General features: G+C 38.9%; 4 protein-coding genes across 5 annotated transcripts; 1 reads left to right on the forward strand and 3 right to left on the reverse strand.

Annotated features, from left to right (window-relative positions):
* The first annotated feature begins 32,572 nt into the window (after window positions 1-32,572).
* On the forward strand, window positions 32,573-43,550 carry PTGER4 (prostaglandin E receptor 4). Its single transcript, XM_051768229.1, has 2 exons — window positions 32,573-33,936; window positions 41,387-43,550. The coding sequence occupies exons 1-2, from the start codon at window positions 33,106-33,108 to the stop codon at window positions 41,978-41,980; spliced, it is 1,425 nt and encodes a 474-aa protein (XP_051624189.1). The 5' UTR covers window positions 32,573-33,105; the 3' UTR covers window positions 41,981-43,550.
* Window positions 43,551-47,066: 3,516 nt separating this feature from the next.
* On the reverse strand, window positions 47,067-85,851 carry TTC33 (tetratricopeptide repeat domain 33). 2 transcript variants are annotated; one of them, XM_051768245.1, is made up of 5 exons: window positions 85,644-85,851; window positions 84,674-84,902; window positions 62,992-63,073; window positions 57,779-57,910; window positions 47,067-50,972 (listed from the first exon to the last, which is right to left on the reverse strand). In XM_051768245.1, the coding sequence occupies exons 2-5, from the start codon at window positions 84,892-84,894 to the stop codon at window positions 50,622-50,624; spliced, it is 786 nt and encodes a 261-aa protein (XP_051624205.1). In that variant the 5' UTR covers window positions 84,895-84,902; window positions 85,644-85,851; the 3' UTR covers window positions 47,067-50,621. The 2 variants fall into 2 exon arrangements, with proteins under 2 accessions (XP_051624205.1, XP_051624204.1); XM_051768244.1 differs by lacking the exon at window positions 85,644-85,851 and adding an exon at window positions 85,097-85,433.
* A 132-nt stretch (window positions 85,852-85,983) lies between these two features.
* PRKAA1 (protein kinase AMP-activated catalytic subunit alpha 1) lies at window positions 85,984-106,181 on the reverse strand. The gene is made up of 10 exons (XM_051768168.1): window positions 106,146-106,181; window positions 105,170-105,530; window positions 99,652-99,793; window positions 98,345-98,438; window positions 96,949-97,093; window positions 95,134-95,221; window positions 94,016-94,240; window positions 92,198-92,684; window positions 91,675-91,801; window positions 85,984-89,114 (listed from the first exon to the last, which is right to left on the reverse strand). Exons 1-10 carry the CDS (start codon window positions 106,179-106,181, stop codon window positions 88,870-88,872), a joined length of 1,950 nt encoding a protein of 649 aa, XP_051624128.1. The 3' UTR covers window positions 85,984-88,869.
* A 6,016-nt stretch (window positions 106,182-112,197) lies between these two features.
* RPL37 (ribosomal protein L37) lies at window positions 112,198-114,663 on the reverse strand. Its single transcript, XM_051768247.1, has 4 exons — window positions 114,544-114,663; window positions 113,855-113,990; window positions 113,475-113,559; window positions 112,198-112,309 (listed from the first exon to the last, which is right to left on the reverse strand). Exons 1-4 carry the CDS (start codon window positions 114,544-114,546, stop codon window positions 112,240-112,242), a joined length of 294 nt encoding a protein of 97 aa, XP_051624207.1. The 5' UTR covers window positions 114,547-114,663; the 3' UTR covers window positions 112,198-112,239.
* Between the last annotated feature and the right edge of the window lie 13,378 nt (window positions 114,664-128,041).

A 128,041-nucleotide genomic window follows, 5' to 3' on the forward strand; every position in this document is an offset into this window, starting at 1 on the left:
ATAAAGGAATACTGTATGTGAGAAACATATTTTGATTACAGAAGAAACAGTATTCGGAATGTCAGGAAAAGAAAAAAAAAAAGAAAAAAAGAAGGAAAAACCACATAAATCAAAAATCCACAAAAAACCACCACCACCAACAGAAAACACAGAACTAGCTGTTACTTCCACAAAAAGAAAAAAAAAAAAGGCAACAATAACAACATCAAAACCCAAATGCAAACCCAACAGGTCCTGATTAGGTAACTAGGCCAGGTTAGATGGAGCTCTGAACAACCTGGTCTAGTGGAACTAGATAATCTTTAAGGCCCCTTCCAATCCAAACCATTCTGTGATTCTATGATTCTAGCAGTTCTTACTATTATTTTCCTGGTACTTTTAAGAACTGCAGTAAAAACAGTTTGTCTGTTAACCTACCTTCCATAGGTTAACACTTAGTAGACATAAGTGTGTCTACTAAGGCTGAACTCTAATCACAGTTAAGTGTGATTAGAGCTGCTAGTACAGAATACTCTTGTGTGTTTGTTGGTGGACCAGCAAATACACAGTAAGTTGATTACACATGCAGATGGACAAAGTGTTCCCTTAGCCAGTCTGGTCTCTGCAGTAACACTACCCAGGAACTGGATATTCTAAAACATTAATGTAAGAGAAGCCACAATTACATTATTACACAATTACCACCAAAAAATCTGGCCAAAATTACTAACAGAAAATGCTTTTAAAAGTCACAAAAAAAATATTTTTAAGACTCCACAGCTTTCCTTACACACTTAAATACAATTTGGCACTCTTAATGGAAACACTTCCTTTTGACCTCCTTCCCACCCAAGAAGCAGTGTTCACACACCACTGTAGGATTTTTACTGTCAGGTTGTTACCTCTGAAAACTCTGGTGGCAGAACCCAGGATAGGCATGAATTTATGCTGCAGGAAATATCTCAATTGCTGGAGCTGTTAACAGTTATATTTTAACTCTGGTCTCTCAAAACTTCAAAGAAAAACTCATATGGCTCTTTTTGACTTTTCAAGGATTTTATATAAAACACGTTTCATAAAGACATTTCCTCTGTTAAAGTCAGAGGGAGGTCTTCTGCTGACTTCACTGGAACAGCACCAAATCACATTCTTAAAAATGAGACTAGGTATTAGCCAAAATTATTTAAAAAAGGAAAATTAACTGGTTTGCCTAATTCATCATCAGTCCTTTATTTAGGAGATCTGATTTTATGATCCTGTTTGTCCAGGATTCATCTCAAAATAGAAACAGTGGTATTATAAACCTCTGAGAAAACATATGCCTAAGCAAAGAGCTCCTGTATTGATCAGCTGTGGGAATCAACGTATGTAGGTTGCAAAATTTCACAGCAGGCAGCCTGGCCTATGTGCTTCCTAATGAAACACTGGAAATCTCTCCTGCTTAATTCAGGTATCCATGTCCTATTATATTGGCCTTAGTAATGAAGACTTAGTACTCTAGCAACGCTTATTTGCAGAATCAGAACAAAGTTTACATATGTATTCAGCTTTCCACTTGTTTAACAAGTGGGTTTAGCCTGAATGATGAGTCCTTCCCATACACTGTAAAATAAATGTCACGGTAAGACAGAGGAGTATTCCTACTTGCCAGGAAAAAAAAACAGTTCTTCTGTATAAGGAGTCTGTTGTGAAAAAAAAATAAAATTAATTTCTACTCACAGGAAATGAGAGTATATAAATGGATTGATTCATTGTATTAAAGAAAAAGAAATTAGAATACTCTTTTATGTTTATCTCTATGGTCAACTAATACTATGATATTTATCTTAGAGCCCCTATAACCCTAATTAGCACGCTATAAGCGCAGAAATTGCATTTCCTTCTAAAAATAAGTACAGCAGAATTTTAAATGTAATAGAAGCAATGAATATTTTAAAAATTCAGAGAAATTATGGTGAGTGAAAAAACAGTAAATACACACTACTGTACCACACAATACTAGGAGGTTAAAAAAGTGAAAGATTGATGATTCCAAATCAATATTTCTTTTTTGCTTTGTCCAGAAATCTGTTATTACTGAGGGCTGTTCAAACCAGTTATTCTCATTGCTGGGCTCAAGGGGAACTTCACACTACTGCAAAAATTTTAAAATTTTAAAACTTTAATTTTTTTTAAATTTTAAAACTTTAATTTTTTTTTAAATTTTAAAATTTTACTCTTTCCTGGGATAGACTCCTCTACTTCTTCAGATTTCACTCAATTCAGACCTCAGTTTCCTTTTAATGTGGAAGACAACTATCTGATTCTGATAAAAAGAATAAACATCTGCGAGTATGAGGCCTCCTACACAGTCCAGTGTAGGCACATACTGGTACTATATAGGTGTATGTACTTATGAGTTTTATGCCTCATTATTTGTCTTTTAATATTTTATTAGTTAGACGTTTATCTCACATTTTTGGCACATGATCAAAATACTTATATTTCCTTGAATTAATTGTAGAGGAAATCAGGTGTGCTTACACAGCTAAACTGTATGCTCGGCTTGACTCATTTAGCGACATCAGCTCGCTGGTTTTCCTTGTTTCAGTATAGCCAGAACCAGACAGGAATGACACTGGCAAGATAAAACCTAACTACAGAATACAAACAGATGCTCATTATGTATGTATTTAAATATGAGTGATGTCTGCTTACAGAATGAGAAGTCAAATTCCTCAATAGGCTTATTCTCATTTACCATGCAGAAGAAAAATCACTGTAGAGCTTAGGAAGAGCTAATGGATCTATCAGTAGCCTATCAACATTTCAGGTGAAAGACCATGAAGCATGTGACAGCAAGCTACAGTCATTTTTCTTCCATTCTTTTAAAATCAATTTTATAGAAGCATTATTACTGAATATTCAGCTTAAACTAGTCATATGTCTAGCTTACATCTCATGGACAAGGAAGAAATATGAACCTGACAGTTTCAGTTACCTGGATTTATTGGTCACCATGTAGTTTAACATCACAACAGATGCCAGCACAGATATCAATGAGCAGACTGGGAAATTTTTTTCCCTAAGGAAGGATTAATCTTTCTGTCTGAGAACAAACTTTTTTCTTTCGCACATCCTCAGTCCCAGACCTTTTCATTCCACTACTGAGCAGATGGCCTCATTTGTTCAAGAGAAAAATTCTGCCTCACGTTTTGAAATTAGTCTTACAAACATGGACATCTGGCATAATAAGGATAAAATAAAAGAAAAAGCATCCTATCTGACTGATGGCACATGAGCATAATAGTGCAATAGAAAAGGAATAGACCCAAGGGTTGAATTGATGTTGTGTGAGTTATACTCATCATAAACCTAAAAAAGCAAATATATTTACATTTGGCATCGTCACAGAACACATCGTGACAAAAGGCATGGAGCTGAAACAGTAATTGCTCAAATAAACATTTTTTGAATTGACTTTTTTTATTATTGAGTACTTTTGTAACAATGTGGATTTTGTACTTGAGTTTGCTCTTGTGCCTTACATCTCAAATTCATAGCATCCTTGTTCTAAGCATTGGGATAGATCCTAAGTAAGATCTATCTTGGAATACATTGGTTAAAAAACACTAAGAGCTGAATGAATTTTGCCAAAACAGAAAGAAGTAGCTGTTACACATGACATCATAAACCCTCTTCCATATATTCACAGACTTGAAAGGATGATCCTTCCCAGGAAAGGCCGTGAAACAGATAGCAATTAAGGTTTGAAAGCACAAGCTGAGCCAGGGCTTAAAAGCAAAGTTAGCCGAGAGGTAAAAAAAGTGTGTTAATACAGAAAAAGCAGTGCTGTGCAGGAAGAGCTGAAATATCTCCACATGAGCCAGTTCCAGTGCTGGAAGCAGTGCTGGCACAGTGCTCTTCAGGGTAATGGTCTAATTTGTACTGAGCTGGTAACCTTGGGCATTGCTACACTAATGACATCCTAGCTAACATCCTTAGATTTAGCTTAAGCTACCTCTGCCCCACACTGTCTTGTTCCATAATTCCAGACAGCTCTCAGTACACAGGGTTGAGTTCTGAGACCACAGTCTGACAAGGCCAGGTGATGAGAGAGAGTTGTAGGAAAGAAAAAAAGAGGGAGACCAGTAAACTCCACAAGTGAGAGCCACCTCCTGAAAACTAAGCGTTGAGTATCTTGGGACACTTCTTCAGCCACTGTAAGCCAGCACAGAACCACCAAAATCTCAAAGCTATGAAAAATGCCTGTCACTAGGACATGGTCACAAAATTAAATCCAGTGCTAAGCAGTTACATGTGAATGTGTTTACCTGTCCATTGTGCACTGGGCTTTCCTTTCCTAATTACAATAATCATCTGTGTACCTGCCAAGCTGTATTGTATAAGTATGTTCCTTAGGCAAAGTCCTCTCTCACAAAACATTGTCCTAAGGGTAAGAAATAAATATAGACAGCCAAAATTCACAGATGTGAATTTCACTGGTGAAAAGTGGGAGAATTTTATCTTTGAAAAGACATCTATGCATATTTAGTAGGAGCTGATAGGTGATAAAAATCAATTATACAGTTAACGAGACTAGCAGGATATGCTTAGAAATAGGAGGGGAGACTTACGCAATGAAAACCATAGATGATAAAGCTGCTGTGTAAAATAATTTACTGATTCTTGGACAGCTGCATCACCTGACTATGCAAGAAGCAAAACAGATGGTAAATGTTAATACAGATAGGTGTATAAACAGCACATCATAATGAACAAATATGTACTGTGCAGCATGTGCAAAGGACATCTAGCCTGTGTTGTCTATGCTATTATAGGAATGCTCTGGATGTAATAAAGTTCTTAGCCTTTTCATATTCAAGTAGTGTGAGCAGGGATATTTGCATGTCAGTCTCAGCTGAAATGAAGGAAATCAGAAGCTACCAAGTCAAGTTTATGCTTATTCCACAAGCCCATGAAACAGAGAGCGGAACCATAGTACAGACTTCCCAAAAATATCTATGTAGAAAAAAAGAAAAGAAAAAAAGAAAAGAAAAGAAGCTAAATTTGCTCATACTGTTCTAATGGAAATCCTCTAAGGGTACTATCAAAAAAACTTCAAGTATTTAAACTGCATTTAAAAAACTGATTACCGCATGGAAATAGATAGAATACTAACTGGAGTAAGAAACTGCAATGGGCTGGCTGATCATTTGAGGTTTATATAGTTTTCTAGTCATAAATTGTGTTGCATCCTCAGCTCCCCACTACCACAGTTACGTGGTTATCACCATCAGAACTACTCAATTCAGGTTGGGCATGTTGGTGTGAATTGCTGTCATACCTAAGACTTCAATATAGATACTTCCTCCTCCGCCTCCCCACAAGAAAGCCTGAAAAACAATTGGTGAAACTTTAGAGCCCAGGCTAATTAACCTCTGGCAATCCTAAAATCCTTGTCAATATCTGAATGGCAGTGAGATATTAATTCTGTAAGAAAAATTTTGTACAAGTCATCAGAAGAAGCTTTCTCACAGGTTGAGCATCTAATAAAACACTGGCATGGTACAGACAGAATCTGAAAGAAAAGAACAAAACAATACATTAGTAAATTGAAGGTGGGACATCCAATCTTATGAGTCATTTGAGAAAAGTAACGAGCAACGCAATAGCAAAATCTGCAGATGACACAACAGTGTTGTAGATAAGATTAAATGCTGCGAGACTATCAGAGGATCTTTGGAAAGCTAGGCAAATGGACAGCAACAAACAAAAGTGCCATTCAAAGCAAAGATGGCCTAACCTGAATATTTTTCACTTCCAATTAACTGGCAGTCACTGATGATCATTTAATTACAAATGCTGTTCAGTGTGTAATAGAGTCCCCAAAAGCAAATAATCAGCAGGAATGTTCAAAAAAATATCATAAAATCCTTGCAGAAAGCAGCACTTCACTTGCACCTGCAAGACGATGTTCAGTTCTACTTACCTTATTTCAAAAAACAAAAAGATAGTTGTAGGAGAAACAGAGAAAGTTCAGCAAATCTTCATTTAGTTTCATCTGTGTTCTGTGGGCCAACTAACAGCTTTGGCTGGGTGATGTCCAGTCTTCATCTGCAGAACTCAGAAAACATTTAGCTAAATAATGCACACCATGGCCCATCATTCAGGATCACAGCAGTGTTCTTTCTTTGCTTCATTCATCTACTTTTTTCCTTTGGGCTCCACTCCTCTTGACACCACCCTACAAACTCTGCCTCTTTGCTGTGCCTCTTTACTTTTTTGTCAAAACACAGTGCACTGCACAGACAGCAGAGTACTCATACTTGCAGACTGTCCACTCGAACTATAGAACTACTGTAACTTCTTTGACTCACATACAGTGAATTTACAAGGGCTCCTCAAATTCTCACTTTTATTTAAAACTAAAAGCCTAAATCACATTACAGACTAATCCTCTTCTTTCCAATCTGTACAAGATAAAAACAGCTTTCTCCAGCACAATTTTCCAACTTCTCTTCAAAGGCAAACTTAATTACATGGGATCTGTAAAGTAATCATTGTATTTTTCACATATTTCCTGTTGTACTATATAGAAATATAGCAGGTGTGTCAAAATTGTAGTCTAGTAATTTCTGGAAAAGTTGAAAAAAGTTTTAGCAAATAATTTACACCTGTGAAGGCATAGGCCCAAGATTTTGCTTCTCTACCCTCATTGCATCCTAAAGAAGACAAAGAATCGTCCCACCAAGAAAATAAAAACAGCCTCTTATTTTTCATAATCTCTTCCTTAAAAGCTGTTAAAAAAACCAACATAGTTAGCAAAGGTGTCTCACAGACTTTTGTGTAGAATGATACTGAAGTAATATTCCTACAATGGAAATATCAGCCAAGATGTTCAACAAAATCATAATATTAAAGGCCAAAAAAAAATAAACAAAGCCAAACTTGTTGAGGTTATTCAACCTCTCCTAGCAAACATACTGATAGCAAAGTCTTAGGAGACAAACTGAGTTTCAAAGATGTCAGTTGATGACAGGTATCTGGGAACATCAAAATGGGAAGTCTCAGTGGAACAAACAGCAGATTTGGGGCTCTCCTTCTCTTGGACACTCTCAGTGGTTTTGCTTTCTGATGCTTGAAACTGCCTTCCTGTGACAAGCTTATATGACTATACTTTTAGTTCTGTCCAGTCTGTGGAACTGCATTTCACAGAGGTTGTGTATGATCTGGAAATGACACAGCATGAAACAATAACAACTAAAAACCTAGAGCTCATGATCTCTGAAAAAAGTATTGAGAAATATTATCGTAAGGAAGAAAAGACTGACAGTAAAATTTAAAAATAAACTACAGACAGTCTAATAATGAAAAAAAGGAGGGAGTAATCTGTTCTCTGTGTCTTGGATGGACATGCAAAGAAGTATGTTTCTGGAAAAGTGATTAGGTAAGTAACAGGGAAGTCTGCAAATGTTCAGGATACCTTTATAAGTGTAAGGACAGGTTAAGATTTGAGACAAATGGCTTAAGAGACATCATCAGAGACCTTAAGAAATACGTTAAACAATGTGAATGACGTATTATGAGCCATGCTTTGCCCTGTCTCCTATGACTACCACTTACTCTGCTACTTAACTAAGAGAACTCAAGACCTTTTTTCTTTTCACCATTGAAAAATATGACAGAGGGGTGACAATTAGAGAAATAGATTTATGCATAAACAGCCTGAGAAGCCTGGAGTTTATGTGTCACAAATCAACATGCACAAAATGCATAAGCTGCTTGGTATCTTAATAAAGCATTAAAAAAAAAAATCAGATTTCAACAAAGTCTCTTTCAAAACATCAGGGGAGGTACAGTATATTAAATATGTGAGCTGTGAAATACTGTTATAATCAGAACTGGCTAAGACATAAAAATAAAGGAGTAGTAATAAATGGTCAGGTTTCTTTACTGAAAAAGTTGATCAGTATAAGATCCAGCTGCTTGTTTCTTTCCAAGTATAACTGAAACAAAATTGGAACAAAGGCTGAGTAGTAAGCAAGGAAAACTGCAGGTGCTTCAAAGTTATTTAGGGTCAAGTCCAGACAGGACTGTGAGAAGTTTACAAGAGAAACCAAAGTAATCATCAAAATGGCAAATGAAACTCGATGTTAGTACATACAAAATAACCACATTGGACAGAAATAAAAAGGAAGAGCATACTTTCATCATCCTAAATTAACTGTGTGAACTTTTGAAAATAGTCTGGTATCACTGTAGAAAACTCATTAAAGGCCTCAGCTCAATGCTGAGTTGTGGCAGAAAAAGCAGACGATGTTTTGAAGGATAAGACTTAGGAAGGTGAATAATGCAGAAAGTATTGTAATGCCATGATATAAATCAGTGGTGGAGTCTCATCTGGAATGCTGTATGGGCTCCTGATTACCCAGTCTCAGAAAGGATACTGCAGAACTAGGCAAGGTTCAGAGAAAAGCAACTCAAATGATCAAAGCACTGGAAACCTCATATACAATAATCAGAAAGGACAAAAAATAATTACTCAGCTTCTGAAAGGAGCAGGCCATCAGTAACAAACACACAAAATGATAAAAGTATGGAGAAAGCAAATGCAGATTTTCCTTATCCTTGACTCATGACACAAGAACAAGGCTATTAATTGACATGAAAACTTTACAAATTTAAGTGCAAATAGGAGATACTTCACATCTAGCACATAATTAATCTGTATAAAGTATAAATGTGAGTAATATCAAGTGCTTACATTCAATTTTTTTTTCTATATATTAGGAAGCAATTAAAAGAAAAGAAAAGAACTACAAAGTGCTAACAAAATTTGGATGGAACAGTAAACCAATTAGGGATAAGGAGTAAGCCAAACCTAGGAGGCAGATTACCCTGTTTTACAAGCAATTACTTGTACTTCCTCAGCTAACTGGGAATGGACAGAGTTGACTGCAGCTTGCTGAACTAAACCAACAACATTAGTCTTACTCTTGTCCCTTCCCTACATCTGTGAGAGACAAAGGAGTGATGGGCATTGTACAACAGTGATGGAGACAGCTAAGACAGAAGCTGAGCACCCAACCACCGGAAAGAAACAGTGAAAATCGGTTTATGAGAAGCTGTCAAAAATCATCATCAAAGTTGAACTTGAGAATGACAGGAATGAATGCTAAGCTAAATGAAGGTACAAGGATGCTCTGAACACAACTATAAAATCTAAACAGAAGTGGCTTTACTAAGGCAAAAATGTGAATACACAACTGGCAGAGGTCAAGTTTAGGTAAGGAAGATCATGCTAGGCCTCTCATAGCATTAATTAACCTACTTAAAGATGAAAATATAATAAATTACTCTTTCTTTAATATATGCATGAAAGCAAAGCTGTGCTGGCACAGGCCTCAGAAAAGGCACACTTATAAATTTTAAAGCTGAGTTAACATGCTGTAAGCAGATGGGAAAACAGGAACTCAGTCCAGAAAGTGACTCAAGGAGTGACTGTAGTTTGAGGCTCCACAAAGGCACTTAGGAAAGTGACTTACATTTCAAAGTGTGTGCTTGAGTGGTTAATAATTTTAGGCACAACTTTCAGGGACATTAACAGGAGTTACACTTTCAGGACACACTGATATTCAAAATAAATTGCAAATTGCTTATGCAGCTTTGCAAATCTCCTCTTTACAGAACTAAGATTTTTTGGCTAGATATATGTATATTTGTTTATTTGTTTATATATGCATATCTACATATATTTTTAGATAGGTAAAGTAAATGTGGCCCCAGGACCATTTTTGAACACAAAGGCCACTTGTCAATGAACTGATCAGGTCTCTACTATTGAAGTGTCTGCAAAGCAGAGATGGCACAACCTAGAACTGGATGTTAGACAGTGCCCACTCCCGAATGCTGCCCAGGAACTGCTTTAGAGAGGGGCAGCTGGCCTGGGCCGGAGCACAGCAGTGGCTGTTCTGGTGATGCAGCAGCAGGGAAGGCCCAGTTCTATAGCCAGGCTGATGCCCTAGTACTGCTTTCTGGCACAAAGAAGCTCCTGGACCCCTGTTCCAGGAATACCAGCATCTGAGGTCTGTTATTTTTAAATTTTCGTGATATTTTTTTCTTTATGACCAGGGAAAAATCAAATAAAATACAATTACTTATTGTTATTTTCATTACTGTCATTATATAAGTCCCAAGTAGACAGATAGTTTTATCTCTTGCAGAAAACTTCTTTATTCCCTCTAATACAATTAGTTTGCACAAAATAAAACACGTGATATTCAGGTAATGTCAGAGCTGGCATATGGCAACAACATAAAAGCCATATATGGCCAAGGAGTCAGACTGCTGCCTTCTACTGCGCAAGGACTTATGACAACATCATACTGCAGGGTTTGCATGACTAAAATTAGGCAAAACATATTCTCTATGAAAGAAGGGCAAGGCCGTCTATAAGCAGTAGCCAGAGGCAGCTTCAGACGTGTCAATTCAGCTGTGTAAAGAATGTGCCAGTCTCACTGTTGGAATACTTTCCACGCTTAATATACAGAACGAGTCATTAAAAATGAGGGGGAGTAACATGAAAGGGTGAGGCAGATGGCACACAGTGTGCTACCACAGCACACCATATATTCAAGATAATAGCGTGCAGCAGAAAATCCGTTTACACTTTCACTGCTGACAAGTACAGTTGCTGCCAATTAACTCTCCACCTCAATTTCTGTTTCAAGATAAATTCCTGACCCTAATGAATCAACAGCAAACTTGCCAGAAAAGTTAGTAGGAACAATTTTAGTTGTTCAGGATTCTGCAAGTGTTTATATCCCTCTCATTCAAACACATATACTTCTTACATATTTTAATACATACGACTTATTTTACCCCTCTATGCTGCTTTCCTCAGTTTTTTGTACTATTTGTTGTAGCAAAGGCTGAAAAATATTGAACTGCCCAGACTACTATCATATTCAAAGAACTGGGTAGTTATTTAAGAGGCAGAGTTCCTGTCAAGGAGAACATCTCATTTCTAGTTCCAATTCTCTTTTGAGCTTTGTATGTCCTGTGAAGTGGACATGGTGAGGCACAAGCAATGCCAGCCATCTCAGATCCTGGAGTTCTGTGTGGCATGAGTACAATGTTTACAGGTGAAAGATTTGCTCAATGCAATGGCAACCAACCACATTCTGATGGTTCAGGGCCTGATCCTGCTTCACAAACCTCAATGCAAACATCAGTGTAAACCATGGACTTCAGTTTTAATGAGATTCCATCCTGGATTACAAGTGACATTTCAGTGTCTTCTTGAAAAGAAAATAGCAAGTACTGTTAATTCATATGACATTGCTAATCTAAAGGACTTAAAGAGATCAGTTCCATAACTATATGAAAATTATAATATCACATACCAGAGGGACTGTTCAGCTTGCTCTTCTGTACAGAGATTGCATGGATTCATGTTGGTGAATGATTAATATTGATAGTCAGGAGCTACACACACCATTTAAAGTATTCCAATGCCACAATAGGTCACTTTGATCCATTACACGAGAAAGCAGATCTGAGCTCACCAAGGAAAAAGGAAGAAAGATCATGCAGAAACATGTTTCAGTTTTGAGACTGTTGGAGTGAATGTTATGTTGTGCACGTAAAGGCTCTGCGTAAACATATGGCTCCGGACTGGACTCTGACGAAAGTGCCAGTGCATACACACAGAACTCCTGACGTGGACAGGTGAGCAGAACACCAAGCTGACTGAATAAATTTTATCTTCACTTCAACATAACCCTCAGTGTGGGGCAGTTTAATTTGGCCAGAAATTAATGTTGACATATTTCCTCTGAACAAACCCCAACCTATCTGCAAAGCCCATCTGTACAACCCTTCCAGAGACTCAACAGTCCCACTGACGACAACAGTACTGTCCACCAACTGCAGGGTTCTCTATAGGGAATGCTATGACTCAGTTTGGTCTACACATTTTATTACATTTAACCATAAATCTTACTCATGGAAATACAATTGCACGAGATTTAATTTCATAAACAGAAAATCTAAGTGCTTATTTTATTGCAGTTAGTATCTAAAAGGCCACAGGAAATCTACCCACTCCAAGATGACTACACATCTTCATATTGTAAGAGGGATTTTTAATTCATTTCCTGTGTGAGATTCTGCTATCTAATTGCTGATATTCAAAAGCAGTTTCCCTTCTATATGAAAAACCCATGGCTTTTTAACAGTTTATATGTCTTAGGTAAATTCTTTAAGTAGCAGGGAATTTTCTTCTTACAGCACAATATAGATTTGTACAAACATAAAAAATGTCTAATCCACCTTTCTGCCACTCATTCATTAAAAAACAAAACCAAAGAACCTCCTGATGTCTGTTCTTTCCAAATTCTAAGGATAAAAAAAAAAATCTTATTTTACAAATTAATCAGTCCAGTGCTTCTATATATTATTTTCTATTTCCACAATCATAATTCCCTCAGTGCTTTACCAAATTCAACTACATATGCCAGAAGATTGATGCAAAGACTTTGTGCTGGGGGTGAGGGGACCAGAGGGAAGATCCAAGGCTCTAGTGCACTTGCTAAAATGTAGAATTATAGAAACTGTATGATTTAATGTTCCAGGGCATAAATGAAGATGGGAAAGGGATGGAGGGCAAATTTAGATGTATTTCTAGAGTTTTGACCTAGTAGAACCATGTCTTAACTTCAAGTGTCCTCAAGGATTCAAACACCAGCTGTGTTTGTTGAATCAAATGTAGACATCATTTGTTTTGTTCACAAGAAACATTTGCTATAAAAGGAAAATGGAACAAACAGCAAACTTGAGTCAAGTGCCAGGTTTGTATACCTGATGCTTCTACAGGCTTTATTTATCCATGTTTTTCAATTGTAGTTCTCCAAAATGAAACACCAATTAAATAATGCTAATAAAAACAGTTTTCCAAATAAGAGGGACCATCAAAATACATTCATATTACCTAAGTTAAACTAACTCCTTCTTTATTGCATTCATCCAACTCCCTTAGTATGGGAACATTCCTCTGCAGTGTAAGACATTAAAAGAGAAAAAATAAAAGCAACGCAGCTGTCAAGTGAAAAAAATTATCAAATAATACCACTCTGTTCCAAAATATCATATTATTAATGAAAAAAAAATTAAAATCAATGATTTGTACACTTCTGTACCTCTGAGATTGCTAGTAATGTAAGCAGCAACAAATAGCCATCAAAGGCAGTCAAGGAAATGATTCATAGAATTTAAGCTAGAGGTGAATGTCAATGGTTTATATCTAAAGCAAAAACAAAAATAGTTTCTTCTATGCAGTATTTTCCGTATTTATCATGTGTTAGAATGGTGTATAAACAAGAGAAGCACAAATCAAGATTGTGGCCATACAACTTATAGAGAATGAAATATGTCTCTGGAATGTTCAGGTCCAGAGCCAGACTAAACTGTTATCTTCATATTCCACTTATGCCTTTGTGCTGGTCCTCAGTAAAATTCATCCTGAAGAAGAATTTTAAGACAATTTTGTTAAAAGCAGGAATTCTCTTTCAAAAGGCTGCTGATGTCCCACTGAGGGGAGGACATCTTAGTCCTACTGCAGTTAACAGCTGTAGCTGCTGCTGACTTCAGTAAAACCCGGCTTTCAAGCAATTTTTGTAAAGGTACTTCTGCCTGTCATCAGAAACAGGAAGATAACACAGACAATGGCTGCTAACACATCACAGATAAACAAGAAGATAGAAATTTCAAAAGCTAAGATTTCGAAAATGTAGTTGTAGCTTCATAGACATACAGCCAGAAAACATCCCCTTAAATGTATGAATTTTTGCATCTTGAGATGAAAATGTTAGTTGCTGGAACAACTATCTTACTTTATAATGACCACACGTGCAAATGAAAGGCACAAACAGTAATATGCTTTGGGATCTAATGAACTTACCTTCTTAAAAGGCATAGAATAAAGCAGAGACAGATTTTCTGGTATCAAAGAAAGAGCCAAGAAAATTCCAGAATTCAGCTCTTGTAGGTAGGTTGCCAAATAATTGATTTTTTGCAGGGCAAGTGTAAGTTTACAAACAGTTTGGACAAAAAAAGTTTGAATCAGCATTATCACATGTAGGACAGACATTAAGAATGTTCTCTTTTGATATTGAGATAATGTTTTGTTGAATTGCATTTAACAACAGAAGACACTGGAAATAAATATTAAAAACAAATCATCCCCTTGTGCTTTGGCATAGTTCTCACAGTATTGTATCACTACAATTATTTTAACCTCATAGACACATTTTCCATTATTTCATTTTATTACTCAATGAAGTCTCTTTGTTCTTTAATACCATGAAAATTTGAAGCTCCATAGTAGCTGTCTTCAGGTCAAAAGCATGCTTCTTTAAGCCTCTTGTTTCCTTTATTTTGTTTCTCTAGAATGAGCAGTTCAAAATAAGAGCCAAAGCACACACAGAAAGTTTACCTCCATGGTAAAAAAACATCCGGCCAGAAGACATGTCCATACAAAAAATTCCCCAGTCTTTTCCTATTCTGTTCCTTGGAACAGGCTTGTAAGCTAAAGCTGAAACTCAGTTCCAGGCATTGATTAATGAGTAATATCTTTATAATGTTTAAAAAACAGTGGGGTTTATTGTAAGAGAATAACATATAATGCTGTTTTATTCATAGTGACTGAAGTACTGTCATCTTCCTAGAAAAATTGAGAAAGTTTTTTTTCCATTGAAAAAAGGATTAAAGTTCATAAAGTACTCTTGGAAAAACACACTACAGTAAAAAAAACCCACAACTTTTCCTTCTATTTTCTTCACATCTATTGCAACTTCTGAAAGTTGCTAGGGAAAACTTAAAATAAAAAATGTTCACCTGGGAAATTAAACCAAATTCAGTGGGCAAACAACAATAAAAAATGCAGAGACTAAAGAAAAACAGGAGACAGATTCCTGAATTATTTCACCATTAAACCCAAAGACAGTAATACTGAAAGCACTGGATTCAATATTAATACTTTAAAGACATATACTATGGGTTCACTATGAATTTTGACAGACATTTTCTAGCTGTTTATTTCATGGTGTTATTCACATGGGCAGCATTTTCCAGAATCCAACCCATTCTTCACAGTTCCACTGGACGGAAATCTAAATTATAAAATTTTTTTTTTTTTGCACACAAGTTTTTTAAAAGATAAATCAAATTACATAATATAAACAACAAAATTAATTTAATAGATTTCCATAAATATAGTGCTTTCAGTTGATCCAATTTAGTGTATTGTTGCAACTAAGTGAAATCAGGAGGATTAATTTACAGAACAAAGTTGTGAGCAACAAGTGATACTTGTCAGTAGACAGGGGAGTAAAAGCAGATTATTACTTCACTCACACAATAACAGCAAGTTTAGAAAATGTCATGAATTAATGCTGTTTTCTTAAAGGTATCTGCCCATATCCTACCACCAGTCTGTACTTACACAATACCATGTACGGAAACAGAGACTTTGGGAGCAGGATTGATCTCATTTGATGTTACCATTTAAGATAAAGAATATTGTTTCAATAAGTTAAGAAGATTCTCTTTACAGTCAAAAGATATGGACAGGTACTTTCAGAGGACAACTCTACATGCTCTCAAGGACAATCTCTGTAGCACCTAAAATACAGGAGTATTTTAACTCAGGTCACTGCTGAAAGGAACAATCCTGTCCTCCCACAGCTGCACATTCCTAGCGTCCTTTGTATGCTCACATTCAATGAGATCAAGAAACAGATTAAGGCAAAAATGAACCTCCAAATTCGGGTGAAAGCACTCAAGGCAACAACTTTTCAGAAACCTAAAACCCAATATGACTCAACGAGCACCTACAGGGGAAAAAAAAAATCTGCAAGTAGAGAACAGCAGCCTGCACCCACTTTAATCTGAAATGGTGACAAAACTGCAGTTTGAAATAGGAGGAAGTTCCAGATTGTCCCTTCATTACAGAGGAAACTTAGATAACACTGTAAGAATTGAAATCATATGAAATCCTCTTAACTGCCTCCAATTTCCCTATACTCTGTAGGGCAGAGTTATGACATTTCTTTCCAACAGTGCTTGTAGAGCAAGTTTTTTCTTACAGACCATTCAACTGTTTGTGCAAAACATCTTTCCACTGAAGATGCAAACAAAAAAGCAAGCCTCTAAATGTAAGATGCTTTTGTCTTTGCCTTCAGTGCACTAATGCAGCAAGCTAGGTCCATCTTTAAAATTTCACAAAACTAAAGTCATAAAATTCTTCACGTGCCACTGAGTTCCACCTTAGAAAGTCTCTGGGCAACAATTTAAGAAGACTTTAGATTGCTTCTGCAGAATTGATCATTATGGAACCTGAGAGCTGCAGAAAAAAAGCACTTAATGACTACCACATAGAATATCTAAATCCCTGCTGAGTTGTTCCATGATTTTTTTTTGTTAGAACTTTAATTCTTGTATTAAATTGTTCATAAATTTGAGAATCCTGAATGCTATTGGGTTTCTAAGCAAAAAGAGACAATCTCCATGGATTATTTTTAGCAAATAACTCCATACTATTAGAAAAAACCAAAAATATTATACATCAAAAACTACTGAAAATAATCTGGTACATATAATTTTGCAGTTTCTGGGCTAGATTCTTTTGGCATATGATATTTCAAATCTTTTGAGATTTGATATTTCATATTTCAGGTTAAAGAGTAGACTTTGTTTTTTTAAGTCTGAGAATAGATAAATATACATAGAATAAAACAATGTTAGGATTTTTAATTTCCATTATTTCTGTATCTCTTATGGGTTTTGCAAGACTTTCCAGGCTGCTTACAAAGCTTGAGAAAATGGCATCAGACCTTTCAGATTTCCTATAAATGGTCAGTGAGACTTGCTGCAAGTCACATTTTGAAACCTTTTCCCACCAGCCAATCTAGCAACACAAAGACCAAATTACCCGTGTCCTGCAGCTTACAGGATGATGATCAGTAGACCACAGTGTCTCAAGTCCAACACTGGCACAAGGTTCTTGAAACCCTAAATGGGCAGGTTTCAGCCCCGGCCCTCCACTCTCACTGTCTGTTCTCCAGTTCAAGATGTCTCTATCTGCCAGCAAATAAGGTACTGGCAATATCTCTTAAAACAAGTATCTGAAACCTATTTTTATTCCTGGGTCTCATTGTTGCTTTTTTAGACAGCTGTGCTCATCACCACTTGAATTAGTCCCAATTCACATTCTCAAAACACTACAGTTCTGAAACTGCCAGTACACTTACATGGTAACACGCTCCCATGAGCCTCTGATCTCCCTCTTCTTCTTTTTGTCCCTCCTACTGACATAAATTCACTATTATGCAATTAAAATGACAATCTCAACCTCAGTCAATTTGTTCACTTTCACTTCTGTTCCAGGATGTTGTCCATTCCTGATTACAGACAGGTGGCAGACCTAATTTACTAACTATATTGGATTTTAAAATAAATACTTCAGCCAAGAAATATGTTTACTGAGTGTTTAGAATTATACATTCTCCAGTTCTGTTGGGAGTACTTGTCTCATTATTTTAATGTCAGACACTATTTCATGGCACAGTAAAAGGCTTATAAATTCTTTTTTTAATTTATTCAAATCTCATTCAGGAAGGATTGACTCTGTAAAAAACATTGCAGCTCTATTTTTTAAACAACAGCTACTATAAGAAATATATACATAGAAAATATTTACCTTACCCAGTACTATGGTAATAGGAACACATCTATATTTGCTAATCTGGAAATGGACAAAACAAGCAAAAACACTAGGTATTTTTCCTGGTTTACAGTGTATGGGGAATGGAGATACACACCACCAGGGATACAGGAGACATGAGCCAAAGCCAGGAGTCAGTGTTCACAGAAGCCACCAGGAAATGTACGTGTGGTGACACAGAAAGAAAAAGAAAAAAACAGAAAAAGAGCAAGAGAAACAGCATCACTCAGAAGGAAAAGGACAGAGAAACTTGTGGGAGGACCTCATAATTACCAAGGAAATGAGGACATGGGCAGTCCTCTGACTCAAGAGAGAAAGAGGGAAATGCTGGATTTATCAGGGAAACATTCTTTGAAAGCAGAACTAAAGCTAACTAACAGAGGAGATATTTCAAAATGGGTCTTTCTTTCATTGTATTATTGAAAGGCCATCCTAAAACAAGTAATGAACTTTCTCTCAGGTATTTTTTCAGTCTTTCATCCTGAGCTAAATTTCATACAAAGTATGACATTTATCGGCCTCTACAATACAGATCAACAAGTATAGATTTGTAAAGATCTGCATGGAGTCATTATTTGAGTAAAAATCTCCATATAGTTCATTTATTTGTGATCTAATTTCTATGAAGACAAAGATCTGCCTTTCAATCATATAAAGCTGAAAGGTTTATGAGTGGAGTGCAGATTTCAGCAGCATCAAGTAAATTCTTTGTAAATTCTTCTTAAACTGCAAGTTATTTTTAGCAAAAAGACAGTATCCACATACCATGGCAAAGGCTTGGGAACAAGTGAAGATTAAATAGCAAGAGCAGGATGAAAAGCAGAGAGAAAGGGTGAAAGTATACATCCCTTCCAAAACGACAAGTTCTACTAATGTCTGAGCTACTCTTTAAAAAATTAACAGCAGCATGTTTCAGTGTGCTTTTTAGACATAGACCATTTAGGCTTAAAACTGGTAAAAAAATTACATACCTTAATAGCCCTCCAATCCAGAGGTTATAATCTCCACAATAGAATCTGCTGAATCTATTACAGCTACTGGGAATAGAGCTGCTCAGTTGTTCATTTCCCTAAACTGTTCATCTGCTGTCAGGTCAAATCTCTTGTGCAATATTTGAGCCTTCCAGTTACTGTAACAGCAATTTTAACTTTCAGAAGGCTTCCCCTTCCTCTTAAAGACTGAAATTTGTTTTGCAATTCAGTTCATTTTATTTATAAATATTTAATTTTCATTTGCCTCCTTAAAATTTGTTCTGAGTGGATAGTAACATGAATTTATTATGAAGTGTATTTATCTTTCTGTATCTATTAGTGCTCAAGACTTCTGTTGCCTCTACTAAGCATTCTGCTAAACAAACTTCTGGAGGCCAAACTGAAGTACATGGAGGAAATTAAATGTAAATTTATAATGTAGTTCTTTTATGCCCCTCTGCAATCTTCCTCAAAACGATATGACCGACAGGAGTTCAGAAATGGCATTAAGGCTGGTGATCTGAAGACAGGAGACATGATCCAGATTACTTTTAACCCTCCTGTTCCATACACAAACTGCATCATTTCCACTAATAACCTAAAGTGGCAGTTTTGTAGTTTATAAACATGTACACAACATAAGAAAAAGAGTTAAAAAAACAAACAAACTCTGAGTCAGGGCTTGTAGCTGTCACCCAGTATTACCTTATGTTAGTTGTTACCCAATACTATTTTATATCAGGTTTGTACACTGTTCAGGTCTCTCTGAGAAACTGAAAAAATCAGTTGATTAAAAAAAGAAAAACAGAAGTGAAGAATGAAAAGAAAAACACACAAATAATTTTAAAAACAAAAAAGAATAAAAAATCATATTCCTAACATACAGTTTTGCAAGTGAAATATAGCTGACAAAAAAAGTAATGGAACTTTTAGTTCATTTGCACTTCTCATCATGACAGTGGTTGATGACATTTTCAACATACCTTCAGTTAAACCACATTTAGCAAATGTTCTGATAACATAAATATCCTGAAAACACGAGCCAGGAACAGCACAGCATGATTTCAGTATGTTCTGAATTAGGTGCATCGGTACATTTTCATAGAAACAGGTCATAATTAATGGAATTTAATTTGTCATTTTAAAACCTTTATGATGCAACTCTCTTGGCTGGCTATCAAAAACACTTTTGACTACTTCCCTGTTATGGGGAAATTAGAAAGAAATTAGTAACTGGGAAATTCCAAGCATATCTGCATACTTTTTTCCATAAGACCAACATCATAACTACTTTAGGTTGTATTGTTCACAAAGAGAATCACATTTTATCATTAATACTAAATAATTGCGGAGCTGGAGAGTAAAAAAGTATAGAAGCAGTTAATTCAGATTTGAAATATGATACTAGAAATTATAGTAATGCTAAACACCTTTAGTGCAGTAACTGAGTTCATCAGTCTGGATGAAAATCATACATCACACTCTGCTGTTGGCTTAAAGCAGTACGCAGGAAAAAAAGTGAAATTAACAGTGCAAACATTTAATAAAAGTATTATAAGAATAAGTGCTTCTTACTCTGTCTCTGCACAGATAAAAGGCATAGGTGTTGGGGCTGAATGAAAATGCATTGCACTTTTCAATCTGTGGGTAGGCATGCAGTCAAAACTACTTCTACTGGTGCTCTCAAAATGTCATGATGATCCATTTTCTTTAAAATGGACTGACACCAACATCTGTGTGTCCTTCAGATAAAACAAATAGTATTTTGAAAAGTTCACTCTGGCCTAGTAAAATAGGTACTGCAGTTCTCTGTATCACTAAAATACCCACTAATCTGCCATGCTGTGATATTTCTGACATCTAAAACAGGCTTCTGGTTACTATTAAAAAGCATTTGGTACCAGATTTTTTAGTTTTTAAAAGCTTTGGTGTTGCTCTGACACATTCTCTTCTTATTGCCAGACAAAACACAATGTTAAGAACTGCCAGTAAGGTCCTGCAATAACAGACACACTTTATCAAAATACTGTTCACTACAACTGACTCTGGCATTTAAGCTTCCTGAATAGGAACTGCTCCAAAAATTGAAGTCTACAACATCATCTTTTGTATTAACAATTTCTAGACACTAGGCATTTGCAGATGTCACAAATTTTATTACAGAAATTTCTGGCTTTATGTGAGGTTTTCTTAGCTACTGGAAAAGTGTTACAAGCACACTAAGAATTAGCAAAGCCTTCTGACACTGAAAGCAAACTACCACAACTATTTTAGCTTTTTTGACTGTTTCTGGATTCTGCTAAAAAAATTGAGTTTGCAGTAAAGTGCTAACTTTAACACCCACCACAGTTATTAAAACTAGTGCAGACAACTGATAAAAATGTAACTAGTACAGTTAGCAACTAGCCAGTTGCTACTATTTAAATCTGTATACATTTCTCCATTCCATTAATCTCTCAAAAAGTGATTACCAATGACTATCCAGTAAAATAACCAACACAAACTAGGATAATAATTCCAATAAAATAGACTGATTAGTTCCTGTAAGAAAAAAAAGTAAGCAGAAAGAACATTGATCCTCTCATTGCCATACATTAATCAAGTTGGTTAATATGGTATCAGAAAGCACTCCAATGAGGAAGTGATGAAAGCTAAAAACAACCTACAGAAACTATTGGTAAGACAATGAGCTTTGAACAGACATATGACGTAGTGTATTTGAAGAAGCAGTTTTAGACATGGAATCTAGCAAAAAGGAACTGAGACACTCTCGCCAGAATAAATGTAAATATACACAGAAACAGAAAGCTGTGGAAACGGGAGGAAGTTTGAGAGAAGCACAAACACAAAAAGGATCAAAGCAGTGATAGCAGCACAAGAGGTTGCATGGGACTGTAAAAATACCCTACATTTTCAGCATGCAATGACATGCATGGTTAGATCTTTATAACTATGCTAGAGGTAGAATTTAGATGCTTGATTTGCTGCTTAAGTTCCAAAATTAGATACTCAGCATCATCACTGTTACTTAACCAAGCATATCAGCACACTCAGTTGCTATTGCTCAAGATAGCTGACATCTTTAGTACCGTTTTAATTTTAAAGAGTTTCACTTCTGTTCATATCTATGGATAGTTCCACATTCCGCTGCTTCCCTTAGCTGACAATCTAATCAAGGACATCCTCAGAAAACAAGGCTGAAGACAGACTGCAAGACTAATGACAATCATTCCCTGGAGCTAGGGCTTAAAACTCATGTCTCTCTACTCCCAGATGTGTGAGATAATTCATAAACTGATCTTCTTTTGCACTCCCAATTAATATTTAATTATTCCACGCACAGCAAAACACCTTCAAAAGGAGACACTGCAACCATTCCACCTCAGTATTTTATAGCCAGGATACTTTCCTGGAAGATAGGAGATGCTGATTAGAGCTCCCTCAGGCAGAGGAAGGAACAGAATGCAAGCCTGATGCCTTTTAACTGCTGAGGTAGTGCATAGCATGCGTTGGGAGTGGCAGGCAAGGAACAGAACAGTAAGAGGTTTTGAACAAAAAAGGTCATAAGTCTAATTTCAGTAAAGGGATCCTGCAGTGAAGGAGACTGGCGTCCCAGACAATGGCACTGCTTATGGCAATGCCACACCTGAACTTCTTTTCAATATCCCTCCCAAGCAGTTCTCCATTCAGCTTATTGGGATTTGCCATGTAACTCACCTTTTCCTAGGGGCCTCCTAAGCAGATCATTTTAATGATGTGAATTCACAAACATCGAGCACCCTGGTACAGCTAAGCTTGAAGCTGCAACAACTTGTGCTTTTCTTTGAGTGCAGTACCTACCAATTTAGAGAAGAGATTAAGAAGAAAGGTGTCACTGCCAGAGTGGGGAAATACCTTGATCACTTGGGGTCAGCACAATTCTCAGTGCACATTAGTCAATAGAGTGAGCAGCTCAGACTGAGAGTATTTACTGTAATTCAATAGAAAGTCATGAGGAAATGGAATGAAGAAAACGTTCAGGATATACAAACAATGAAGTTCACAGATAACGAAGTGCACCTTCAAAACAAGTCTTCCCGAATTCTGCTTCTCCACATGTTCCTTTCTTCCAACATTTCCAGTCTTATCACCAAACCTCCCACAACTTCTATGCCACACCAGCTCTCCTGAAAGCTGCCATCTTTCCACAGCCTTTACAGATAATATCCCTTCTCTCATCACACTAATAAAATTAACATGATTAAGCATTAATCACTAAAATAAAACATTCTACATGTATCTTTCTCCCTGAATATATAAAAAATTAGTTTAGGTTGTTTGTAACACAGGTCGTAATTTCTCCTTATTTGGCCTGCTGGGTTAGATTTTGACTTGTGATATAAATAAGCACATTTCCAAGAAAGGATCTGATTTACATCACTTGAGTGTCTTGCTTGTCTAATCAATATGCATCAGAACATTATGCAGGAATGCCTTCCACATGGCATAGTTGTCCATGAACTGAGTGCTGCATCACACACATTCCTTCAAGATCTGTAATGTCAGACGGGGTGTCCCACAACACCACAAGTGCTATATTTGCACCTGTTCAGGTAGGTGTGGTTGAAGCATTACTGCAGTAAGCATATCACAGAGACACATGCAGGAAGAAATTACAAAAGAGATGGCATAAACCTTTGAGATCTCCATAGGTCATTATCATCCAACAAGGAACATCACTCCTTTGCATTGTTTTCCTTTTTCTTTCTTGTCAGCATGTCTGAAGGGGTTCTCCCACAGCACAGAAATACTTGTACAAAACTTAATAGATCCTGAGTTATCATTTTTCTGAGATCATTTCCAAGATTAGACTACACATGTCCTGCACGTGAAAGTCATTTTATCTAAGAAAGGATGGGAAGCACACAGACACTTCATTTACCATACTAAAACAAACAGTCTAAAAGTGCAATCTTCCATATTACAGGGTGGTAACTTCAATCTTCTTTCTTCCTCCTCAGATCAGATGAAGCCTTCAGCCACTCTGCTTTCTGAATCCATAAAAAAGTTCTTAAATAAGTGTTCCAGCTGAAACAAAAGAACAAAACTGCAATAAGAAAAAAAAAGCCTGTGAAGCACTGCAGAGACACTAAAAAGCACTGAAGTTTTTTGTGGCACATAACTAGGAAGGAACCATATAGAGTTGGTTGCTGAGTTCAGACCTCAGCAGGCTTTCTAAAATTAATTCTAGGCTCAGCAGCACTGCACAAGATATCACAGGCCTGTATGATCACAGGTAATTACTCATACACAGTGCGATTTCAGCTTTCATCACAATACCAAAACTGTTACAGCTGTACACAGTAGCTGTAGCAACTGAATGTTTACACAAGAATACTTACATTATCTAAATGCCTCATCTGAAACGTGCACACATGTAAAATTCAGCTAGGAGTTAGCAATATACATACTGAAACTATATAGAAAGAAGCAAGGTGCCAAGGTACATAAACCAAGGTTTATATTGTGAAGTTACAATTCCTGTTGACATGTGGAAGTTCAGGCTGTTGCAATCAAAAGGCGTGTTTGCAAGTCTAACATTTATAATTACACAAACATTCCCCCACCCTTAATGTCAAACATACTGAATGCCTTTCCGACAGTGAGAGGCTTTCCAGCTGGTGAAGAAAACAACATCAGGAATTCAATGTGTATATTACATAAAACTATTATCTAGCTTCATTTTCAGAGAGTTCATTTTTTTCCAGTCTGTAACTGTACTATAGCCAGATGCCAGAATAATGGATAAGATGTATAAAGATATACATATGAATATTCACTTACAAACTTCTCAAAAATAGTACTAAGCTAATACATACCTTTATTAAATGGTGAACTGTTGTTATAGACTGCAGTGGCTCATATTTTACTTATGTCTATTTAAAATATATTAATTGCTAACACAGACATTCTTCATTTGTGACAAGATTACAGTCTCAGTTAACCAGGCATTAGCCCTTTGCAAACTGCTTACCAGTGATACAGTATAAAATTCAAATGAAATACGTTAAATCAACTATAAATGGATCTTTCTCCTCCGAAGTTATTTCCACTTTGAAAGGCAAGAGAGTCAAGCAAAATTGCAACGGACCAGCAAGCAGCAATTCTGGCACTAACCCTTTGTATGACTTTGGAAAATCTGTCCTGGGTTCCTCCTCCTTTTTTCTCTCTGGTGTTTAGACAACAGTGATCTTAGACTGGTATTCAGGCCTGAAATCATGCCATGTTAGTAAAATAGCTTAGCAAAGTGCCTGCCCTAAGAGATTAATTGCCTAGGCTTCTTATATAATTGGTAGAGAGCATGACCTATGTCTTCTACTGATCCATGCAAAAGTTTTTCTATATTCCTTTGATCATGTAGAATATTGGTTTAAAAAATAGAATCAATTTAACTGATTATACCTGTATTGCTCCAAAATAAAGAATTTACACGTTATTCATCCCTGATATACTCAGGGCTTTTTTTCCCAATAAATAATAAATAGAAAACAGCAGTGTGTCATTTATGAAGGCAAATTCAATACTAGAAGGGGAGGGGAGGCTAGGATACATCCAGATTTGAATTACAGCCCTACCTGACTTAGACACATATTGGGAGGGTAGGGGGTGGAGGAGGAAAGAGCCACAGGGAAAACTCCAAGTGATAGATAGAAGTTCAAAATTAAAATATGCAGCATAATACTAATCATATTACACCTCTCACTAAGATGAATTAAATGATAAATATTAGTAGCTGTTATGTCATTTTTACTATTCAGTTAGGCCATTTATCAGTAGCTGTGTTGAAAATTTCACATGCCAGCTACAAGATCCACAGAGACCAAATCTGCTTGAAGTACAGACATATACATAGTTTTCCTCATGGGTCTCTGAGAGTGCTCCCTGTATTTTCTTTTCACGATCAGTGGACAAAACTACTCTTTTTAGAAATCAGGTAAGAAGGCCAATATCCACGACGAAGCGAAACTCTGCTTTGAATGGAAACAAAGTCTGAGTAACAGGGCTTCATTTGAACACGGCAACAGAACAACCAACTGCAGACCCCCACTCAGCTACCCTTTCAAATACTCAGGGGTCACTGCCCCCCCTCATGCTCTCGTATCAGGAGAGCTTGTGCTGCATCATAGGACTGACAGCTGCAGAAGCTTACCTCAGGACTGCTTCCTGATGAGTGATTTCAAATAAAATATCAGAGGAGAACTCAGAAAGAGCATCCCCCTAGTCACCAGTGAGCAGAGCAGAGAGCAGATGCAAAACAACCCACAAATATATATTCTCCTTAGCAACAGCTGCAGCAGTGGGTACAGTGCAAAAAGAGTTTTTAAGAAACTATAAGCAAGTCAAATACTCTTCAACTATAATGATTTTAGGTTTTCAGAATAAAAAGTGCTTCATATTGTATCTACTTTACTAGCTGACAAATGAAAGTGAAGTAGCCCTTAAGCATCAGGCTGATAATGCAACTGTTCTCAGACAAACAAACTGCAATAATTCTTGAAGGGCAAATTAAGCACTTGGTGGCAGGACAGAAATGGGACTACTGTTGAATTTGGCTGCCTTTTCCAGTCCCGGCCTAAGAACATACTGTAGCCTAACAGTATGTTTCAGTATTTGTTAATCTTATGAGGTCAGTCTGTTAAAGTTAATTTTTATTGCCCTATCTAAAATAAGAGGAAATGGGAATCATTAAGTTACCTTTCCTGATCATTCCTTCAGCACACCTAGCTTCCTAGAGGATAAACTACCCTCTGCTGGAATAAGAGAGAATTTACAGGCATGAAAACATCTTAAAAACTTGCAGACCTTCTTTGAGGCATTCAGCAGCAAATATAGTTCATCATTTGTTGCAGATTTACTAAAGCTGGAGCTTATTCCAACGATTTTGCAGCCATTGTCATGTTAGTGAAAGATAATGACTCACCTAATACATGAATCATTCACACAAAATTAGCCTTTTTTCAATGAGCTTAAGTAGATTTTTCTAAGAACAAAGCTGCTGATTTACAAATAGTATCTGGTAGCTTGTTGTTTTGTACTATTATTTTCTTGGTCTGGAATCTTTCAGAATTCAATACTTAATGTGATATAGTTCACCCTGTGCAACACTTGATCACATATGGTAACTACATAGTGTACAAAAACTTTCTGAATAATTGCAATAGCAATATAAAAAAAGAAAAATCCTTCTGAAAGAGCCCAGATTCAGCATTTATTCAGATAATTCTTCCACCAGATAACAAAAGAGCCATTGCATTCCACTACTAATTGTTAATCCATCTTGACAGCTAGAAACACTTTCAAATCCAGCCCCACAGTGGGCAGGATGGTACAAGAAGAAACTTCTATTAAACTTTTGGCTGATCATAACTCACATCTATCCTCAAATCGCATGCCCAAGCCAGCCTTCATGATGCCAAGGTAGAATACAGCCTCAGCATATACTATAAAGGATTCTTCCCTCTTTCTGAAGATGGTCCAGGCACCTTCATGGAAGAAAATAAATTTCACCTCAAAATTACTGACCATCTTCTTGGAGTGCATCATGATAGCAACAGAGAACACAGTTTGTACACAGGTTGTATGCTTTCCAGAGAAACTTCAGTTTATTTTACATGGAGGTGTTAAATAAAAAACAAAGCCAAGTATGACAAAAAATGAAAGAAATGCTACAAAACTATATCATGAGTTAAGCCACTTCCATGACTGTTAATCCAGCTGCAAAAATCACAGGTTCACTGATCTCACCACAGGTGCCTTTGGTACACAGCTTTTAAGAGTTGATAAAAGTTCCAACTTGCAAACAAAAATGCACAGCTTCAGTTCTTTCTACAAAGCCACAGAATATAGCTGTGAAACACACCCTAGAACACCATCATCACACCTCCAAAAAAAAAAAAAGGAAAAAACCCAAAAACCAACCAACAAAAAACCCAAACAGAATAAAGCCTGATACTCTGTTGAAATTTCTGGCACACAGATACTGTCCCAGCATTACAGTCAGGACCCTTGGAAAGGGTCTTCAGTCTTACTATTTCTCAAGGAAAATCTGCAGAACAGCTAGACTGGGACAGGACCTGCCAGATAACTACTTCCTGTGCAGTTTCGGGCTGTTTCAGCTTCCACCACAGCTGTTGATTACTGTAGTGCAACTCCACACAACAAAATGAAACACCACACAGCACCAGCTGCAGAAAGCTAATAAAATACAAAAACCTCCAATTACTAATATTTTCAAAGTATATTCTAAAGTCCCCTGTAAAACTAATCCAGTATTTATTTTAAAATACTATTTTACTTCAGTGAAGGTAACAGTTTGTGCCCAAGAGGCATTTAACTCAAAACATTTTTTTTCTGCATAGGGTCTGACTTAGTTGGCTACTTACAACTCATCAGGTAATGCTTGAAATAGTCAAAATTATTTTAAGGGCTCTTCTAAGAACTTCCCATTTCTGCTGTTGGCCTCTGAAAGGCAAGTAAAAACCGCCAAACTTAAAAAAAACCACAAAACAAAACAAACAAAACAAACAAACAAAAAACCAAAACAAGCCCCAAAACAAAAGCAGTATAAGAAACAGTTGAGAGAGAAGCTATTTTAACCTACACTGCTCCAAAGAAATGAATTGAAAAAATAACTTAAAAGTATTTTAACTATTAATGCAGACTTCATAACTGCTAAAATAGAGCTAGGTACCACCGCAGTGACAAATGCTATTACAGAGGAAAAACCCATTCAGTGTACTATAAAGATTAACAGTATCATTTAAACAGGGGGGGGGGAAAAACAAACAAAAAACAACAAACAAACAAACAAACAAACAAAAAAAAAAAAAAACAACCAAAATTCAGTAGCATGATTGACTAATATGGAACACATGACAGTGGAGTAAATTACAGAGCTGTGTATCTTGGCATGATAGTGTCCCACGGGAGTGCAGAGGTGCCTTGCATGCCAGAGCACCACTAGATCCCCTGGCAGTGGCAGCTTGCAGCTCTCTCGTAGATAGTCACGCAGCAAGAAGAGCAGGAATGGGACACGACTGCTCTCACTCACCAGAAAATTCACCCGCCCTGGGAAAGCCCCCACTCATCAAGATGTTTTATCAGGAACAAAGGAAATGTAACAGAAGTGCTAGTAACATTGCTAGTAATACTGGTAATAACCAGAGTTCCTAAAAAAAATAAATATTACCGTTACTAGCTGTGATGATTTTATACGAAAATATGCGGGCAGAAAAGTATTATAATCTTTAAAATATAAAAGTTTTATCTACTTACAATGCTACTTCTGTCAAATGATGTTACAGAATTTCCACTTCCTTTGAAATATTTTTTTCAACTTACTCCTTGTGTAACTTTTCATTTAATTATTCATTGAAGAAAGATCATTATGTAACATTTGGTTCAGTCTATCTCTGTTGTCTATTAATAATTATTTTATTTTGGCATATAGACAGAGTTTACTCTAACAGTTCGGTTTTCTCCTGAAAAATTTTATGTGTCAAAAGTATGACAGCTGAACAAAATTTAAGCAAAAAAGCAACAATAAAGTTTTCCCATACACAACTTTGCCATGAAAGGTGAATGGTTGGCAAACTGTTAAGTCAAAAATGTTACTGAACTCCAGATATGTAATGGGAGTTTAACATGCAAAATGTTTTTCAGACCTGCAGCACACTAAGAGCAGTCCAAAGTTTCCAAAATTGGCTGTATATACACTTCCACTGCTGAACACACAGCTCCTCTGGAAGCAGAGCTCGTAGAAGCCCTGCCAGAAAATGCCAATCAGTTCAAATGTCTACATGAGCATTTTGGTGTTAAAACCACAGTTACACACAGGAGGGAAACCAGTGCATAGTTTATTTGCCTATGTTCCAGCTGCCTCTGAGCAGTGCAGGCAAGGTGTTGGAACCATCAGCTGGCTAAAGGAGATTTATAAGGGATATCACTTGGCAGATGAGACACACTGAATAAATATGCCATGGAAGAAAAAAAGTCAAATATTTTAATTAAAATCTTTCATCAAGCTAGAACTATGACCACAGTTAGGTACACAGCTCAACTAATTAGGCTATAGTAGTTGACTCACGTGTTTCAGAATTAACCTTCTAAAAATTGTAACATTATAATCAGAAAAGTTTACTCTGAGGCAAGTAAAACTAAATTCTAACTATTTTGTCTGTCCTTATGTTTTTTAACCCAGTATTTTTTAAATTAATTGGGGAGTTTCCATAGATGGTTACCACTCTAAAGCTTTCATTTTTAATTCATCATATTTTCTCACCTAAGTCGTTCCTCGCAAACAGAAGTTCTTTAGTGGTTACTCAATGATACACTGTGTGACATTTCAGCTATGAGAGTATGACGACTCATGTTACAAGTGGAATTTCTTCATTTTTTCAGTTCCACTTTGAGTCTCTTCTTTGCTCTGAAGACTAAGGATTTCACATGATTATACATTTCATCTTGACTAGGAGTTCTACCATTAGATCAGAGGGAAACTCCCAAAAGTTACTGCGTTTTTCTAAAACTCTGAAAGTTCTACGCAGTGGGAAGACACAGCACACTAACATGAAACCTGTCCCACAGTTCTGTGGGTGACTTCTATAATATTCTCTAGTTAAAGAACTAACATTGTTTCACAAAACTGATCTTACTATCTTTGCACTCAAAATTATACTTTTGTTGTTTCTTCATTGATTTTCCTTTGTCACACTTTTTAATTAGTTCTTCAGATGCATCCATTATAAGACAGACCTTATAGAACAAAAGATAGCATTCACTCTTTCACATATACACTCATGTCAATGCACCCACAGAACGACCTGAGCAACCTCTACTATAGACTGAGCCTTCTGAAGACACACAGTCTGTTATGAGATGGTCTAAATACCTCATAAGACTGGATGGGCAGATAAGAAAAGTGGAAAAAAGGCAGCAACAAAGAAACACAGATCATTTCCTCTGCCTTTAGTCATCAAAAACCTTTGTACCGCTTCACGGAAGCAAGGTAGTTCTTTTCCCATACTAGTAAATATTGCTGCACCTGTGTCAATTTAATCCCAATTTACGGCCTCTAATGCCAGAGCACCAAAGTATCAGTGCAGGAAAGAAGGACTATTGAGAAAGCACATGCAATTACACTTCCTGAATTAAGAGCTTGCTCTGTACCTGGTTCAGGTTTCCTGGAACAGTCAGAAAACTGTTTAAAAGATATGAAAAAACAACCTTTGTGCTGTACTTTCTTTGAGAATTATTTTGAAGTGCTTCTAATTTGCTTCTGACAATTAGGCAAACCTAATTGAGCAACCTCTGCTCCCATGTGTACCTCTGTGCTTGTGGCAGAATGACTTTTTAATTTTGTAAAAGACAAAAAGCTGCCAATACTAGCAAAATGAAAGGAAAAGTGCTGTTTGTTTTCTCTGAGCAGACCAGATCAACACCACTACCATAGGTTCTTTATCTCTATATGTGTTACGTAAAAGCTTTTTCTAAACCTGAATTTCAGTTTTCAAAGCAGTTAGATAACTAAAAAGCTGATCAAATAAAAAAAAGCTTTTTTTCTTCATGTCTGTTCATACAGCGTTGAAAACTGAAACTCTTTCTTCTCTTTCCCACAGTACACACTTGTCCTCACATATTTTGTTCTGTCAGTATTTTTGTCATCAGTATGTCATGGTATTATTGTACCTTTACTGATAGCAAGTCCACAGGCATCATGTTCATAGGCTTTAAAAAAAAAATAGAGGGAGGAGGATAATAGGACTAACAAGTAATAGATTTTTATGACATTTTGCCTCTCTTTGTCAGAGAGGAGGTTCCCGTGAGGATATAAATGTCATGCTTTGGGACACAGGTCACAGATTCTTTTTATCAACTAAGGTCACCAACTGTACAAGAAAGGGCATTAGACCAGCTGAACCTGGGTATGAAGTCCATTGTGACAGTGCAGAGTTTCATCCCTCAGCCAAAAGCATTAGCACGGGTCACTAGTACAAACACCCATGCACATACTTGTGGTCGTAGGTTTGGTGTGGACATCTCTGGGCTAGAGACTACATCACCACCATCACCACTCGGGTGAAAGCCACACATAGGCACTGCATAAAGGGACTGCTGCCCTTCCATCAGCCCAGATAAGACTGAACTACAATCATAGTGCTCTGCCAACAAGTGCAACCCTATTTCCAATTCATACGTGATTGTCTCAGTCAAGACCCAACAAGTTCTTGGAACATACAAATGCATCCCTTGAACGTACACACACCCTTCCTGTGCTCAGTACCCACGCAAAACAGAGGCCAGATTCAGACAGTACATCAGGAAATCAGCCGTACATCAGATCTCAGTGGGACAAGGCGGTCACGCTGCCCCGGTACCAGAGCACCGGCTGCCGGCCGTGCTCCCATGTGTCATCTCCTCTGTGACGAGCGGCCCGCGTACGAGCGGGGCTCCCACGGGCTCAGCCCTGCCCGTGGAGCCCGGGCTCCCTTCCCTGCTCCCACGGCGGAGCACGGTGGGCGCGGCAGCTGCTGGGGAAACACCGCTCCCCTGGGGCGCCGTCCAGCGCTCTGGGGGAGCCGCGAGCAGCCCGTTCTCGCACTCCTCGCCCCCCACCCCTCGGGGGCACAGGCGGCTCCGGCCGGGGGGGCGCGGAGCTCTCGGACAGGTGCCCGCTCCGCGCCCGGCTCCGCCCGCCTCGGCCCGGCCCGGCCCCGTTCAACCTGCCCCGGGCGGCGCGGCCAATGGCGCGCGAGGGCGGGGAGCGGCGGCGGGAGCTGCCCGGGCCGCCCCCGCCCTCCGCGGCGAAACTCGGCGGGAGCGCCGCGGGCACGGACACGGCGCCCGCTCCCCGCACGGCTCCGCACCGCCCCGCACACCGCCGGCCGGCGGGACGGGGATGATCCGCGGCCACCGCGCTGCCTCGGCACCTTCTCAGGCCGCCCCCTCGGGCACCCCCGCACGCCCGCGCAGGGCCGCCCCAGCGCGGCGCTGAGCGCTGCCCGGCGTCGGAGTGAGAGGCGGGGAGGCGACTCCGCTCGGCCCCGCTCGGCTCGGGACCCGATCCCCGATCCCCCTCCGGGCTGGGCGCGGAGCTGCGGCAGGAACAGGCAGCCACGACTCCCCCGGCTGCGGTCGGTGGCTCCCGGACGGTACCCCTCTTCGGCCCCTTTTTAGGACTTTTTTTTCTTTCTTTCCTTAACTGAAACACGCCACTTTTTTTTTTTTTTAAACTTCTTGCTCATTTGAATTTTTACTTTCTCACTAAACAACCCCCGTCCCCTCCTTCCTCATCCTTTCCTTTTCGGAGCCGACCGTGCCGTCTCTGGACTCGCCGCCTGCAGTGTGAGCATCATGTCATTCGACTCCACCATCATGTCACCTGCGAACGGCTCCGCCAACGGGACCGCCAGCGGGGCCGAGGGCGGGAAGCCCCCCACCATCCCCACCGTCATGTTCATCTTCGGCGTGGTGGGCAACCTCATAGCCATCGTGGTGCTCTGCAAGTCCAGGAAGGAGCAGAAGGAGACCACTTTCTACACGCTGGTCTGTGGGCTGGCTGTCACCGATCTCTTGGGGACCTGCCTGGTGAGTCCAGTCACGATTGCCACTTACCTGCAGAACCGCTGGCCAGGAGGACCTGCTCTGTGTGAGTACAGCTCCTTCATCCTCCTCTTCTTTGGACTCTCTGGCCTCAGCATTATCTGTGCCATGTCTATAGAGAGATACCTGGCCATTAACCATGCCTATTTCTACAACCATTACGTGGACAAGAAGCTGGCAGGGCTCACACTCTTTGCCATCTACGCTTCCAACGTGCTGTTCTGCGCCCTCCCCAGCATGGGGCTCGGCAAATCTACCATGCAGTACCCTTACACTTGGTGTTTCATAGACTGGCGAACAAAGGAGGCCACCCATGCAGCATATTCCTACATGTATGCAGGCTTCAGCTCCTTTCTGATCATGGTGACTGTGATCTGCAACATCCTGGTGTGCGTGGCCCTCATTCGCATGCACCGCCAGTTCATGAGACGCACGTCCCTGGGGACAGACACCACCTCCAGCCGTTTATCTGACTTTCGCAGACGCCGGAGCTTCCGTCGGATGGCCGGAGCAGAGATCCAGATGGTCATTCTGCTCATTGCCACTTCCCTGGTGGTGGTGATCTGCTCCATTCCTCTGGTGGTGAGTAACATCATGCAGCCTTACTTCTGTTCCATCAAACAGATGCAAAGTCTTTTTTCCTTCTAGTCTGTGCTTGTAGGACAGATTCCTATTTAGCCAGTGTCACAAAGGGTTATAATAACTCAAAGACTGTTAACATGTGCGCAATGAGAGAAAGTTGAGTAGATTTATATTTACACAAAAAGAAACATGCTTATCCTAAGTCCTGGACTCCTTTGGTTGGTTAAAATAGAGTGCCAAAAATTCTCAATGATTGTTCTGCCGTTCAACTGGAATTCACATAGCAAAAATCCTAGTGAGAGCTAAAGGCATTTTAAAGTTCACCTGCAAAATTAATTTGTGATGAGTGAGGTTTGGGTCTGGCCTGCATTTCTAGATGTTTGGTGTGTTTCAAATTTGTGCATACTGCTGCTGAACAGGAAAGTATATGCTGTACAGCGATCCTTGATGTGCAGAGGGAAGACAGGGTTGTGTTCACCTAGCACCAGCAACGTTCAGAGTGCCTGACAACCAAAACCTGAGCTAAGCTTCCCTTCCTCAGGGAGTCGTGCATGATCTCTGAGGTAGATCCCACACAGACATCCCTCCAGGAGCTCCCCACACAGTGGGAGGAGTAAACTCATTGGAACCACCTGTTGGAGTATTGCTCAGTTAAAAGTGTGGAGGAATCTGGCCCACATAAACTTCAAGATCATACTGAAATGTCAAATAACATTACCACTAACCATTTGTTAATTTTCTGAAAAGGCTGATATAATTAGTGTCATTAAATCGAACACTCGGAATCCACATTTTTCTGTTCCTCCACCTTATCTCCAAGAAAGACAAACCCCAATGAAACCCACCAGCTGGAGGCTCAGTTCTTGTTTGGCAGGCACCATAATAAAGCTTGGCAAACCTCTGTCCTCCTCTGGCTCAGAGACATTAAACAACTAGCTGTCTTGCCTTATTTGCCATGTTCCAAAACACAGTAGGGACCCATGCAGTGGTTGTCAGACAGAAGGGTGTTTTGGGAAGGATTGTTTTAAGGTGGTTTATCATCAGTAGGGTGATCCCTCTGTCACAGAGGGGGTACAATGTATGTCAAATACAGCTGGCCAGCTGGGGATGCAAAACAGTGTAAGAAAGTTTAGAGAAGGGCATGTGAACAGGACTCAGCTGTCAGGGAGTCCGTCCCCCTCGGCTCAGAGGAGCTGTAATCACAAGGGTTGGGCCAGTTTTGCCACATTACTAACATAAACAGGAGCTAGTGAAGTGTAGCTGTGCTGGAGCACCAGTGCCCCGGCTGCCGGCTCCTGTTCTTCGGCGTTGTCACTTTGCCGCGGCATGACCGAGCACAGTGCCTATGTGCTCCTTGCTTGACATCTGATGGATGTCGAGAGGTGCTGCCGCAGCTGCAAACAGGGTGTCCCTGGGAGGAGCACACGCGTTAGACAGCCTGCCCCGCAGTCCAGCTCCAGAAACTGCGGGAGTGAGCTGACTGGCTGCAGGGGGATGCATCAGGTGGCCGAAACACCGACAGTAGCGAGGGGTGACTACTTAATTTGATTAACTTAGCATGAAAACAGCTACTTCACAAAAGGAACGATACTGCATTTTCAAGAGGTGCTGGTAAATGCAGGGAATAGGTTCTGTGAATTAAATACAGTGTTGCAACAGGATAGATAGACTTCAGCAGTTTCAGAAAAAAGCCAAACTTTATCCTGTGGCAAAGCAGCTAGAGGAAGGCTGAGGAGACTGGATGTGAAATGGAAAAAGAAATTGTTTATATCCATTTGGACCTAGGCAGTCTTTCACATAAACCTAAAAAAAAAGGGGGAAAAATCAAGAGGTAGGGGTTACCAGAAAGGGAACTGGATCGTTGAGAGTTAAAATTAATGAACCTGGATGGGGCAATAGGTTTATTATTTAAACGGTAGCTACTGAAAAACTTGCATATAGCAGAAGTATGTGAAGGTGCAGGTGATAAAGGTGTGTAGTTCTCCCAGACCTTGATTTCACTTCTTACAAAGGCACAGCGTTACCTTGGGAGTGTTCACATAAGTTAGATTTTCCCTGCTAAACCAGCACATATTTTCTATATCTGAAATGAGGTAAGAGACTCTAATTTCACTTAAATGTATGACTAAAAATAAAAGGAACCTTTCTCTAAAAAAAACCCAACTAAATAACCACATAGATACACATCATCAAAGTGTCCAGTGTGGTTAAATTTCTTCATTGTTAAGTAGATTTTTTAAGTCATTTGCCTCCCTCTGTGGGAATAAGCCACAGCCACATGTGCTTCTTTGTGCCATGATGTACTGCCATGCATGACACTGTGTTAAGCCCTCTGGGTATATGTACACTGAGGTTAAGAATGGGGAAACTCTAAGAAGTGACACTTTTATGCTATAAATCCCGGGAACGAGCCACTAGCAGAAATATGTAAATTACTAAGATATAGACTTACATTTTCATGACTCAGAGGAGTTTTAGAAAGTCCTCACTGACTGAGAGGCTCACCTATAACAGGTCAGCCTGGCAGTCATCAAGACTATACAGATGGTGAAGTGGTGGTGCCAGCATGATTCAGACACACAGAGCGGGCTCAGAGGGTGCTTTGTGACTGAAGTTTTCTGGGGAGCTGACTTCCTGCTGATGATTTCAGCTGAATAAACCACCAGTTAAGTCAGAGCAAAGCAACTGCTGAAAGAGACACATAAACCTCTAACATTTTAGAATGAACATTTTCACAAGACAATAAGATAGCAGATACTTATGGTTTGACAAAAAAAAAAAACCTCAGGTCTTGAAATATTAAATAGCCTTGAAATAACTGAGTCACGGAGAACAGCAGTTTTTAATAATGAAATGCTTCAGCACATAGTTCACAAGTAGGGTTGTTTAGTGTTTTAGTGACTTACTCATAAAATCAGCAAAATTTTACAGTAACAAGTGCTGTAACAAGATCATGGGGGATTATGTAAAATGATGCATGAATTTGACAGAACTGGGAGCTGATCAAATTTATCAGAGAAGTTAAATGAAAAAAATTGTGAAAGGAAACTTCTGATATAACATAGTGTGTCCTCAGTGTGCAGAAAGCAGTCTGAAAGACACAAATCTGACAGTTGTTTAAAAATTAAATAAGAAAAATTCATAGCTTTTGGGCTGACTCTTATCTCCACACTGGTTATGTCATCTCTTAAAATATTTTGAGTTTTTAGAAATTAGAATTGGACAGTGTAAAATGTAGGGAATAAGATATATTAGGAGGGATTTTGTCAAGGAGAGAGTAGCCTTTTAAAGAACACTAAACTCTTTCAAAAGTAAATAGGCACACACTACTCAAAGTCTGTAATTCTGTCCAGCAGTTTGTCAAATACTCTTAAAATTTTTAAGTGCGAGGTCTTTTTCTCATCCTGACCATTGAACATTGTTGTTAAATTATGATGAAAAATAAAATGTAATGTTTCAGGGTGTACATCTTGTTGATTGCCTGAAATAATCAGGAGTTTCTAACTTGATGTTTAATTGAACTAAAAGTGGATTTTCTTTTGGCTTGGCTGCTTTCAACTTTTTAATATCAGGCACTGTCTGCAGTGTCAGACTGCAGGGTGTCAGACATTATTTTTTAGTAGTGGAGTATCCACCAAGCAGACACTAAGCCCTTGAAGGGCAAAGGTTATTGGCTTATGGAGCTGAAAAACTTGTTCCTGCTTACTGCCATATACGTTTTTTAAATTTATCTTATCAGCATGTGGGGAGATTTTGAGGGCAGGTAGGAGCTGTGAAGACAATTACTAGTGTGACTGTAACTATAAAAGTCACTTTATAATGCTTCATAGGATTAGAAATCATGAATTCCATCTGTAGTTAGTAAAAAAGAAAAGCACAAACAGCACGCAGAACTTTGATCCCACGAGTACCTATCATGAGCATAAACTCAACGTACCTTAGAGCTATGTGCTTCTTAATTGCAAACAAACTGCTCATACTTTTAATAAGATACATTGTCTGGATTCTACCGTTACAAAGCTAACACACAAAACTCATTCTTTAGAGATCTGAATTGTTCTGGCTTCCTTCTTTCTTCAATTAGAATTTCAAATTGCACAAATTCAAGCATTGGATTAGATAACTTAGTGGATTCCACTTACTTGGCACTTGCTCAGCAGATGCAAGGCAGTATCTTTTATCATGTTACCTCCTGCAGCAGAGGACTTTTAGCTGAAACAGGGTACCTTGCTTGCTGTTCTTTTATATGATACGTTAGTAAATGTTGTTTCACCAATAAGTGAAGAAGGATAGAACTGACATTCCAACACAGATAAATTTCTACCTTATTGTGCTTAAGATGTAACCCCAGCCACAGGTCTGAATTGATACATGTATATGACATTCTGGGGAGCTTCTAATAAGATCTATGGGACCTTTGTGGGAAGTAGAAACAGTTTTGTACAGTCAGAATTTCCACTGAATAGGTCCACTCTATGAATGTTTAACCTATACATGCTGTGTATCAGTCAAAAGGAAATAAAGCATGCAGAGATAGCATAAAGCAAACTGCACTGTACCATCAGCAATAGTCCTTTTCAGCCACAGAACCACCACTTGAAGACATTTTCGCCTTTCCACAAAGTCTGCCAGGTAGAGAGAGAAAGGTGGAACAGGTACCTTAGTTTCACGTGCTGCTTATCAAAAGAACAATCCGACTATTAAATCACTGACGTGTAACTATAGCTGCAAGTTAAAAAAAAAAAAAATAAAAAATCACGTCTCCGAGTTGAACTGTGTATTACCTCTGTTCTCTTCAAAGTGTGCCTTCTGGTTGTCTGACCCGGGTGGGTTTGTCAGCGGACATCCCTCCCTGCGCACGTCTCCTGTCCCCAGCCGTGGCTGCGTGGGGCTGTGTGAGCTGCTGGCAGGGAGGGTCCCCGCCGTGGGGCACGCACCTGCCCTGTGCTCAGCGCCTCAAATACACACGGACCGCCGGCATCCACAGGATGCGGGGTGCCTCCGCCTGCACGAGGGGTCTGCGGTGCGGGGCAGGGAAAGGGGCGTTTGGGGAAGCAGTGAGATGTAGGTGCAGGTTGGATGCCCCCCCATCCCCCCGGGGACACCCGGCCTGGGCGCGATTATATATGTGACCTGCATATAGTTGTATGTTATAAATACATATATATACATGCACTTTATACATCCATGTAATACATATTAGGTATATATTTTATATATACACACACACGTATACTGCACATCCATATACAGTCCCCTCGGGCGGGGCAGCGGTGCCACCTCGCGGTGAGCCCGGGAACGGCACCGCCCGGCCCGCGGCGGGACGGGACCCCCTCCATCCCTAATTATGGACTTTTTTAAGGAATCATCAACGAATAACAGCGAAACTGCAGGTATTTAAAAATCCCGGCTACTGGAGAGGCTCGCCTTCTCTTAGCCATGGAACCACATAGCGACACAACATCGCAAAGGACGCTATTTATTTTAGAAGAATTTATTTCTAAGCTATTTATTTTAAAAGAATTTATTTATAAACCATTTATTCGTTGTTTATTTATAACATAAGTAGCGAAAATTATTTATAAAACAAGTAGGTTAAATTTAAATGTGTATAAATACATTTATTTATAAAATAAATGGTTGAAAAAAGAAAAATATTAAAAATAATAGGAAAGTGCTTAATAAAAGGGAAAAAAAGCCGTAAAAATAAGTTCATTATGCATAGGAATACTCTTTGAAGTACCTGAATGGCACATTTGGCTTAAGAGAGAAATAAGGTCAGGAAATTAGTTGTCAGAAAGACATCTGCTGTGTTAGAAATCATAAAAAGTAATGAGAACTGGGATCACTATACTGCTGTTTAAATTCAAGATTTTCCCATATTTTGAATTCACTAGTTTACCCATCATCCTAGAGAAAAGTGCTGAGAAAGAAAATACAGTCAACCATCAATTTGACAGACTGTTTGAGAGAGGCTGTATGCACAGGGCTTCCACAGAGGGACGTTGTGTTATTCTAAACATACTTCATTGATAGCTTTGGAGCACACTCCGTCTCTGCATCTCTGAATCCTGACAAGGCTGAATGCCACCACATTGCCCTCTTCCAGGAAGATTTCTCAAGTATTGTGAAATTTTTCATCAGACTTGGATGGCTTCACATGCAGGACTTCTAATAAAAATTACCCAAGAGGGCTGTCCTAGTTTGGCTTATTTATTTTAATGCTTGCTTGCTTCCTTGTCTGTAACCTCCTAGCTAGGCAAGACTTGATTCATTTCAGGAGTAAAGGATGAGATTCTAAAACCTCATCATTTTGCTATTGGATTTTTATTGTATCAGATAAAAATATAATTATTTATTTTGACTTACCTTAGGGAATCTGAAGAAAATAGAATCTTCACTATTCACTTTTCAGTGGCTTTCCTAGGCCTTCCTGTAATTGGACATTGCACAGTTTTGCTAAAATGGAGAACAGCTATTAGAGACTGATCAACATAACCAACTCCTGTGATGCCATTCTCCTTAGTGACACTAGAAAGATGATATCCAAGAAACTGAACTGTGCCAAACTCATAGTACCATTTACAAAAGTGGCTTCCAAACAAGGAAAGGGACCAGTTGAAGAAGCAGCTAGATGAATAAGCTGAAGAAGACATTTCTGCGTAGAAGAAAGGATCCTTTAGTTTAAATTTTGTGCATGATAAACTAAAATTGCTAATTAAATAGTCACTTCACACAGCAACTTCAACGTCTTAAATTCTTGACCTCTTCTTCAGTATGTTTGTAGGTAAAACCAAAATGCTGGCTTGTGTAGGAGAACTTTTCTTTTTCTTCCCTCCCTTCTTTTTTTACATTTTTTTTTTTCCAAACCATGCTGCAGCAAGCGAACATTTCAGGTTATATAAACAATTCCAGTAAGGACAGGTGCCAGGAAAATGCATTTCTAAACTCGGGAATCAACAACTCTGGCCTTGTTTCCAGAGTCTTGTGTACTTGGATTATCATCTGTGCTTGAGTTCATTTCTAAGTGATTATTAGGCCTTTGCTAGAGGAACCGATCGGGTCTCCCCAGTCAGTTACCTCGTTGCAGGCAGCATAAGACTCAGGGTGTACCAAGGAGGCAGGATACAAGTCTACATCTTTGTTCATGGGAATTTTTAGAAACATCAGCCAAAAGCTGGAGGTTCAGGGATTAATTATGAGGCAAAAAAAGAGAAAAATCCAGTCCTTTCCTACATGTAACATAGGTGGCCAATTCTCATCTGTCTGATTTTTTTTTGCTATTTCGAAAAATGAACTCAGGGCCGCCAGTCTGATATGCCTGACCTTGCCAGCCTCTTCTTCTGTCATAGCTTGCAGCAGCAAATGTAGATCTCTGCTTTGAAATGTAAACTTTACTTTCTTGATGCAATTGTGTAACTGTCTTCCTTTTCCCTCATGTCCTGGGTAGGTCCGTGTCTTCGTGAACCAGCTGTACCAGCCGGCACCAGTGAAGGATGTCAGGCAAAACCCTGACCTGCAAGCCATCCGCATCGCCTCAGTGAACCCCATTTTGGACCCATGGGTCTACATCCTCCTCCGCAAGACTGTGCTCAGCAAAGCCATTGAGAAGATCAAGTGCCTCTTCTGCCGCATTGGAGGGGCTCGGAGGCAGCGCTCAGGGGGCAACTTCAACTGCGTGGATGGGCGCAGGACCTCCTCTGCCATGTCAAGTCAGTCACCCTCATTCATCTCCCGTGAGCTGAGGGAGATCAGCAGCACCTCCCAAACACTGCTCTACCCCCCGGAGTTAAGTGAAAGCAGCATCGGGGGCCACGTGCTGCTCCCAGGTCCCAGCGCCAGCTTGGCCCAGTCCGACACCACATCTGTAAGGACACTGCGCAGCTCCGAGACCTCGGACTCCTCACAGGGACAGGACTCCGAGAGTGTCCTCCTGGTGAATGAAATCAAGTCTGGTGGCGGGGCCAGCTCCACATCCAAAAGTGGCCCTCTCCAGGTCACCTTCCCCACAGAGACATTGAATTTATCAGAAAAGTGCATCTAGATTGCCATGAAAGGCATCAACCCTGGGGATACTTCCTGGTACATTGGAAAAACTGGTGCAATAGATAGGTGTTCTGCCTATTCATGGGAAGAGGGGTTCAGCTGTGCTTCAAAGGGCTATTTTTCTCTTGCTGTGCGATGGGTACATTTCTTTTAGACTACTGAGGACTGTGTGGAACAGACATTGCACTTGGGCCCTGCCATCAGAAATGGTACAGTGCAGGTCTGCTGGGACTGGAAACATAAATGGTCTGGTCTTGTTGTGAGACACAGGAGAGCTACAGGGCCTCTGGAAATAAAAAGACCCACCACTTGCTTTTTTCTTTTCTTTTTTCCTTTTCCAAGTCTAGTGGAACTGTGTTTTCTCTCCCCATGGTTGCTCAGCTATCAAGAGTTTAAGCTTCTGGTACTAGAGCTGAATGTCAGGCAGCTGCTAGGAACTGGACATAGCTACTCTGAGAGCTGCCTGGGGTAGGATTTTATTTTAAAGTGTCTCACTAAAGCATGAAAATGTGAATTTTTATCATTGTATATATATCAGGATTGAAAATATTTAAAAGTCTATTCTTCTCTATGAGAAGGTTTGTTATTAATACAAGGTATATAGAAACAATTGCCAGCCTTCTCTTCCCTCAGTATTTCCTGCTGATAAGACATTCTTGGATTAGATTTGTTGTCCATGCTAGATTCACAGCTGATGATGTAAATTATCTAGCTGAGAATACATAAGCACTTTCTGAGTGAAATGGGAATATATGCATTTTTAAGAGAGAAAAAGAAAACACATCCTTTCAGTTAAGAATATTAGTTTTCAGTATATGTATATACTAAAAAAACCAAATTTTATTTATATTCTGAGAATGTTTCTCTGTATAACACGTGCGCGCCTCTCCGAGTACTTTGGCTCCCAGTCTGCACACTTTGGGCACACACTTAACAACGCCCATGAGAGTAGTCCCTCTCTTGCCAGGGAGACTCCCTACATGTAAAGCTAAGGACATATAGAAATGCTTTCAATATCAGGGCCCAAAACTTTCAACTCCTGGTTAATAGTCATAATATTCACTTTAGTTAAAGCATCACTGATGTAATAAAGGTATTTTTTCATAACATTTATCATTTTACTTTAAATAGTAAATAGAATTTTATGACTGTGTAATCTGATACTCCATCAAATAAATGTACAAAACCATGGAAGCAGAATCTTCATTTAAAGTATAGATTATATAGAACTATATCTTGGTCTTGAACACCTTGAAAAGCATTTGTTGCTAGAGTTTTTATGGCAAACACATCACCAAAACCAGCTGTTAACCACTGACAAAAAGAAGTTTTGTGTTTTATGTTGTAAGGGTTAGATCTTGTTCCAGAAACACTGTGTATCAAAATAATTCTGTACAGATATCTGGAGGATGTTTTGTCAAATACTAAGCATGTTATGCTGCTTAAAGTGTTTTCATGTGAATGCTATATTGTAATGAAAATCTTGAGCCTTATGTTGATATGTTTAAGCAGTTGTACTGACCAAAGTAATTTTGGGGATCACAATTAAATGGAAATGTTCTGCTTGATCTCAGATGTTTACATGAGTCTGCCATTCAGTGCCAAGTCCTCACCTTAACAAGCCTCCCATCTTGGAATGCTCTGTGCTCAGTTACTGCCAAAACATACTTTGTCCTGTAAGTTTCCAAAACACCACAGCATGATCACCATCAGCAAGAGGTAGCCATCTTCAGAAATGTTCCCAAGAACACTGATATAGAGCCATGAAAAATCTTTAAGTAAGCAAACAAAGAAAGACATCGTCCTTTACCGGGGGAGCAGATGAGCTTATTTGCCTTCAGAAAGTGAAGTTAAATCTCTACACAAATATTTGCAGCAAAAGCCAGTTTTCCACCAGTTAAGCTGGAGAACAGATTACCCAAGTTCCTACTGCAGTTACAGATAAAGATCTGCCTCAATCTTTGCAATTAAACCACTTAACTATGGTCTGTTGCTTACTAGTTACCAACAAATAGAATAGACTCGCCATACTTCCCAAGACAGGAAATAGCACCTGGCAGACCAGGAAGGTGGGACTGCTACCTGCAGCTAACACCACATGTACCAATATGGGACCACACCTTTGCAGCTGGCCCAAAGCAGCACACCAGTGTTATTGGTACTGTATGCAATGACAGAATTAAATCTACAGTGTATAATTAGTTTTTAAATAAGCAAGGGTTTATTATTTTTATTTTTTTTAATTATTTCATTAGTATGATTTTATTATTCTTTATCATCATTACTGATGAGAAATACATGTGGTGTGAAAAGAGCTTCAGGGAAACGTAGACCATCTGAAGCAGCTGACCTTCTAACTTCCCTCAGCAAACATATATGATAACCCTGAGGTGTTCCTCCTGCCCACAGCATTCTGGGTGTGTCAAGTAGTGGACTGGATTCGCAGAACACATCATCAACACAAATCCATGATTCCCAACCAGCCCACAGATTACAAAGTCTCCTGAGCAATACTAGAATTGCCACAGCTCCATGGCAGTGCACAAAGGCAAAATGGGAGCACCTCGGCTGCCAGTGCAAACACAGATGGCTGTTCAGGAGCAGTCCGGCTAAAGGACTGGGCAAGCATGCCTTTTTTTAGGGTGACAAGAATATTACACCTCTCTCACCTCACCCACAGTCCGCTCAGGTTTAGCACCTTCCTTCAATGCTGACCACAAACACATTGCTGAATTATATTTCTCAGTCTCCCTGAGCACAGCAAGTCTCATAAAATAAAGCTTCAAGTTTGTAGAGTATAATTTGCCAAATGGAGGTTATTTTCGTCCAAGGTATTATGAGTAGTTTCCACATATTCAAAAGGGCTTCCCTTCTCACACACAGTTGCTCCCCTACATTCCCAACCCCCAGAGATCCATATTCCCTCAGAATGGCCTTTCACATCTGCATCCACCTTCACCACTCTGTGTTCACAGAAAATGCACTGATTTACCATTCAAAATCTCCTCATACCAAACTTGTATCTGACTCCACCCTGCTAGTCCTGTGACTGGCACACCCCCTCCCTCACTTCCAGCAGCCTGTCCTGCCCACACATCCCAACCACTTCACCAAACCTTTTCCATTCAGAGGCATTGCTAGACCTCTTGACCCTGCTACCACGCCCCAAGCCCCAGCCCTAACTCAATTTAAGCCCCTGTTTTGTGGCATAGCTTGGAGGATCCTCCCACTACAGGTAGGATGAGAGCCAGAATCTGTACAAGACAGTGGTTTCTGTGACAATCTGTGCATTAATTTGAATCTTTGATCACTAAGTTAGCCTTATGAATGATTTAGGGTGTAGGATATACTGTGAGAGGACTTGGACTCTAAGGGTGGGCTCCAGGATCCTGCTTTAAATCAAGCATATACATTCCTGCAGTCTGCAAGACCAGCACTACCTGACTCAAACTGGCACTACAGGCGCAGTGCCAGTGCACTAACAAGATCAATGTAATCTGCCATCTCCAAATGGCACCAGCCAGCATCCTAAACAGAGAAGCTTTTGAAAGTTTTTAGTTCTGCTCCTTGACAAAACAACAAACCTATTCTACCTAAGGCAGATTTACCATTAGAGCTACTAATTATGACCAGGCCCTTCCACTCCCAGGCCTTGGTCTAGATCTGGATCTACTGGATCTGGAAACCAACTGAAGTCTTAATTTCCTGCTTTGTGAACCCAAAGTCAACTCAATCCCCAGACCTAATTTTTCTCATTGCTCATTTATCCTCTACAACCCCTAGAGCTCCTAGCCTTGCGACTCTTAAAAAATCAGCCCTCAAAACGAGGCCAGCAGGACCAAGCAGTCATCCATTCCCAGCAGCTCCTCCCGGTTCTGAACTAGCCTTCCCTGGAGATACCATAGCCCAAGGCCTCCAGCCCATCTGAGAACACAATGTTAACATGATACTAACTTAAAAGAAACACATGGTGCCTGCAACCTGCCAACAAACCAAGCCCACATGCTTCTGCTTTCCTGTGCCCCAGTCCTAGCTGTGGTCATTATAGTATTATAGCTACTATAATGCCTCAAAATAAGTTAAGACAGCACTTGCCCTCAACACAAGTTTTTTACCTCCTTCCCCTTGTTTTTAGGATTGAGAGGACCTTGTATGGCCAGGCAAGTTTCCAGAGTTACCTCTCTGATGTTGATCCCCAACACCAACAGATATTCAGACAACTTCACACAACTTTCAGAAATTAGAAGAGTATATCACTAGATTTGCTTTTTTCCTCCTCCATGATTACTTTTAACACCCAGTATCTCGTGGTATTATCAAATTAAAGAGTCACTGTTGTGTTATCTGATCCATACTTTTTTGTTTACCCTCTAGTATTGTCAAAAAGGATTTATTCTCTCTCAGTATAATCTATCTTTAAGTTTTTATGAAATACTTACCTCCCTCTATAAGACTGGAACTCACATGCCCAGTTTCAGCATTTGAAGTTAACTGCCAGTCAGTCAATCTGAACTTCCCTTGTAGTCAGGGGAAATAATTAGGCACCTTGGGAGGCTGATTCAACTAATTCTAAGATACTTATCTAACACAAGGCATATGAATAGCCCTGTGAGGCTGTGTATTTCTTTCCACTGGATATAAAGGGACTCAAAGGGAAAAAAATACATTTAAAGGTTCAATTGTAGATTTTTAAATCAAGCAAATTAATCCACTTAACCTGCTGTTGTTGTTGTGCTTTCCTCTTTGACGACATTGCAACATTTGAGCATTTTAATGTATGATTCACATGGAAAGCAAACACATGGAAGCTACTGCAGTCACTGCCACTACTCAGGATGAAGAACAATAAAATAAATTCCTGATGTCAAAGGGGGAGTGTCACAGATACCCTATTTCAGATAACATCTCCTTTTGCTCCCCTGAAAGGCTTAAAAGCATCAAGTGAGGTGTCTTTAATTTTTTTTACTGTAACACATTAACGTGTTTCCCAGAGACAGAAGCCAATTATTAAATGAGGAGCATTCCAAAATGGGCAATAACACTTATTTTTGTTATAACCAAAAGAATAAACAGACATCACTAAGTAGCAGAGAAGTCAATATTTTAGTCAAACAGATCCAGAAAGTTCCATACATGCAAAACATAGCATACTGTACAAAAAAACAATGTCAAAATCATCAATTTTTGAACTTCTTCCCAGTTTGAGAATAACAGTGCCATGAGAACTTATCTGCTCTACAGTGCTCCACAAAATACCACAATTCTGACAATACCTAGAATTCATAACCTAATCTTATCAGAAGGAAAACACACTTTGGTGCAGGAGATGGAAAGAACCACCCCTGGAACCTGGTGCAGCGGTTTTGCCTGATGGTGTAGATGCACAGTCCTCTATTAGTTTGGCCCTGCAGTGCTGAAGTCAATAGGAACTTTGTGGATCATTTCAGTGGAAACAGATTCTGTGATAACACGAGCCTCTGAGAGGAGGGAAACTCCTTCCTTTATGAGTAAATACAGAACACTGATGCAAGTTTAAAGTGCAGAGAAAGAAAAGATGTGGTGGATATAGCTAAGCTCCTTCAAAATGAAAACATGGCCTAGAGTATCTCACAGATTTTTTTTCTAGCTGGAGAACATCTTGTCTTCGAAGAAATCTGTCCAAATCCTTCTCATGCTAACTCTTCTCATGACTGACTAGATTGTATAATTTAGGTTGATAGGAGAAATAAGATTAAAAAATCCTTCACCTGTAACAATTTAAACTGTCAAACCATATCTTAATCAAATGCCTATTCAATAAGCATTTAAAATCTATTTCTGTTGAATGAACAAATAAAAATGTAGGATGATGTTTTACATTTCTTAAAAAATTTTAGTCAATGTAATTGTAATTATTTTGAATACTCAGAAGATATTAAGAAGTGTAACTTTGTGTGTGCTTGTGCAAGCACATGCAGAGGGCATGGATGAAGAGAGAGACAAATTTATGAAATGGAAGAAGCAGATGCAGGTTATGGCTGAGGCAGCAGCCGAGAAGGACATGTTTTGAAGATACCCAGTATGGATTTGTGAAGATAGAGACTGTTGACTTAACAGAGACTGATTCAAGTTGTTAATACAAGTTAAATATTTATTATACCACAGTTTATACCAAATGGTATTGTAATTTTCCCCTCACGTTTATCCCCTATTTTTTGATTGGTTGTGAGTTGCTGCATTGCTGATACTCTCCTCATTGGCCCCCGCTATCCTCTGGTCCCTCCTTCCTCTCGCGATTGGTTGTTGTTCCTGCCTGTCCTATGCTCCTCCCCAATTTCTAGAATCTTCCCACATGACTCTATAAATAGAGCTAGCGCCCCAGAATAAAGTTGCGATAGCTTTGAGCTACCACTCTGTGCAAACCCCCTGGCTGTTGCGTCTTCCTTTCCTTGATGACTGCAGCGAGCACAGATCTAAAAATTCACACATACAAAAAAACATATTATTCAGGAAGAATCTTGTAAAAATTATTGAAAACTTAGTAAGTACAATATATGGCAATTAAGTTTTTGAAAGGGATAATTAATTTTTGCAAAGACTGTAAGTGCCCTCTTAAATAAAAATATTCTGATATCAGATATACTAAAGTATGATTTGAGATAATTTTTCTGCAATACATTTTCTATTGCAAAAACTACTGTGCTTCTCAAGCAACATTATTTTCTTTTAAAACATGTTATTTTAAAATTAGAAACCAGACTTGAAATAGGCAAAGATTTCAAAAGGTTTCACTCGTCTACAAAACTATTTTTCAAATGTCATCAAACAAAATATTATCTAAATCAAGTAAAAATGACATGTTCCCAATCCTGAATTATTCAGGAATTCCTCAGTTGACCATTTTTTCCAGTACAGTTAGGAGGCAACCATCTCTGCCATGTCTCCAAGACAATGAAATGAGAGTAATCTCAGCACAGAGCACATCAAAGCAACAGCCCGACTTACTTTCTCTGAACTGCCTGTGTGAGGAACCAACTGCCACCTTCCCCTAAAGAAAGATCAACACTGAAAAAATCTCCTATAGTATGCCTCTATGTTAACACCATGTGTGTGAATGCCCACCACAGCATCCAAAATCCAAAAAGGATGAAAAGTAATGCTGTCCTGAAAAACTGGTTCACTAAGAACATACTTTTAGTGGCAGGTCATAGGAATTAGGAAAAACAAATTTACTCCCTTTATCAGATTAACCTCACTAGGAAAGAAAAGGCTGAAACAATACACCTCAGCCATACCTACTTCCTACTCCCACCATTTTACTTTCGGTGATGTCTGCAGCACAGCACTCAAGATAAGGGAAGGTCAGTTTCAGTCTCAAAATGAATGTTCTTTCTTCTGGTGAAACATTTAGTATAAGTATGCATTCAGGGGCTTGTTTGCTATAGCATTTCCTTTCATCTAATCAGTGTTTAACCCATTCACCTATGAAAGCAACATAGAGGTTGCTACTTGATTTCATAAGACTACAAATCAGAAACCAAATCCGTCACACATACACATACATGCAAAATAATAATCCATCTCTGCTTCATAGGAAACTAACTCAAAGAAAAAGTAATCTTAATGCGAATAAAGACTGCTGATAACAGAAAACAGTTCAAACTTAGAGTGGAAGATAAATAATGTTAACTAATAATTATTGAAATAATTTTTTAAAATTCCTTTTTTTTTTTGTGCATGTTTTGGCTGGGATGGAGTTAATTTTCTTCATAGTGGCTAGTATGGAGCTGTGTTTTGGATTTGTGCTGGAAACAGTGTTGCTAACATAGGGCCTTTTTTCATTATCAGTGCTCACACAGTGTTGACATCTCTTCCTGCTCAACCCACTCGACCAGCAAGGATGCCGGGGTGCACAAGAAGTTGGGAGGGGACACAGCCAGAACAGCTGACCTCAACTAACCCCAGAGATATTCCATCCCAAATGTCACCATGCTCAACACATAGAACTGGAGGAAGATGGTGGTAGGGGAACGGAGGACATTCAGAGTGATGGTCTTTGTCTTCCCAATGTTTGTTACACATGATGGAGCCCTGCTTTCCTGGGGATAGCTGAGCAGTTGCCTGCCCTTGGGAAACAGTGGACGAATCCCTTGTTTTGCTTTGCTTTTATCGGCAGCTTAGGCTTTCCCTATTAAACTGTGTGTCAGCCCACAAGCTTTTTCCCTTTCACTCTTTCCCATTCCACTGGGGGGAGTGAGTGAGTGGCTGCATGGGGCTGAGCTGCCAGCTGGGGATAAACCATGACACTTTTACAGTTTAAATAAAAGCTTCCGAATTACTGGAAAAATGTAGACATTCACTTGTAAAATTATGAAATACATCAAGATGAAAGCAGCTGTTAGAACACAGTTAAGCATTTTAAGATTACATTTGTTCATAAGATTTTCAGAATCAGCTCTTGGCTTTCTTCTCCAAAAACGTGGGTGGAGCAACAACTCAGGTCATTGATTTTTTAATTTACAAAAGAAAACTAACTTCTATTCTTTAACTTTTGTAGGTTCTCCTACCACTAAAAGAAAACAAACAAACAAACACAAAGCAAGATAAACACAATAAATAACACTAGTTCTTAAAACAGGATGGCAACCCATGAGGCTGTCCTATCGGGCTCTGATGAAGAGGGTTTCATCAGGAGTTGTGGGACAATTGTCCTTCTCAGTAACAGTCTCTACTGTACCTGAAGCAGACACAATCACTACCGTTTTAGCTGCTGAAAGAGCTTTCTCCTTCTCTGCAATGGCAGCACATACTGCCACAATTTCATCACTTTCAAAGTCATAGTCAGGGATTGGTTCTTGTGCAAGCTCCTTTTCTTTCACTAGTGCTTGCACTGACTCAGTCTTTGTTGCCTTCTGCTGTTCATGTAGTTTTCTGGCCCAGGAAAGGTCCTCTTTCCATACTTCGGGGTTCATTGGAAAGATGTGTAAGGATACCTGGAAACTTCGGATTGCCTATAAACAGAAGAGGGAAGAAACAAGATTGGACACTCTAAAGTCTACCTATTTCATCATAAAAATTGACAACAACAAAAAAATTACATACATCATTCATTCAAAGACAAAAGCATTTTACTCCAAACTGTCTTTACTGAAGCAACCCTCCCTCAGCTTACATTCCATAGCAGCATCACTCCCAAACAACTGTGTCTGAAAGCATGAAAACACATAAACAAAACAGATACCTGGCAACAGGGGCACAAATAAAGAGTTCATGTATATGAAAAACAGTATTGTAATTAAAAAGGTAAAAGCAAAAATAATTTTTTGGTTTGATGGTTTTCTTTTCCACGTCTCTCTCATCATCAGATGTATGGAAAGGCAAAAGCAGATATGGTTTAAAGAAATATAGAAAAGGTATGACTGGAATTTAAAGTATCGCTAATATTGCTGCTTTTAAATTAGCATACAATCACTTCATATACAGACCTAATACTACAATAATAGTAGCCCCATGACAAGCAGTTTCTGTAACAGGTTTGTGCTTGCAAAAACACCTAATTAAATGGGCAAAAGTAGGCAAATAAACTCTCAACTTGGAGAGTTCCTCTCAGAAAGAACTCCTATAATCTCATAAACCATGTAATATTAGTAACAAGTAAGTAAAGTTTATACTGATTCTCCTTTCATGCAGTTCAACTAGGAAAAGACTCAGAAATCTTCAGCACATAAATTGTTAAATACATTAAAAAAAAAGTGACAATCTAAATCCAGTAGATGTGCTATTTGACAGTAAAAAGAGGTTGCTACAATACTGGAAAGAAGCTAGACCAAGAATTACAAATGTATTGTATTTTAGTTTTTTTAACAGTGAAAAGGTAAAGACTGACCTTACTTACTCAAACTTATGTGCATCTGTACAGAGACATGTGTATATTTCACATTTATGACTGTACAGCCAGATACAAAAATGGTCATGGTAGTGACCAAACTCTTGTGTGAGAACATACAGAAGCCTTCCTATAGACTGGGAAAAGAGTGATTATATGGATTATTATATATATTTGGATTATATTTGAGAAGAGTTATAGCAATTTGCATATTAAGACTTTAAAGACATAAGAACAACTTCTGATGGCACAGAGGAATATATGAACCCTGTATGACGTGAACTCAGAAGACAAGGGATACAAATCAGATTTAAGAAATTATGATTATGCTAACAGTATTATTGCTGTTGTAATAGGCAGCCTTTCGGTTCCAGGGAAAAAAAAATACTTTGATTACTGGTCAACAGCCAGCTCTGAAGTGTAGGAGCATGCTGAACTTTAAACAGAAGGAGGAGTGCAGTTTAATTCTTGTAAACCAGTGTCATTTTATTCAACTCTGCTAGCTTTTAATTTTCAGGGATAGATGAACTCCAAGTAAACACCAAATGCTCTTTTTTGTATTTCTGTTGAAAACAAAATATAAACAAACACCATCTGCTTTTAAGCTTTCCATGGAAGAGGTCCCCTAATTAAAGCTTGTCTATATATAGTTACATTCACGCACAATAAACAATGTTAAACACAGTAATAAAATATAAGGTAAGCTTTGAAAAAAATCTTACCAAATAAAGCTTTGAAGCTGCTTTGATGATTCATAAAGCATAAAAAGATCATCTTAGTAAATCAATTAGAAGAAAGTTTTTGTGTGTGACATTTTTACAAAGAAATAATAAAATAATAAATTTTTAAGCGCTGCAAAAGATCAGAGAGATTAATTTGAAAGCAGCAATGTAGTACTGAAAAATACAGACATCATAGATACAAAATTTTACGCTGCCACTGCAACTGCACCTGAAGCCACTAATTTCTTTTAAGACAGAAGAAAAGAAGAGTGCTACTTCTAAATCTCCCCCTAATGGAGATGTAAATCTCCTTTGCCAAGTGCCTGTTTTATTATAGGAAAACATGGTGACAGTAGATTAAACTGGTATTTCTAGCCTCATTTTAAAGGGCAGCTGTGGTTTCAAAGATCCCACATGTAAGGACTACAGGACTTTAGATCAGTACATAGTCATGTATCTGGTTTTGCTTCTGCAGGGAGGTGCAATGTAAAATCTACTGCAAGATATTTTTGCTTGTGGAATTAAAATATTTGAAAAATTTGTATTTTTAAAGTATTTTACATTTTATCTCACTAGACAGTATTCAGTAGAAAACAATCTTTCATTTGTCCCATGAGTAGTCTCTTCTGCTAGTCTGCATAGTCTTTCAATGTGAAGGGCAGTTTTGATCAGACTGCAGTTTTTACAAGATTTTATAACTCATGGACTTAGCAACTGTCACTATACAGAAACCCCTAAAACTGTCACTATACAGAAACTCCCTAAAAGGGAGCATTTTAAGAGGTTATGCAGTTTGCATCTGCCACCAAAGCATGTATTAGGCCTTTATGTTACACCTGAGAGACACTTTCTGACCTATTTTAAAGGATGTCCACCAATGAAGATATGCATACATCTACAAACAATCTTCTTCTGTGTTTAATGATTTTTAATACGGATTTTTTTTGTTCATTTGTTTTTTGTTTTTACAGCATTCAACACAGTACTTGGGGTTATGGTGCATGAAAACCTGGACATGAGCTAGCCACGTGTGCTTGCATCCCAGAAAGCCAACAGTGTCCTGGGCTGCATCCAAGCAGAGGGGGCAGGAAGTCGAGGTGATTCTGCACCTCTACTCTGCTCTGGTGAGACCCACCTGTAGCACTGCATCCAGCTATGGGGTATGAGTACTTTTACCTTGCAAATCAGGACACTCTAGGAGACTAAAAAACATTCACCTCTCTATTACCAAATTCTACTGCTAAAATTATTACAGGAATTTCAAAACAATTGTACAACAAACTTTCTGCCACATCCCAGTTTGTCTTATCTTGTGCATCTGTTTTAGCTAGCACTTTTAATTACAAGGTCAAAATGTTCAGAAATGTACTTCTCAAAAGTTCTGAGCATCTGCCAAAGATGCTCAGAAGACACCAGCTATATCAGCTGCAATCACTTGCAAGAACTCAGTACCCCTGGCAGAAATGTACCTGAAAAGGGCATTTCAACTTTTGGAGACTTGCTTGCCCTTCTGCTTTCTTGATGGCAAATCTGATTAGAAAATCCTTTCATTCATTAAAAATTATTAGGTGGGTTAACACAAAACACATTTACGATTTCCAACAGCAGTTGAAAAAAAAAAAAAAAAAAGGATTACTCTTCAGGACTAACACAGGACCTTTCTGGGGAAAGTAATATAACTGGTTATTACTTATAACTCAGTAGGACTGTTAAAATCTGTTGAAAAGAATATAACGGAACCCCACTTTAACTTACAAAGCATGGCATTTTCTCTCTTAGTATTTCCCAAATACTTCAGCTTTTCAGTGGAAGGCCAACTATCAGCTTCCTTTTGATTACCAAAATCTTTTACATTTCTAAATGCTAACACTGATAACATTTTGAAAAATTATCTCAAATTCAGAATTAGTTATGTTAATTAGCTGGATTCCAATAAAACATTTCTCTCTTCGGGAGCACATAACTCCCATCATTATCTACAATACCTAAACTATTTCTTTCGAGAGAAATAAAAGAAAGGGGTGATCTCAGTATTCATATTCATATTCCTTTGACAAAATGTCACATATAAAGACTGCTAAGCCACTAACTGTTTAGTAAGAATACAACAAACCACATCCTTTGAAATATCAAACAAAAAGCATGCAAAAACTGGTGCATATTTACACATCTACCCAGTTCACTTTGTAATCCTCAGTACTCCAGACCTGACAGGGACCCAGAGCAGGGTCAGTCACAGAACCACAGAATGGCTGAGGTTGGGCAGGACTTTCTGAGGCCACCAGGGCCAATGCCCTGCTCCAGCAGGGCCACCTGCAGCTGCTTGCCCATCACCATCTCCAGATGGCCGATGAATTTCTCCACCATGGGAAACTTGTCACTTTCGTTTGGTCCTCTCTTGTTTGGGATTTTTTAATGCTGCTTCTGTTTGGACTGTTCTTTTTTTCCTGTTTAATCAAAGTATGGGGCTTAACTCTGTTTCACAGGAAGAGCTGTTCTAATGAAGCTATGTGAATGTTGTTACTGGTTAAGATGTCATGACCAATACAGTAAATATAAGTTGTAAACCCAAATATTTACAATTAAATGAAATATTGAAAGCCTGACTAAATTTCTACAGTTTCTACATTCACACTGCAAGTTTACTCAGTTGTGCTCTGCACAATGATCTGTAGAATTTAAGGAATTTCTGCCTTAACAGAAATAAAGTTCTCCTAGCTCACATTTAAGTAGTACTGTTGAATTAACCTATTTAGTAAATTCAGAAAAAAAAGAGCAAACAACTTTTAAAAAAGTAAAATAAAAAGGGACTAATTTACATCATTCTTTCTATCACAAGTTTGACAAAACTAAATCAAAACAAATCTTTATTTGCAAAAAATGAATATGTTAGACAGTTCATAAATTAGATTTGTTTGGAAGCTGTATTTTAGACCTGGGAAACTTCAAATTAAAATACAATCTTTTTTTTCCTCTATGAAAAAATGCATCATCCCTTGTGAAGTAATAAAAATATTTACAACAGACCATTTGGTGAGATGAGGGTAATGAAGACAGACGCTGGTGAGGGAAATGAAACAAAGAAACAGAAGAAGCTGCTTTTGACAAGGGTACTAATTTCCAAATCTCAAAGAAACCCACTAAAAAGCCCTGACACTTATGCTTTATTAATTTTTCCTTGTAAAAAAATATAATACAGGGAAAAATTAGAAAATCATGGCAATGAAAGACTAGAGGAAAAAGGATAATTATGACAGACCACATGGGCAAGAAGCCTCCACAGGTTCAATAATTATGAACTCATTTCATATTTTAAAACTCCTTCAGTCTTAACCTTTTAAAATTCCTTAAAAATTGCTTGGTTGACAAACAAATAGTGAACATTATCTACATTTTTGGACAACTCCCCAAGTTCTCTGTATGTGAGAACATATTAATCAGAATCCATTCTGACTGGTGTGACATGATTTGCCTATGTAGGCAAAGCTTACAGGACCTAGTGAGCAGACCTGGTGGTACAAGTAGTATGGATATATCACTATTTATAACTGATATTACAGCAGCTGTAGCTTTTTTTACAGAATAAGAAGCATTAGTTACCCAGGACCCTTGAAGGAAATAAAACTTTGAATTTCCTGAGCCTAATGCATTTAGAAATCTTGAACATAATTTACAGCAAAGGTTTCATCCCTTCCTTAAAAGGAAAAGATCCAGACAGAACAGACCACCTACCCCTACCTTCTACACCACAAAAGCCATGGAATGTCACCAGTGTTGTAAAGCAGATATGCACGGATTTATGTGATATATTTCATATTATGATACTATAACAACAAAGGGAGCACTCTGCACATCTGCAATGCACAGTTTTGCCTTAGGTTTTGTCTACAGAGACTGGAGCACCTCCCCTACAAAGACAGGGAAGCTCGAGCTGCTCAGCCTGGAGAAGAAAAAATTGCAGGGAGACCTCATAGCAACCTCCCAGTATCTGAAGGGGGCCTACAGGAAGCCAGAGAGGGACTCTTCGTCAGGAACTGTAGTGACAGGACAAGGAGTAACGGGTACACACTGAAAGAGGGGAAATTTACGTTAGATTTTAGGAAGAAATTCTTTATTGTGAGGGTGGTAAGGCACTGGAACAGCTTACCCAGAGAAACTGTGGATGCCCCATCCCTGGCAGTGTTCAAGGTCAGGGTGGACAGGGCACTGAACAACCTGGTCTAGAGGGTGGTGTCCCTGCCCACAGCAGGAGGGTTGGAAATAGATGATCTTTAAGATTCCCTCCAACCCATACCATTCCACGATTCTGTAATTCTAGGTTATTCCCATTGTTTGGGTTTGTTTTGGTTTGTTTGTTTTAATACTGCTCCTTACTATATTTTAAAAATTAGATTTTTGGTTTTGAAATGTAAGCAGTATCTTTTCTTATCTGAGAGCTCATGACGAGTTATTCTTCTAATGGACTTTTGTGAATGTGTCTGAATTTAAAACGTCATTTGCTGTGTTTCCACACCAACTAGGAGAAATCTATTATACTCTATATGTTACAGTATTTACACACAGCTGGTAATATGACATAGGAGGAAAGTCTCCCTTTGTGTTACGTCATGTACACAAGATAGCACCATGGCATACAGCTGCAGCTAGAAAAAAGATGCACTTCATCTACTGCTACAGAGCATCCCTGGCTTTTTGCTGTGTTACTAAGTGAAGAAGCAACTTCAGCCACCATTTGAGGTCAAGGAGTCAGAGGAAAGCAGGAATGAGAACACATGATTTGCTGCATGTGAAGCAGGAGAGCAGGAGACAAGGAAAACAAGATACTAGAATTTTATCAGCAGGCATGTATAGAAGTGAGCCTCAATATCAACTGGGACTTCACATTATGTTCATCTTTTAATTATGGTGACCTGTAGCAGTATAGCACCTAGAATATGTATTTATGTCAACATAGTTATTCTACTGCGTAAAGCCACCACGTAAATATAGTATATAACACAAAAGTCTTCAAGCTAGGCAGGTCTTTCACAAGTCCAGCAACAAAACCGCACAGGAAGGATTTGTGAAAAGCAATAACGTAGAGAAAATTATGGGAGATAAGTAACAACAATCTTTTTCCTTGTCTACATTCAGGTTACCATCAGGATATACAGCTACCTTCATATTTCTGTTCTTTCCTTCTCATTCACAACTAATTCTGCTTTCCTACCAGTGCTATCTCTCCTAATCCAAGCTGGGCACGTCCCAAAGTCTGCCAGGCATCCCAGGAACGTGGGTTTCTCTGGACAGCCATTTCTGCTGCATGCACTGCTGGAAACACTTCATGTAAAGACATCAGGACCTATAAAAGAAATAGAAAAATAAGAGGAAGAAAAATAAGCAAAATTGAAAAAAACTTTAAGTTTTCTGGGATTACCCAGGCAACAACCATTGTTTCAATAACTAAGGACCAGTTCATCTTATCTTGCTTTTTATAGTTTAGTTGTCTGATCTCAGACAGTCACCCAAACTCACTTCTATCCCCATGGAGACAAACAGGCATGCTAGAGGATGATTCACCTGAACTATTTAAGCAACTCCATTAGAAGTAAATGAACTGCTTCTGATGGCATCTCCCCTTGTCTATAAACCCTACACTCTGTAAAAGGATAACAGAATACACCGAAGGACAAACACATGGAGAATTAAACACAATAAATGTGCAACTATTGTTGAAAAACTCCTGGGTTGTATTTTTTCTTTTTAATAGAAGACTGGAACCTACCAAAGACAGTTACAGTGCACATGATATAATTACAGAAACAATCTCCTGTAATTCAGCATGGAAAAAGACCTTAACAATGACTTGTATTTAGAGAGTAAGTATTCTGCAACAGCAAACCTAATCTAGAGGTGAAGTCTATTTAAAGAAGAAAAAAAGTGGTTCCTGAAAGTGAAAATCTGTTACTCAGTAGTTACCATAGTATTTTAGTTCTTGCATTCAATCTCCATAACTAAGCCTATAAATCACAGTTAGCAATACTTAATGTGGCTCAAAGCTTGCCATTTGTTTCCAAGACTACCATGAGATTGGCACATTACCTGAAAACCTGCATCACACTCTGAGGTCATGATTTCAGACACCCACATGCTGTGGTGGTAGACACCACTGTAAGAAACAAATGACAACTGCATTCCTGCAGTATGAGGAGAACGTCAACCACAAGAGTAAGATTCATGTGTGGGCAACCACTTTCATCCCATTTGACCCACAAGTATGATGAATAATTTTAGAACATATTAGTACTATTGCTGAAGTGCAAAAAGCATTTATCTAATCTTACTGTTCTAAGGTATATTAAATAGATAAATATGAGTGCAGAGTAAAGGAGGATTCAAATGTGATGATCTTCAGTATTTACTGTAATTAACGTAAAGTACTTGCACAGCACAGGGGTGAGTACACTAAAAAAAAGGGGGGCAGGGGAGAACAGAGGAAGGCAAGACTTACAGAAAGTAATCCTGTACTGAAGAAACCGAGACACATCACATGCATAGCTTCTGATAAACCCTACATACTTCTGCTGTTTTAGTATGACTAAATTTTTCTGAAGACTAATCCTACGGCTTCTCTTTGATTCCATTTAATGGACTGTACCTTAAAATTTAGAAGTACTTAAAAAAGTTTTAAAAAACAACCCACAGTCATATGTCATTTTCCCCTTTTTTCCCTCAACAGTTCTAAATGACTGTGCTTTGTATCAAATGATATGTAATGAATGTTATGTATTTTTTCAAAACTTTCAGTGCAATTACAGGTTTGAGTGCAATTTCTCTTTTCTGCAGCAGATCTGTGAAATGAATCAAACTATTACTAGTGGATAGGTGTACATCCTACCAACATTAAGTGATTCTGCACCTATCAGCTACCTTTTACATTAGTGTCTTAATGTGTTTATTCTCTAAAGAGAAAACAGAGAGTACACATTCACCAGAACATTTTTATGCATCCCAAGTATTCAGTACTTCTTACCAGTACTTTCTACTGCAAATTCCAAAATTCCAAAACATCTACGTAAATGTTTAGGGAGTCTTTTGTAGTTTTTAATGAATTTTAATGTTTTGTTTACTGAATTATGACCTCAGTAATAAAAGGCAATTATTCCACTTTCATCTATTTATGACTGTTATGTGTACTAACGTAGACAGCTGCTTTAAAAATGCTCTTCCAGATCACGGTAGTAATTACTCTGCTCCTAGTAACTTTGGCATCAGTTTCTCAAAGTCCATTAAAACAAGTACATATTTGAATGCATATGCATTTTGTCCAGCATAGGTAGTTTTTTCAGTTATTAACGAAATGACTCAGCAATTCTTGTCAGTCATTGCAAAAGAATAAATTTATTAATGCACTCTGTTTTCCAACACTCATCTCAAGAATCTCATTGTACATATATATACGTGTATATATAAAATTGACTAGAGGGAAATGTCTTATAAAGATGTTCAATAAGTGGATTTTCAGGACTTTATTCCAACAGATTTACCACTGTTACATGCATTAAAACAAACAACATCCATGTCATACAATGACTTAGTTTAACAGATACAGCTTTAAAAGCCATACATCAGAGATTAGAAGAATTAGAAGAACTCAGAGGCAAAAAGCTTGTTAAATGTAGCAACTATCATCAAGACACTGACCAAGTATTAATAATCCAGGTAACGGAGTGACCCATCCTGTTCTACCCACAATATTTTGGAAGTTTTATGAATCTGAGTAAATTCTGGTTTTAAATGACCTCACTGGATTGAGGCTGAATCACTATATATAGATACATTCCAAGTCCAGTGAAACTAACCAAATTCCTTTTTCCATCCAGAAACCCATTTCAAAATACAGATGAATAAAATTCATCCTACCCATAAGCAGCTTACATTTATCCATGCTGTAAAGTGATTACCATTACACCACACAGAAATGCTTTTTTGCAATTTCGTTTTCTGGAGTTTACATGAATGTTCTGATAGTAAACTCGTCTCACTACACATCCCAACTTAAGGAAAAAAAAAATTAAAAATATTCAGTGATTATTAGTGATGTTTTATAACCTAAACTTGGTTTAGGTCTGGTCTTGTCTTAGAAACCCCATAATTTCTTAAGTGGGAAGTCGTTCACCCAGTTCAAGATTAAAAAAGCCTCTAGAAAAGAGGAAATGGAATTATTTGAATATGAGTGTGATGGGTTTCATCTACAAAAACAAAGAGGAGACATACATCTGAAATCCTGGTCCTGTTCAACGAATGCAAATTCAGGATGCAGCACGGTACAAAACTAGATCCTCATATCGCTGATGACAAAATATCTAAAAAGCTTATTAAGTGGAACTAAACCTGAATGTTTACATTTGAATTTACTTGTTTTTATAAATGTCTATAAACAATTGTATTGTGTCCTTTAAAAATCCCATCATAGTTGCATAGTGTGTTCAACTATGTTATCTGAGATCTGAGGTAGAAGTATCACTAGATAAGCAACACTAACCAGGTTTGTTCTCAGGAGTAGTACAGAATATCAGAATGTCTCATTTCAAGAAATTTGTTATAAACATCACAATGTATCAAGTCCTTTGATATCTCTCTTCACACAGTAAGGAGTCCCACATGGTCCAGTCCCCAAATGTTCAAATACAGATTTAAAGAATATGTTGAACTTTGTTCCTCCATCTTTGTAATTCAAAGCAGTAATAAAGTAATTCAGTCAATATCTAAGAAATTCAGCTCATAATTAGTTTCACGCATTAATACAGGCAGTCTTTATACATTCCTTTTAACATAGTTACAATGCTACTTATCTAACATCACGATCAACACTAGGCTGTTGTTGTAGGGTCTTTTTTAAAGATTTTTGGTTTTCAACAAAAATGTAAAAATGAACTTGCATAAACATTTACTTGCCACTCGTTCTTGTAATATGGGAGCAGCTTAGGCTGGTAATGGAATATCAATTATACATACTGACAGATCTTGCATGCAAAGAAAGTGCACCCCTAACCTCTCCACACACCATAAAAATCTGTTTTTAAATGGGTCAAAGACTAGCTGAGGGAAATGGAAAAAAAATCTCATCAACTTCTATGGGTTTTTGAAGCAGTTGAGCAATTCCAAAATTCCCATGTGATTTTCTGGAAACACAGTTATTGCAAGTGTCTTTGACAACTAGGAACTTTAAACGCTATTTCCGCTCTTCAGAAATGCTAAAAGACATTTGTCCTACATCTGTTAAAATACAGAGCTTTAAGAACTTACCATAAACATTTACAGATTTCTTCTGTGCTGTTAGTATATTTATCTGAGCTGGATATTAAACAACACAGTATTGAAAATGTTAAATTTGCAGCTGAGGAAGGAAATACTCATGAACTGGGAAGCTGCTATATAACCCAACATAGGATTATCTTAATAAATGTAACAGAATATTAGACAGATATTCAAGACTATGACAAACACTCCATCCTCCAATGTTAAATTCTCAAAAGAAATTACTTCATGAATAGACTTTTCCCCGCTGAAAGAAAATTAGTAGAGACCATAAAGAATCTTTGTGTATCGCACAAAGTCATTCTTACCATGAATCTCCTCCCCTATTATGTGACCCACATACCAACACAGGCAGATTTTTATAGACTCAGTGCCAGTTAAGCCCTTGCTGAAGTTGTACAGTTCTTCCAAAACATTTTCATTGAGCTACAGATGAATAGCCGCAGTATTTGCATTGGTATGCTGCATTGGAATAACACAGTCAGCTCTAAGACAGTATCAGTTAAATATTAACCACAATATTTTTTTAATTAATTACATATTTTGGCAAAAATGGATTTTTACAGCTCACATTAGTGCCTTTAGAAGTAGAAGGGTATCAAATTACACGTTACACTAAACAGCTTCCAGTAAGCATAAGTCATACTGCAAAAAACATCTGTAATAATTATTTGCACATACGAAAGAGAGGTTGCCAATTGAAACATTAGATGTTTAGATGTTTGGTTAAAAAGATTCACTAAAGAGTTCTATAAATGTATATTCTGTACATAAGCTTTTCTTGTGCTCTCATTCTCAGTGTAATAGAAGTGTTACACAATGTAAGGATGTGAAAAAAAAAAGAAAGAGTGAACTGCCTAGCCCTGCTCTCCTCTTCAGGAAAGCAAGCAAAGGCATGGTGGAAGCTGAGGCCTGGGTTCCTTTATTCTTTCCGCTTTTATTACTCTCCAATGGTTTCATTAGACAGGGAAAGATATTTTACAAGATTAATCAAAGTCACACAGCCGGTTTCTCAGCTGTAGCTCTTGCACACAACAACTAAACAATGTTGCCCAGTATCTGCTGACAAACACATTGGTTTTTTCTTAATTTCTCAACTGATAAAGAACTGTCATGTTTTACCTGTGATTTCATCTCATAAAGTGTAGCATCCTCTGGAGTTAATTGAAGTGCTTCATCCCACTTGAAAATAGCCTCTCGGTACCTGTAGTTAAAACAACATTACAGTGTCACTATATTTAAAGATACTGGAAATTTCTATTTATATCCTGACATTGTCCTAAATAAAGTGCCATGGTATCTGATTAGTATTAATTATTTTTCTAATTATTTCCCCATAAGACATACTGAACTATTTTCAAGAACTAGCCACTTGTTGTTTTGACAGAACAGATACTAAGTACTACTATACAACTGGCCTCAAGTGAATTTACAAATAAACACAGGAAATCTGTAGCAAAGCTTAATGACTTAAAACTAGAAATCTTAAACTAAGTCCAATTCCCCTCATTGTCAAAATTGTCCTTAGCCAGGCATAAGGAAATATATTCTGAACCCAACATGACTTGATACAGTCACAATTTAAAACTTCTTTTTGTACTGTAAGATAATGTAATAATCTAAGGACACCTAAATAACTAAAGTATATAAGTATAAAAAATAAGTTGAAATTAAACAGCTATACTGAAATCACTCAACTTTGGGAAAGCATACACTAGCTTCATATGTTGACTATCCTAGAAGACAGAACAAAACAGAAGAGTTGACCAAAACTAATAAAAATTAGCTCTTTGTATTGAACAATGAGGTAAAACTTGATCAAATGCATACTATGGTTTTGCCCATATTGAAGAATTGTAACGGAATAGCGAGATGCAGTTACAGGGGTACAGTCTTTCAGCCCTAAAGGTGGCATCAGATCAATATTAATGAGTCTGCGGGATACCACATGTTCTCTGAATCTGTTTAAAAATCCACATTTGTTATGGAACTGTGCAGGAACTCCTGTATTTATATTAATTACACAGTAAAAGTATGAAAACAGTTCCTCTTGGTAGATATACATACTGCAATTTTAATACAGTATAGATAAAACTACAGTAATTTTTACATGCACTTCATATGGAAACAGTTCTTATCTTCCCCTACTCCCCCTTCTTCCTTCTCTTTCCTTTCCCTATTTTTCAGTCCTCTGGGTTTTATCACACCTCCAAGTTTTCCAGAGGAGTCACATGAAGACTTCAGAAAGTTCTGAACCAACTGGGAATAGAAAAATAAGACTGGAAAAGCAATGCAACCGAAGTCAAACTCTCCTTGTGATTCAGGTTTTATTAGTTTGCAAATTACACTAGTAAGTATGATATTTGAGTCCTAAGCAAAGGATGTTCCAATAAAGCTCCACATTTCCTCAAATTTCAGCCACCAGCTGTGCATTCTGTCATCTCAGCTCATTCCTTATGGGCAGGTGTGTTCACTCTAAAAAACCATCATGAGATTTTCTACATTTTAAGCTGTTATTTAGTTGGTAGGGACTACTTTTTAAATAGAAGCTTACAGTTTTGTTCAAGACCTACCACGGACCTTGCACAATAAAGTCTACATGAGTAAGGGAAGTTCTCTCCTCAGTTAGGTGGTATCCTGGCCATGCAGAAAGGTACAATATTACAAATGTAGCAAAAAGGTTTAGTAAAAAAAGATTTTGGAAAACAGAGCAAATACAGTAATAACATCAGTAAGCAGAAAGGAACTGGCATCTTGCAAGTAGAAAGATATAAGACAAAAATCTGCATTTCAGGAATCGTAATTTTCACTTCTATGAACAGAACGTTGCTCGAAGTGTCAATCTGAATGGAACAAAAATTTGTAGCCATTATATACTACCTCTGAAGGAAGCGCCAAATACAAGCTAATGTTCCCCCAAACCTTATTAGGTTTTGCTGCCAATTTGTCAGCAGTCTGCCAACAGAATAAAGATGGACAAGGGAAAAAAAGCAGTCCATTAACAGAAACACTACACTATGTGTGGTTCTGTGTGTGAACAATAAGTTACTTAACTCTGTGAGCCTCAGGAAGCATGATCCAAGAGAATGGACAACAGAATGCCAGAATCACTTTCCAGCCTGAGAACACAACAGGAGAGGGCTGGTGAAGAAAAGTTTTCTGCAGGTACACACTGAACCGACTGCTAAAAGGGCTGACTACCAGTTCACAGTGTGGAGACACCCACATGGCTGTGAAACAGTCATCTTTTCAGTGCATGTATTTCCTTGAGAGGAAAGTCTGATAAAACATGACTGCTCTATTCCTTTAAATATGCAGAAAAAAGGATGTTTCCATTGCTGTTCCAGGAGAAACTAAGGTCCTTACTAAGAGAAACTGAAGCATGTTGCTTGCTCTAATAACACAAATTTAAGAAAAAATCATTTAAGTAAAGATAGTCCATTAATGAAAGAATTTTATACCTCACTCTTCTGAAGGAAAAGATTATATACTGTAATAAATATCAAATGAAGTTTCCTGGAAATATAAGGTACAGTTGTATAGTCAATGTTCCAGTAAATGTTTTATGAAAACCATAAACCTTGGTTGAAATAAAAAGTGAGGTAATTCAGGAGTAGTGTTGTAAAATAAATAATTAAAACAATAGATAATTTTATGGTTGCCGTATCTTTTTTTGAGCTAAACTATACAGGACCTTTACCACTACGAGAAGGTAACTAGTTTTCAAAAGCAAAACTTCAACATAAATATAACATGTACTTTGGATTTAATCAACACATATTTAATGGGCATTCCATTTGCTATTCCCATTTCTTTGCTTAGAAATTAAACAAGCTCACATACAGTAGTGTGACTAGCAGGTCACAAGCATGTATGCATCAGCTGAGCTACAAAAACTGCCATGTCACAGCTGGAAAAACTGAAGTAATGAATTTTAGCTTAATGCTTCTCCACCAAGGTCTGCCAGGACTTCTTCCCATATGTCTGATATGGAGAGAGCACACATGTTTTGAACACATGCTATGGCACTGCTGATACACAGCATCACAGAATATGCTGAGTTGGAAGGGACCCACAAGGATCAGAGTCCAACTCTTAACCCTGCACAGGACCATCCCCAGGAGTCACACCATGTGCCTGAGAGCATAATCCAAATGCTTCTTGAACTCTGTCAGGCGTGGTGCTGTGACCACTTCCTGAGGAGCCTGTTTCAGTGCCTAACCACACTCTGGGTGAAGAACCTTTTTCTAATACCCAACCTAAACCACCCCGACACAACTTCAGGCCATTCCCTCAGGTTCTGTCCCTTGTCACCACTGAGAAGAGATCAGTGCCTGTCCCTCTTCCCCTCACAAGGAAGCTGAAGGCTGCAATGAGGTCTCTCCTCTTCTCCAGGCTGAACAGTCCAAGTGACCTCAGCCGCTCCTCATACAGCTTCCCCTCAAGGCCCTTCATCATCTTAGTTGCCCTCCTTTGGACAGTCTCTAATGGTTTAATATTTTTCTTATATTGCAGTGCCCCAAACTGCACACAATGTTCAAGGTGAGGCCATCCAGTGAAGAGCAGAGCAGGACAATCCCCTCCCTCAGCTGGCTGGCGATGCTTTGCCTGATGCCCCCCAGGTTGGCCCTCCTGGCTGCCAGGGCACTGCTGACTCATATTCAACTTGCCAGGACTCCCAGGTCCCTTTCCGTGGTGCTGCTTTCCAGCATCTTGCTCTCCAGTCTGTATGTAAACCCCGGGTTGCCTCATCCCAGGAACATAATCCACCACCTGCCTTTTCATATCATTGGCGATTGCCCAGTCCCCTAATTTGCTGAGGTCTCTCTGCAGGGCCTCTCAGCTTTTGAGGGAGTCAACAGCTCCTCCCACTTTTGTACTGCCTGCAAATATACTTAGTATCACTTCGAGTCCTGTGTCCAAGTCATTTATGAAGATGCTGAAGAGCACAGGGCCTAAGATGGAGCCCTGTGGAACCCCACTAGTGGCAAGTCACCAATGTGATGTCCCCCTACTCACTACAACCCTTTTTGCCTGACCCATGAGCCAGTTGTTCGTCCACTGCATGATGTGTTTATCCACCTGTGTGCTGGACATTTTGCCCAGAAGGATCCTGTGAGAGACAGTATCAAAAGCTCTACTGACATCCAGAAAGATTACATCCACTGGCTTCCTTTGATCAGCTAGGTGGGTTACCTTGTCATAAAAGGAAATCAGTTTGACAAGCAATAACACACATTTGAATCTTAGGTCCCCTCAGAGAAAGGAATATGAAACCTAGCACTTCCAAAACAAAAATAACTTGCCTCAAAAATAACATCTCAAAAACAAGAATAAGACTCAAAAAACCACAGATACATCCACTGGTGATCTATGATGTTATAAGCCTTCTTCAAAAATCTCTGGTATTTGCTCAAGTGGAGATTAATCCCAAACACTAGTTGGCTTGGGATTAATTAACCAGTTGGCTGTGGGCCTACTGACTATAGCTTTGCAGATAAAAGACTTGGGGGACAAGAAGTGGGTGTGAGACAGCAGCGTATCCTTGTGACAAAGCAGCCCAACAGCATCCTGGGCTGCCTTAATAACACCAGCAGACATAATGTACCTTAACTCTGGTGAGACCACACATGAAGTGCTGAGTTCAGTTCTTCTGAGCTGCCCAGTGTGACAGGGACATGGACATCTCTGGATGAGTCCAGCAATGGGCCACAAAGATGATTTAGGGCTTGGAGCACCTGTCATATAAGGAGAGGCTAAGAGAAATAGGACTATGCAACCTAGAGAAGGGAAGGTTCAAGAGGAATTTTACCAAGGTGCAAAATTACCCATTTGGAAGTGGGGCAGAGACTAAAGAAGATGGAACCAGATTCTCCTCAGTCATGTCCAGTGACAGGACAAGAAGCAACAGGCACAAACTGAAGCACAGAAAATTCTGTTTAAACGTATCTCCATCGCTGGAGATATCCAAAATGCAACTCAACAATGTCCTGGGCAACTTACTGAAGGCGACTTTGCTTTGAGCAGGAACTGAAGTAGAAAATCTCTTAGTGTTCATTAGGATTATATGATACTAAGATATCAGCAATGTCAGTGTTACATGATTTAAGATATGATTTTCTCTTCACTAAATGAAAACAAATTTTAAGCAAATTATAATCTTACAATAAATAGACCCATTCATGTTTAGATCTCCGGGATTACTACATATATTTATCTAATGTAATAGTAAAGAAGTCACAGAATATTAATAATGGACATACCCTAATTTTATAGATTATGAAATTAGTATTTCCAGAAAAATTAAAACCCTTATCTGCACATACATTGTAACTAAGCACCTAAACAGTAACATAAAGCATTTTTTAAGGAAAACTATCATATTTTGAAAGAATTACTATTTATGTGAGTATACAGATACAGTATACTTAATTTTATCTACCCACTGTGATTTCAGTAAAGTAGTATATCTCACTACAGAAAAAAAATTATACAGTTTTAATCAGAATTTAACTAGTATTTTCTCCTCTTTATTGCAAAGCCACAAAAATGAATAAATTATTGACAAATGGATATATCTGGAATGGCATCAGCATAGAAGACCAGATGGATCTTGACAATTTTTATTTAACAGCATATGAAATCCCATAGCTCCCCTAACATACTAAAACTGCTCTCTTCAGATGTGCTACTGACCATCTGGGAGCTATAGAAACTTGGCACATTTTTCTACAGCTTGCTAAAGTTTTGAAATAAACATCTCATGCTTACACTTCACTTTTTCAACACCATTTCTGGGAAAACAGGACTCAAACAAAAAACTCTTAAACAAAATAATTTTAAAAACTCTCATTCCCAAAGAAAAATATTTATTTTGAGGCTTCTGGGTTTAAAAAAAAAAACACTCAAGTTACACAGAGATCAATTTTTGAATCATATATACCTAATGCTAGAAAGCAACACTGCAGCTCAGGCAGGATTTAGAGTCCTATAGTTTAACAGGCTTCCCACACTTGGTGCCTCAGGAACAGTGAGACAGGACATGATCAGAATGACACTGAAAATATCTGCAGATATACTGAAAAAGAAGAGATGGTATCAAATTCAGACGAAATGAGACACATCTGCAGGAGAGAGGCAGAGTACAGAAGTACAGTGCCAGGAGAAGGCATGAGGAAATGTAACTCCTGGATTTCTTTGAGACTTGGACAGACACTTTGAGACTTGGACAGACACATACAATCAGATGGTATAGGAGAATGAGGAAAAACATGGTTAGACAAAGCTAAGAAAGGGAAAGTAAATTTTAAAGGCAATACGAGTAATTGTCAAACACTCTTATCACAGAGGATGAACACGAATGATCTGTGCCACCAGCAACACCAGCTAGAACAATTTCAACCCAGTGTAGAGTCAAATTCAGATATCATTGGAAAGTAGAGAAAAAGAGCACTAGACAGTAATTACACAGAGGACATAAAAAGAGAAATGAAAATGAAAGCAGTTGATTACAGGAACAAACTTCCCTTTTTAAGCTGGGACATGATGCAGGGCCAGACTGTGGGGAGAAAAGATTCAAAAAACAGGTGAATGAGGAAACTAAAAAGAATAAAGAGCACAAACGTAACATGCCTTTTTGTGTTTAACAACTTCAGATTTCTCTAAGCCAGTGTGGTTTTTAAAGTAAAATACTTCTACTGTGGGTGGGGAGGGAGGTGTACCGAACTTTGTAGAAGCACCTAGAGAAGAACAGTGCAAAAAGAGGCAAAAGGAAGTTGTTTGCTTAAACATGCAGAGAAAAATCTTGTCCACAGTTAGTGCTATACAGCACGTTCAACCTCACTGGTAACCATCATAAAACTGGTACTCTCACTATTGTGCTTCATGTGTTTAAAATGTTCTTCTGAACTCTCAGCAACTTTCCAACTTTTTGTGAGACAATTTTGACGTTATTGATGAATCATCATTACTGCTCAAAAGCATAGCTCTTTTGTGGTTATTTCTGATTACGCACAGAGAAAACAACTCCTTAACTATCTACTAAAAATTCCCATAAAATGTTTTAATTTAACTGGCTCATTTAGGTGTGGTCACACTAACCTCTACAGGTAGAGAGTTACATGGCAATTCTTCAATGGCACCTGACCATATATAATGTCTTACCCTACAGTAAAGGAGAGATAAACACAAACAAACTCGATGCAACTACGCTTTGAGTAGGTAAATTATCCTGAATTGAAAACGGAGCAAAACAGCATGCACACAGCTAGGTATTCAGAGTTACTATTCTTGCACATACCAGACCACTCATAGTCAGGTCATTGACACTTGGACATTAGCAGTGTATAGAGTGAAACTAAGTCTAGTTTGTACAGATCAATCTTTACCTATGCAGCAAATACAAAGTATTGTTACATGTAAATCAACTAATACCACAAAATTAAATAGCTACACAAATATTTCAAAGAGATTTATCTCTCTTAAGAACTTCCACTGAAGATGGGAAATACCATTTCATCATGTGCCAAAAGCAATTATCACCTGTCATCACTCTGAACTACAAGATCAAGTTCTTAATGTAAGTTCCATTCACCAGTTTCCTAATTTTTAGTCCAGCTATATATGTAAATATGGCTACTTTTTATCACTGCATCTATTAAGAAAGTGCAGTTTTGAAACTACTTTTATCAAGGAAAAAAGTATGAAATACAATACTGGAGAAAGATAAAGAATTTCATACCAAAACGCAAATATACAAAAGCAAAAGCCACAGAAGCAGGATTCTGATACTGTCTCTGATAGACATCCTCTCTCACAGGGGAATAACACTTAATTTCCTCAAACACAATATGAAAAAGTAGTCTCTTCATTACTACGTCACAACCATCTTTTGAGACCCAGGAATGGAATATACTGCAGTAAATAATTTTAGCAACAAATGACAGAGGAAATGAAGAGTGAGCAGTGCCACACCTGATAGTCTGCCATAATATGTCTTTTACAAATACATTTTATAGTGAATTGTGAGCTGAGGGCTCTGCCACCTTTGACTTATTCTACCCCAGTCTTTACAATCTGGTTAATCAGTGATTCATGGTCCACCCCACTCAGATATCTGCACTCATCTGTAAGGAGACAACCAAATTTTCAATACAAAGGCAACATCCAGATGCTAATCCAATGTCTTGGAGCTAACTGCAGATCACTTTTGTTCCTGTGCCCTATACACTGGGCCATCAGCGTGTGCAATTCCAGTGCTTTCTCCTCAAAGGGGGCTTTGGAAAGCATGTATTTATGTGCCTATGGTTGAGTTGATTCTTCAAAACACAACACCATTACTTCAGCTCTGACTGAAGAGAATTATATAACTGGTTAACAAGCAAGATCAAAGCACATATTTTTCTGTTTAAAAAAACTTCATATTCAGGAAAAAAACAAGTAAGTTGCAAATTACTAAACAAAGACTTAGTTAAACATACCAATCACAAAATTCTAGAAACCGCATGTTCTGCAGCTTTGTTTCTGGCCCTGCTGCAGAATCTCACTGGACTTGGCACTGCTACTTCCTATTTTCCTCTCAAAACTTATATAACACAGAGGAATTTACTTACCTGCAGTAATATTACATCATGATGACTGTTAGAAACTCTAAGAAATACACTGCTAATCATTTATAGTAGTACTGAAAACTCAGTAGTGCCATTTTTAATTGAGAATGGCTCAATTAAAGGCTGTTAATGAGTAAAGAACTGGAAGAAATTATGTTTCTTTCAATCAAATGGTAGTTTTGCTGGTTTAGTTTTGCATGAAAACCACATGACACTACTGTCACTGACTGCATACCTCATTAACTACAGAAATACTAACAAACAGACTGCAGTGAGAAGTATTTAGATTTTTACCATGCAATAATTAAAAACTACAGTATGGATAAACGTTTTACCTTAACAGAGAGACGAAATAAGCTATTTCTACCTGTGTTCTATTAATACCAAAATGTCAGGTAATTACAAAGCAGAACATAGAGAGATGTAAAAATGTGTAAAAGGTGTAAAATGTGTACAAATGTGTACAAATGCAAAATCTTACTCACCAGAGTGCAATATTTGAGAACCACTTTACAAATGAGCTAATCTTTTATCTGTATTTCTCCAATATCTATACTTGCAAGTTATATAACATACCTGTTTTTCTTAAACACATAGTAGAACAGTAATTTTTCTATTTAAAAAGGCAGTGCTAAAAACAGACTTGTTGATACAGAGGAAATAACAGCTGTATTCACACACTGTCATACTAGAATGCTTAAGAACAGAAATTGTCAAGACATTCCACACCACTGAGAAACATTCTCACACAAAAGAACGTTTGGTGTGCTGTATAACTGGTGTTCATTTAAGAACATTAAAAAAACCTAAATTGTAATTACATTCATATAATTAAAAAAAATGCAGTTTCAAATGCTTTTATGTTCAGCATTAATATCAGATAAAACCACAGCTGTTTGAAGAGATGACACATAACAATCCCTCTACCAGGTTCTAGAAGTTGTTTTCCAGCCATGTATAAACATGCAGGGTATTTCATTAAATATCAGACTTGTAATTTAACATAACATAATTAAAATCGGGTATTGATTGTCATTTTACAGATGAGAGTTCTGTAGGAAGCCAAAATAAACACTGACAAATAGGAGAAGCGTGGAAATTCACATTAAGAAGAGAAATACAAGTTTTATTGCCATTTCATTATTTAAGCAATAAGAACAGAGTATCATAACCTTACAAGTTTCGAAAGTGAATTGTTTCAGTAAAATCAATTCACTATTTTGGTATCCTAAACAAAAGCTGCAAATTGATATAAATCAAGTATCAGATACTGCAATAGCTATAGTATTTAAAGTATTCACAGAGAAGTAATGCATTTTTATTGCTGAAATTAAGTTTCGAATACAAAGCTTTAGTTCCTCAAAATAGTTTCAACTGCAGTTCCTCTGAAAGCAGCAGGAAGGAAAATGTAGAAGAAAAACCGTTTGAAGCAATATTCTTGTCTTGTGAATTATTTGTTCAGACACCCTTTAGACACACAATAATAGAGTTAGAATGATGGGTATCATCTGTTTTGTTCTTAGCTGAGTAGGCATTTATTCCTTTTAACCTTTTAATTATTTGTCCACAAATGGCTGACAGCTCTGTGTCTCTCACCACATGTTATGATCCTAGTGGTTCTCAGAAATCAGACACAGAAATTAATGCACGGAATCAACAGCTGTCAACAGTATCAAAGAAAAAAATTCTTGGATTTAGATATCAGCATTCCTCTATCTTTCTTAAAATTACTTATTACCAAAATATAATGCTCATGGGTAGGGTATTAACACGACAAAAGATTTGGGGAGAGATGATACACAAAAAGCAATAGTCTGCTCACATTCTATTCTGATCAGTTCCATTTCATCCAGTTGATGTGCTCTTGTTATCTGTATTAAATAACGTAATTTCCCTTCATTTTCTTTCCCTCTATTACTTCCGGTTCCTTACAATGTTTGTTGATGTCAACATCAGAGAATAATAATGACAAAAGTTATAGACAAAAACCGAGAGAAAGACAAAGATAGGAGAAACATGTACTTCTCTATGGTATTTTGATACTTAAAAGGCAATTTTATCTTATTTTTCATGAAAGTTCCAGTAAGTTAAGTAGGCAGGTACCCTATAAGCCTTCCACAGAGCTGAAACTATTAGAAGGTATTGATGTCAAATGACTGTGAAGTATTAACGCAAATTCTAGTGAAAAAAGCCATGAAGTCTCCTGAAATAAGTGAAATATAGAGGTGCAATAAACAGAACACTCTATCTATGAGGACATAATATACATATGACTGTATGGAGACTGGATATCACCATCTAAGGAAGTAAGGAAACTTAACATACTTCTGAATCTCAAGATAACAATGCAACTCATCCACATGAAAGTGGCAAGAAGAGTGGGAACTCTCACTACCAGCACTACATCGAGTGGTGAGCTTCAGCTACACTAGCACGTTTGTGTTCCAATTACCATGACAGAGCTAGTTAGTTAGTTACTATGCTGCTGTTTCTACTGATATGCAACCTTGCAGGAACCAACAGATTCAGATTGATGGTTTTTGTTGGCAGTTATTTTGCATACATATAGCAATGCCTGTCAAAAGAGAGGTAACAGCAAGAACTGTCTGAGCTATTCACTTCATTTTTTCCCATATCACAGCATGAGATGCAAAATAAAACATTACAGATTCAACAGAAGATTAAGACATCAGATGTTTTTATCTACATTAACTACTAGATAGGAATACTCCAGCCATTTGCCCACAGTATCCCAAGCTCCTGAATCCTAACTTCTAAAATTAATCCTTGCTCTTATTTTATGACTCAAATCCTATGCTCTATCTGGCAGGAAACACCTCCAAGGAATATTTTCAGTTCTGGAAGGTTGTTCCAATAAACTACCTCTATATTTATAACATAGTTTCAGAAAAGCAAACAGGGAAACTGACACAAGTTTGCTGTGATAATGAACAAGGCTGTAAAGCATCTGTGAACTGGAAGATCTTTTCATATGGAGAAAAAAAACAAAAAAGGAAGCAAAGCTTGACAGCTTTAATGTTGCATTCTGGAGAAAAGATTCTTGCCTCAGCTATAAAAATATGCCCTTTAACATATATTCTTTGCTACCTTCTCTCTTTAAAAAATAAGTTGATCACACTGATAAGATAAACACAATTAAGTCTGACTTAAAAAAAGCCTTATCTCTCTACAATTCCTTTTCCTGGATTTAACGAAAGCTACCATCTACAAACTCTAACAGCACCAATGAATTGCCTTTAGACCAAGAAATACACCTACCTTGGTAGATTTTTTCCAGTTTTGCTCAATGTTTAAGATTTTGCTCTCTCAACCTCAATTTGTTACCAGAATATGATGACCAAAACCAAATAACTTTGACAACCTCACAATCAGTTAAACTATATTAAAAAACCAATAAATTACACAGAAAAAGAGAGCCAGGTTAAAGATTTTTTGTTACAAAATGCTCAGCATAATTGCTTATACAAGTAATTTGCAGAACGCTTCCTTAGGTTTCATTACAGTGATTTGTTCATTAGAACATTTTAATATTTATTATTCTAATTTTATATTAATTTCTTTCATTCTGTATGTCAACAACACTCCTAAATTTTTTTCTAGTATTGTTTGGAGTTCCTTTCTTACTTTTGAATATCACAAAAGAAATCAGCTACTAAAATAAATAACTTCTGAAACCTTGTTCATTCAATTCCACCCACAATACAGAAAGTATTGGAATTCTGCCACATTTCTGAAAGGCAAATACAAATGTCTTCAAATGACTCTGCAACTTTCTATTAAGTCAGTCCTCAAAAGTTGTTCTGCACTTTCTTTACCTCAGCCCCCTCCCTTGTCCCTGCTTTGCACCAGTATAGAAGCTCTTGCTTCTTGAACCAAGTCAACAGTCTAAACCTGCTTATGACCTGTCCTAATACCAGTTTGTTTGAAAACACCAAGCAGCAACCAGAAATAGACTATTTCTCAGCTAGGCTTCTTCTCCAGTCCTATGACAAATTGGTACTGTGAGCTGTCTCCCCCCAGAGTAAAACAAAAAAACTGGACCAATTGCAAAGTGGTGGAAATGAAAGGGGAGGAGTGTTGGGTCACATTGACCCCAATTCAAATCAGCATAATCAGTGATGGAACTGCAACCTTGGACTAGATATCTCACTTGCAAACAACCAAAGCTATGCAGCGTGCACACCAGCCCTTGCTTTCAGTTAACTCAGCCCTGACATAATTTAACAATTGTCTACAAAATTACTACATCATTAACTCCCATGTAAATAAATCAACAGAACAAAAAAAACAATAAAGACAGGCAACACACACAATAAATTAGGTTCTTAAAAATTTGACGACCCTATAATACAAATTTAATAATACATAAATAATAAAATATATTATACTATACATAAATAATAGAAACTTGATTACTGTACAGGACCCTTCCAAGCAATTATTCTTGTGGTAGTACATTATGTTATGAAGTCAACTCTTTAACAATCATCACTTCTACAAAACCAAATATTTCCACAACGTAAAACAAGAATGTACCACTCTCAATCTTCCCCACCTGCTATTTGAATTACACCTTCAAAGGATCCTGCTGAACAAGATGAGAATTTTTATTCTGAGCCTTTACTGCTAAGCATCCTTTTCAGTTTAAGGATACTTTCACAATATGCCCTAAGAGGTGGAGGACACCATCTAGGGAACTGGAAAGCAAACTGACATATACATAGAAACCAAGATCTTTGTAACAAAACACAATGCCATATCCTACTTCCTTAGAAAATTCCTGAACCACATGCTGATGGGCAATTATAATTCCTTAAATTCAGTACATTTTAATTTTAGAAGATGTGGACAACAGATATACACCATGTTCCATATGGATCAGGCAAAGGACACTGAATTACTGTTTCAAAATTAAATTCCATGAACCACAGAGACAGTTAAAACAAAAGCAGTGGAAGGGAATATTATCTCTGTCAGCAACAATAACTAGAATTTAAGAACAACTGGACAAAAGATATTAAATAAGGAAACCACTTAATTTTTTCCCTGCAGCTTCCCCTATGAAGAGAAATAATATTATGAAAAAATAATTTCTAAATTCAAAGGGTTTATTATTCAAATGAAAGCAAATAGATGTATTTAACAGTAGATCCAGACAATAAACAAACCCACAAAACCGTAACTTTAAAAAAATGAGCTATGATCATAGTGTGCAGTATCCACCTTGATGTCATTAATACCAGGAATCCTATGAAGGATATGGAAAAGGCCCCAGGTTGTATTTCTGTGCAAAAACTGCTTATACTGTTAATGTAAATTACTGCCTCTTGCTAAGTGGTTTTACACTAGGTATATAAATAATAGAATTGTCTACATTTAAAAGCTGCACTATTAGAATGCCTAACTGAAGTTATAGGCAAAATCTCTTAGCTCAAGTCAGAAACATGTTCTTTAATCTGCTAGACAGACTTTTGTATTCAAGTATTAACATGAACCTCTAGCTGCCATCTACCAGTACAGACCTGCTAGCAGAGATTGTTTTTTGCAGGATGGCAATAGTGTTGGTTATACTGTCACCAAGTCTAATATTTTAAAAGACAATCCCTGTCTCAGTTTATCACAGTAATATGTAGCAAGAGAAAAGGAATGAAGACAGTTTCAGAAATCAATCCGTCTATGAGAGAAACTCACAGCGAAACATTTCACCTCAACACAGCACTTAGAGGAAAAAAAAGTGCACCACTTGCACTCTGATATATAAACCCATTGCCCCTCATACGCAGCAAAAGGTTGTAAACGTTGATGTCAGAAAATACCTCGAAGACTGGTGGTATACCCACATCAGTTTCAAAGAAAATCACAGGCTCTCAGAAGAATTAAGTAAAAAAAGGTGGAACTAATTACTCTACTTCTGTATAATTTACAAGGCTAGAAATATGCCGGCACGTGTGCTTTCAGAATTTTAATTTTTCAAGCACAGCTATGATAATGAGAGACAAACACTAAAGTATAAGGGGAGGTTTTAAGTACATAGACACATTTTTTAAGAACTCATTAAAAAAAAAACTACATAGCAGATGTACAGTGAATAAACAGTTTTCCACTTACAAAAATCTGTAAATTACATTTCACACATAGAACGAACAGACCCTCTAAACTTAAATCCAAAGTAACACAAATTATCCTTGATCTCCAAGCAAGTACTCGCAGTTAGGCCCAATTTCCCCTCAACTAAGTTTTGGTCCCTCAGCTGAAGTGTTCACAGGAGGACTTCAGCCATGCTGCAGCCCCAGAGCTTGTACCTGCATTAAGACACTCATGGTTCCAGGGAACATTCCCAGATACTGGCATCTGAGCAGCATTACTCCCAGCTGCAGCCTTGGCATGGTTGTGGACAACCCTCTCCCAGTTTGTCCACAGCCACCCAGTTCAGGAAGGCAAAAGCATCACAAAATGGTCCTGGTAACATGTGTGAAGTACCCATTAGATTAATTATGTCAATACCTCTTTCTCCTTACATTACCAAGCAACCTTGAATGAATAATGATTCGTATCCTGGCTGACAACAATAACTTTCTGAAGTTACACAGGATGATACAAAGGCATCAATTAAATTATGCTTTCTCTTAAGGAAAATACAAATAGATGTGTGTGTGTATATATATAAATATATATGTATATATATAAATTCGTAGAACAGTCTACAGCTGTTCTACGAATATTCCTTCTGCTTCTATTTACAAAATAGAAAAATATGCACACATTCAAATACAGATGGATCATGCAATGTCATATTTCAACATCCTCAAGGAACAATAATTCTAACAAAAAGATACTCTCAAAATCATGCGAACTCTGCGAGCACATCCTCAGAAAAATCTGCACTAAATTAGTAACAATTTCATAACTGAACTCCTGCTTTGCCAATAATAACCAGCTGTTGGAAAATAATGTTTTCCAGACCAAAAAGAAAAAAGCTAATTTAAAGATAAATTACACCTTAAAGAACTACTTTAACAGTCTGCAAAGAACTTTCTCCTCAATGAGAGGAGATGCATCACCAGGAAGTAACAACTCTATCAGTACGTGGCAAAAACCAATAGAGTCAGCAATAAAAATTAACTTAGACAAAAATTATGTATTACTTCACATAGCAGTTTACAGGAGCGTGTTAAACACTACAAACCACTCTCTGCACTTTTTTTAATTCTGTAGAAAGGTTATGAGGCCTGAAAAACAATCTGTATGTTCTGACTAATAAGAGAGAAGCTGTAACATGCTTTCTCCAATAAACAAAGGTACAAGGTCCTTACTTGTTCACCCTTTTCTGTTTCAGCTCATGTGTTCTGCACTCAAGACTTCCATCTTATACACCCTTAGGCTCTTTAGTGAGCGTCCCATGCGTAAAGCATTCTCAAGGAATCGTAATAGAAACCAAGTTTTATACAGACACAAACTAGTAATGCTAAACACTGAAAAACATTAAAAATTGATCAGGTATTTTGACTAGAACTCAAGAAAATTTTAATCAAGCCCCTACTCACACTGTGCATTTTTACTTACAGTGCAAAACCTACTTACTTCCTCTGCATTTTTGCATGACTGACCCTAGAAAACTCTCAACTTAATCAAAGATAATAATTACTGATACTAAAAAGTTGGATTTTGTTTGAAGAACACTGATACTGGTAATTCACTCTGAAGGAGGAAGGCACTATATATACCTGCTAATTATTCCTGGCATGGAAATTACATCCATACTGATACCAGGTATTTTCAGCCTACAAGGAACAGTAGGAGTGAGTACTTAGTACATTCTCCTAGTTTCATCATAAGCATTTTCCAACAATTTCTCCCACACTTAATCATAAAAATCAAAACTCTGTAGGGCTTTCAGATTAGTCTTATGGAAGCATCAACATTCCCAATACACTATACCCAGCAGCCTAACAGAATTTTAGCCTTTATTCTAGGAGCCAGAAATAAGAATTTGTAGACTCCCAAATTATCTACTGAATCAATCCTTTTGATTTTCTAACTTTTTGAAATATATCTTTGCTTTAAATGAAGTCAGTTAGCAGACAGAGAGGGTAAGAAGGAAGAGCAAACTGCAATTTTTTGAATTTCTTTGTGTCTGTAGCTTTAATGGGATATATTTACAGAATGGCCAAGACTGGAGTGAACCTCTAGAGATCATCTAGTCAAATCACCCTGCTCAAAGCAGGGTCACCTGAAGGAGGTTGCTCAGGTGGAGTTCTGTCCAGTGGGTTCTGAATATCAACAATGATGGAAAATCTATACCTTTCCCTGATCAATCTGTCATCTCTCAGGTTGGCCAATCATAATTGCACCTTTGTTAATCAATGCCAGCTACTCCCAACAACCTTCTTGTACTTCCCACATTTCAAAGTGGTTTCCAGAATAATTTGTTCCCATAGATAGCTTTATGGTTATTTGCCCTAAAAGTTCTGAATCCTCCTTCTTTCCCTTCATGAAGGTAAGGAGTGATGTTTGTTTTCTAGCAGCTCCCAGGAGCTGTCATGACCTTTCAAATGCAGTTGAAGTCTTTGTGATGACATCAACCAGCTCCCTCAGCACTCCAGGATGCACCCCATCAGGTCCCACTTCTATACATTAGTTTTATCTAAACATTTCATAGTCTAACTTACCTCCACCCAGAGCAACTCTTCCTAGCTCTAGACTTTCCCTCAGGTCTCATGGCCCACAGTTCCTGAAGGTAAGTCTTACAAGTAAAGGCCTAAAGATAGAGAGTGCCTCTGCCTGTTCTGCATCATTTATCACTTGATTCCCTACCCCATTCAGTAGAGGACCCAGACCTTTCATTTTCCTTTTGCTACTGATACACCTGTAGAAGCCCTTTTTTTTTTTGCCCTTCACATCCCTCCCCAGATTCAACTCCAGGTGGGCTTTGGCTTTCCCAACCCATGCCTGCACCACACAACTCTGCTCCCACCTCTTGTACATTTCCATTCTATGTTTGGATTTTGTCGGGAGCTTCCTGTGCAATCATGAAGGACTTTTATTCACCTTTTCTTGATTTCCTCTTCATCAGAATGAATAACTCTTGAGTTGAGAAAACAAATGTAACTAGCTCCCCTGGATCCCTCTTGTCTCTAACATACTCCACTTTTCCTGGGCTACTCCATAATGTAACTAAGCGTATTAAGCTGTTGAAATGTTTCTGCCAAAGGTAGCTGTTGGATCTTCTGGGAAACCTCTTTATTAGCACTATATTAGGTAAGTAACATCAGTTTCATTGACTGAAAATTGAAAGGCAATTTCAACATAATGATCTCTGTCCTTTGCCATGTTAGTTGTATCAAAATGAACAATCAATATAATCTGAAAGCAATTTTATTACTTTAGCATTTTCATAACTCATTAGTAAATAAGTACTTATCATAATCTAAACCTGAAAGACACAGGCAAATGGAACAAATACAAGAGTTAAAACAACACGATGGAAGACTTTTCAACTTAATTTAAATAGGTGTTATTCCTCTGCTCAACATACTTTTTCAGTGACACTTGACTTACCACTAAAGATACTTTTTAAAGGTATGTGCTTCATCATCTGACACCTTACAATGTCTACTGAGAAAGAAAAACTCATATATAGGTATATACCATATATAGGTAAAAAATCACAAACTACACATGTTGGAGCTATGCTGGCATAAGCATCAGAGGAAAAAGTCTCAGCTGCTAAAATGTGAAAAAATTGACCCTCCAGAAAAGTCCAATTTTTTCAGTAGATTAGAAAATTAAATTAAGTATTTCTAAAAAATTAATCCCTCTAGAAAAATAAATAGTTTCATAAAAATTGATTTGTTATCTGGTGTGCTCACTGCACTTATTTAATTTGCTTATTTAATGTCCTTATTTAATTTGCTGCTGCAAAGTCTAAAGGAAATTAAGAGTAAAATCTTATTAATCAGTATAATTTATACACCAAGTGACAAAGTGACACAAATATTTATTTTTATAGGTGAATCCCTAACATAAGAGTGTTCCAGCTGACAATAAGACTTTCCCAATCGAGATGGAGTTGGGTTTTTTAGTACAAAATGGAGTAAACATCATCAGGAGCAAGAGCAGTATTAACTTCAATTTAGCAAAACCGAAAAATTAAATGCAAATCAATAAGAATTTAAACCCAATAGTGTCTTTTTCCAACAGAAATTCTGCACTTCTTCAGGGCACATTGAGAAGAACTCTATCGCCACTTACTGGGCAGATAAGGAAGTTCGTAGTTTGAAAACAGCACAAAAGGGTGATTGCAAAGCTACCGGCGTGAATAGGCAACTCAGTTATACGGAGGATACTAGTCTGACAGAAGTATTTCTTCTTGCTGTTAGCTCTCACATGCCATACACTTGAGAACATTATACTCCACTGTTTAAACTCTCCTAAACCCTTTACTTTTTTCACCGTTGTGTGGCCATAGTCGAAGACTTCCCTACCTACCAGTCAAAATATACTGTAATGACAATTGCTGTGTTCAAAACACAGAGGCTGAGCACATGAACTTATGTTAAATTTAAAACAGTGTAGGGCTATCAACACAAAAAAACTAACCTGGATTGTGATTTTGGGGGGTTTGGTTTGGTTTTGCTTTTGCTTTTTTGGTTGGAGATTGTTGCCTTTTTTTTTTAATTCCAGTGTGTATGGGCACATCCATACTGATGTCTCAAGCTAGATAATCCACCAGCATTATAAGCAAAAAAATTTTCTCCTCTGGAATATTCTACATTCTTTCCATCAACAGACAGTATTCTGTTCACAGAAATCACAGAATATCCTGAGTTGGAAGGGATCCACAGGGATCATCAAAGTCCAACTCCTGGCTCTGCTCAGGACAGCCCCAAGAATCTCCCTATGGGCCTGTTCCCAAAAGACTGTGTGTATGTTTGTACATATTTGTTTAATTACTCCTCAAACCTCAAAAAATACAAATATGACACTTCTTCCACATGTCTGCCTTTTCTTGCTGTTCTGACAAAATCACTCATTCACAAGCCATCTTCAAAACTGCCTACTTACCAAGTTTCTAGGTCAGGATCTCCTAACCATGTTTTTCGCAATAACAGATCCACTGTGACAATCAACATAGTGTAACACCTTTTTCTGCTTGTCTCCTAATCTTTCCTCCTATCCCACAAAAAGACTAAAACATGCATCAGAAACTGTTGTCTTCATCACCGTTTTTCTTCTGTCTCAGCTTCACAGGTTCATGCACACACATTACAGCAAGTACAAATAACTCCTCCAGTAGGCTCTATCAAAGCTGAAAACCCACAGAGTGCCACCACCTCCCAGACAATTCATCCGCACCATTCCCAGGTTTGCTGATGGGCAAATAAAGCGGCTGTACAAATTCTGACACCCAGGAAGCCTATTCATTATTCCCTCCCCCAAAGAACTACTGAGATCGATTTATGTTTATGCAAACATAAAACGATCAGATTTCACTTATCCACAGAAACAGACTTACTATACACACAGAGACTAACAAATCCATGGTAAGGATTCTAACAACATCACTGCCTTCCATTACCAGAAAATAAGCTAAAAAGATTGACACCACATAAAGGTAGTAATCACTATTTTACCTAAGTAATAGTAGGCCCGCTTACAAAATTCACCTCTCATCATATTAATTTTTGCCATGCACATTACCTCTGAGTCTCTCTTCTATAAGAAATGAAGTTGAATTTATTACTTCCCATTCTTTTATTTATTTAGCCTCTTGCTTCTTCACAAGCCTGTTTTCTTTTCAAATCCCCTTATCTCCACTCCACAAGTGACACCAACTAAGAACCAACCTTTGTTAGTCTCTAGTGCTCACTCTTTGTCTTTCTTCTGAGTTTCTTCAGTGGAAGAGATACCATCCTTTTACCTACATGCTACACAGTTCGACTCAAATCTTTCCTTAACTGTTACTACGCCATATTTCAGGAAAGAATCTACCTTAAGTATTTAATTATGTCTGCTTACGTTGTACAGATGGATATTCAAGAAATAGACCACATAAATCTGAACACAATTACAGCAACCACTTTCAACCTGACAGGATAAACACTCCTTTCGGTCTGCTTCCTCAAGTTTCCTGTAATGGTACATCAACTGTTTCACCTGTTTAAGTAATAAAAGTCTCACACTGTAAGTTTAGCCTTCAACCAATGTGATTTTTTTTTTTAAGAGAAAAATCTGTCTGAAAGTTATGTACCCCAGCAGCACCACATCACCATCATTGCCTGAACTGTACAGAGCATGCTAGAGTAACTGATGGAAATTACAATTCTAAGTAAGAACTTCTGTTAAGCCTCAGGTATGAACGTTAACTTTTTTCTCATAACTGTTAGAAACCATTCAGAGTTTCTCAGTGGTTCTTAAAAGCATTTCTAATGAGATATAGTTCTCGCTAAGTTTACAAGAAATCCTTATGCATGGGTTAAGCTTTTGTACTGTTTTCTGACAGGTAATGGAGAACTCAATTTCTAAGACCAACTGAAGATATTAAAAGCACCAAAACCTACCTGCTGCTCAGTATTTCCCTGCCCTAAACCACATCTACAACAGATTATTTGCTGCTGTTCAAGAGATTTACTGCACTTTACATAATACACAAAAAAAACCAAAAAAAGAACACCAGAATCCACAGAGAAAAGATACACAACATTCAAAGCAAAATACATGCACAGCAACTCCCTGAACCTGACTTTCCAAAAGCATTAGCAGATTAACAGTGTGTTAGCTGCTTTGCAGTATTTGCCTGGGCACTGTACACATTCAAAATAGGCTTACCCTCAATAAGAGAAAACACAGATTTTCAAGAGTAGCTAAAGCATTACTGACGGTATGGCTTATCTCACTGCATCTTATTTACCCTTTCAACTTTCAGATCCAACCAGTTTTTCATCTTTTGCCTTCTTTTTTGTTGTTGTTATGAGAACACATGCTCCTTCACAGCTGACACCACCACCAAAGGCAACAACTTATTTAGTATCACACAGCAAAGGCAGAATGAAATTATCACTTTTTAGAATATGAAAAACATAAACGCAAATACTAGCAAATTACCTATTGTTTAGAGAAGGGATTAAAATAGCACGTAGTACTCATTCAATAAAAGAGTAAGACAACATCACTACCTCCTATTTTCAGCCAAGTCTGCACCTTCATCCTTGAGCTCCTTACTTTTCTTCACACAGTCTTCTAAAAGAATTTCCTTTCTTCTCTTAGTTGCATGCACCCAGTTAGTATCATCATCGCCAGCCAGATCCTTTTCATCCGCAGCTTCTGCTTCAAATTGCTGAGAAGTGGCTCTTGAAACCTTCTCACCAATCTTTCTCTTCCACCCAAAAGAAGCCATCTGGAGAACTGGAGAAAAAAATACATTTTCGGTAGTTAGGTAACGCAACATTTAAGCACAGAGAATAAAAAACACATCTCACTCCTCTCGACCCCAGAGCAGTAACGTGGAGCAGACTGGCAGTCCCCCACGCCGGTTCTGCCCATGGTTACACCACAGGTGTTAATGAGGGATGCCGAGACTGGAGCCCCACTGCCGTTACCTGCGGCTCCCACTGGGCAATTCCCCCGAGCTGGAAGTGCCTCGCCACCCGCGGCCCAGCGGCAGGAAGCGGAAAGGCGGGGCGGCAGCGGCAGGAAGAAAAGAGAAGGGAGAAAGAAAGGGAAGGAAGGTCTCCGGCAGCCAAGGACAGCCGGGAGCTGTAGTTCGCCGAAGGACAGCCGCGGCTGGGGGTGTCAGTGCGTGTGAAATCCCGCTGCCCTGAGGCTCCCGGGGGGGAAGGAACTCGTGCGGCAGGCCGGCTATTCCCCGCTCCCGCCGGGATGCATGTGCGGACCGGGACGGCGCTGGTTAGCGGAGCGACAGCAGCGGAGGGGCGACAACACTCGTCCCTGTAGGAACCAGCCGTTCCCGACGCCGAGTGCCGCAGGGGGACATTGTGGGGGCGGGAATGGCCGGGCCACCTCGGCAGCACCGACTGCGCCTGGGACAAGTCACGCCCCGCGGGAAGGCGGCTCCTGCCGGGATATACCCCAAGGAAAAGTGACCAAGGCTGAGCAGGAAGGGGTTTAAAACTGCTCCCAAGTTACGGGGACAAATACCAAGGCAAAAGCCCCATCCGCGATGAGTGGAAAGGGCAGACAAGGCGAGCGACCACAGGGGAGAAAAAGGCAGCTTTTACACTGAGTATTCAGTGTCCTTCCCATCGCAAATTCCTTTTTCGCACCGAAAGGGTTTACAGGATCTAGGAAAAAACAGCAAGACCGTGTGAGCTCAGCTGGGGAGCCAGCCTGCCTACTTGGGAATTCTGCAGTCCTTTGTCGTGTTGCTGCTCCTTCTAAAATTGTAATAGCTGCTGTTTTTAAAACAAGTGTAACAGTTCTTGTCCACTTATAACATACAAAACACTGAAAGACAGCATGCACACCGTTTCAAACAAGATGGTTCAGTATTTTATGTTTACTTGGTTTTAAGTTTTGAAAGTTTAAAAAGTTACACAGTTATAAACAAGCATTTTTGCCATTCAGCTTTGTCAAAAGAAATTAACAGAGGAAGTAGGCACATATTTGTTAAAGAATAGGACTTCATATCTTACAATGGTAATCAACTGGTAAAATAAAATTTAGTTCAAAGTTTGTATTAAACACTAATATCAAGACAAACATGAAAGTTTTTTTTTTTAATATTGCACAACCAAGATGAATTTTTATCCATTACCTAGTGAGTTATATTGCACATGGACAGTCAGGTTCATCCATGTTATTGAAAAAGTTACAATACAAAGGCAAGATAATTCATTGTACTCCAAAAGGAGTATGCTTGGGAATACAGATAACACACTTGACCAATTTGTGTATTTGCATAAGCTGCCTCCTTACAACTCTGGCAACTCTCTAGTGAAGTTCCATTTCACAGCCTATTGGCAGCTTCTACTGCAATGCTAAAGGTCTGCAAGATCAATAGGAACATGTGAAGAAAGCAATTTCAACAGCAAGATCTACAAAGCATGGGAAAGTCACACAATAGGCAACTGGGTTCAACTAGGTTCTTAGTGCCCCTTTCTACCCCTCCCATTCCCTATAAAAATCTCGGTTCAATCAAAAAACCTTTGACCATCAAAACTGATCCACCATACCAATAAAAATTTACTTTATTTAAAATACACATATTGTACACTTCTGCCAGAAACTTGCTTTAACCTCCAGATTACCGAAACTAAGGAAAAAACATGGTTGTCTTAATGCACAAGAGGGCCAAAAAGGTATATAAAAATTTAAAGCTATTTGCACCTTCACACCTGGCATTTGTTGTCAGCATTACAAGGAGCAGATACCATTTATAAATAGTTTAGCATATGTAAATGATCCCAAACCAATTCCAGAAGAGGAATTACTGCAATTTAAAAACCTGTGCGTTTGTAGTGTTTATGCAAGTGCAATATTTAGTAATTTTGAAATAAAAGGATTACAAAAATGAACACTGATTAATTCAGTACACCAGAACCAATTCTTCAAAGACTAAAAACAGGACTTTACTGAAGGATTTGGAACTGGTCCCTCATATTGACATCTGAACCTCAGGAGTTTAAATGCAAAACTTTATGTTCCACTTTGAGGTACAGTGATACAGCCAATGTCCCTACAGAGACTATGTGTGACACTTGAGAATAAAGAAATGAAGTTGTAACTAGTACCCACCTACTAGACAGACCTCACATCGCCCAGTTCAGAACAGAGTTACAGCAGTTGGGTTTAAAGCAGCTTTATGTTTCTTCAGATTCCAAAACATTAATTTCTGGACTAGATGCCAGGTGGCCAGGATTAAGCTGTTCTTATATCTGCAGCTAGCAGTCTCCCATGAATAAAATCTCAGTCATTGGCAAGAACTGCCATCCATTTGAAGAGTCCAGGTTTCACTGCTCATAGTAATGCCTGGATTTCCAGCCTATCCCTTGAAAATTAGTAGGTCATGAAGATTATTTTGAAGGGAACATTAATTCTTGAATGCAAACCTAAATATTTTATGACTGTTTATGTCTAATAAGGGCTAGATGAAAATGGAACTGTGGCTAATTATATCCAATTTCCAAGAGGCTCAAGGTACAAGTACTATCTGCCATTTTAACATATAAAGTTCAATTTTCTTCCTAAAATGTTGCAAAAACCGTAAATGCAGAAAGATTTTTGTTATGGGTAATTGTGATTTACTATTGAAAACTTTCTCAATATTAGCACTCAAGTTGTTATGATCAGTTTTCAATGTCCGATTGAGAAGTTAGACTTCAATTCAGTTACATTAAATAGCAAAGTTTGCTATTAAGGCAGCTTGGGAAAAAATAAAAACCTGTATATGTAGTTTTAACTGCAAAGCGAACACTACACAGTGTATCCTAAGTTAACATGTGATAACCAGCTGTATCAAAGTATAAACTGGTATGTTAAAAAACTGTCAATTTCAGATTCTGGAATAGCATGAAACAGCCCTTAAGCTGTGCCCTTAACCATTTCTAAGGAAAAGGATTCTCAGCCTGCAGTAGGAGCTGCTGTGCTACTACCACACTAAAGTATATGCACAGACCAGGGGCTTGCTCACAGTTTTCCACACTGCAACATTTTCATTTAGCCCACAGGGTGCCAACTCTTCTCAGCATTAAGTCTCTTACCGCTGTTGTGGACTCAATTGTTCTACTCACTGCCAACAGAACTTCACCCTCAGTGCATTACAGAGCACCTGCACACGTTTCCAACTGGCTGGATTTGCATGCATGTAATAAAATGTATTGTTAGAAATAGTACATTGTAACATATCAAACTAGTCCTTATTATTTACTGTCAAATAAGGGGGAAGAAACATAGCAGTTTTAACACATTACTGTTAATGATAGTTTTGACCAACTGAGTCACAACTGTAGAGGGTGACCAACAAGTCATATTTGGGTCACTGAACTAGTAAGTGTACATTTACCTACAGTGCATCAGACATATGTATTACCAGTGAAAAAACCAAGGAGGTCCATCTAATTTAAATGTTATATGCAAGCTAATGTGCACTCAATGTAAAATATTATAAACACTACCCAAAGGGCATGTTATTTCCTGTACCTGTGTTATGCCATTGGGCAGCAGGCAATCAGAATTCACTCCAGCTTCAAAATAATATATGCTAACTGCCCATACTAATTTTAATCCCCGTGCAAATTGCATTGTGGCTAGCTTTTTCAGCGCCTTAGTTAATTTAACTTGATTATAACTGGAAGCATCTGACTATGATTTAGGCATGCTTATTGCTATAAAAGAAATAAGCCCATCTTCAAAATTATTGTGCAAGTATTTTAATCAGATTTGCACACATCTCAAAAAATTCTATTGTATGACTCCCTGGTCTTGGAGTTACGTCAGCTGTGGAGGAGTCAAGCGAAGAGTTCACTGATGAGGTAAGGGACGTATCTGCAGATTTTCCTTGCACATCAGCATCCGAATCTTTTTGACAAGATCTGTAGTTGCTCACAGAACCTGATCTCTGTGGAGTTGCAGTTCCAGACTTCGCTTCAGTAATTTCATCTGGGGGCAAGAGAAGAGAGGAGGAAAACTGGGAATCAGTATCAAATCAGTTATAGGAAAAGCAAATACCTTCCCCTTCTAACACCTCCAAATCTTGTCTTTTAAAATCTTGATTAATACATAAATAGCTTTTGCAAACTGTATATTTGATACAAAATAAAAGCTTAAATACATAGTAACACAAAAGCTGGTGTCCTTATGCTAATTATTTCTGTACTCTAAACTGTGGTACACAACCATTTACATCTAGTTTAGATCAGCACCAGCTATATTTTTCATGAACTTATTTCAGCAGCTAATAGTTCAGTTTAGGTTACTTAAAAACAAGATAGCATAAGATTAAGTTCAGTAATAGTTCAAATGTTTTGTAGATGTTTTTTGCTTGGATCCACTTTATTCTATTTTTTTATATTTGGGTATTTATACATTGTTATTATTTGCATTTTTTATTATGATTAGTATATTAAATTAATCGCTAGCATCCGCATTAATTTATCCTTCAATTCTGGAAGTTTTTCACCTAGAATGTTGTACTGCAGCAGCTTACATTTACCTTCAGTATAAGGAGGAAATAGTTTCCTCTTAGTGGTAGTGTTATGATGAAGCATCTCTAATTCTTACTTTAAATACTGAACATTAACTTGACTCTAACCTGACACCTGCGAAGTTATTTCAGGACAAATAAGTGACAAGGCAATCTCTCCTGTTTACACAAAGCTATTTTTAAGTACAAATTGTTAAGTGGAACAGAGAACAGTTAACCATGGTGGAGAGAAAGGAACATCAAATCAGCTTCACTGCTGGAAGAAATATGACAAATCCACGACCTTGGGTTGTATTTCCTTAAGAGTTGAAATCAGGACTGTAGCAGGTTGCTCTCCCCCAGCTGCATGGCTCTAAGTAGTCATCCCCTCTCCAAAAGGGATGGCATTTGTCCTCCTCATCATCATGGCTGGGCTTCGCGAACAAATATTTGGGAAGGGCTCTACCCACGTTTGTTGCAAGCGCGTTGGTGGCTAAAAAGGCCAATACAAGACAGGCATGTCCAGTGTTGCAAAAGGCACAGCAGAAAGACTCCTTAGGTGGTATATTCTGCAAGGCACGATTCTTTCTGTGTTGTCTTTTCTCCTCAAGGGCAATCCTGCGTGCTTTCTCAAAGGCATCAGCAGCGTTATAGATGGTGTGTCTCCAGGCCTCCCAATTGGAGGCCAGAGTAGACCAGTTATGGTGGTCAATATGGCCAAGGCTGAGATGTTGTTTCAGGGAGTCCTTGTATCTTCTCTTCAGGGCTCCTCTCTTGCGGCAGCCGGAGGCAAGTTCACCATAGAGCAGGATCTTAGGGAGGCGGTGGTCCTTCATCCTTGAGATGTGCCCTGCCCAGCTGAACTGTGTTCTCATCAACATGGCCTCAGTACTTGTGACTGCTGCTTGCTCTAGAGCAGATGTATTGGTCACATAATCTGACCAGTGGGTGTTTAGGATTGTGTGGAGGTAGCGTTGATGGAAGCGTTCTAGGAGACACAGGTGGTGGCAGTAGATGACCCATGATTTGGACCCATATAAGAGAGTAGACAGCACTATGGCTCTGTAAACACTGATCTTTGTACTTTTCTTCAGGTATTTGTTTCTCCAAACTCTTTTATGAAGCTTTCCGAAAGCTCTATATGCCTTTGCTAACCTGTTGTCTATCTCTCCGTCAATCTTACCATCCGAGGAGATGAGGCTGCCTAGGTAATTAAACTGCTGGACTGATTTGAGCTCTGATTGGCCAATGGTGATGTGGAGATGATGGGGGACTTCCTGAGGTGCAGGCTGTCTGTCTTCGGCATTTGTCCTATACTGCAGTAAATTAGCACAGGACAGCTACTGGTCCCTTCAGTCAAGCACCACTGGATCTAAGCAAGTACCTGTACTGTTAGAAGGAACAAGGCAAGAACCGTATGGCTAAACCATATCAGATTAAACTGTCATGGGACACAGTCTTAGCCATCCTATGCTGTAATGAAGCCACACTTCAATAAATGCAATGTTTTCCTAGGCTAGTAATCTACACCACTGGCTGTAGGTAATTTTGCTTTATTCTACTATGCCCATAAATAAGCATTGTGGTCAGTGTTTATTAGCTCCTCCACTCATTTCCAGGAAGACATCCAACCAGCATTTGATGGTCTGCTACTGCCACTCTATAAAATATCATCTCTTTCTACAGACTAGACCAAATGTTTTCAAGGCTTTAGTTACCACAAGCATACAATTCCTGTCTCAGATTTTAGCTACCATTGGCACTGGTGGATTGACTCCGGCTGGCACCTGATACCTCAGCACAATCGGGAAGAAAATTTGAAGGGCAAAATGAGAAAACTCACGGGTAGAAATAAACATAGTTCAGTAAGGAGGAAAAAAAAAAAGGAACACCAGATCAGGAAGGAATAAAGAAACACTAATACAGATTAGATTGGTTTAAAATAATAAAGGGCAACACTTCTAAGTAAATAAATTATGTTTGCATTTAGAATGATTTCCCTTACAACTCAATTAATTTAAGTAATTCTTCACATACCATCAATACTGCGGAAGTCCAGTAAGTATGTTCTGCTGTCCACCTGATACAATTGTAGACTCATTTTGGAATATGCACTTGTTACTGGATTCTTCCTTCGAACACGTAGATAATATGGATTTACAACCTAGTACAAAGGAGATGAGTCAGTAACCAGAACTGTTTGCAAATCACTGCATGTTGTTTTTGTCATTTCAACTCACTAGTATTTATCAAGCGATTACAAGCTTACCTGTTGGATTTGTGGGTTCTGGGGATTTTTTGTGTAGTTTTTGGTTTTGGGTTTTTTTTAGCCAACAGAAAAAAAAATATTCCTACAGCCCCAACAGAAAACTTAGACATGTTAGCACAACTTATTTTCCTGTCAGCATGAACAGCCTCCCCCAAAACCCTTCTTGCACAGCACAGACATATGAGATCATATCCCAATATGCGAAAATACAGTTTCAGATCTCTGGGCTATGTAACTACACAGCTCAAACAAAAATGTATTGTTTGCTGTAAAGATCCTCTATTTTGTTACCTTCCATTCATAATCCAGTTGTTTAATTGCTCGACAAACTTCAGCCATAATATCATTTGGTCGACTCTGACTCCGGATCCCCAAGTGCCATTTAGCCCTTCTCACACCTTGGTGTTTTGACTTCTGTGGATTCAGCTCATCAAGAGTGTGGCGAGGACGTGGTGCTTCAGCTACTAAAAATGGCACTCTTTCAGGGTGAGGGCGAGAGAGATGGTGATCATCCAGAAAAGAATCTGGTGGACTTGTAGCCAAGTAGAAGTCTTTGGCCTCATTCATTATTCTTCTGTTATCTATAATAAGGTGATAAGCAACAGCTAAAGGGTCCTGATGATTTCTACTGTATAGACAACTTAGCACTTCCTCTTCAGTGCACTCAAACTTCTCACACACTTCTTTTAAGGCTTCATCATCAATCATGGTAGAGCTATATGACGGGTCTTCAGGAAACAAGTACTTTGGAAGGTCCTGCTTAAACCATTCATGTTCCCTAGAATTAAAAATATAAAATTCTGAGTGCATGTAAATAACGTAAACATTTTTAACATGTAAGTCTTTTAAAAAATAAAATTCATTTTAGTCTGTACAAGAAGAATCACGGTTGCCAGTCCAAGTCTCCATGGAACACAGGAAATACAACAGCACATAAAGTTAACCACCACCTGCACAAGATTTTAGTAGATATTTTGCAAGAGACTGAAAAAACCCCAATCCTTTTCACTGTAAGGTTTTCAACTACCTGAGCTCCAAAAACATCTTTCTATAACTCATCAACCAGCTTTTTATATAAAATTATATTCATCAGTCTTTGGATACGTGATTGTCATCCAGGCTGCTACAGATCACCTCCACTACAGCTAATTGTCTCAGATACAGGATATACCTACTCCAGCGATGGTCCATTTGCTTAGGGAGTTTGCAAGACCTTCTCTGGAGGGATACCTTTCTTCACCTCCAAAGACTGAAGACTCCTCATCCTTTTACAATCCTGTTGTCAATGGCCTTATCCCAAGCAAGGGATCCCAGCTGCCAGGCTTCCTCACCCTCTAATTCCTGAGTTTTGGCCCCAACATCCCAGCATTGGAGTAACCAGCTGAGAATTTGCTCACCTGGTTGATGGCTGAAATCTTTTTGCTATCTCCCAGATAATTTAGGGATAGGGATCAGGTGGTTTCTCTCTCATTTATAACTTCAGTCCCTTCCTCCTCCTCCTCCTCTTCCTCTTCTTATGGTTGCTCTGCTGCAGAAAGGGCTGCCTCTTTTGACTCCCTCCCCTGCTCCCTCTTAGAAGAAGCTTCTTTGTTCCTTACTAAGCAAGATGACTTTTGCTTCAGTTGTTTAGTTCTGTTATTTAGTTGTTCTAAACAGAACTGTTAAGGATTTATAATCCATCCATGCTCTGTAACCAACATTATTCAACAACTTTTTTATTATCAGGTTAAAGAGCTTCCTTCCTTCTATGTACAATACAGAAGAGTGGTTCTTAACAGCTAAGACAATTTTTTTCTACCCAGAGAAGTCTATATAGTGTAACTTTTGCAAAGCATTCTGCAGGTAAACAGCTTTGCTATGGCAGTCTTAAACCTAAAGTTTCTCAGAACTTCTATATATAACATAATTTGTTTTACTGTGATCTCCAATAGATATTTCATTGTCCACTGAAAATGAGCACTGTCAGAGCTAAAACCAAACCAGCAGAAGCCAAATTTTTCATCTCAGTCTAAAAAACATGCACAAGCTGTATGAATGATTTCTTTGCTCTCCAGATTTGTACCATTGTAATTCCATCATCTGGTGATCAGACATCAGTTAGAGTTTTACCTAATGTCTCTGATTGTTGCTCTCTTCATTGGATCCACTTGCAGCATGTGCTTCAAAAGACTAATTACAGATGGATTCAGGTACTGAGGGGTATAAAAGATACCATCACATATCTTCTTAAAAAGGGTTGGCACATGATCGTCATCAAATGGAAGTGTTCCGCATAATAGAGCATAGAGAATAACCCCACTGCTCCAAATATCTACTTCTGGGCCTGCATATAACCTGTGAAAAGATTAACTATTAGTTATTTGTGTGCAATACATTTAAATATTTCTTTCTTCAACTTTCTTACATTGTATCACAGTAATTAAAAACACATTAACTTAGGACAACTGATGTGCAAGTACTATACCATTTCAGTTCTATGCCATGCCTTCCTTGAACTTTAATGTCCTTCCCCTTCTAATATGTAACAGGGTACAAGTACAGAGCTTTCCTCTCTATTATATAAAAATAACCCACAATGAAATTTCAAACAATGGCAAACTGAAAAAAAAACATGCATCTACTACTAAAAAAGCCTATGTCATAAATTGTTACCCATGTCTTAGAGGAATCTGTGCAAAGTCACCTATCTCCCAAATCGAGGCCAAAAAGTTTAAGACAAGTCCATATAGCAGAACCCATCACATATTGTGTGCTACTGCCAGAGTAAAACAGACATCTGGTCTCCAATCAACAATTGACAAAATGAGGGTAGTTGGCTGAAAGCAGATTTGACAATCATGGTCCACAAAAGGGCAAGTTACCCTCCAGACTGAGTATCTGCTCTCCAGCAGGTATTTCACTGCTACTCAACCTCACAGCAGGCTTTGCCTGTAACTCTATCTGCACCTTTCCTTCCAAGGTATGAGCTGTACATGAGATTTTTAAACCAATTCAGGCATATTGTACACACTGAATTTGGGGCATCAGACATCAGCTCTACTTTACAGGAATTATTCAAAGCTAGTTCACAGAAGCTTTAAATATTCATGAAAAATTATCAATACCACTAACAGCCCAGAGTTTCTCAGCATCAAGGTTGTCAACTGAACTAGTTTTGTAGCCTTTAGAATCAAGCAGCAAAATGACTGAAGTACATGCACACATGTATCCAATATAAAAGAAACTACCTTCCTGAAATTACTTCTGGTGCAGCATAGTTAGGGGAACCACAGCTTGTTCTTAAAAATTCTCCATCTGACATCATATTTGATAGACCTGAAAGTGTATAAGAGTAACTACTAAAAATTCAGGGAGCAAAACGATTTCACACTGCATATACCACCTAGAACAAACTACTAGTAAATCAAATTAGAAAATTAACAAATTTATCACAGTTAAGAAATAACATTGTTTGGAATTACTGAAATTCTCATATGACCGTGCCACATAATCCTCTATTTAGTTTACCAGAAATCTGAGTAACATCAACATTATTGCCATAATGTTTGAAAACATATTCATTCCAAGACAAAAACCAGTTCAGTTTGGATGACACAGGAGTGACAGAGAACAAAGCTGCTATAAGAGAGATGAAGCAGAATAGCAAGATAGGACTTTGGTCATTAACACGAAAGTACTAAAAACCACATTTGCTTCTAAAATGCTGAAGTGGAAGACACTACCACAGAATTTCCCAGAATTCTCTAAGGGGAGCTGAGGAATAAACATGACTTCACCACAATATAAACCGCTGCACTGTTCAGCTGGTTCTGGAATCACTGCAGTTCAGCAATTTAGTTTTTAGATACTCTGTTAGCAACTGAAGTCTGCTTTAGAACTAGACCATCTTCATTCACCAGCCCTCAGTAAAGTCTAAGACCTGTGGAAAATATCTTCTAGTTTCTTCAATAGAAGCTGCATGATCAAGACTACCATAAGCCAAAGAACTCAGTCTCCAAGAAGGAAGCCCTTTTATGAGGCAGCAGGGAGTGTGCAGTGGGGTACTGGTGGTGTGTGGAGATGAAAGAGTACGGCTTGACTAGCTTTCATATCCTAATACACAAAAGCTTTTATTAACTAGTCATGATTAACTGAGTGCTACAGTTTTACTGACATTAAGTTACTGTACTTCATTCCTTTGCCATGTAAGCCATTTCACCCACAGCATCTTCTACACACGAGAAATCAGTATGATTCCTAGGGCCCATAGCTGAACACCATAATTTTAAAACATACTTAGAATACTCAACATTACCTAGCACCTTTCATTGGAGACTCAAAATACTTTACAAGTATTTACAAGCCTATCCACGATGACTACATGAGATATATCATCATGACATAGCAGCATACATACCCTACTATGCTTATATGGTAAGGGTTCCTGACTCAGATAGTTCCAAGGACTAGTGGCAAGGCTTCTCTGCAGCTATGTCACAAACAGCTATGAAAAATAAGCTTTTTGACTAGTTAAGCACGTACATAGCAAAAAAGCACAGGAGGTTGTAAGACTTAACTGTTCTTATTTTTACTTTTACACTTTAATTTCTTTTTCTTTCAACAGTCTAATTTAATAGGAGGACTAGTTTCTTTTACTATAGCATTGTGGCTCTTAAAGATGGTGAACTGTTCCTGCACTGTCCTTCCAAGCATCTACATTTTACAGATTGTGAAGACAGGCAACAGCAGTGAGTTCTGAAGTGGAAAGGTCAGGAACTAAGTTCATTTAGCATTTCAGAGAAAGTACTGTTAAGGAAAACCAAAGAAATTAGTTCACAATTTGACCTAGTCACAGAAAATACTTGAAAAACAAGCTTGAGAGGAAAACAAGTTTAGTAGATGTGCAGGAACATTATTTTGCTTTAGATTTACACTCTTGATGCTCTTGTATTGTGTCCCACCACCAGGATATTCAAGTATACACACTTTAATTAATGTTTCCCATAGCTATTAACAGGTTCTAACACCAGAGATGCAATCAGGCACAAAAAAGAAATCCTTACCAAAGTCAGCTATCTTGGCGTTCATGTGTGCATCAAGCAGCACGTTTTCAGGCTTCAGATCTCTATGTACCACCATATGCCTGTGACAGTAATCCACACCAGAAAGGATTTGCTGGAACAGACGCCTACTTTCCTTCTCATCAAGCTAAAATAGACAAAGATTTTAAACCATTATGAGACAGTGGAAGTTAACTTGTTTTCATTTGTATGAGCTAGAGGAAATTTTTCCCTAACAACTAAATGAAGTATTCTATATAGTCTCTCGAAGCGACTTCGGAGCTTTCACAGAAGCTTTCTAAGAGTTAAAGACAGTAATAAGTGCACAATTACTACTGATAGCTTTTCAATACTGGGTTTTACTGAAGAAACAATTTTCAGCTACTCCAGCTAGATACATATCAATCTAGTTTGTACTCTGCCATTGAAAATTAACATATTAGTAAAGAGGAAAAATGCTATGACAAAGTCACACATAAAGATCTGAAATGCGTTAACACATAACCACTTGTAGTTTTGGAACAAAACAGTCATAAATTGTATTTTAACTGATAACAGCAAAATTAAAGCAGAATACACAAAAACACACCTTCATTTAACAGAGTGTGACTAGTCCCCCGGTCCCAGCCCCTGATAATGAGGATAGCTTAATAACTCCATTTTATGAGGCAAGCAGCCATCTGTGACCAAGTGACTCATGTGTTCATGCTCCTTCCCTCATTATCAGGCCCTGAAGATCCTGTGAACCAAGCAGACAAACCAGACTTCTCACCCTCCCCACCAGCCTCAAGATTCCTGGATGCAAGGCTGATTACCCACTTCCTTACCAGCCTTTAGTTCCCAGGCAACCAGCCACCCTCGTGGCAGTGATGACTCTGTCATGGAATAAGGAAGTGCAACAGGAGCCAGAGCAGTGTCTTTTATCATCAAACAGTTACAAATCATAAGTGGGAATGAGACTCATGAGTTTTCAGTGGCTACAGATGCCTCCACAATACCCTGCTTCCTCGGAGAACTGAGTCACTTGTATTCTTTCATATGATTTTCAAGTCTAGACTGTGATTGTTATATTGACACAGAAGAATATGTATTAAGATTTGACTAGATCTGCAGAGGGTCTGGGTGATTTGATAAGTTAAGTTGTGTTAGAAATTCCATACTAAACTATTTATAAACTGTACTGCATTGATTCTGCTCACTGAAAGCCTGTGCCACTCTAATCATAAATCCTGTGCTAATCATAATATTCTGTAGACAAAATAAACCTTTAATTGTACCATTCTGGCAAGGATACCCGAAATAAATTTGTCTGTCCCCTCAGTGTGGGGTGACACAGGAATGTTGCAAAAGCAATAACACAATGCAAGTCACCGAATTGCAAAGTTGGCTTACTTCTTACCCTTCCATTTTTACAGATGTAATCAAACAGTTCTCCTCCTGAAACATATTCCATCACCATGAAAATGTCAGTGGGTGTGCTGATGACCTGGTACCTGATAATAGAAGGTATCTTTTAGTCTACACACTCAGTAAAAGACTAGTTACATTTAGTTAAAAGTTGTACAAACAGTCAGATAAAAATATACTTTAAAATATTTTTTCAGTCAATCTACAGCTACTGGAATGACAATATGTTTCAGAAGCTATTTCCTCTCACTGTTGCCTCTTTCATTTTTCATGTTGATATTTCAATTGGTATAGTGACACTTCCTATTTTGCTTTGGCTACAGCTATGTCCTTTGGACTCATTCGTGGACTCTTAACTGGCAGCACAAGCAATTTTGCTGACAAATCAGCTCAATAGTCTTCTAAAAACTAACCCACTTCAGAAGTGAGTGAGTTGATCTTACACAATACAATTCAGCTTCAGTGTAACAGCTGTTGCCAAATTAAAGGGATTGCATAAACATAGCATCTGTCACTGGCAGTAGGGAAGCAAGATTCTACCAATAAAAAAACACCAACATCATGACTAAGACAGTGAAAGTCACCTACACTCTAGAGGTGCAGGTTAACTTTGCAGGAAATTACAGTCAAGAGAAAGTCAATTATTTTTATAATTTGTTTCCACAGACCAGACATGAGGAGTCTGTTCTGGGATATACTTAGTTGTACTCTGAAATCCACTGATGAACTATGGATAAACTAAGAGATGTAAACAGGCATACTGTAAATACCACATTGAGACACGAGGTAGCTGCTATATTGAAGATTTTAGAATTATCAATCACATACAACAAACTGCATGTTCTTAAACACAGAAAAAGCTTCCTGAGAGCAATCTACACTGACCAGCACATCACTAAGAACATTTTGAGAAAACACCATAAACTTACTGTAAGAATGACCTTTACAGATTTGTTCTTAATAACTCATTTTCTAAGCAGAAAAAAAGAATCAAATATAAACAGAAAAAGAAAAATGAAGTAGCCTCTAAAATCAGAGATGGATGCTACTAGAAGTATCTGTCATGACATTACCTTTTATATACCTGTCCAAAGAATTTCTAAGCAAAGATCTAAGGGAAGCTGTCCAGCCTGCAGGAAAGATACGTTTTGTGAAAGTATGTTACAGAGGGCACAGCTGCAGATTTTGAAGCTGGTTACTTTTTTGACAAGATATTGTTTGTAGTATTGCTCTTTAAACATATTTCAGATCAGTGAGATTACTGCTTAAATATGTTTGATTACAGCAAACAAAACTTACAGCTTTATTATATGAGGATGCCTGAAGAGTTTGAGGTTCTGAATCTCCCTGCGGATTTTTCCTACAACATCAAGGCTGCGAATCTTCTGTCGGTTCAGGATCTTCACTGCAACTTTATGACCAGTTAACTCATGTTTTCCAACTGCAAGAAACAAGGAAGTATTTAGTCAGGGTTTTCAACTGCTCAGTAAAGACCTTATTTGCCCATTTTGACTGTAACCAAGAAATAGAAGTTAAAGTGTTAGCATTCCACAATCCTCATTATCTTTAGGGAGGTTGAAAGTCAGATGGTATGTAATTTCTTCTGCCCTGCTCCAACTTCTTCCATAATTCAAGCATTAGAAGATGTGTCTATGTAAGAAAAACATTGAAGCTTACCCTCAGAAGTCTCACAGCATGACTACATTTTTTGCAATATTGGAAAAAAAACAAAAACAAAAACAAAGCATATCCTGAAACCCTGCCATCCTTGCTAATTAGAGAGAGCATTTTCTCTCCCTGTATAAGTCACTCCAAGCTTTTGGCTTACTTGGTAATCCACTCAAACATGTTTTCCTGTATCTCTTCAACTTTATCTGCAGAGATCACTCTACTAAAGAAATCGATATTATCCCTCCCTCAAGAAGCCTGTTTCAGCAATTGCTCTGAATTACCACTATGAGCATCTGATCAGTTTACCTACAAAAATGTATCTGTCCTTGGACCAGTCTGATGCTCTATAAGCTCACAGTCTGTGCAGTTAACACCAGAGCTTTACTATATAAAGTAGGTGGCAAAAGTTACCAGAAATGCACAAAATGAAATGCAACAGTAACAATGAAAAACAATGCAAACATGCAACCTCATACATTCCTGGAAGTGGAAAAGAATCTGAGTTTAATTTTTCTTTAAACTGTAAAATATTTCCCAATCAGTTACCCCTCTTTAAGACTTACACTTTGCAGGAGCTATTGCAAGTAGTCACAAATAAAAATATTTTTCTTAAGCCCAACACTGGATCACAGATAAAACATTTAGAAGCTAAATATCTCTTCCACTAGAAAGCTGCACTATCTGCATGGTTTCTGCTTGCAGTAATTATAAATATATCATATTTATTTGCCACCCTGATTCCAACGTTTTGAAGATAAGCCAAATTACAGGGACACCAACATGGTCCATCCTTGTCCACATGAACAGACATTACTAACAGGCCTGTGTTGAATACACTATCTGGGTGCCTCCCGTCACTTGAGAATTTAAATAAACTCCAGGCTTCAAGCTTTGTTTAAATATATTCATGGGAAGTTGTGATTAAACAGCAGAGACAAACAAAAATCCTTCCACATTCAACAGATAATTTGGACAGAATAACACCCACTTGCAAACTTTATTCACAACACAAGACCTTCCCGCTGCCCTTTGCCCCAATACTGAGCCAAACACCAATGCAAGTGAGAAGAAATTCTTAGCAGAGAGGCAAAGATAAGGACAAGCATCTGAGCAGTTATTCTTACAAGCCATTGTGTAAATAAAACATTCTAAATTCCTGCAGGGATCTCAGTAGTGGATTATCCAAGACCCTGAACCATCACAATGCTGCACTGAGACATCTCTAGTACCTGAGAACACAGAAAGGCTCTGCCTTCAAGGTGAAAAGACATATCCCTTCATTCAGAAGCCAGTACCTAAAAATGGCCACAATAACCATAGTACTGGGCAGGCACATTTCCACTGCTGAGGAATGCAGGACAAAGCCCACATCCACTACAAGTTCTAGAGAGAGCACAAAGCAGTGATAGGTGAGTGCCTGGAACTGTATGAGAATTATCTGCTTTGAACTACATCAACAATTAAAGCAATCACAACCCCCTTCTTTTCTTCAGCTCAAATGTGATTTAAGTTTCAAAGCAATCCAGCAAATTATATCACCTATGTTAAAACCCTAAGGGGTAAAGAATCTTCAACATAAAAAATAAGAAAATCAACTCCCCCATTTGAATTACAAGGTCTTTGCCCATCCATAATGGGAACTGAACTAAGCTATAAGTATTTGAAAAAAATCTTTAAACACTAGGTTTAAATGTAACATTAGTTTTTGCTACTAAGAAACAGCTTCTCAGAAACTAACCAAAAATCAGAATGAATCTCCATCTTCCTTTGCTTTACAAGGTGCATGTTTAATATAGTAAGTAGCATATATATCTGACCAATTCTACAGCTTAGCATCTACATATATATGCAGTTCTGTGTTATGTGTATAAAGGATTCTGTATATATGCTATAAAGCCTCACTTTTGAGCCAATTTGTTCCATTTTTGATTTGTCAGTCTATGTTAGACCAGAATTTCCTTAGCACTCAGAAAAACATTATAAAGTCATTTATTAGCTACAAGCTTTGTTCAATATGCAAGGCACACAAAAAAAGTTTTTCAAAACAAATTTTTCATTCAAAGTAATTAAACTAACATTTGCAGTTGACTGAAACCAATTCTACCTGTCATAGCCTTCAAGGCTGTGCGCCTCAAGCCTTAATTTTATTCACTGACTGGGAGAAAACAAGATTTCCTGCTTCTTCAACTCTGCCAACTTTGAATAAATGACTGTAATGAAAACTCACTGTGGTTTGGTTTGGTGCAGAAAGATCCCAAAAAGCCTGTTCTCTTGCTTAAAACATTTCAAATTCAGTAATTTTTGCCTCCCTTTAATTCAATATAAAATTATAACACATCTAACTTTTTAAGATACAAGTTTTCAATAATCATCCACATCATAAAATAAAACTGTTTTCTTGGATATGGTATCCATTACATAAAACGTCAGACACAGACTGGTAACAGACCGCTGACACTTTTGAATTCGGGATTAGGACAGAGCTGAAAGCATCATCTCAGATGATATCACCATGTAGACACATAAGCAGTCAGTGTTATCCTTCTGAAAGCTACTTCGCGCTACCTATAAAAGGGAGCGCAAACAAATTTCAAGTAACCAAAAGGTACGTTTATCACCCTAATCCTCAACTACCTACCAGCCCTTCAGAGCAATCTCCGAAAAAAAGTTCATTTAACAGACCTAGTATCTCCCTGTATTTCTTTATTCTCTGATAATATCAATTGCCTTCAAGCTTCACTGTGGCTTTGCACAGCAGCAAGACTTCCAAGACAGTGACAGTCTCAAAGCAGCAGCAACTTCATTTAACAGTTGAAGTGCAGGAGCAAGGGTCTCTAACCTAGTTCAGCAATTCTTCAATTGGAAAAAACTGATTATGAGGCCATCCAGAGTAAATACAACATTCTCACGAAATAGAAGTATCAGTCATTGAGTGAGTAGCAAAAAAAAAAAAAAAGCTGAAGAAGCTTATGTTGTATTCAATGAAACAATTCTGCAATAGGCCAAAAAGCCAACCCAAAGCTCAGAGGAAAGCAGCCTTTAAAAGTATGGGATAAACAAATGTTTTCACTAACATGAAAAAAACCCCAAATGGTAGTTCACGGTGTGCAAAGCCAACCTGCTGCACGACATTACATATCATACTGATCTTCACTGTCCATTTCCAGGTCCCTTATTGTTGCCTTGATAAACACCACCTACTTTCGTAACGCCTGCAGTCTGTACAGACTAGCACTGATAACTTAGATCTAGAGGCCTGGAACAATTCTTGTGTATTTACAGCCTGAAGTAGCACTCCTCGTTTTCTCAGTATGGAACACTGGAAGCCTGAATACTCTTCCTTTTATGAAAACTCACTTTAAATCAAAAAATACCTGGAAATAAAAGTTTGCATTTGGTTTCAGCAGAAAACAACAGCAGTGTTTAAAGAAAAAATTGACAACCTTAGGGATAGATGTTTCACACTGAATCATGGTAAAGTTTCAATGAGAATGTGTCTCATATAGTTGGTTTAAGTTCAATATTCTTCTATCTCACAGCTTTTCACTTTTGGCATTTTAGCATCTACGGTAAGCAGCAGGGTGAATTCATCTGACAGCATGAGACATTCAACAATTACCAAGTAAAATCTGTTTTTCCACTTCAATGTTTTCAGGCTGCCATCGCTGTTAAAATTAAACATCCACTTTCAAGGAGCCATATGCCTAAACCCCTACATCACTTGAGCTCAGTGACAATTCTAACTGAATTTTAAGAAGTGAACACATTTATTACAGTTTTTCGCATTATGTCAATTGATGAAACCATATGAAAATTATTAGAATTACAGGAAAACACAGATCTGGTATTAAATGAAGAAAATGTGTGCCCAGGAGGAAAATCAGTGCATCATAAATAAAATGTCCTTTATCACACACAGCTAAAGCAAAAGTAACACAGTAGATCACATAGGGATAAGAAAAGCAGGGGTACAACAGAGCTCTCTTAAATTTAAGAGCATATTAAAACATTGATGGTATGTCAATTTCAGTTTTGTGCAGTGTGCTGGGTAAAAAACCCAAAACAAAGACATCTTTGACTCCTCCCCTCAACCATATGGTCCCTTCATGGGGAAGGAGAGCCTGATGCCTGTCTTCTGGGCTATATTATTTTCTCTTTATTTAAGGAAAAAAAATTCCCAAGGAAAGGAATGGTATCCCAGCTGCCAGTTAGGGGTCACTACTCCCAAGTGCCTTGAAAAAGAGGCTCTGCTCTCAAAATATTTTCCATTGCATTCCCAGAGAAAAATATCCTCTTTCCTATACATTAGTAACATCTTCAGAACATGCCAACAGTTGAAAGAGCTTGTGCAGAACACATACAATGGAACATCTACACTGAAAAAAAAAAGCTGTGGGTTTTTTACTGGTTATAATAGCAAGCACCCATTAAGTAAAAAAAAAAAAAAATTATGAACAATATAGACTGAGCTTAACTCAACTCATTTGCAAAAAGATATTGTCAATTTCCTTGCCCCAATATCTGAAGTTCTCACAAGCAACACAGCAGGAACAGTGAGAATAAGCTAATGAACAGTTCTTCCACCTGTGCTGGGTAGGTTTAACTTCTATTTTATTTTCACGAGCCTTCAAATATACTAGCACAGCATCTACACCCCTACGGTGTAAAGTTTTTTTAAGTCTGAACTGAAAAAAACTTTGATAACGACTGGTCAAGCAGACTAAGCACAAAATCTTTCCGTATCTGTGAGTCAGCTCTGTTGCCGGTTAACCCAACAATCCCAGACCCACCTTTTTACGGTTATTTCTCTGTTGGTAGAGAAAGAAATCCTGCCCTCCTTACAAGGACACCGAGACTTTTCTGCAGCAAAACGCTATGAAAGATAGCTCGAGAACTGACTCCCTACTTTCGCTACATGCCCGGCGCCGTTTTAAACAAATGCAGCAGCATTTAGCTTCTAGCGGCTATTTCCGCATAAATAGATGAGGAAGCTGTTTCTGCCCCAGCCACCGCTCCCCTCTGCGGGACCGCCAGTCCCACCCCGGCACCTCAGCCCGCGCAACTCCCGCTTCGAGAGGCGCTCCCGCGGGCCGGGGCCGTGCTGACGGGCGGCCGAACGCCTGCCGGCCCCGCTGTGGCCGCTCACCCTTGACTTTTCCGAAGGTGCCGACGCCCAGCGTGTCCCCCAGAATGTAGTGCCCAATCTTCACCCGCCCGTGCTCGTGCTTCTGTTTATCCGCCACCGCCGCCATCTTGAGGCAAGGGCCGAGCCTGCGCATAGCGCCCGCCCGCCCGGGCCGGAGAGCCAGCGGGGGAGGAGCAACCACAGGGCGCCCGCCCGCACCCGAACCCGGAAGAGAACCCGGCGCTCGGCGCCCGCCCGCGTTGCCCGGGAACGAACCATTGTGGCCCCGGGGGGAGACGGGGCCGGCACACTGCGCCCCGGGGGGGGGCAGCGGCACTTGGTGGCGGCATGGAGTGGAGGTGGAGGGCGCGTACTTGGAATTCTAGTGAAGGAATGGCACCATTGCAGCGAGCCCGCTCTGGTAAAATAGACCTCCGAAGTCTGTATTTCCAATAAGCTTGTAAATTAAATCTGCTTGTTCTCCTCACGTCCTCTTCCCTGGCCCAAATCCGGACCCTAATACGGGAATACAATGAAAAGTAGGACTCTCGTAACTCCTACTACCTTGAGCACGTAACCTGCCCTCTGGTTTGCCTTACTAGCCACTCACGCCACTCATTCACCTTGCATGTAGGCCAATAACCTACTTTCCATTTCATACACTGTATTTTCTACCATACAAGTGTGGTACCAAAGACTATACTTGTTTTATTGTTGACTATAACAGGATTATATTTTTAAATCACATTCCATCCCTGCCTTCAAAGAAACAGATAAACCTGCAGAAAATGTGACTATTGAATGGTTATTTTCGAATGGAGAGATCATCAATTGAAGAGGAAGGTTACAGGAATTCCCACACCTTCACCTCCTTTCCCCAGTTCTCCAGACTAAGTGGACAATATTAAATGGGGGGATGTTAATGTGGATGGTTTCTACTTGCTGGCATTAGGGCTTCCTCGGCATAATTGGTGTGATTTCATGAACATACACTCACCTCTTGCCCTTTTCTCTTTGGCGTCTGATTCCACATTACCACTGAATATGCAGGACGGTTCTTCCACAAGCACAAGGTACTATTTCCATGTTGCCTTTGCTCCCCTGAAAGCATATGTTTTGCCCAGATTCAGGCCTGTATCTCTTCTGCTGTTTCTAGCTTTCAGGTTGAGGACAATGCAAATATCAGAATCACAGAATGATTTGAGTTGGAAGGAACCTGTAAAGGTCCTCTAGTCCAACTCCCCTGCAATCAGCAATCTTCAACTAGACAGGGTTGCTCAGAGCCCCATCCAACCTGGCCTGGAACATCCACAGCTTCTCTGGGCAACCTGTTCCAGTGTCTCAGAACCCTCATAGTAAAAAAAAAATCTTCCTTATATGTAGCCTGAATCTACCTCCTCTGCTTTAAAACCATTACCCTTTGTTCTATTGCTGCAGGCCCTACTGAAACAGTCCTGTCCCTATCTTTCTGATAAGCCTTTTCCAAGTATTGAAAGGCCGCTATAATGTCTCCCTGAAGCCTTCTCTTCTCCAGGCTGAACAACCCCAACTCTCTCAGCCTGCGCTCAGAGAAGTGTTGTTCCACCTCTCTGATCTTTTTTGTGGCCCTTATCAGGAAATGGTCCAGCAGAACCACATCTTGCCTGTGCTGGGGTTCCCAGTGGGCATCTTCTAATTGTGGTCAAACAAAGACTAAGAGACAAAGGCATACATCTGCCTTCAAAGGTGTATCCAAATTGACACTAGCATGCTGGAACATCAGAACCATGCTTGATACTGCAGACAGTGGACGTCCTGAGCGTCATTCTGCCCTAATTGCCTGTGAACTGTCACGTCTCAACATCGACATTGCTGCTCTCAGTGAAGTTCGTCTCCACAAGGAAGGCAGCCCTAGAGAACACGGTGCCGGTTACACACTCTTTCGGTCACGTAAACCCAGAACCGAAAGGCATCTCTCAGGAGTTGGCTTCACGATTAAAAACTCTATTGTCCCTAAACTCGAAAATCTGCCAATAGGTCATTCTGATCGCATTATCTCCCTACGCCTCCCACTGCACAACAAGCAACGTGTTGTCCTCTTTAGTATATATGCCCCAACTCTCCAAGCTGACCCTGCCGAAAAAAATAAATTTTATACCGACCTGCGCCACCTTACCCAAAAGGTTCCCGCATGTGATAAGATAATCACATGATAATCACATTATCCTTGGTGATTTCAATGCCCGAGTAGGAAAGAACTTTGAAGCCTGGAAAGGAATATTAGGCAAGCATGGTGTTGGAAACTGCAATGATAATGTTCACGTTCTGCTAGCGTTTTGTGCAGAGCAACAGCTCACCATCACCAACACTGTCTTTCAGCAGAAAAATAGTCTGAAGACAACCTGTATGCATCCTAGATCCAAGCATTGGCACCTCACTGATTATGTCTTGGTGCGACAGAGAGATGTTCATCATACCCACATGATGCCTAGTGCAGAATGCCAAACAGACCATCAGCTTGTGCACTGTAAACTTAACTTCAACCTTAAGTTCAAACCTAAAAGGGGTGGTATTCCAAGGAGGAGACTCCAAGTTAACAATCTTCAGTCAGCCACAGTGAGAGACAGTTTTCAGGCAAACCTTCAAACTAGGCTCGAAGATCATCCCATAGATCCCTCTCCTGAAACACTTAGGCAACATATTAAAAATAGCATCCTGCAGTCCCCTGAAGAGTCCTTAAGGTTCTCCTTCAAGAAGAACAAGGACTGGTTTGATGAAAACAATCAAGAGATCCAGGAATTGTTGAGGAAGAAGAGGACTGCTCACCCAGCACATCTTGCTCAGCCATCCTGTCATGTAAGAAAAGCAGCCTTTCGTCTTGCATGCAGCAAGCTCCAGCAGAAGCTTCATGACATCCAGAACAATCAATCTAGCTGGAAAAATTCAATTATGTCAGATACGGGTGATTACAGAGGATTCTCTGAGGCCCCGAAAACAGCGTACAGGCCTACATATCAGGTCCAAAGCCCTCTACTCGGTGCAGATGGTCAAACGCTTCTCACAGATGAAAACTCCATTCTGAACCAATGGTCTGAACACTTTCAGACTCTTTTCAGCACTAGCCGTGTAGTTCGAGACTCAGCAATTCAGTCTATCACACAACAACCGGTGAAGAATTAATTGGATACTGCCCCTACTATGGGAGAAACTCTTAAGGCCATACAGCAGGTGAAAACTGGCAAGGCAGCTGGGGTTGATGGAATTCCACCTGAAGTCTGGAAACACGGGGGCCAAGCACTCCATGCTAAATTTCACGGGTTTGTGGTGCGCTGTTGGGAACTCGGTGAACTACCATCAGACCTTCGTGATGCAGTCATCATCACCTTGTATAAGAAGAAAGGAGTTAAATCAGACTGTTCAAATTACCGTGGTATTACTCTGCTCTCCATTGCTGGTAAAATCCTGGCAAGAATACTCTTGAACAGACTAATACCCGCTATAGCAGAAGGAATCCTACCTGAAAGCCAATGTGGTTTCAGAACCAACAGGAGTACCACAGACATGGTGTTTGTTCTCAGACAACTGCAAGAGAAGTGTAGGGAACAGAACAAAGGACTCTATGTAACCTTTGTTGATCTCACCAAGGCTTTTGATACTGTGAGCAGAAAAGGTCTGTGGCAGATTTGGGAATGTTTAGGTTGTCCCCCCAAGTTCCTTAAAATTATCATCTCACTTCATGAGGATCAGCACGGCCAAGTCAGATATGGCAGTGCACTTTCTGAGCCCTTTCTAATAAAGAATGGTGTGAAACAAGGCTGCGTTCTCGCACCAACCCTATACACAATCTTCTTCAGCATTATGCTCCAAAGGGCCATGGCAGACCTCGATGAAGAAGATGGTATCTACATTCAATATTGTACTGATGGAAGCCTATTTAACCTAAGGCGACTGAAGGCCCACACTAAGACCTTAAATCATCTTGTCCAGGAGCTGCTTTATGCTGACGCTGCCCTTGTCGCCCACACAGAAGCAGCTCTGCAGTGTTTAACATCCTGCTTTGCTGAGGCTGCTGAGCTCTTTGGGCTGGAAGTCAGCTTAAAGAAGACAGAAGTCTTCTATCAACCTGCACCTCAGGAAGTCTTCCTTCATCCCCACATCACCACTGGCCAATCAGAGCTCAGATCAGTCCAACAGTTTAATTACTGCTGAGGTAGCCTCATCTCCTCGGATGGTAAGATTGACGGAGAGATAGACAACAGGTTAGCAAAGGTATATAGTGCTTTTGGACTCCATAAAAGAGTTTGGCGAAATAAACAGCTGAAGAAAAGTACAAAGATCAGTGTTTACAGAGCCATAGTGCTGTCTACTCTTTTATATGGTTCCGAATCATGGGTCATCTACCGCCACCACCTGCATCTCCTAGAACGCTTCCATCAACGCTGTCTCCTCACAATCCTAAACATCCGCTGGTAAGATTATGTGACCAATACATCTGTTCTAGAACAGGCAGCAGTTACAAGTATTGGGGCCATGTTGCTGAGAAATCAGCTGCGTTGGGCAGGACACATCTCCAGGATGAAGGACCACCGCCTCCCTAAGATCTTGCTTTATGGTGAACTTGCCACTGGCTGCCGCATGAGAGGAGCCCCAAAGAGAAGATACAAGGACTCCCTGAAACAACATCTCAGCCTTGGCCATACTGATCACCATAACTGGTCTACTCTGGCCTCCAGTCGGGAGGCCTGAAGACACGCCATCTATAATGCTACTGCTTCTGTTTGAGAGCACACGCAGGATCTCTCTCGAGGACAAAAGACAATGCAGAAAGAATCGTGTCTTGCCGATACCACCTAAGGAGTCTTTCTGCTGTGCCTTTTGCAACACTGGACTTGTCTATCTTGCACTGGCCTCGCATTAGCCACCAGCACGCTTGTAGCAAATGTGGGTAGAGTCCTTCCCAAATCTTCGTTCGGGAAGCCTAGCCATGATATACATAAAGGGGCTGATCTAAACTGCCAGTGAACATTATGCAGAGGTTCCATTCTAACTGATAATGCTTCAGTTAAAATCCTAGTAACAAGATCTCAACAAAATATTATATACTGAGCAACCACCAAAGTAGCCTAGCTTTCAACACGTAAGAAAAACACTGGAATGCTTCAGAATTTGTTTCCAGTATAGTCTAACGATAGCTGATGTGACACGTAAGTTTCATAATCTCTTCTGAACAGGACTAACAGAAACCCCAAAAAACTTATTTCCTGCCCCTCTCCAAGAATTCTAAAACAATTGAAAATGCAGCGGCTGTCAAATTTCTTGTACATAGAATTCATTCTTGCTGTAAGTGAAATGCCCTCTGAAATGAAGGTTTTCAATTACTGCAAGTCTTTGCAAGTTTGAATCAGTTACCATGGTATGTTGCGTATTATACAAATGTTCATTTTCCAGGAGTAGAATTCATGATGAGAAGCTAACAGTTAGCAGCAAACATAGTTAAGCACTTGCCCTTGCTGGGTTTTATCATGTTTGCAGGTCAAACAGGGCAGTCAGAACAAAATCCCAGACTACACAAAGATCACGGAACTTTGCAAAGGCTTTCACTCCCACCCATAATCACAGTTCCTGCCATAGCACTGTCCAACTGTACTATCGCTCAATTAGCCCTCCCTTAGAATCTCGATGGCTTCTTTAAGATTTTCTTGAGGTTGTTCTAGAGGTTGCTCTCAAAGACACACTTATGATTACTTCCTCCTACATTTAAGTGTTTCTCACACACCACCAAAAAACACATTTCAGAGGCACTCCTTAGCCTTGGGAATACACAGACATATAGTGTGCTCAGTGTATTTTAACAGCATCACCACCACTTACATTCCAACCTCTCTCAGACAAAACAGTTGAAACCAGTGAGTGCAGTATGTTTGCTACATGCTAGAGAACAGCAGGGGGAACACTTTTTTTTTTTAGAAATAGCCGAAGTCAGTACACTCAAGCATGAAGCACTGACTCTTACTTAATTTAAAAAATTAAGAAAGAGCAGTCAGGGACACCCTAATTTCACACCTGGCTGAAAATTTCTTCTGTGATTTGCACAAGGTGAGACATTAACTGCTGATCATTCAGTAATGACAAAGCAGTATGCTGCTTGTGAGAGTTCATGACAAAACCAAAAGAATTGCAGTAAAACAGCCTCAGTGTCTTAAAGCATCTCAAGTTCTTGAGTATCTAGTATTGTCTCTGCAAGACATATGAAAATCCTCTAAATCCTTGCAGTGATTACTGTAATTCCCCAAACTTTCCTAGCAGCATCTTATGAACAGCATCTTATGATCACCCTCTTAAAGCAGAGTTTGAAAGCCAGCAACACACCACATAGGGTACAAATGTATCAGGCATCAATATGTAATTTTCATGTAACTCCCAGTGACTTTTCTACCATATGAATTATCTTTTTTTTTTTTAATTATTTACACCCAGCATGGTTAATTCAGGTCATTTTGTGAGTCATCTTTCCACACCAACCTCTCCAGGCCATTTGGGCAACTCCTGTCCCACCTACAGCAGATCTCCAACCCCTCTGTATCTGGCAGTATTTGTGCTCCAGACCCGGGAGGGTTTTTTTCCCAAGAAACCATGACCCACACAACAAGCAGTACCTTTGTGAGCCTTTCTATGCCACAGAGCAGTGAAAAACGGGCAGGACTGAAACCCCCTCTTTCACTAATGCCTCCAAGAACATCACATAAAGTTATTATTACAGCTGTTATCTTTAAGACAAAATTCTGACTCTCCATGCTAGGACACAATGAGATTCAGAGGCACACAAGGCAAGTCCATAGTGCCAATACCCCATTTCTCTGGCAGGGGAGCTCTTTTCAGTAATACAGACAAGCCTCTTTTTTCAGTTCGGTGCAAAGGTAACAGTCCTTTTTAAGACAGAGGTGCTATCAAATGAAAAGTCAATTAAAGGGTTCTTTGAAATCAATCATTTAAGAATTTGTGTTGGTAGGTGTTTATGTAGTATCAGGAATTCTGCATTTCGGTAAAGTATGTAAAAAAAGGTGACAATATTTTCTGGATAAGATCATTTATTTTAACAAATACATGAGTCTTTATGATGAACTGGAGGCTGCAACAGCTGCTCTCTTGGGCTTCGGTGTGGTTCCCTCACGGAATCCATTCCTGTAAGTAGAAATATAGTTACCACTTTTTGAAAAGTTGATGCCTGCCCCAGGTTATTTTCTGACAGTGGTGCTTTAGATCAAACTCATTACATTTTTTCAGCTAATCTCAGTACAGAATTCATACAGGCATTTGTTAAAAGAAACATCTTATTAACAATTGCCTTGAATAAGCAGCATGGTTTTCACTCTCTTCTGCTTAAGTAAATTTGACTTCTTTAAACAGGAAGATGTCATTAACTGAGTGAACGCTGTAAGACTGCACCAGGTAGAGCACACCTGCTGAAGGCACACCTTACTTCATGCTCCTACCAAGAAATCCAGCCAAAGATGTCATGTTTGTGAATCACAAGTCTGTTTCTTACAGAAGTCCTCTATGCCTCCAACCAGACACTCGTCAGCCCTGAACCTGCTTTTGGATATGACATTTCTACTTCAGCAACACTCAGCAGAAAGCAAGCTACAGTTGCATAGTGGAAAGTATTTTATGGCTGCTACTGGGAAAGACTGTGCTAACCAAAAGAAATGAACTGACCATTCAACGCCACCCCAAACTGAGACTTAAAATCTCCTACATTTTGCTATTAAATCCAATCTACATTTTATGACAACAGTCCTGAATTACTTAGTATTTTTCATACAGCCTTCTTGTTCATTAGACCAGAAGGCAGAGTTCAATTTTAGAACACGGTGGTCATACAAAAGAAATTCTTAACAACAGTATAAAACTCCCACCACTACCTCCTTACTTGAAAGCTTTGTAACAAGTTTTAGAAACCCGTAACTCAGAATCTGATGTAACACCACTTACTGCTAACTGAACTCTAAATAAAGAGAGGTTCCCGAAGTTATTCCTGTCCTGAATTTTTTTTGTGGGCAAGTGGGGACTGGAATGATTTCAAGATTTGTCTCTTTTATTACAACCACCTCCGTGTTCTGTGCTATATTCACTTTACAGAAACATCAGAACTTTATACACCCCCTTGTCTTACCAAAGACTGAGGGATATGAAGCATCATTTCATGATATATTTAAGAAGACCATACCACATTAAGTGATACTAAGAAAAAATAAATCGAAATGTTAACTTTGAATGAAAAATTTTATAATCAAGTGATGTCCACGCAGGATTTCACACCATGCTACTGTGTAATAAAACGTCATACCTGAATCGACGGTAGACCTTTTTCAGGTGCCTCATGCGGCCTGTACCAGTGGTGTTTCGTCTTTTAGCCTTTGCACTCCAGTTATCTAAAACATGTAAGTTACTATTATTCATCTGCACCAAATAATTAAGCTGCACATTAAATTTTAATGACACATTCATTCAAGCTAACAAAAAAATTATAATTCAAGTCAGTTTCTATGCAGCAATACTACACATTATCTAGAACATGGTTAAGTCACCATTAATTTGGAAAAAGCTCCAAACACTGCAAAGTGTCACAATATCCCTCCTTGGCTGGAAAAAAAAGTCAGACTACTGAAGGAGACAAAGAAACAAGTGTTTTTTAAACCTGAAGACAGGTAAAAGTTTGTTACTTACACTTTCTCTTACGCTTGGCAGGGTAACCACATTTCCCACAAGTTGATTTTTGCAGATGGTACGCCTTGGACCCACATCGGCGACACAAGGTGTGCGTCTTATTTCGCCGCTTACCAAATGACGATGTTCCCTTCGTCTGAAAAGCATTTCAAGACACGGCACGTTGGAAACATCACTAATACTTCCAGGTCACGAAAACTAAAAGAACAAGCCTTAAAAAAACATGCGAAAACCGACCAAGTTATATTAACAGCTCAGAGGCACGCTTAACTTCCGAACCACAGCTCAGTTTCGCCTACAGGTTGCCTCCATTTTCAGGAACCGTGTTCCTTACGCCTTTCGCCGCCATTCCTTTGCGTCCCCGCCCCTGTGCTGCAGTGAAGCGGAGCCATGGCGCGGTTACCTGGGCTCCCCCCTCCCCTCACCGACAAACAGCAAAACGCCCTCTGCCGACCACCCTCCCACCGCTGCCGCGCGGCTTCCCCGGCCACGGCACCAACGCGTATGGAGAAAGGGTCCCTGAGAGCCTCGGGCCCCGCACCACGGCCTCCCGCCCCGCGCAGCAGCCGCGCCCGCCGCCAGCCCCCTGGCCCCGGCCCCGCCACCCGGCCGAGCGCCGCGGTGCCCCCGGCCCGGGCCGGCGCGGCGCGGATGGCGGCGGATGCCCCGAGCCCGCTACCCCCGCTCACCATCTTGCCCGGCCGGCAGCACCGAAAAGGCCGAGCCCCGCCCCGCTTCCGCCACGGCAGCCTATTCCGGGGGCGGTGCCTCCGCTGTAACCCTCGAATCGCTGAACCACATTGCGCAGCGCCGCGTCCGGGTGCCGCTTAAACGTGGGGAGGGGCTCCACTGTCTTCCTGGGCAGCCTATTCCTGTGCCTGACCCCCCCGGACAGTGAAAAATTTTTTTCTAACGTCTAATCTGAATCTCTCGTGCCTCAGCTTGAGGCCATTGCCTCTTGTCCCCTCGCTGCAGGCACGGCAGAAGAGACAGAGCCCCCCCCTCACTACAGCCTCCTGTCGGCTAGTTATAGAGAGCGGTGAGGTCTAATGAAATTCAGGGACAGGGTACTCCTGGCTGTAATAAATACGTCCAAAGTGAGTTGCCTTGAAAAATAGGCCCTCTGCTTGTCCCTGTCCTCCCCAGACCCCCCCACGGCAAGACACAGTCTACCTGCAGTTGAAAGCATCGCAATGGTCATCAGGAGCACAAAAAAGGGAAGGAGTCACAGCACCCAGCTGTCCAGAGTCCAAGAAACTTTTGGACAATGCTTTCAGGCACATGGTGCTAGCAAAACCTCCTACGTTTTGCTATTAAATCCAATCTACATTTTTATGACAGCAGACCCGAATTACTTAGTATTTTCATACAGCTTTCTTGTTCATTAGATTCTTGGGAATGGTCCTTTGCAGGGCCAGGAGTTGGACTTTGATGATCACTGTGAGTCCTTTCCAACTCAGAATATCCTGTGATTCTGTGAAAACCAGCTTTTGTTTAGGTGCTCCATTTAAATTCTCACATACCTGCCTGCTATGCATCTTCAGTAGGCTAACAAGCTGTGTGCAATTTTATCTTAGAAGCATTCATTTGCGGGAAATAACATGTACAGAGAGAAACTGAAGAAATTTGTGGGCATCTTATTACCAGATCATTATCTTGTCATCCCAAACAAAACCAGAAATTGATGGTAAAGTGAATTTATTTATCTTTGATTGTAGGATTATGTAACTTGTCTTACAGTACTTGATGAAAGTATGTCTTTATCTGTCAGGTTAGATCTCACTCCTGATTTACTAACAGTTTTTCCAAAGTGTGGCTGTCTGGGCCTGCCAAAAGCCAAGAAACTGTGAGGAAACCTCTGACAATGAATGAGCTGAACCCCTATAACATGAGCTCTTTGTCTAGAAGAAAAAGAGTCATCCCCTGGCACAGTGCCCAAGGCAGTAAAGCTGTGTCTGACTGCTACATTTTCACTGAAGGACAAACCATGTATGGTTGTCTCAAGGTTAATTTATCCTCACTTGTTTCTGAGCATGGCCTCTTGCTGAATTCCTTTGGTGCTAATTTATGTGCTTAGCTTTTGACCTCTGCTAAGGCTGAGGGATAAGGAAAAAAGCCATTCTGCCTTCAGCAGCACTGCTTCCAGACACAGAAAGATGTGGTCCAGGCTGTTCACTCAGCTCTTTCATTTTGGTTGGCAGTAGAACTGAGTCCTGCAATAGTTAAAGAAGAGAGAGTGGTACCAAATGGTAAATCATCCCATCTTACATTAGGTGTCTAAAGTAGAGAGAAAAAAATTAATCTTATGAGGAACCCTTCTTCCATGAATTCTGAGAGAGGCCTAGACAGCCCCTGTAGGCTAGGCACATAGATGGCTGAAGTTAGGTAAAATAATTTTGCCATGACTAGACTCAAGTATTTTTATAGTATTTCTGTCTTCCTTGCCAAAAATCAAAAGAGAAACCTCAGTGTCCTATGAATGAAATGCCATTCAGAAAAAAAAATCCCACTTAAACAGTATGAATATATCCCACAGGCTGAACTGGAGTCATATTTCTCGAGCAGCTTTGCTGTATGGCTTTTAACTAGTACCTCCTTTCTTCTTTCTTTCTCACTAGATCTCAAAGATCTGGAAGATACCGTGAACATTGGACAGATGCCATGGCAACAGCCTCCAAAGGAAGTCTGCTGATTTGGCTGCCTGCAAGAATATGCTGCTAGAGGAATTATTCTTGTCCTTTGTAGGATAAAAATGATCTTCTGCATTTACATGTCTTCAAATCTGTTTGGAAAAAAAGATTTTTGGTACCATCATATAGTTGTCTTTAGTATTCAGGAAGACTGAATACTTTTAGGGTAGAGAATGGGCAGAGCTGTGGCCAACCCAGTATCATTCAGAAGCTCTTAGTCCCTGCAAATATCTCTTAATACATTACCCATAGTGAACTCCTGCCTGCTCAGAACCCCCAGGCTTATGTACTGGCAGCTGCTGAAGTCTAAATTTAGCACTGACTAATTCACACTGCTTCTTTGTTGCATAGGAATTAGTCCAACATTTAGAAGGCGACATGTCTGGACGTCAGAACTGTCTTTTTTATGTAGGAAACAGTAGTCTGTCACTGCAGCCGGTACCCCATCTCAGCTTCTGCACAAGGAGTTTGGTCCAGCAAGATTTGTTGGTGGGAGAAACCCTTTGTCATGCCAGCAAACAATGATCCTATTAATCATCTAGATTAGGATTTATTGAATACTGTGTACCATGTTCTGCAGCCTGTCTGATCTGGGTGGGATTAAAAAACTGAAGTAAAAAATAGGTATGCCCTTAAAGATAAGCCTTAGAGATGAGTCTAGCTCAGGGGCAGGGAAACGAAAGCCAGGGCTGGCTAGACATTAAAGAGGAAGGTGTGTATGAGCACCAAATAACCTCAGTGGCATTTGTTTTGCTCAGGTTTAAAGTTATGCTACTACATCATGCCGTCACTGGAGTGCAGTTCAGCCAGACAGGCCCTGATGTGACCATGGTGAGATTTGCTTCAAAAAAAGCAGAGTAGTAGTACTGGTTCTATGGAACTTGAGCACTGCTGAAAGGATTAGTGTGTAGCAAATGCACAACCAGTATCAAAGCAAGTTCCATCTAATGTCATTATATGGCATCACTCATTTGTACACGTATAGCATCCTTTGCACAAGCAGGGATGACTTAAAGGGATGGGAAGAGTGAAAATGCAAGCTTCACACATGTAAGCTTGAAGCTAGTCAGCACTTAATACCAATTATGTTCAGTGGTGCAGGCAAGCTGAAGTTTTTATCTCTTAATGTGATCTCTTAGGTCAGTATCCTCTTGGATATTGGATACTTTGACATGGGTAACATCTCAGGAATGCAGCACTAGAACTGAGGAATTCAAGGGCATCATTTTCATCAGGGTCGGTTTGGATGCCTTTGTTTCTGGGTATCATCTTGGTTTACAGAGGTAGATATATCGGTTGGAATTAGTGGGGAAGAGACTACGCTGATTATTTGTTGCCAAGCAGGCACAAGAAACATAACGTTATTTGTATAATGTCCAGATACTTTAGTTTGAAAACTTTCGTATGTGAATTTGGAACAGAAACATTGGTCGCCACAAGATGACAGTATAGTTCAAGTAAAACTTTTTGTCTGAACAACTTGGTAAAAACTCTCTAAACAGTAACAGTACATTATCTTAATAAACTGAAAACAATATAATCTCATCAGTTCTTACATTTCTATGACAATAACAGAAAATATGAGCAAAAAACTATGCTTATGAAAAAGGCTGCTATATCCTGCTAAGAAGCTAATGAGCATAATAGAAAAGTCTTTCTATTTGTTTAAGATAAAAATGGATAGAAAAAATAAATAGTCATCACTAACTTCTGAAATTGCTTGTTAAAATACAGTAGAAGGAATTAAAACAAATATGAAACCAATATTTTTTTATTATTACTTTATAGCAGCCTTCCATTACCTAAAGGGGGCTTACAAGTAGGATGGATAGTTGCAGGGAGATCCTGGTACTCCCCAGTAGAAACACTACTGAAGTCTGATGGTTGTTCCATCTAGCTAGGGGAACAGGAAGAGCATACCTCTGTACAGCAGAGGTAGCTACAAACCTCGGACACACCCAGTGCGTACCACAGTGCAACAGCATAATTCAGAATTTTAAATTTTCCCTAGTTTTTGGTTAGTTGGCTCATTTTGCTTTCGGTTTGATTTTTTTTTTATTTGCTTTTTTAATGTAGCTTAGATACATTAAGCTTTTAATGTGCTTACATACATTACAGGTCTGTAGTGCATTGATGCACCAAAGCACAATTCTTAGAGGGGGTTTCACTGCCTGGCCTCAAGCTCCCAGAGGAGGTTGCATGGGCCTTTGGGCTGAGCACCAGACCGGGTGTGTGGGAGAAAGTTCCTTTATAAGGTGACAACCATTTTCTTCTCAGTTATGTAACCACAAAATATTCTTGTCTTGTCAGTATTATTTTGATAAAAAACAATGTATATTAATCTCTTTTTGCTTGATACTGTTGTCTTAAACCTTTGTTGCATTATTCATGTGCAAATGTACACAGAAACAGCTAGAACTGGAGAGGTACAAAAAACATTTGAGCGACCACTGTGTGGTTTTTAGTCTGCATCACATTCCAGGTGGAAAGGCCCAGCTTCTAGACATTACATTGCAGTAGAAAATATTCTAGTGAGTTGTGAGGAAAATTTTTGTACCAGTACACATTGCAAAGCACGGGATTTCGTTTTCCTTCAGGTGGTTTTGGAGTTTCTGAGAAAAGACTGGGCAAATGTTTGCCTAAAATTACTTAGGTGTGGTGGATATTGTAGTGGGAAGGCAAATAGTGTGGATGACCTTCTGAGATTCCTTCCATCCATACTCTTGTCATGCTATGATTTTATAAGAACCCTCTAAGTATAGAGACATAACTATCTCTTATCTCTATGACTGTTAGTTTCTCAGAAAAATGCGTTTGACCAATTTTGTACTTGGAAAGAAAAGGTCAGATCTTCACAAATTGTGCCTTCAAATTGTTTTTGCTTTTCCTGTTATGATGGCTGGCCAAATAAATGCTATGGCCCCTTTCTTACAAGCCCACTGATAGGCCTGCATTTCAAACATCCGTCCTTCCTTAGAATGAGGTAAGTCTCTGACTTGCATTTTCAGAGTTATTCTAAAGTACATTCGACCTCAAAGATTTATTATTGAACAAGTGAAAAGGAAATGTCACCTACTCCTGTATGTATATATGTTTGTATCTCTCTGTGTAGACAGATACACATCGATGGTATGCACTTAGCTGTACTAGAAATGTTTTCTTTCCTTTCTTTTTTCATAAAAATTATCAAAATCTTGTCTGATTTACAGCGAGACATAGCCTATATCTAAGCCCAAGCATTGTGGATGAAATCTGCTAAGTTGGAAGCCGAGTGTCTAAACTTTCAATATCAGTTCTTCTGTACTTCCAAATGTTCTGTATGACTGATACACGGGTAATATCTTTGGAAAAGAAATACAATATCAGCTGGTTGGGAAAAATCCAACTCCTTCCTTCAGAAATGTTGAAGGAAAAGTCTATATGAGAAGCTCAGGAAAGGAAGCCAACTTGAATTTAAAGTTATATTCAAACAGTTGGCTATCTTACCATCTAAATTTTCTCACTTTTTATGCGGAATTGCTTGCCTAGTTATGTCTCTGGCACTGCATTCCCTTGTGTTATTCAGCTGTGCTTCAAGTGCATATGTGAATTACTTTATCTTTAGTAAAAGTATGATTTTACTAAATGTGAATGATTTTACTTATCACCAGCCATTCCTTAGGACATGACCTGATGTTCTTCTCCTGGAAATGTTGGGAAAATGCACATGCATGCCTTATTACACTGCCTTCTGTCTCCAAAGGTAGGCAGGTAATTCAGTTTTACAAGATCCATCCAGGTTTGGCACCTGTTAGTGTTAAAATCACGGATGTACTGTACCTGGTACAGTACATTTTCAAACTTTTCAGGTATGTTGCAATTAGAAGTATCCAAGTGTGTGAATAAATGCAAAGCTGTGCATAAAATGTGCATTAGCTAAATATAAGGTGTCTGATTTTCTTTCAGAAATATGCATTTATTTCTCACTTACATTTACTGTTAGTAAGTTTCAAGTTTTACTTTAGATCTAACATTCAGGAAGACATCCCATGTGTCTGCAGTAAAGTGGAAGGTCAAAGAAGAAAGCATTGAAGAAAACTGAGACACTCATGTTTAATCTGCAAACCAGTAAAATAAGCCTACTATGTTAGTTGCTTATATATTTGTTTACTTTATCTCATATCTTGCTTTAGGAGTCCTAAAGAATTTACATTTTTCTTGCTCTAGGACTACTGCACATGACTGCTTTCCCTGGTCACTTTGTCTCTTCTCTAGAAATAATAACGTAAGCTCACTTTAAAGGAGGAAAACCTGACACTTGCATAGGTCTCTTTACCCTCTATGGAGTTGTGGGGTTTACCTTTAATATTTTGATATGAGACACAAACTGTAAGAAAAAAAGGCTTTGCAGTGGAACAGACAAATGCAAGTTCTATATTTACTTAAGATAAAGGCTTATTCCCCGAGTAAAGTAAGTTCACATTTCTTCATCAAAATCACTGTTGCATTTTATTATTTTCACTGGCTGAGAACCTTCCCTAAGTACAAATGAATTGCTAACAAAGGTCAGCTCAACTTTGTAGTTGCGAAGGCTATCTTCTGTTTATTCTGGAATATGTTTTCCCTGTATCAGGCATTTTCAGCTTTGCATTTACTGGAAGTGAGGCATACTGGCTTCATCAGGGAATTCCCCTAACACCCATGCACAATTTCCCTCTTACACTACTTTGCTTTAACAAAAATAGAGGACAAAACAGTGCCCAGCCTTATCTGTGTGTGCAAAGAGGACACGGAAAAGAAATGGAGCTTTATGAATGGCACTGATGCAGATGGTGGAGAGTATGGCAGTATGTACAGGTTTGGATTTGGTTTATCTGTGTAGTTAGTCCTTATTAACTAATTGCACAGTTTTCAGTTGAGCTTGAACATATGTTAGGAGGAGATATAGCCTAAACAGTGTCTGCTCAAGAATGGAAAAGTGTCTGAGGGAATGTTGCACTGTGAAAAGGTCACAAAACTATGACAAGTCCAAGCCTACTTATTCTGTATTACTGTATTTTAACAGTAGAGTAAAATATGGTAATCCTTGCAGCAACTATATTGGTAATTTACCTTTTCTACTCTGTCTGTCAAGCATTTAACAAGTTTGTAATTCACCTCAGTCAAAACTGACCACCAGCCTTTCTCGGGGTACCTTTCTCATGGCTGATATGTGTTTTTACATGGAAGTATTTCCCTGCCCTGGTGCTGTGGTTTAAGCCCAGCTGGCAACTCAGCCCCACACAGCTGCTCACTCACCCTGCACCACTGGGACCAGGGAGAGAATCAGAAAGGTAAAAGCTAGAAAGCTCGTGGGCTGACATAAAGACAGTTTAATAGGGAAAGCAAAAGCTGTGCACACAAGCAAAGAGAAACAAGGAATTCTTTCACAGCTATCCATAGTCAGTCAGGTATTGAGCCATTCCTAGAAGAGCAGGGCCCTATCACACACAATGGTAACTTGGGATGACAAACCCCGTCACTCTAAATGTCTTCCCCTTCCACCTTCTTCTCTCCACTTCATATACATGACTGTGATGTCATGTGGTATCGAATATGCCTTTGGTCAGTTGGGTTCACCTGTCTTGGCCATTTCTCCTCCCTATTTCTCATGCATCCCCAAATTCCTCACCAGTGTGGCGGGACAAAAAGCAGAAAAGGCCTTTGTTCTGTGCAAGCATTAATAACAAAAACATCTCTGTATTATCAACCTTGTGTTCAGGACAAATCCAAAACACAACCCCATACCAGCTACTTTGAAGAAAGTTAACTCCACTCCAGCCACAACCAGTACATCTGGCTTCATTACTGCCTCAGAAGACCAAACTCTTTTTTTTTTTTTTTTTGATCATTTATAAAAATCTCAAAATCATTTGCAAGTTCTAAATGTCTGGACATTGCTGTTTCCTGAATGTTTTTCCCTAGCTATTAATTGTTCTACAGAGCGTCTGCCTGTATTAGAAACACCATACTTTTGAGCACTCTTATGATGGTCTTTCAACCAAATGAGCACAGAATGGGATGTCTTTTCAGGCTAATTGGGAACAACTGTGATCTCCAGAAATGAAGATTCATTCAGAGATGTTTAGTGGTATGATCTCCAGTACCAGATAAAAGCATTTCTGATTTAAATAACTCCAAATGAACCTTTTTCATCCTGACCAAAATTGGTATATAACAATAATTGCGTGGCTGGATAGGAAGAATTTGTCTGAGAATTTTATGTCTGGAAATAAAAAAGTACATAATTAATATGGCCACACTGACCTTGCACTTCAGTGCTGCTCCTTGTAACTGAGCTGCAAGTACAGACAGAAGCCAGAATAACTCGCGAAAGGCCATCATGTCAGTTTTAAGAGCTTATAAGCTTCTTGTGAAAGAAATAACAAATGATGAGCACTTCTAAATTTCTCTGGAGCTCTGGTGAATCTCTGCAACTGTTTCATCCCTTTCTTGTTACTGGTATATGTTTTCATCTATTGCAGTCTGATATTGGTTATATGCATAGTCAGTCAAGAATGGGGGAGGGCAGAAGTCAATGCTCTGTCATTTCTGATTCTACAGCCTGTTGCATCTATTAAAGTTTGCAAAACCTTGCTTTATTTGTTGAACTTTGTTTCCGTCTGAAAGGTATCTACAAAAGCTTGTCCCAGAAAGTTTCTCAGTAGCAGTTAGGGTTAATTACTGACTTCTCAAGTAAGCTGAAAAAATTTTAATGAATTTCAGATAGGCCTAAAAATGTTGTAGTTCAAAAAGACATCCTAATAAGATCTGTTTCTTTGAAGTCCTGCCTTCGTTTTGTTCCCTAACTCTCCTTTATAGGAGAGGAATCTTTGTTCTGCTTATTGAAAAACATATTTAAGGTTTTAATTTCAAGATACTTGGAAATTTTCAGACGGAGACTGATAGACTTTGATGAAAGATTTTTGTTCAAGGTCTGCTTCAAGCATTTTAGCTTTCCAACTAGTTACAATAATAATTCTAGAATATATAATGCACATACACCACTGACTGAGAAAGAACCAGAAATATAAAAGCATGGGCAAGGTCACTAATGGCTGATGTTGGACATTCTGCTCACTCTACAGAGAAATAAGAAAGAGATGATATTTTAAAAAGCACCAAGACCTCAGGTTAAAAGAGATCTGGATTATCAATGTGGAATACTGTCTCAGGCAGTCATATAAAGCTGCTCATTAATTTATTTAACTGTAGAAATTAAATTCCTAGTAAACAATGTAGAAAAATGCAAGAAAAAAAAATCAAGAAAAACTTAAGTCATTGGATACTTGAGAAAAATTGGCCTTGTCCAGCTCTGAGGATTAATTGCTTAGAACAGGCTCTGCATTCCTCCATGTGGTTTAACCTCTGAGACACTTCTTTATACATTGTGTGTGGATTTGTGTCACTGTTAGAACAAATGCAATAACAGAATCACAGAATATGCTGAGTTGGAAGGAACCCACAAGGATCATCAAGTCCAACTCCTGCCCCTGCACAGGACCATCCCCAAGAGTCCCACCATGTGCCCCAGACTATTGTTCAAATACTTTTGAACTCAGACAGCTTGGTGCTGTGACCGCTTCCCTAGGGAGCCTGTTCCAGTGCCCAGCCACCCTCTGGGGGAAGAACCTTTTTCTAGTATTTAACATAACCTGTTCCATGTGACTCTTCCTGTGTTAGCTTATATAAAGTGCTCAAATTATGACGTAACCCCTGTGGTTCATAAAATTCCCCTCTTTTATGTGTGTGAGCCCTCTGTTGATGTACACGCAAGTGAGAGCTTATAGATCTGTTGTAGACACAGTACCTCTGCTTTTGCACACAGCTGGCAGATGAGCTCTCAGAAGAGCTTTTGCGGAAGACCTGAACCCTCTGAGCTCTCTGGGCAAGATTTTTAGCTTTAGAAGGACTCAAAGTGGACCTATGCTTGCTTCTACCCCTTGACGATAAAGACCACTGAAAATCTCACTCATATTTATTACCCATACTTTGTTTGCTGTCATCTCCAAAGGCAGATGGTCTGAACCTAAGCAATTTTTATCAGCCTGAAGGTGGAAGGTCTCAGGGAGGCAAGTATCAGTAGTGGTAGAAATGAAAAATAAATATTCAACTTAAATGAAAACCTAAATTAGGCCTGTATGGGGCAACTGATCACTAGATAACACAGCGCATTTGTATGCCACCGTCCTGTCCAGGAGATTCCTGGGAGGCAGTGAGCAGTAGAGTGATTTACATCTGATAGTCTAGCATAAGCAGCAACCAGAAGAATTTGTGCAAGGTGTTGGTTCGCTGACACTTGAGCAGATGCAGTGGCTGGCTGCATCTGCAAGCAGAAGATTCTCCCGTTACCTTCCTTCCTTTCCCACTTCTCACCTCTTTGGTCCCATCTTTCTTCTGTGACTGTATGTTTTTACCTTCTCCGCGGGTCTGTTGCTCACCAGGCCTTCCTGAGAGACATTCTAACTCAAAACCAGCACAAAACCACCAAGGGTTTTTGTTTGTTGTTCATGCTTTTTTCTTCTTTTTTTTTTCTTTCTGGGTTTATTTTCTGTCATTGTAGTAAATTAAACTGGCTCTCAGAGAGGACTGAAGTGTGCCAAAGCCAGCACCAGATGTGCAGAAGGAGTGTATGGCAGGGGATTGGGCGTAAAAGCAGGCAAAGATGTGGAAAAAAACAGAATAGTAATTCGACTTTTGGGGCAGAATCAAGCTGCTGAGTTTCTTAGACCACGTCTTGTGGTCTAAGATCAGACGATAATTCTAAAGAACAGTACTTATTTGTTTGACCTTTGTGTACATACAGGCTAAAATGTCTGTGCTTTAGACAAGTCTGATGTATTATCAATATACTGCTGAAGCGCTCTGAATTTTGAATACTAATAACATGAGCTCTTCTAACCCAGTTCTTTCAAACCAGAACCCTCACAACCCTTCATTGTTTGGTGTAGTTTCTGCAGCATACAGATGCCAGTATCTAAGGCAATATCCTTCTACAAGGTCTCCTGAGAGAGAATAATTTCCATTAAAGTTAGCACAGCAGTAATGCTATTTGACATATTTCATGGAGACACGTCCCAAGGCATTGTCATTAATTCTTGAAATGCAGCAAATACATTAAAAGCAAAACAGGCAATTAAAAAGCTTTTAAAAAAAATAAATACGGCATTAGCATACAGAAACAAATACAAAAACTCTCCAAATCAATTTCACAATTCAAAACCATAATAACAGGATGTTCTTTCTCCACTCAGTTGTCACTGGAACCTTGGCATTTGCAGCAGTCACAGAGCACAGACTGTCTTTAGGGCTGTAATGCATAATGAACTTGGACAATGAAGACACAAGACTATTTAAAGCTTGGTAAACTATTGAGTAACCTTAGCATCAATCCTATAAAAGGCTGGAAGTCTACAGGGAAATATCGTTGATATAATTATATTCTGGCTGACCTTAGTGTGAAATAGAATACAGACAATACCATTTCATGCTGTCTCCAGACCAGGCAGGATATCATTAGCCCAGCAAGTGAAGCATTGCATTAATCATTCCTGTGCTAGAATTATCCTTTGGTGCAAGTCAAGAAATGCCCTGCCTTATGGCTATTCCTTTGTGTCTCTCAAATTGCACCTCTTTCAATCCTCTAAAACATTGGTTTTAAGTCTAAAGGTGGTTTATTTCTGAATATACAGTAGAAATGTTTAGCAAGAACTAGAAGTTGCAATGATAAAACACACTTTTAACAGCAAAATGGGTACTAGATTGTTGCAATTTTCACTAACAGTAAGGGAAAATTAACTTCAGCTTCTCTGTGAGTTACACTCTATCCTTCACTACCATGCAGTAAAGGGAAGTAATTGGGGAGCTCCCCAATCAGGCCTTTTATTATAATTGATGTTATTGTAGAACTTACTGTCAGTCAAGACTGAGACTGTACTAGGTGTTCCATAGTCTGTCATCAGAAAATTCAAGTGTAAGTGGATTATCATGCACATTGCCTTCAGTGTCAATAACACAAAAAAAGTAGAAAACTAAACTGAAGTATTCAGAGCATAAATGCTAAGTAGAAAAAAAGGCTGCTGTAAGTACCCTATGAAATGGAACAAGAATCAGCCATTCACAATTCCACTGTTGTAGAGGAGACTGAACATCTACCCACTGCAAACCAATGAAGTGCCATGGGACCTCTGGACCTCTGCTCCTCCAAGGAGGAGCACAAGTCCAGTTCTAACCTCCCTCTGTTTTGCATATTTTGGTACCATTTCTTTGCTTTTGTTACTGCTGAAGCCAGGATCAATAAAAAAGCAGGATCCTTTATCCGAATGAAAGATAAAATTATTAGGTTGAAGTACCTGAAAATGTGTGCTAAAAGAACTATTATACAGCATCTGCCAAAGCAGCATTTTTGTCTTGCTGAAATACTTTTTGCAGGAAGACATTCCATCAATAAAAGTTCATTTAAATATGACACCCTTTACTATTAATGATTTGACTACCTGTTAATTAAGACCGGACCCCTGCCACCACACACACTTTCTTTGCTAGCTCTACTTATGTTTATTTGCATGTTCTGTTTGGGACCAAATTACAGTAAATCTTTATCTTGAGGGTTATTATAGCTAATGATGTACTTACAGAAAGTGAATTTGCTATCTAAGCTATTACAACAGCTGACTGCAAGATCAAGTCATATGTCTGGAGAGATAAAATATTCTTTGGAGTTTCTGTGTTCTGGGCCAGCTATTAAAGGTCTTAACTTGGTTTTAATAATTTCCTTTGTAGGCAAATGACCACTGACAGTGTTGCACAAATTGCACAAATTGGTCATAAACTAAATAGGAGCATGATGTTTTTGATAAAAAGCAGTAAAATATGTACGGAAGTGATGACAACATATGAACTACATTATCTAAGAGTTTCATAGTTACTAAACCTGAAAAGTCCCAAAGACTCTGGCTTATCTAAATTGGCTCTGAGGAGTGGACATAGGCATCCCTCACATGAATGGAGTATCTCCTTAAAAAAAGCAGACCATACCATCAGAGTGAAGGGCTTAAAAGTCACCATGTAGTGATGCTGCGACATGAAGCATTTAGTCTTCTGAGGACTGTGCAAGCAGTTCAAAATTGGTGCGGTATCTGAGACCTAATATATAAAGAGTTTTCACATAGAAGTGCTACTTTTCTGTGAGGGTGTTATCTGGGCTACGCTAGAATAAATTAGTGTAGATTTCTCTAGCAGTGGCATCTTGTTGCTGTTACTGCAATGGGTCAGCTCTGGAAAGTGAAACAAATCAAAACTAAAAATAAGAAGGCATGGCAGGGTGAGGAAAGAGAAAATGAAGTACTCTTCTTCTGTATGAATATCCCCGCAAAAAGCAGGCAGAACCAGGCCATAATTGACCAAAATTTGCATTCAGATCCGTAAGCTGATTTTCAGTGTGAAAACTGATACAGAAAAATCAGCAAGACTTCAGTGG

The sequence above is a fragment of the Manacus candei genome, unplaced genomic scaffold (assembly GCF_025592945.1).
Source record: "Manacus candei isolate 608988 ecotype Guabito, Panama unplaced genomic scaffold, ASM2559294v1 h1tg000093l, whole genome shotgun sequence".
NCBI lineage: Eukaryota > Metazoa > Chordata > Aves > Passeriformes > Pipridae > Manacus > Manacus candei.

Coding starts and splice junctions, on each gene's coding strand:
- PTGER4 (XM_051768229.1), top strand. CDS start 33,106: ATGTCATTCGACTCCACCATCATGTCACCTGCGAACGGCTCCGCCAAC. Junction 33,937..41,386: donor TCTGCTCCATTCCTCTGGTG/GTGAGTAACATC, acceptor TGTCCTGGGTAG/GTCCGTGTCTTCGTGAACCA.
- TTC33 (XM_051768245.1), bottom strand. CDS start 84,894: ATGGCTTCTTTTGGGTGGAAGAGAAAGATTGGTGAGAAGGTTTCAAGA. Junction 63,074..84,673: donor GACTTGGCTGAAAATAGGAG/GTAGTGATGTTG, acceptor TTTTAACTACAG/GTACCGAGAGGCTATTTTCA. Junction 57,911..62,991: donor TTTATGAGATGAAATCACAG/GTAAAACATGAC, acceptor TTTCTTTTATAG/GTCCTGATGTCTTTACATGA.
- PRKAA1 (XM_051768168.1), bottom strand. CDS start 106,181: ATGTGGAATCAGACGCCAAAGAGAAAAGGGCAAGAG. Junction 99,794..105,169: donor CACCTTCGGAAAAGTCAAGG/GTGAGCGGCCAC, acceptor TGTTTCTTGCAG/TTGGAAAACATGAGTTAACT. Junction 89,115..91,674: donor GGACTTCCGCAGTATTGATG/GTATGTGAAGAA, acceptor TCTTGCCCCCAG/ATGAAATTACTGAAGCGAAG.
- RPL37 (XM_051768247.1), bottom strand. Junction 113,560..113,854: donor TGCCAAGCGTAAGAGAAAGT/GTAAGTAACAAA, acceptor TACATGTTTTAG/ATAACTGGAGTGCAAAGGCT. Junction 112,310..113,474: donor AAGGTCTACCGTCGATTCAG/GTATGACGTTTT, acceptor TTCTACTTACAG/GAATGGATTCCGTGAGGGAA.